This window comes from Panthera onca, chromosome B4 (genome assembly GCF_046562875.1).
Source record: "Panthera onca isolate mPanOnc1 chromosome B4, mPanOnc1 haplotype 2, whole genome shotgun sequence".
Lineage (NCBI taxonomy): Eukaryota > Metazoa > Chordata > Mammalia > Carnivora > Felidae > Panthera > Panthera onca.
Window position 1 is genome coordinate 113,830,922 of NC_138345.1, and position 121,896 is coordinate 113,952,817.

General features: G+C 42.1%; 1 protein-coding gene across 1 annotated transcript; it reads left to right on the top strand.

Annotated features, from left to right (window-relative positions):
* Positions 1 to 61,350: 61,350 nt before the first annotated feature.
* On the top strand, positions 61,351 to 121,156 carry PLEKHG7 (pleckstrin homology and RhoGEF domain containing G7). Its single transcript, XM_078450516.2, is given in 25 exon segments — positions 61,351 to 61,429; positions 61,715 to 61,812; positions 62,569 to 62,889; positions 62,892 to 63,265; positions 63,466 to 63,553; positions 64,450 to 64,611; positions 66,924 to 67,112; positions 76,807 to 76,872; positions 76,874 to 76,940; positions 80,273 to 80,319; positions 85,290 to 85,385; positions 87,550 to 87,682; positions 91,904 to 92,025; positions 92,356 to 92,456; positions 96,241 to 96,360; positions 99,942 to 100,073; positions 101,936 to 101,993; positions 101,996 to 102,089; positions 103,605 to 103,704; positions 104,067 to 104,164; positions 109,124 to 109,202; positions 116,500 to 116,654; positions 119,971 to 120,029; positions 120,032 to 120,070; positions 121,049 to 121,156. Coding segments are annotated over 25 exon segments (2,985 nt in total).
* Positions 121,157 to 121,896: the final 740 nt, after the last annotated feature.

A 121,896-nucleotide genomic window follows, 5' to 3' on the forward strand; every position in this document is an offset into this window, starting at 1 on the left:
CCCTCAAGATATAACCTGAGGCTGACTGACCCCTTCTAGACACCTCTGCCACAAGCACCTTCTTCAAGTCACCATAGCCTCTCCCCTGAAATATCCCAACAGCCACCTGTCTTTGAACTTCGCTCTTCGGTCTGTTCGCACACTGGCTAGCATATCCTTTTAAAAATCTATGACAGATCACATCAGCCCTCCGCCGACAGCACCGAAATGGCAAAAGCCCTTCTCTACCCAATCTCCTCCTCCTTTTCCCCCCTGCCCCGCACCCACCCCCTGCTGAAGCCCTGCTGGCCTCCGTGCTATTGCTCCACTGCCCAGGCATTGTCCCTACTCTGAGGTCCCTTCCACCAGGAACGCTCTTCCTTCTAGGAACCAAGGTGCTCACTCCCTCACCTCCTTCAAGACCCTGCTCACACATTACCTTCGCAGTGGCCAACCTACATTAGATTGTATTCCCACTCTCCTCACTCCCCTCCAGCTCTGTCCTTGCCTTTCTTTCCCCCACAGCACTTAACACTGTCCATATTCTTTTTTTTTTTTAATTTTTTTAACGCTTATTTATTTTTGAGACAGAGAGAGACAGAGCATGAATGGGGGAGGGTCAGAGAGAGAGGGAGACAGAATCTGAAACAGGCTCCAGGCTCTGAGCAGTCAGCACAGAGCCCGACGCGGGGCTCGAACTCACGGACCGCGAGATCTGACCTGAGCCGAAGTCGGACGCTTAACCGACTGAGCCACCCAGGCGCCCCAACACTGTCCATATTCTTTACAGACCCTCTATATATTATTTAGCTTTGTGCTGTCTGTCTCCTCCAACTAAAATGTAAATAGCACAAGGATAGATATTGGCATCTATTGTATTCATCAGATTCATGAATTCAAAAATTCATCAAATTTTTGCTGGATTCATGAATAAACAGTAGGTCCCTAATACATCACCTAGGAATGAATGGATAAATGAACAAACAAAATAACCCATAGAATTTAGTTTTCCAGAGACACCATGTGCCAATTTCTATCCTCCTAATTTATTTTACCATGTTGGATAGAAATCTTTCCACATTTCACATTAATCTGCCTCCTTAAATAGATGGTATAGACACCATTTAACTCTGTCTTTGTGACTCTGGGTCATTGACAGGAACCTATGTTGCTGTACGGAGATACCGTCAAAGGTTATCGAAACTTGTACAGTTGGCTTTGCCTCCAGTAAGTTCCGTGTCTGCTGTTATCGTTTCTCACCACCTTCCCACGGTGCTTTCTGCAAATCTATTTTGGTCAAGGCTTTCTCTAATTTGCATTTTCAAAGTCAGGCTTACTAAGCTAGTTAGAAATGTGTCTGTTGGCCCTGAGTGACAACTAAGGGCTTCTCCAAGGAGCCAAATTCTAATACTTCAGTCCTCATGTGGAACTGAACATCCCTTTTACTCCTCAGAAGTCAGTCTGCTTCTTTCCCAGTTTTACTAGCAATCGAAATGACAAGGGAAATGACTTCTGAACACTTGAGAAAATGAGCTACGAATGAAATGTTGGGTAATATTTATATGAATATACATTTCGTGGTATGTATATGTGCAAACATATGCATTGTGAGATATTTCACAAGTCTTCTTCAACACTAGCCTTCTTCAACACAAAAGGCAATGTGAAAAGCTGGATTATACTATTGCTAACTTACTTTTTTAAGGAAAATTATGTACTAAAAATTCTCCAAATTTGTTTCAGTTACATAACACATTCATGCTTATTATACTATTTGCCTTTTCTCAGGTTCGAATTTAACAAAAAAAATTGTGAATTATTTTCCAAAGGTTGGAATTATTTTAATTGCTGTTTAGAATATGATGATCCTAGTTCAGTCACGTAGTATTAGTTCCACCTCTCTGTGCAACCCATTTAATAGCCCTTTTCGCCTGTGGACGCAGGAGGTAGTTCAGAAGTATTGAAGATGTGTAACCAGAACCCCTTTAAGCCCAGGATGACCTGATTAGGTTAATAGAAGCTCCCTGAACAATTTAGCCATTCTGCTGGGAAGCATCCATTGTATGAGGACCCAAAGCAGTAATCTGTCCTGGTCTATTCTATAAACTTTGTCCTGGGGTCAGTTGCTTAAAGTCACAAGATTCTTTTTGTTTTGGTTAGTGTTTTGTTTTGTTTTGTTTTTACTCTGTCAACAATGGAAAAGCAAAACATTGCTTCAGAGAAAGACACTTTTAACTTCCCAAGGCTGATTTCTGTTTCCGGTGCTCTGAGCCACGCCTTCCCACACTGATCTCCCAATTAGGCGTGTCTTCTACGCTGTCTTCATTCTGCCTTACTTCCTCAACAGAAGTTCTTCCCTTCCCCCCACTACCCTCCAAAAATGAGTTGAAAGTCACTAACTTCGGTTTATGTCATAGTGTTGTGGGCTGAATTGTGTCCTCCCAAAATTCATATGGCATAGTCCTAACCCCCCAGCACCTCTGACTGTGACTGTAAGGTCATGTGGGCGGGCCCTAATCCAATATGACTGGCATCCCCCCAGGAAGGGGAGGGCTTGACACGGATGTGTGACCACATATGGAAGATGACAAGACGATCCGAGAAGAAGGTGGCATCTGTAAGCCAAAGAGAGAGAGGACTCAGAAAAAAACAACCTGCCAACATCTCAGCCGTGGACATTCAGCATCCACAACTCTGAGGGGGCAGAAAAAATCTGTTGTTTAGCCCACCCCGTCTGTGGTCTTTCATTATCGCTTACTTATTGTAGCGAGGACTCTTCCTAGTTTTCAGAGTTGTTTGAAGAAGTAAGCAAAACATATGATGTTCCTAATTTGATTATATATGACATTACAGAAAGTTTTCAGATTTGAAAAACTGAACAGCATTATTACATATCATATCATTGGGCCTCCGTGTTCAGTGTGCTATAAAAAATATAAAGTTCTTAATTACATCCCATTTGAAACATAATCTTTGACCATGGATTTGCACATGTCCTATAATTTTGTTCTGTCCTTTGACAATTGAACTACAGTTGACTGGCTTAAGACCAATAAATGTCTAATTAAGGATAAATTGTCTCAGTTTTTGGCATCCATATAATTTCCATCTTTTCCTAAATTGAATTAAGTTTATGAGATCAAATTGCTCATCATTAAAACCAGCACTCTCACACTTTCCTTTTTCCATTCCATGCATTTTTATAAAATATGTGCAAAAGTGCAATAAAATTCACATTACTGCATAAAGCACTGCTATAAAGAGTAAAATGGAAGATGCCCCCAGAACTGAACTATGAGCTGAGAGGCAGCTCTCCCAGGCTAAAATCATCAATTTGTCTTTCCACAGCCAAACGTCCAGATTTGGCCTGGAGAAAGCAATTAAAGGATCAAATGTACAACGCTCCAAATGTGGTTTATATGCAGGTAATCACTCTCTGCTGGCTGAGTGCCTTGTTCTCAATAAGCAATAGCTATTATTACTGTTGTTGTCATTTTGATTATAATTTTTGGTGTCATTGCATAAATATACTGTGTTTCGTGTTGCCTAGCAGGATTGCAAGGGCCCACAGTCTTCCAGCAAACATTTGTGGAGCCCTGACTGTGCCAGGGGTGGGACTGGGTAGTGTGGTGAGAAGGACTGTGCCCTTTGGTGGCTTCCACTCCAGCAACAAGTTATATAAATGAGCAGATCAGCCCCAGGGCAGCATGGCAAATGAAGCGCCCACGTGTGTGGGGGACGCTCAACTATCCCCCAGCTATCTGTCTCTTGCACAGAAGGGACACGAGAGAACAATCCGGGGAGGTCTGAGAAGGCTCTGAAAACCTGAACAGGGGAGCAGAAATTATTTAAAACTTCTCTTCGATCACAGTGTTGGCTGCATAATTTGTGTTTCAGTGTTTCTGTAACTATTTTTCAGGTTTGCTTTCTTCAGAGGCCTCTCTCCTTGGCTGACAGAGGACCAGCTTCTTGCTGTGACCTCCCATGGTCTTCCTCTGTATGCGCTCATACGTCTGTGTCACACTCTCCCCTTCTTCTAAGGACAACAGACATTGGATTAGGGCAGGCCTATGTAACTTATCTTACCTTACGACCTTTTTAAAGGCCCCATCTCTAAATACAATCCTACTTTTCTGAAGCACTAAGGGTTAGGACTTCACCAGGTGAATTTTGGGAAGACATGATTCAGCCCATAACACTGTGATGTGATCTAAAGTTAATGAGTCTTGGGGCGCCTGGGTGGCTCAGTCGGTTAAGTGGCCGACTTCGGCTCAGGTCACGATTTCACGGTCCGTGAGTTCGAGCCCCGCATCGGTCTCTGTGCTGACGGCTCAGAGCCTGGAGCCTGTTTCGGATTCTGTGTCTCCCTCTCTCTGACCTCCCCCGTTCATGCTCTGTCTCTCTCTGTCTCAAAAATAAATAAACGTTAAAAAAATAAATAAATAAAATAAAAATAAAAATAAAGTTAATGAGTCTAAATTCAATTTTTACTCTTCTTTTGGTCACTGCTTAGCAATATTCTTTCAATAATTCTACTAATCATCATGCCCTTGTATGTACAAAGGTTTCATATACACTTTTTTTTTTAGCTCCAAGACATTGAGTATGGAATAGACACTGTTATGTTTCAGGTGAGAAAACCAAAACCCAGAATTGCAACGTTGTCTGATAAAGCTTAAGTAGTTAGTAAGTGCTACAACAAGTTGTCTTGGTCAGTTCAGCTGCTGTAACAAAATACCATAAACTGGGTGGCTTATAGACAACAGAATTTTCTTTCTTACAGTTCTGGAGGCTGGGAAGTCCAAGATCAAAGTGACAGCAGGTTCAGCATCTGGTGAGAGACTGCTTCCTGGTTCATAGATGGTTGTCTTTTTACTGTAATTTCACATGGCCAAACAGAGGGAGCTCTCTGAAGCCTTTTCATAAGCGTACTAATTCCATTCACAAAGATTCCACCTTCATGACCTAATCGTCTTCCAAAGGCCCCGTCTCCTAATACCATCCCTTTGGGGGTTAGGTTTCAACATGTGACTTTTGGAGCACACCAACATTGAGTCTATAGCATAGGTGACTGCTTAGACCTTCTGACCTCCTTCCAGAAGACCATCAGATGTCGAGTCCAGGGTACTTTCTACTATACCATCATGCCCTGTGTTATTGGGAAGCAACTCTCTTTTATAAAATGTAGAGCTATGATGTGGAACGTAACAGCCGATGCTTTCCCCAATTATCCAGACTGTCCAAACAATTCACATTAATCACAGACTCATAAATAAGAAGATAAGGGGAATTCTAAAAACCAGCTAGTTCAACTCTCCACATTTCACTGATAAGGAAACCAAGGCCAAAGAATGAATAACACGTCCAAGGTCACATAAGAAATAAGCTGGAGACTAGGACTAGAAACCAGTCTTCATCCTTCTATCCTGCTGATAATTCAGTAACTTATTAACCAGACGTTCGTGAAGCAACACATGTAGCAATTTAGAGAAACAAATCCACAGCCAAAGTCTCCTGGACTGGAACATGTTTTCCATGATCTACACCAGCTGTCACTTAAACTCCTAGAACCTGTTTCTCTTCTGAAAAATAGGAATAATAATACCAAGTCAGAGTTAAATGAGATAATACAGGTAAAGGACCTTGAGTTGCAACAAATGTAGTAAGTACTCCATGAGGGCCATGTTCATCTTTATGACATGCTACATGGGTACTATGTAGCTACTGTAATAAATAACATGTTAGTTTCTCAGAGCTGGAAATGTTTTGCCAGTCCCAATGCAGGATTGTGGAATAGAGTTTCACAGACCACAAAGGACTGCCTTCAGTGGCTGCCTTTGGGGTTACTACTCCAAGTTTAGGAAATTTAAAGATAGAAAATTGCTGAACCCAGTGAAATGCCAGATGTTTCAAACAGAGGAGTAGGTCTCCCAGTCAAGCCAGTATCACATCTGGATACATACTGGTCATTAACATCTCTCTCAGTAATATCCATACAGTACTAAATCTAAATATTCTTTTTTAATTTTTTTTTTAACGTTTATTTATTTTTGAGACAGAGAGAGACAGAGCATGAACAGGGGAGGGGCAGAGAGAGAGGGAGACACAGAATCTGAAACAGGCTCCAGGCTCTAAGCCATCAGCACAGAGCCCGATGCGGGGCTGGAACTCACGGACCGTGAGATCATGACCTGAGCCGAAGTCAGACGCTCAACCAACTGAGCCACCCAGGCGCCCCTAAATCTAAATATTCTTAACAGAGAAGAATATCCTGGATTTCTGTGTATAACTTCGCTCAGCCTTTACCAATTATAATGCTCAATGCCACATACATTTTTGCTAGTGGGTTACAACCACACAATTAGCACCCTTTTTCTCCCCGTGAAAGAGTCTACATTTCTGACACTGCCAGAGGAAACAAAGCAATTTTATTTTTAAACTACCATTGTTTTTAGTTCCTTTGTCCACAAAACCATAATGAGACACACACAGGGTATCCAATTTTAGATTTGGTGTGCTACCAGGATATTTTCTTTCAGGAGAAAAAAATTAGAGGAAATTACTGTACAAATAATCATGTCCTTCTGGTGACTATGCTGGTAACCACTGGGCAAAATAGTTTGTCACTCCTGAGACTTTGTCATGGAAACCATCATATCTGAAGTGGCCCCTAAAGAAACTACACGTTCCTCATGACCTTCCCAAATGGAAAAAATCTGGTTTGAATAAGTTAGAAAGGCAAGAAGAATTTGCCCAGGAGTCATAGACTTTATAATCTAGGTTGAGTTATTACTTTTCTTAATGCAGAAATTTGGCAAAAAAAAAAAAAAAATCAAATAAACATTCTGAGAATTTTATAGAAAGAGAAATCTCTGGCAATGATTAAGTTCAGCTAAGCTGGAGCCCGATCTTTCAGCTAAAAGGCAGCAAAGGTGGGGAACCCCAATTCAAACTCAACTGTTAAGTCATCCCTGACACTTGACTGTGATACAGCTGGTCCCACAACTTCCTGTTTTGTTTTGACTTGCATATATCACTGAGTAATTTGCAGAAATAGGGATTTTTTAAAAAATTACATACACATATAAATTGCATTTGTATATAAATTACAGCAAGAAGATTAGAGGCTACAAGTCCATTTCTTGTTTTTTTTGCTTTGGGTAAAAAATAAATGAAAATATACAAAAAATATTCAGGGGAGGAGATCATTATGAAAGAGAAATACATGCAATTCTTTCCTCCCCTTCTGTTTATTAAGCTCTCCTCTCTGCTCTTTGGGCCTCTAGAATATACCCATGCTCACGCATATCAAGAATTGTATTTCCATTGGTCCTTATGCCAGTTCTGAGAGGGAGGAAGAAATGCATGAGAAACATGGGCTCTGCTGGGCACAGCTCCAGGCGTTCTGTCATTCATGGTACCAGCTGCCCTTCAAGGAGACTTCAGCAGCCCCAAGTAGACATAAAAAGTAAGCCTCGGGGAAATTAAGTGACTCCATCCAGGTGAGGGCAGAGTGAGAGGTGGGACAGCATCTGTCTGTCGGAGGGCTGTTACAGACATCACTCGATTAGGACCTGCCAGATATAGATACCCTCCCACCCCCCGGCCACCCCAGCTATGGGAAAGGCCATGCTTGATGTTTGTTTTTTAATTGCAACGAGATAGAAATTTCAGAAGAGAAAAGAGGGGAAATTGGGAGGGGAGGGAGGAGAAGAGGACATTGAGGAGAGGAGAATCTGGGAACAGCACCCTTGACCTTCTAATGCTGTGGGTTTAGAAGGCTAGGCTGCCAAGCTGCTCAAGGACCCGTGAAGAAAATAAGTTCTCTCCCTTCAAAGAAATGTCTTCAGGAAAAAAAAAGTGCCATGAACAGCTTTCTTTTCCCAGAAACTAGAGTGTTTTCCCCTTAGGTCAATGACCATTAGATAACTGACCCTATTTTCGTTTTTGTTTTGGCCCCAAAAACTTAGAATGACATTTACAGCTCAATTTTATTAACTCTGTAGTTAACTCTCTAGTCCATCTAAACATTTATTCCATCTCTCTACCTGGCCTTGTCTGTTTATAGTTATGTGTTCTCAGGTACCATTTTCAACTATTGTATGTTAGCTAGTAAATTATATATGCTTGTAGACAAACGCCATTCTTATGTGACCAATAAATAAGATAACGATTTCATGCATCTGATCAATTACCTGATATAGTTATTAGCACGTATTAATTTTCCTTGACTATTTAATACGCTTACTTTGCATTAGGGCTTCTACTGACTGTATTCAAGTTACTTTTCCCTTAGTTCAGTCAACAAATATTTATCAAGTGTTCACTGTATGCCAGACACTGAACTGTGTGCTGGGTTCCCAATGAAAGCAACACACACACAGCCTCTGTTTTCAGGAAGATGTTGCAATTGTCACATGAAAAGTACAAGGAAGAAGAAGTACGGGGTGGTAAGTGAAAAGTACAAGGAAGGGGGCGCCTGGGTGGCGCAGTCGGTCAAGCGTCCGACTTCAGCCAGGTCACGATCTCGCGGTCCGTGAGTTCGAGCCCCGCGTCGGGCTCTGGGCTGATGGCTCAGAGCCTGGAGCCTGTTTCCGATTCTGTGTCTCCCTCTCTCTCTGCCCCTCCCCGGTTCATGCTCTGTCTCTCTCTGTCCCCCCAAAAATAAAAAAAAAAAAAAAAAAAAAAAGTACAAGGAAGGAGAAGAAGGGGGTGGACTAGAACCACCCTCGGACCTAGAACAGGTGAACTTGAGCTAATCTCAGGGTTTCAGGACTGCCCCAGGAAGGTCACATTTGACTTGATATCTATAGGGCCTTAACGAAGATAAAAGGATGGTGGGGCAAGGGTGGAGTTGGGGAGCATTTCGAGCAGAGAAAACAACACGTACAAGGCTCTAGGGTACAAAGAGCTTTAACGGCAAGGGAAGGAGGTGATCTTGAGGTAGGAAGATTGTGTCAACATGTAGAGAGACACGTTAACCTAGAGAGAGAGTCATACTGAAGATTCTTTGTCCCAAAAATGTTGATGAGGCTATAAAATGACGTGCTCAAAGTCATCCAGCCAGTGAATAAGGATGTGTATAAGAAATATCAACATAGCAAAACTGAATCAGCTTGTAGCTAATAATACATGCTAAGGGGAAAACTGAAATGATCTTGAAAATTATTTCTTTAGTGCTTTCACATATAGGGCATTATCAAAATTGCTGTTAAATCAAAAAAATTCAACACAGATGTTGTTAAATAGTTATTATTAAATTTACTCTTACATACCCCAGTTTACATAGGACAAAACTGATGTTCAGAGGAGTTAAGTGCTTTGTTTGAGATTACTCCAAAACAGTAGCAAAACTGGGAGTAGGACTCAAAAAAAAAACAAAAACAAAAACAAAAACAAAAAAAAAACTGGGAGTAGGACTCAGGACTACTGAATCCACATCTTGTGTTCTGTCCATGAAGCATGTCCCACGTGGTGCTTCTCTGATTCTTTAAATTCATGTTCAAGACTGGGTCCCAGGGAACGAGCCAGAGGATGAAAACTTTTCTGTAAAACTGCCCTTGAGCTGTTATTGAGGCATATAAATGACAGCGAAGAAGAAGATGTGAGGTAGATTTTATAAATTATTCTAATAAATGGGAAGTCATTAGATTATTCATGCAAATGCATGATCAATCTTGAATTTTTACAAAGGAAAGAAAACAAAACATCTTTCACCACTGAAAGGTAATTTGAAATTTGTTACACTTAAGATGTTAAAAAATCGAGGCAAACCTTAGCTGTGCATGCTTTGATTTTAAAAAGCTTTCACTCTTGGGTGGGAAATTAAACGTTCTTATTCCTATCCCTCATGAGAGGAAAACAAAAACTTGAAGGAATATAGAGGAATTGTTTTCTTTTTTCACATAAACAATGTTCTACAAGAGTTGTTCTTGTAAAAAAAACAAGAGTTGTTCTTGTAAAAAAAAAAAAAGTAGCTTTAAGCAACGTCAAGAAATGCAAATGGGGTTTCATCAGAATGGTGCTCTTGACAATAAAGGAGAAGGAAATCTCACGAGAAAAAAGGAGCCATAGAAGAGAGACGAGAGTCCCCTCAAAGTCATTTGGCTCCAGAGGCTGAAGGATCACATCAGTTGTGCCACAGCAAGAGTTATTGGATGGTCTCAGCTCTGCTTCCATTAGCAGGCCCCACCTTCCCTCTCGAACGCAGTCTTCCTTCTCTACACAACCCACGGCGCCTGTTGAGACCTCCTGGGCCTCAGGGAATGCGGTTGTGACCCTGGACATGGTCTCTGCCTCCCTGGCCATTAGAGCTCATTGAAACTCCCTGCCCCATCATAATCACTATCAATTTTGTCCTCTGCTCCGCATCTTGTCCCTACCTTATACCTCTGCTTCCTCATACTTTTAGATGACCATTGCTTTGGTTTGTTTACAGCCCCACTGGACCTCTGTGGCCCTAAGGCCTCAGTCTACCTGAGTTCTGTCCATGGGAGTTTTTGGCGTCAGCCCCTGCCTTCTCTATTTCCATCCTATATTCCTCAATTCGCACCGTGAGCGAAAACCTGATTGGCCTGGTGAATGGCCCCATTCTGATTTTGACACAGCTGTATCTAACAGGTCCTGCCATTGACTGCTGTTGGGCTATGGATTCGCCACCCTTGGTTCAGGCAGTCACCACTCCCCCAGCAAGCTATAGTCACGGAGAGTAACATGGCATACGACACGAAGACAAGCTCTGATCTGAAGTCCATGTTAAAATGCCAGCTCTGTCAGCCATGGGACTTTGGGCAAATCCTTAAAGGCTTCTTCTATAAAAGGAGGGGGATTGTAACGTCTGTCTCACTGGGTTGTCGTGAGCACTAAATGAAGTAACGCATGGAAAACCTTACCACTGTGTTTAGTACCCAGTAAGGGCTCCATTGATGTCAGCTGCTATTACTGTGGGTGTCTAGTGACAGTCCTCAGCAAGTGGCCACGAGCAGGCCAACTGCCCTTGGCTGGGGACTGTGGATCCAGAGAAAGTCATCAAGGACCCTGCGCAATCACAAGCATACAATGTCTTCAACCTCGGCTCTACCTGTCGAAGCTCACTCACAGATCTTTTTAAGTGGGGAAGATGCTGAGAGGGCTTTGGATTTTTTTTTTCTACATGAACGCTTTTCACATGACCAATTTAATCCACAAAATCAATATACACAAATGTGGGTAACTGCAGGAATAGGCTGTCAAAAGTGCCCTTTTTCATTTGAGCCTTCTGTGACATACTCCTGGTTGTTTAGCCAGGTTTTTATGGTTGTTTAGGTATTTGTGTGTGTGTATGTACAGGTGTGTTTTAACAAGAACCCCCTCATTATTATGTGACCTGTTGAGATCTACAGGAATTATCTGGTAACCTGGGAAATTAGTTTATTTAAATCTGGTTCAATCAGGTCTGTTAAGTCACCTAAGTAGAACTAACTAAATATTTTCATTTGAATTAACAATTGTAACTGTTATATAACAATACAGAAATGGGTTTGGTCCAAGGCAGGGTGGTTAGTCTCTGACCCCATCTGAACTGGGTTAGAGATGAAATGGCCTGTGACACCAGCCAACTCTTGAGATGACATGAAATCACTGCATTCCATTGTCCGACTCCAAGGAAGCACCTTTCACACTATGTTCTAGTATATACCATGACAAAAAAACGCGACTTCTGAAGTCTAGACGATCCAGAAAAATCTCACTAGGGAAGGGAGGGGGGCAGGGCTCACAGACCAATGTTTGTCAGAGGTTGAAGTATAGCTCTCTGACACAAAAAACCTGAAAATTATAAATTGGGTTATGATAATTCCCATTTTCAATGCTTCCAATAGCATAGACATGAGTTCTTTACCGTGTGAGAGTGCTGCTGCCTCTCTTTCTCTAGCTCATGGTTCAATACACATAAGCTGCTCTGCTTCCAACCTGTGCCCAGCACATACCAAGGTCTTTCCCAGCTCAGGGGCCCAGTCCCCTGTGAGTCCTCTCCCTCACCACCCACCTGAGATTCCTCCCGCACAGCCAACTCATTATTTCCTATCTCAATATGCACCCTAATGTGTTTCTTACATAGCACCTGTCATGATTTATAATTATTTTATTTATAAGCTCACTTGAATTCTGAGATCTTTGTTCCTAGACTCAAGGCTTTCTGAAAGCAGAGACCATCTCTGTTTTGTTTACTGTTAGGCCCCCAACATTTCGCCCAATGCCTAGCCCACAGGAGGTACTCAATAAATATTTGTTGAATAAATTAAAGACAGGAGGGAAATCGAAGGGCAACTCACATACTATAGGGAAATAAATAGATGTCTTGTTCTTTAAATAGGTGAATTGTATGGTGTAAATTGTATGTTATGTGAACTATGTATCAAAAGAACTGTTCTCAGAAGAACAAAACTTACAAATGGAATCTATGCTCAGAACTTTGAGGCTCCTTATAGGATTGTGGCATGCAACTTCATTTCGTGCACAAGTAACGCTTTACAAACAGAGGAGAATCGTGTTAATAACCAAGAAACAGTGAACTGCTGCACCATTCGTTGGTTATTAAAGGGCACACCAGCCCTTAACAGAAACTAGAGACCAACAAACCACAATTAGAGGGTGGCTGATAATACATGTGCCTAGACAGGGAGTCCCGTGATGCCTACTCAGCCTTTGGAAGACCAGAGACTGGACGAGGTAAAGAGGAAAGTGAACTTTGTTTCTGCTGCAGTGGGATCCAAGAGGTTGGTTGGGAGTGGAGGGCAGGGGAGGATTAATATCTTCTCCCCATCAGCTGTGTTCACTACTTGATCTCCTAAAGCATTCAAATGTTAAAATCTGATTACAGAAAAGCTTTTATTTCATTTTTGCCATTTGTATATCTATACCACTTGAATATGGGCAAAGCAATCTGTAATTATTATTTTTTGCCTTTATTCAAAGTACTATTATGCTGAACAGGTAGGTTGATGTTTCAAACTCAGCTATATCTGGGCCCTTTGTATGATGAGAATAACAGAATGTCCCAATCAACTTAAAATAACTCACTTGGAGGCTATCTTCTTAGGAGATGCCTGTCCTATCTGTAGATAAAGCTACTTATGGGATTTTGTAAGCTCTTTTATGGACCCTTAGAGCTCTCTAAAATTTTTTCTGGATCAAGGTGAGCATTTACAAAATAAACCATCAGTAACCATTGGTATGATAAATAGGGTGTAAGTAGCTCCTTGTTCCATCCTATAATAGCAGAGAGTCCCTTGGCTTAAAGGAATCAGGTCTTTGGTGGAATGTCCTTGCCTCTTTCTTTACAGAAAATGGTAGAAAGTAAAATTCCCCTTACAGAATTAACCATCTCTTAAAGGTTAAGATACCGCTTGGATTCAACACCTCCACAGATCCTAGAAACTGACTAATAACAGGTGCTAAATTAAAACTAACTTGGGTCTGATCCTAACTCAATCACTCTGTGAGATTATATATGACATAGACAAGTTATGTAGCCTCTTTAAGACTATCTTCCCATCCGTATGATGGGAATAGGAATACTTACTACCTTCTCTCGGAATAGGAATACTACTACTTCACGGATGAAGTAAAACAGAACACAGCAATCACAGTGCCTGGCTCACAGAAGGCACCGCAACAGTAGGCCTTAGTTATTATTTTATCCCAAGAGAAAGTTCTGTCAAAATCATATGGTGTTTCCCCACACACCAAAATACCGTATGATGAAAGTGAAACCCCTCCAAACCTCAGTTTCCCCATTTTTAAATAAAAATAAAACAAATAGCAAAAGTAAGAATTAAAGAAGAAAATACATATGACAGCCATCTGTAAATTATACAGCTGCATTAGCCTTATTTAATATATTGGTTTTATCATTGGTGCTATCAGTACTATAATACTGGAAGCAATCATAACTCCTGTCATATACCACAAAAATCCACAACCAGTTCAGCCTCAGGATTAAAGATAATGAAGAGACATTATTTTGTTTCCTGAAGGGAGGAAAAAAAAAAAAAACACAAAAGAAGAGAATCATTATGGAATGCAACAGCACATATCAGTGTTAATTTTTTAAAAGGGCAAAATCTGTTAACGTTTTCAACCTTACGGTTTGCACCAATGAGGAGGGAAATAAGTTAAATATTTGTACGCACATGCAGGGAGAGTAAGACAGGATCTGGTCGTAAGAAGGATTCCAAATCCTGTTGGTTTCCCTGGGGCAAAATGCAGGGATAATATGACAAAATATAGATGGCCGTCAAAAACGATATCATGAATCTGATCTCAAAATTTGGTCCTCGGCAACAAGTGCAAAAGCATCTCCATGGCACAGAGGTGACCTATTTTTGAGGCTAGAGGAAGGAATTCTCAACTTTGAGCAAGCATCAGAATCATGCAGAAGGCTTGTTAAAACACAAATCGTGGGGCCCTACCATCTCATCTGAATGAGCAGGTTGTGGTGCAGGCCAAGAATTTGTGACAACGATACTGGTTTCTACTTTGAAGACACCGGATCGATATAATGTAGGTATTTCTGCAGTAATGCTCAACTCCATGAGGATGGTTGGAAGGAAAACATGATAGTGTTTTGTTTTGTTTTGTTTTTTAATTTTATTAAGGAATAATTAGCATAATTATTATATGCTATTATATACACAATAAATATAATTGTGTGTATTTAAGGTGTATGACATGATGATTTGACATACGTATATGTTGTGAGATTATTACCAAGATCAACATAATTAAATACATCCATCACCTAACATGCTTATGCTGTACTCCTTTTTTCATTGTGTGTGTGCGCGCGCGCGCGTGTGTGTGTGTGTGTGTGTGGTTAAGAATGCTTGTGATCTACTCTCAGCAACTTTCAAGTACATAATACCATATTATTGACTACAGTCAAGATGCTGTACTTTAGATCCTCAGAATCCGTTCTTCTTACAACTGAAAATGTGTACCCTTTGACCTGTATCACCCCATTCCCCTTCCCCCAGCTCCTGTCAACCACCACTCTGCTGCCTGTTTTTATGAATGCATCTTATTTTATATTCCACATATAAGTGATATCATACAGTATTTGAGTTTCTCTGTTTGGCTTATTTACTTAGCATAATGTCCTCTGGTTTCATCCATGTTATTGCAAATGGCAGGATTTCCTGCTTTTTTATGTCTGGATCCTATTCCGTTGTGTGTGTGTGTGTGTGTGTGTGTGTGTGTATGTGTGTGAGAATATGTGTATACCACATTTCCCTTATCCACTCATCCATCAAAGGACATTTCAGTTGTTTGCTATTGTGAGTAATGCTTCAGTGAAAGGGGAGTGCAGATATCTCTTCAAGATACCAATTTCAATTCCTTCATATATATATATATACCCAGGGATGGGATTGCTGAACCATATCGTAGTTCACTTTAAAATTTCTGAGGAACTACCATATTGTTTTCTATAATGACTGTACCAATTTACCTTTCCACCAACAATGTATAAGGGCTCCCTTTTCTCCACACCCTTGCTAACATTTATTATCTCTTGTCTTTTTGGTAAGAGCGATCCTAAGTGGTGAGAGATGATACCTCATTGTGGTTTTGATTTGCATTTCCTTGATTATCAGTGATATTAAGCACTTTTCATATACTTATCGGTATGCGATTTGTATGTCTTTGGAAGAATGTCTATTCAGGTCATTTGCCCATGTTTTATTGTATTATTTGCTTTTTTGCTATTGAGTTATATGAGGTGTTTTTTTTCTTTAAATATATTTTGGACATGGACCCCTTATCAGATATATGGCTTGCAAGCACTTTCTCCTCATCTATACCTTATATTTTCAATTTACTGATTGTTTTCTTTCCTATGCAGAAGCTCGTTAGTTTGATGTGGCCTCACTTGTTTATTTTCATTTTTGTTGCCTTTGCTTTTGGTGTCTAAGAATCATTGTGAAGGCCAGTGTCAAAGATCCTTTTACCTATGTTTTCTTGTAGGAGTTTTATGGTTTCACGTCATACATTTAAGTCTCTGATCTATTTGTGAGTCGTGTAAGACAGGGGTCCAGTTTCATGCTTTCACATGTAGATATCCAGGGGTGCCTGGGAGGTTCAGTCAGTAAAGCCTCTGACTTCGGCTCAGGTCGTGATCTCGAGGTTCTTGGGTTCGAGCCCACATCAGGCTCTGTGCTAACAGCTCAGAGCCAGAGCTTGTTTTGAGTTCTGTGTCTCCCTCTCTCTCTCTGCCCCTCTCCCGTTCTCAAAAATAAATAAACATTAAAAAAAGTTTTTAAGAAAAGATGACATGTAGATATCCAGTTTTCCCAGCAGCATTTATTGAAGAGACTACCCTTGCTATCCTTTCCACATTTTTCATTCTTGGAGCCATTGTCAAAAACTGGTTGACCCTATAAGTGTGAGTTTATGCATGGGCTCTCTATTCTGTTCCTCTTTTATACCCCTACCACACTGTTTTGATTACTATTGCTTTGTAATATAGCTTGAAATCAGGAAGTATGATGTTTTCAGCTTTGTTCTTCTTTGTCAGGATTGCTTTGGCTATTCAGAGTCCTTTGTGGTTCCATAAAAAATTTTAGGATAGTCTTTTCCTATTTCTGTGAAAAATGCCATTGATATTTTGATAAGGATTGCATTGAATCTATAGATCATTTGGGGCAGTATTGACATTTTCACAATATTAATACTTCCCATCCAAGAAAATGAGAGATCTTTCTATTTATTTGTCTTCTTCAATTTTTTCTTCAATGTCTTATAGTCTTCAGTGTACAGGTTTTTCACTTCCTTGGTTAAAATTATTCCAACGTATCTTATTGTTTTGATGTTATTGTAAATGAAATTGTTTTCTTAATTTCTCTGTCATATAGTATGCTTTTAATGTCTAGAAATGTAACTGATTTTTCTATGCTGATTTTGTATCCTATAACTGTAGTGAATTCATTTATTCTAATAGTTCTTTAGAATGTTCTATATATAAGATCATATCATCTGCAGAGATAATTTTATTTTTTCTTTTCTAATTTGGATGATTTTTAGTTCTTTTTCTTGCCTAATGGCTATGGCTAGGACTTCCAGTACTATGTTGAACAGAAATGGTGAGAGTAGGCATGCTCGTCTTTTTCCTAATCTTATTGGAAAGGTTTTTATCTTGTCACCATTATGATGTTAGCTGTGGGCCTGTCAAATATGGCCTTTATTATGTTGAGAAGCATTTCTTCTATACTTAATTTGTTAAAAGCTTTTATCATGAAAAGATGTTAAATTGTGTCAAGTCCTTTTTCTGCACTTCTTGAAATGATATGATATTTATCCTTCATTCTATTAATGTGGTATGTCAGATTCATTGATTTGCATATGTTGAATCACCCCTGTATCCAGCTTGAATCTCACTTGATTATGACAAACGACCCCTTTAATGTGCTCTTGAATTCAGTTTGCTAGTATTTTATCGAGAATTTTTGCATCTATGTTTATCAGGGATATTGGCCCATAATTTTCTTAGAGTGTCCTTGCCTTGATATCAGCGTAATACTGGCCTCATAAAATGAATTTGGAAGTGTTCCTTCATCTTCAATTTTTTTGAAAGAGTTTGAGAAGGATTGGAATTAATTCTTCTTAAGTGTTTGGTATAATTCACCCATGAAGCCATATGGTCGTGGGCTTTTATCTGTTAGGAAATTTTTCATTACAGAACATAAGGGTGTTTGATTTTAAATGGAAGTATCGCCATAAAAGATGGGGAATGGGAAGTAAAAAAATTGAAATTATGATCAAGATGCTGTTATTTGTGGAATATCTGTTCTGCGAATCAGTGGAAACCAGGGATTCCTCTGACCCTACTGGCTTGGTGAAATCTCAAAGTGTTGGCAGGCTCCCAAATGATCCCCCAAAATGCAACTTAAGTGCAAACGAGAGTCAGTTTGGCCTGATGAAGACACCACAATCCTGGGCACTGTTGAAAAGATGTGAAAGGATGGGAGAAAGTCATTCAGCAGAGACCTGAATGTTGTTCTGTCTCTTTATTATTCAAGTTGAGCAATTTCCTCTGGTATTACCAGATTCCCAGCTGTGACTGAATTCCAGGCCCACGAAAAGCACTTTTGCTATTGCAACTGGGCAAAATTAGGGATCATAATGGCCAGTACCTGTCTGGGGCTCACTATGCACTGGGCACTTTACATGCATTATCCTATATAATCCTTATATCAGTCTGTAAAGTAGGAACTACTATAATTCCGCACACCTCCCCCCCCCCCCCATTTTTTAAGGGAGAAAACCGAGTCTAAGCAAGTGGCTCTGAGTCACAAAGCCAGTAAATAACAGAGCTGTATTTGAAAACAGAGCTCACTCACTCCTGAGCCTGGTCTACATCCAGACAGAACTTGGCACACATGAAGGATGATCTGTGAGGTACGTATCAGGAAGATTTCACCGGCGCCTAAGAGCCTTTAGAAATCAAACACATTTCTCTAAGTGTATCTTCCCACTCCTCCTGAAACACATGATTATTTCTCGTTGCCATTATACAACAAACTACACAGAGAGAAACAAACAGAATTCCCTTTGTTCCATCAGCCTCATAAATATTTTTTATGCTATTACAACAGCAGGAATTCTCTTTGTCCATAGACTGTACATTGATTTCTACCGAGGCTGGGCTGTCCTCTTCCCTTCTTTTATAGGAATCTTGGTCTTTCTCTTAGTCGCCATATGTCCCTAAGCTAAGGAAACAAACATCTGAAGAAAGCACATGGTTTCCATAATTCAGCACCTAAAAATACTTCATGGGTTTGCTTTATTTAATATTCCCAACAATCTGCAAAGCAGACACTGTCCCCCTGTGTCATGCATGAAGAAATGAGTGCAGGAGTATTGGGTATCATGGTTAATATCATGGAGCCAGCTGAGATGCTCTCTGTGTCCAGGTCCTTTGACAATAAAGCCTACTCTTTTTCTTTCTGCCTATTCTCCTTGCTCTTTCCACTGCTTCTGCACTTTTCAAGCATCAGTTCCATAAAACCTACATAGGAAGGGGGAGTGCAACGTCAAGAGGAAAAAGAAATTTTGTAAATAAAAATAAAGTCCTGGTTTTTCAAGGTCTTGGTAGAGCACTTACCCCTGAAACCCCACAGCATTGGGACCACTATTGTCATTCACCCGAGGTCTCTGATGATTCTTTTCCCTTGGATTACCTAGAGAGGAATGAATTCCACGTGTTTGCTTGCATGACAGGATAAACTGCCAAGGCCAGTCTTACTATCAAGGGTTTCTCTGTCTGACATTTCAGCCTGACCTGGTGAAAGCAGTCGGGAAGGTACAGACCTTGTCCCCCATGTTTGAACTGTGTAATGTTATACTGCCACCTTGTGGTCCCTTCGTTGCGAGCTCAAAAACAAAGCCAGAGCTTGACAAAACCAGCAGTGGTGGAAACCAGTTTTGGAACTCGGGCTGAAGAAGTAGAAGTTTGGGAGAGAATATAGGAGAGACGTCCTAATTTGTCAGGAAAAACGTTAAGTCGTATATGTCATAAAATAATTTCCTGGTCAAGGGTACAGGACCTGGAGTCAGACGACCACAGTTTAAACTTACCGACTAAATAACTCCTTCTTTGGGCATTTTTCTTGTCTATATCATGGGAATAGTAATAATGTCTCAGGACTGCTATAAGAATTAAATGAGATCGTGCATGCAAAGCGTGTGGCCTTAAGGCTGGCACATAAGTTTCGCTGTTACTGTGGAGCCCAGACAAGAAAGCATGCTGTCCTCTCCAAAGCTCCAAAAGGTCCTCTCTTCCCTGTCACTTCCTGGGACCTAACCTTAACCCTCTCCCTTCCCACTCTGCTGTTCTTTGGTTTGAGGCTTAAACATTTCATCTTTCCCTACCCCTGAAGCGTGACTTTGGGGGAGTCAAGCAGAACACATTTCAAATCTCATCTTAATCCTCTAGCAGTTTTATGACTTTTGCCAAGTCATATAAACTTCCTGAGCCCAAATTTCCTCCTCTGTAAAATAGGGTGAATAATACCCATGTCTCCAGATTATAGAGAGAACTGGAAATAACATATACAAAGCATCTGGCTCAGTGTATTTCTCATAGTTGTGGATTTTTTGTTTGTTTTTTATTAGTTTTTTTAAGTTTTTTTTTGTTTGTTTGTTTGTTTGTTTTTTTTACTTATGTATTTTGAGGGAGAGAGAGTGAAGGAGGGACAGAGAAAGGGAGAGAGAGAGAATCCCAAGCAGGCTCCACACCATCAGCACAGAGCCCTATGCAAGGCCTGAACTCATGAACCATGAGATCATGACCTGAGCCAAAATCAAGAGTCAGATGCTCAACTTACAGAACCACCCAGGCGTACCATCACATAGTTGTTTTATTCTTCATGGTGATCATTATTATTGTCATTATTACCTGTATGTATCCTTCCCCAATCCTTCCCTTGTCCTTCAAGAAGCAATAAAACCTTTAAGCTCATCTTACCCATCAAAGGTCCACCAAGTAATTGGAAAAGAAAGAACCAGTCCTTCCGGTGTCTCATTATGCAGCTCCAATAAAACATTATTTTCCCATGATTTCATAACATATTTATTTTCTCAAGGCTAAAATTGTTCAAGGCAATTTGCTCACATTTTGATGTTTCTAATATGGAAGTATATTTTATAATCAATAGGTACTTCTATATTTGTTTCTTCTCTCCAACCCCTAACTCCCTCGGAAAAAAAAAAAAAAAAAGATATAAAGGTACTACTAAATCAAGGTTAATCTTATATTTAATGACAACTTAGGACTCAAGAATATAAGTGGATTCTGCTTTCATCCACCCTAACATCCCAAAGTCTGGATCTATGGTGACATCTTAAATGTTCTTAGCCATATGAATAGGAATTTCAAAGGTACAATGCTCCTGTATGTGAAGCAGTAATGCTAAGGAGACTGGGGTGAGGGGGTGGGGGGACCCAACAGCCCCACCCACTCAGCAATATGACGATCCCCTTCCCTTGCAGCACAGAATGAGATTGGAACTCTTGTTTTTCCCACTTCTCCATGTCCCAGAAACAAATGACAAGCCCTGAGCCCTCTAAACTCAGGTGGGAAAGATTTGCACTTTCTTCTGCATATGCAGACAGCTAATCACTCCCAGGACACCTGAGCTGGCAGGGCAGATGCCGAACACTGAAATTGCACGACCTTGAGCCAAGTAGGAACCTGTACATTCGGTCACTAAGGTACAGCCGGGATCGCTGCCTGGGTTTCTAATGAATGAGGACTTGTTGCCTAATTGAAAACAAGCCTAACATGCTTCATTCATTAGTGTCAGAAGAAAGAAAAAAAAAAGAGAGAGAGAGAGAACACATCCTGATGCCAACTTTTCAAAATTCCCTCTGGTCAGTTTTCCTGTATAAAAACCAGCCCATCATCCCCAGTCAGCCCGAGACTTGGCAGCAACTTTTTGGGTCCACCCCTTGGCACTGAAGATAAAATGACCTTTGTAGTTGCTTCTTTGGAAAGGTAACTTCAGTGCAGTGGAATAACTAATAGGGAAGAAGGAATAAGTAAACATTTCACTCTGGCCTCGACAGGCTGTTTCAGCCACAGAGTGCGGCTGGTAGGTCAGCCAACCAATACCTTTTGCTAATTCTTCCAAAGAAAAACAAAGTGAACTTGGACACCCCCGGGGCCCTAGAGAATGTGCTGGCAGCCAAGCTCAGCTACCGCCAGTAACTGCGATATCTTAAGCGCTAATGGCTTACTCTTTCTTTTCTCTTCTCCATGCACCTTTCCTGAGGTTCCTTCTCACTGTCAGTTGTCCAGGGCACCTGAGAGGGAGAGACACCCACTAAGACACAGGTGGAAGTCGTCAAACAGATTGCCTTTAGCTACCATCTTCACCTGAGCTAAGTGGACACTGTGACCCCAATGCACAGATTTTGTGCACAAGTTCCTTCTCAAGATAAGCCATTAAAGGCAATTAAAATGAGTGATCACAGCTGAGTTATTCTGTCAGGGTGGCGCCCCCGCTGCCGGGAGCAAAGCAAAAGCTAAAGAGGGCTTGGTTTCAACTGAATAAAGATTTTTCTGAGAGAAGTCACTGCTGGGTTGCCTTCAACCCAACTGTGGGTCTGTGGGAAGGCTCCAACTCCTGTGTCTCCATAGCCAAAGTCAATCTCCATAGAAATAAGGAAAGCTTATCAAAGAGCTGGTCTAGAAAATGGCCTGCATTCTGGGCTACTCAATGACAGAACGAGCAGAAAGATCTTAATCCCGAACAAGTGAAAACTCTCCAGCTGAGGAGTACCAGACGGGAAAAGGATAACAGGAGGATCATGGGAGGCTTGCAACGATAAAAATAGTAAATCATTTATCTTCAAGGAACTAAACCTCTCTTGCTGGAGAGAGACTCTTACAAGATGAATTAACCGCACTCCTCACATCTTTTAACTCCGTGTCACTTCCTAAAAGCATCAAGGAGTTAAGCCAACTTATGACACAGTTTATTTCATTTATTCCACAAAATTACTTGAGGTCCTACCACACGCCAAGCATTCTACAACGGCAAAGACGCTAAACCAATCTCAGTCTGCACAGAATATACAGTCCCTTGGAGCTGACTGCCCCTGCAGTGAGGTCATGCACTCTGGTCAGAGTCCAGGCAAGTGAGGTCAAGTTTAAGCTCTGCCATTGACCTTATGTATGACCATGAGCAAATCGTATAGGTCTCCCCAACCCTTAGTAAAATGAGGGCTATTTTTGAGCTGCCACATTGTTTAAGCTCAGGGCATCTTGAAGGCAAGATGAAACTTGTGGGAGCAGGCTGGCCACAGATCTTCTGCCCTCAACTTTGACCTCAGCTCTTCTGCCTGCTTCTGGTTTAATACATTGGAGGTCAGGGGCACCAGGGTGGCTCAGTCGGGTAAGCATCCTACTTTGGCTCAGGTCATGGTCTCACAGTTGTGAGTTCGAGCCCAGCATCGGGCTCTGTGCTGATGGCTCAGAGCCTGGAGCCTGCTTCACATTGTGTCTCCCTCCCTCTCTCTGCCCCTCCCTCATTCATGCTCTGTCTCTCTCTCTCTCTCTCTCTCTCAAAAACAAACATTAAAAAAAATAATACATTGGAGTTCATAGTATTGTTTTTAATATTTTTTAGGTTTGTTTATTCATTTTGAGAGCGAGAGGGAGCACAGGAGGGTCAGAGATAGAGGCAGAAAGAGAATCCCAGGCACTATCAGTGCAAAGCCCAGTGTGGGGCTTGAACTCACGAACTGCGAAATCATGACCTGAGTAGAAATCAAGAGTCAGATGCTTAACCAACTGAGCCACCCAGGCATCCCTTGGAGTTCAGAGTATTTGAAGGAAAAAAATTCAACAGCTAAAATGAATTTTGAAAACTATTGCTCTATGATTTTAATATATTTTTTAATGTCTATTTATTTATTTTGAGAGAGAGAGAGAGCAAGCAGGGGAGAGGCAGAGAGAGAGGGAGAGAGAGAATCCCAAGCAGGCTCCGTGGTGTCAACACAGAGCCCGATACAGGCCTCAGACTCACTAACTTCGAGATCATGACCTCAGCCAGAATAAAGAGTCGTATGCTTAACTGACTGAGTCACCCAGACACCCCTGCCTTAAATGATATTAAAGTCCATTCCCATTCTGTGGTTTCTTTTCCCAGATTTCATGGAGTTTTTCATTGCTGGTAGATAAATCACCCAGGGAAATCTCTCTGAAAATAGTTCCTCTCCTTGGAACACAGACTTCTCTCATGAATATTATCCTACCACAACCTTGCATGGCTTGTCCATCTCTCCTCTGAACCCAGATTTCCTCTTTTCCTCCGTCAAATATAAGTTCACCAATATATGGTCATCGCTGGTATGATCAGCTCATTTCCTCTCTAAATTACCATACTTGACATCTTTTTCCTAACATAAACCACGGTGTTTCCTATTTTCGCCAACATTATAGGCAGCTTGTCCTTCCTGGGGAAGATTTTGGGTTTTGTTGCTTCACTGTCTTATATTCCAACTTATTCTCAGAAAGGATCTGCAGGAATGCATAAAATACAAGTGCACGACATCTTTAATTGATATCAAAGTAATTTATATATACACATTTAAAAAAATAAATAGTCTGAAGAGAATTTTAAAAATAGTCCCACTTCCCAAAGCCAACTACTTTAAATCACGTAGCTGTTTTTTTACAAATCCTGGCCATTGCTTTCCTATCTCTTAATAATATGCCGATATTGCTATTTGTTGATTTTTACACTTTTTTTTTTTGCCAGATCCACTGATTTCTGCTATTATGAATGAGGAGTTAACACTCACCTTCCCCATTTTCCCTAGATAAGTGTGCCACTATTTTACGTAAATCGATATACATTTTTCTACTGTGATGATTATGTATATGTCGTTTCTGGAAAGGCCAAGCAGTTTGCTAAGCATGCAGCTTAAATGGGAATCTAAAAGTGGAGAAATAAAGGCGAGGAAATAAAAGAGAGCTGGCAATAATTTAAGATTTAAATGCATACTCGACAATATATGAGTATTTCTCTGCTTCCATGAATAAACCACCACTGAGATCAGTCTCGGACTTACAACGTGCATAAAAATCACATGGGATCTTGTTAAAATGCAGATTCTGATGCAGTAGGTCTGGGTGGGACTTGAGATTCTTGCATGTCTGACAAGCTCCCAGATGATGTCGATGCTGCCCGCCTAGGAACTACGTTTGCAGTAGCAAGATCGCCTCTGATGATTTCCAACTCTTCTCCACAGAGAGCCCTGGCTCTTCTCAATAATCTCAGTCTGTTCCGTTTTCTATTCCAGAGTGAGCGGCAACGTGGCATTCACCATAAGTACTTGCACGTGGAGAGGAACAGGTGTCCCATCTCTGTCTTGCAGATGGGAAACACTTTGGCAGGTAAGGGACTCATGCGGAGCTAAATAACAAAATTCTCTAATATAGAAAGAGTGCTTCAATTTCCACCTTCCTTGCTAACAGTCTCAGATGATGTTTAAACACTTGGAAACAAGCTACAGAGCATATCTACCTTGCATCTGATGGAGGTGCAAGTCCCTAGGGTAAGCAGAGGACCAGCCATACTTCCTGTTTCTTTTTAATTATCTCCGTTTCTTTGCATTTCTCCAGGGTGCCCTCTCTTTGCTCATAGCCACCTGGGCTGCCAGCAATCTAGAGACACAGGTTGATGGAAAAGATACCAAAGGAAGCCCTGCTCTCCTCTATTATGGCTGTCCTCCATCACGAAAGAAACTTCCTCCGAATAGTCTTAGAAAGTGGTACCTGTCATTTGTTACAGATATAAAGGCCAGTGGGTGCTATAAATGTTTAACCACTGACTGGCAAAAAAATGAGGCCCTGATTTGTAGTATTGCCAAACGCCATTGTGTAAATATTCCCACTCTGGCCAATTTCAAGCAACCAATGTGACTTTTCTGAACACGGAATTAGAAGGGGACGAGTACAGTCGGCTCTCACGAGCTGGTCCAAGCTGGCTCCAGAACATTGCAAGAAAAGCCTATCAGTTTAAAGCCAGACAATTAAAGCTGTATATTCAGTAAAGATTTACAGCTGTTTTATCAACCTTTTCATCACCTCCCTTTACTACCAGATGAAGCTGACCTGGCAAGGTCTTTAACAGTTGATAATTTTTCTTTATTACAAAGTATTTGGCAGAAATGTTCCCACCACATAAATTAGGCCCTTGGTCTGTAGATAAATAGCTTTCTTTGTCTCCTATTGAATATTGCTTTGGACCAGAGAAATAGAATTCCCTTCCTGATGGTTCCCATGCATTTGGTACCCTCTGGAAAGAGGAGGGGAAAAAAAAGTTGCTACTCATATGCTAAAATTAAAATTAAAAACATTCTATTATGTGCTTGTTGTATATCTCAAGGAGTTTATTTCTGATATTATAGAGGCGTGTTTTAAATAAACACATTCATGGGGTGCTTGGGTGGCTCAGTCGGTTGAGCATCCAACTCTCAATTTTGGCACGGGTCAAGATCTCGCGGTTCATGTGTTCGAGCCCCACATCAGGCTCTGCGCTGACAGTGTGTAGCCTGCTTGGGATTCTCTCTCTCCCCTTTCTCTCTGCCCCTCCCCCACTCAGGCACTTGCATGTTCTTGCTCTCTCTCTCTTAAAATAAATAAATGAACTTTTAAAAAACACATTCATAAACTGAATTTGCTATCTGAAGGAAACTTGAGAAAAAATTTGTATACAGAAACAGAAAGATCTTACGCCTTTTGATCCACTGGATCTTAAAACTTTATAAGTGATCAATCTCTAGTAGTTTAAGAATTGGTAGTTTAAGCTGAAAATAGAAACGTTAGGAAATATATATACTTTGACAGCTAGTCGGGGTTACGGAAGTTCAAACATATTTGCCTGAGAATAAATGGAAGGTGAAGCTAAGTGGATTGCTAAACTACCACAAATTATTTCCCTCCTTGTATAGCCGCGTCCTTTGCTATATGACTTCGCAACTCCTCCCATTAATAGGTGAGGTTTACTTCTAGCTCTTGAATGTGAGCTGGCCTTGTGACTTCTTTGGCCAATTAGAACATGACAAAGGGTACGTGTGATGCACGACTAGGCTTCAGGAGGACTTGCAGGAGTTCCCACTTGCTCCTTTGGGGAACCTGGCATCATGGGAACCAACCCTCCCGGGAGACAAGAGACTTCTGACCCAGCACCTAATCACACCGCACCCAGCCCTACTTGCAAAGCTATGGAATCTTATGCTAAATGAAAGAGTGTTTAAGTGTTTATGTACTTAGTTTTATAGGGATTGTACAGCAAAAACTGCTACAATCACTTCTAGATTAGAGAAATCTCAAAAGGCACACACCACAAAATGTGATATGTGGATCTTTTATTTTCTGGACACTGACTGAAATCAACTGTAAAAGAACATTACTAAGATAAATGGGAGAAATTAAAATGAAATGAGTATTGAGGAATTATTGTCAATGTTGTGAGATGTAATAATGGCACTGTGCTTAGGTTCATAAAAAGTCCTGGTCTCTTAGGGATATATATATATATTATATTAATTATTATTTATTAAATTGTATAAATATATATAATTATAATTATAATTATATATTATATTAATTAATATATTCATATATTATTAATAATAACTAATATAAATTAATTTATATATAATAAATATAAATATATATATATTAAACATGTACCTACACACACACATATACACATACATACACATAGAAGTATTTAAGAGCCGGAGCACCTGGATGGCTCAATCAGTTGCGCATCTGACTTTGGCTCAGGTCATGATCTCCAGGTTCGGTTTGTGAGGGAACCCACATCGGGTTCCCTGCTGTCAGCGCAGAGCCTGCTTCAGATCCTCTGTTCCTCTCTCTTCTGCCCCTCCCCCGCTTGCACTCTCTCAAAAATAAATTTAAAAAACATTAAAAAAAAAAAAAGAAAAGAAATATGTAGGGGTAAAACAGCATTATGCTTGGAATTTGCTTTAACATTCTCCAGTAAAGCAAAGAAGGGGGGTGGGCAATGAATAAAAGAGACAAAACAGGCAAATGTTACAGTGATAATGTTTGGTGGTTGATAATGGCCACGTGGCAGTTTGTTATACTATTCTCTCTTTTGCATATGTTTGAAAACTTCCAAAATAGTTTCTGAAAATATTTCACCTGGGAAGAGGTTCTTAAGGTTATTTCTGGGATTTTTCCAAGTACCTGGAAAGAAAGCAATCACTGAATAGAAAGTCCATGTAATACAATCACTGGCCTGATTGTCTGCTCAAATAAATAGCAATAAATTTCACAATGCCACTGTGGAAGCAGAAGAAATCAAGTAATGGAGGTGGCAATTAGATTAGCTGGAAAGCCATGGTAAAAGTCAAACCCCAGAAAGTAAATCAGTTTACAACTGTAAACCCAGCATGCACTGAATGGAAATTACAAAGTGGATAGGGCAAGGACAGGGAACGTGGCTATTCTGATTTTAAGGCCAGTATTTTTCCACTGCAACATGGCCGCGGCTTCACTTCATGACATGGAGCGGCCAAGAGTTGCAAGCAGGGCTCTTGTGGTGGTGAGTGAAAAATGCAACCTAAGTTAGCCTAAGCGGTGAAAGGTTAACTACTAGATTTGTTAGTTAAGGTGTTCATCACTAGCTGCTTAAAAAGTTAAATCCCCGGATGTCAGTGTCTTCACCCAATGAACGTTTATTTTATGCTGACGCAACTGTTCAAGGGCGGTATCCTAGACAGATGGCTGCAGGAGCCGCCCTTCCCCAGATCCCTGGCCTCTCACCCAACGGATAGAGACATGAAATGAAAGATCCCTCATGGGATGTGTCTGCGGGCTAAGCCTGGAAAGAGGCTATATGTGCTTTGGCCACATTTGGTGAAAACTCCAGGCCGTATCCAACTGCAAAGAGGGCTGGGAACTGTAGGCTAGCTGTGTGAACTAGAGGAAGAAGTGGGTTTTGGTGAATATATTGCGCTTTCTGCACAACTGGACTTCACTCCTGGCAAGACAGAAGTGATACATTCCGCACAACTGGGTCCAGGCTCCCACCGTGATGAGAGGTCTCTCTCATACTCTCTTTTCCTACCTTGTTTCTATCATGTTCCATCTCGCCTCTGCCTTATTCTGTCTGCTGTTTTTTCGTTGCTTGATTTGTCATCTGCAGGATGCTCAGGCATCATATTGCTTATAAATGTAGCCAGCAGGCAGGACGTAGACACTGACTTTCCTTCTACATCACAAAATTCAGTTTCAGCCATTCATCGAAACATCCTTGTTTCCAGTGGAGTCCCATCTAACAGAAATCGCAAAGGTGGTATGCTAAGCGTGAACATTTAGCAAAAGCTGAAATAACATGATCCCTCCCTCTTCATGTTTTGCGGGCAGGAGGACATACAAGTAACAGAGAAGACAGACAAGATGGTGTGTGTTATGCAAGAATTATAAACAAAGTGCTCTAAGAATCCAGAGAAGAGTGCACGCATGGCCCAGAGTTGGAAGAACTTCCCAGAAGGGTATGTTCACATTCCTCTACAGAAGGAGGGCCATTCAGAAAGAGGAATCAGTGTCCAGAAAAGTATAGAACTGAGACCATACGTGCATTTGAAGGAGAAAATTAATGCATTTGGACCACAAAGGCCAAAGGGTAAGTAAACAACAACAAAGATATAAAGAAGTCTAAATACACAAGGTCTTTTCTACCAAGCTCAAGAGTTTGATTTTGTTTTCACTTAGACTCTCTCCTTGACCAGACTCTAGCCAGGCTCCACTGAGGACTCTTCTGAGCTAGGCCTCGATGTGGCCGAGGAAAATCTGAACAAATACTAACATGATCTCTAACAGCTCAAGCCTGTGCCCCTAGGATGACCCTCGTCCCTCCTAAGGTGCCTGCCCAAGGAAATTCAAGGCTGCCAAGTGAATTTATTATTTGTTCCAGCCAACACCTGAAGGTAGAGCCACTTCCTGTCCCCTCACCTCCAGGGACGCGGAGGAGCCTAACTTGAATAAGTGCCAACTAGCAAAACCAGATGGGTTTCACACAGACCCAACCCCCTTTCCACTTTTATAATTTGTCACTGCCCTGACCCTAGTGAGCCCACCAATCCTTCCCTGTTCCTCATTCTCCCCTTAAAACACCCAGTCACCCTGTACAAACCAAAATTGTGTTCAGTTCACGCTGGACTCTTTTCCCCAGGGTGGCAACATATTAGTGACTAGAATCTGCTCTCACCACTTCCCCTAGTATCCAGCTTCGTTTATCTTCCATCGTTACCATATATATAGGTAATGGAGGCTTTTGATTCAGAAAATAACCCAATGTGGGGCTCATGTGGGGCTCTTTGTTTCAGTTTTGTTGCTGTTCTTCTTGTTGTTTTATGTCTAAGAAGATGTAATCTGATGGAGCGTAGCAGGTGAATTGGAGCAAGATGCACCAGACACCTGAGGTCCAGAGAGGAAGATGAGAGAAATAATGCAGGCAAAGGAAGGTGAAGCCTGAGCTAAGTCTCTGTCAGAAAAAGAAAAGAGAGAGCGAGCAATTTCTCAATTAGAATTTGCAAGATTTGGCTACTGAGTGGATGAGGTCAATGAGACACAGAGGAGCTGGAAAAGTACCTGGAGTTTCCAGATGGAGACACGGATGGAGGACCCCATTGAGTCGTTGTTTCAAAAAGACACATAATTCATGTGAGCCATATTTGCACATGTTTAAGCTGTAAGAAGAACGTCACCAAAGAAAATTCACTGCGAAGAGATTTGTGTATCAGAGGCTTCCAAAGCGATTATAGAGCACAAGACAAATTAAAATAGCAGGGATTACATCATGCGAAGTTTGATTGCTAAATAGTACGTATGGTGTTTCCAAATGAAAACCAAGGTCAGAAATCGAAGTCCACAACTCTTATCTCACTAAATATTCTAAGTTTGAAGAGCTGAACCCACACACATGTACACACACACACACACACACACACACACACACAGAATGTTATACTTTAAAAAAAAATTCATTCCTTTTTTGCATGAAATCCAGATTAAAAATTAAGGGAATCCAGAAATTTATGCTGGCTGCTACCTGCAGTAATTTTAGTTTAGAAATGTTTAACGGGAAACAAATCACACGACTAAACATTTCAGTGGAGAATTTCTACATGGCATTACCTGGAATACTGCACAAGAATGGACTAGTGATGTTTTATAAGAAACTCACAGCAAAGGTTTTAGAAAAATAAGAGCCATATTTTTTTTTAATATTTACCACAAATATTGGAAACTAAAATTGAGAAAAGTGTCTAAAGGACTTTAATCCTTAAAGTTCTTTTGAAAAAGGATATAAAATGCCTCATGTTTCCCCTGAGCCAACTAAATGTGGCAGAATTGAGCCCAGGGAAGAGACTTGGAAACCAGAATACTTCTTTAAGATTATTCAGAAAAAGTAATTATGCCCTCATTTGTTCTAAAAACATTTTATATAGTTTTAATAAAAACAAGATACTTGCACCATTCATTGATTTTGCCTAATTATCTATTGCAAATGTTGGAAATGTAACAAAATCCCCACCGTGGGGAGCTCCCCATTCCCACAGTGCCTCCTTTGCAGAAGATGAAGGGAAAAAGCAAACACTCTTCCTCCTGGCTTTGAAAAAGCATCCTACACCATAGGCAAAGCCCAAGCACAGTTGCTCTGGGGAGCTGCAGAGCAGTGGTGGAAGGCAGGGAGGCCCCAAGAAAGCACTGAATCTGCCCTCCCAAGACACGAGTGGACAGTCTTGCCTCTATACCAACTATCCATGGGACTCGGAGCAAGTCACTAAAACCCTCTGTAGCCCTAAATGGTGAACGATTAAAGCTTATCTTCATTAGATCTTTGCTTCTGAGTGCATGTGTGAGGACAAAGTCAGATAATTCATGCTAGTTTGGGCCATCATGTCAGTTTCCTCTTCAAATGTGGTAGATTCATAATGGTTTTCTTGTCGTGTTGACCAATGTGTATCTTTTGTATACAGTTTAAATATATGACACAAGAGAATGGAGTGAGAATAAGCAAAATATCGCTCAGGAAGCCCTAAAAAATAGCACACTGGATAAGTCTTAATCATCCAGCTCTGTTAAGAGGGAAAAATCAACAAAAGAACCTGCACAACTTTCTTGAGAATGATCTAGGAGATCAATAGATTTGATGACTCCCAAAACATAAGTAATCACTATCATTTTATTAATAGGAGTGTAGTATCTATGAAGTGTAACATTCAATTCCCTCCCCTTCCATCTAAATTTGCATTCGTTATATCCCCACATAAATTAAGGGATTTTAATAATTTTCTAACAGTTATCACCTTTATAGTTGCAAAAAACAAATGCTTGTTCATTTGCTGTTCATTAACGAACATGAAACGGGCATATGGGAAATGGAGTCAACATCGATCTGTTACACCAAACAATACGCTTTGTCTCAGTTTCAGCTAGGAGACATCATTGTTGGGACAATATAGGCCTTTGCAAAACCTCCTTCGTGTCTATGGAGTCAGGCACTTGCAAACGTGCTCACAGACCGCAGCAAGTAGAGGCAGAGCAACTAGATTTGTGGGTCTTGAATAATGCTGTTTACTTGGGATTTCAGTGCTCAAACATGTGATTCTGAAGACTTTTATTGCTCTTTAACAACCCATCAAATATGGCCAAAATAACAACCAAGGGATAATAATAATTTTAGAAACATGATTTTCCTTCGCACCTTGCCTATGAGCCTCTCAGATCACTGCCTCCCCCTCTCCTCCTGTCCAGTTCCCCCTCACAGAGGACGACTTCATGTGCATGCCCAGGCTCTTTTTTTTTCTATTAAAGCTGTATCTTCAATCCTCTACCCCCTCCCCCAACTTCCATCCCTAGTTCTCTATCTTCTCTCCCCACACACACACACACACACAAAAATGTCAACCATGAAACCATCTGCTTGCCAGAACCCCCCAGCCTGGTCAATTTTGCTATCTGTGGTTACGCATCATTTTGTGTCATGGCCCTCCTAGTTGGGTGAGGATCACTGTCTTTTCATGGCCATCCATTGCCAAGCTGACCCTCTGTTTACATGTGACCCAGAGGCAGGGATGTGACTGTGGTGACAAGACTGGAAGGAAGGGTTGCTGTAGAGCAAAAGATTGCTCAATTTGATCACTTTCTCCAAACTGATGCCTTTTCAAAAATTTTAAGCCAGTATGTTGACATAATGATTAAGATGTACTAAACATCATCACAAAAAGGAATGTAAGGTGAGAGTTGTAGTTAGATGGTAGTTAACCTTCCTTCCAAAAGGGGACCCCTTTCAGTGCTTGCTTTTCTGTCAATCAATGGCCATAGACACTGGCCCCTCCCACTCTCCCATCCTCCCCCTCCTAGGCCCACCCTCAAGGCTGAGAGACCTGTGTTATCTGTGCACTTCCTCCCCTGCTATGAGAACAAGGTTCTGCTGGTATTTGATATTGGAATGAACTTTTAAATTTTAAAAAATTTGTCAAGGTAAGACAAGAAAGGACAACAATAATCCAATGTGTTTATATGTGGTTTGTTAATACTTGCCAAATTCCTTTTTATCCTTTAATATCTTGTGTAGTGGGTATATGTCTCCTTATATTGAAGAGGAAACTGAGGTTAATGGTAGTGAAATCAGTGACCTAAAATCACACCATCATTAGGATCCAATCCCTGGACTTCAACTCCACGTCACTGGCAAATATAATAAGTTGGTTCCCAACCTATGTTGGGATTAACACAAGTTAATAGATCTTAAATTATGAAAGATATTAAAAGAGTCTAAAAGAAACCAGACTAAAGGCAAGTGAATATTTTAGTACTTTTCTATTATTATTTTCATTATTATTAATGACCCCCTGGTGGGATATTTTAGGATATTGATGAGCCTTGACCTTGGATGCCACACCATCATGCAATTATTAAGTGTCAGAAGAATTGATAGCTTTTAGAAAGTAACAGCAAGGCTGAAATTAACTCCCAGCCAGTATGCAGTTGACAGCCGCTGATGGATGAGGGTGAGTTCAAGAAAGATGTGGTTGCAAAGGAAATCACATGTTCCTGCCCCCTGAATCAACCAAATCAACTCAACTTGGATCAGATTAGCATCTGTGTTTTCCCCACTCTCACTTGAACTCTGGTAATGGAAGGAAGTGAAGGCCTTCCCTGTTTCTTCCATTGACCACTGAGCTGAAGGACATTCATCTGTGGGTTCCCTTGTTCAATGTAAAGAACTGTTGACCATGGAAGAGATTTTACAGCCAGTTGGAGCTCAGAAGGCTCTGTTGTCTTCTGGTTTTGTCAACATGATCTGAATGTAAGTTAGAAACAAGCAGTCCAAATAAAAACTTGGAAAGGGAAAATAGAGGTCAGGAAAAAGATGCCCTTTAACACATAGGGACTTTTTTTTTTTTTTTTTTTTAACTCCAGAAGACAAACAATTCCTGGAAGAGTGGGGTTTTTTATATCAAAGTTAGCTTTGACCTTTGGCTTGACTGGCATATTCCTTCTGATGGCTCTTAAATAGAACCTCTCCCACTGTGGGGTGATTCTGAGCCCCATTCCTTGGATAAAAATCAGAGACTCTAGTCTCCAGCTCTTGGTGTTTGGGCTGGCGCTCCATTCCCACCCCTCTTGCCAGTTCTCTGCCGGATCTAACCTCTTTTGCAAAAGAGGAGGAAAAAACCCCAGGGAGACTTTGGGAAAGCTTGCAACATCAGTCTTGCAAAGGGCACCATGACACTGTAAGCACTGGCCAGGACACAAGCGGAACCTGAAGACATATAGCCAGAAAACCTCAACCACATAATCACGAAGATGATTATGACCTTCTCAGAAGGCCACACTTTTCTTCTTCTTTGGGCAGATGCTGGAAAACCGTGGAGGAGAAGTGTACAGATACGTGAGGTCTAACTCAGGACTGTGAGGAGGGAGGGAGAGACTGGGAGAGGAAGAGCAGGACCAGTCTGCATACTGGCGACTCTGTAAGAAAACCATCTTGCTGTTCGGTGATGTGGCTTCTTGCTGAAGTATTGGATGTGACTGCCAGTCCTTAAAGGAGAAAGCCGTGCCCCGAGCAAGACACAAAATAAGAAACCAAAGATTGAAAACAATGCCCTTCCAGTGCTGCGGCTCCAAGCGCATGGACCCCTGTTTCCCCGGGGATATGCCGCCCCAACTCTCAATGTCTCCTCTTGGTGACTGCCATCTGAATCATGGAGCAAGATGAGCCTCGGAGTCCTAAGTAGGAAAGTGGGCTTCTGGCAAGTGAGCGTTCCGGAGCCAGGGTTGGGGGACTGTGACAGAGAAACCGGGAGCAGTTCCAAAGCTAGGGAGAAAAACTGATCGTGAGAGGGGTGGTAACAGGAACTTTCGAACTTCCTCCACCCTCCACCCCTCACGGGTCCCGGCTTGAAGAGCTTCCCCACATCCTATTCTCAGCTGTCTTGCTTTCTACCACACTTTCAGCAACCTCAGAAGACCCTCTTCTTCCCCCTCCCGTTTCTTACTCATCTCTTCTCTCCCATTTGAGTGGTTGGGGGGTTGCCGCTCATTGTTTTAAGCCACCCCAAGCCCACTTTTCTAAGTAGTAGGAGTAAATAACTAAACACTCACATGAGTAAGTAAACAAGGTCAGCCTTAATCTCAACCCGCCTCCAGGCTTTAACTCTCCCCGTGAACAGGACCCCCGAACCTGAGTGTTCAGGCCCAAAGCTTTGTCCCACAGCCAGGTCTGCTGGCTCGGCTCTCTGGTCAACATCTCTACCCGGTGCCCGATGAGCAAATGGCACGCAGAGCCCAGAGCCCCAGAGAGCCCTCCTCCCCACATCCATCCCAAACTTGCACTGTCCCAGCACTCCTGACTTAGAGCATGATGATCACTGTCCACCCTTCAGCCACACCAACACTCCAAGCCACCTGTGATTCCTCTCAAATGGGACATCTCAATGGACTAATGACTAATCAGCCCATGATCACACGTGGGCTAAATATCTGCGTAGTTGTGAAATACCCTCATCCTTGAATCCACCTCATCTCCCCTCTCTCTCTCTCTCTCTCTCTCTCTCTCTCTCTCTGCAAGCCCTTTCACAGTCCCAGAACTCTGTACCCTTCCCTAGGGTATTGCAACAACTTCTTTCCCAGCCTGCCTCTTTCCTACCACTGACCCTGCCTGTGTAGGGTGCACATTCAGTTCATCATCCAAACCAGGACACTTCTGAGTGGAAGGGGCACTATACATGATCACCCCGGGACAACAGGCATAACCCAGGTCTATTCTGGATGTACGGGTACATTGATCCTATAGCCTTCTGGGCAGCCTGATCTTCCTAAGGCTGAACTCTGATCTTGCACAGCCTGAATGAAAACCTGCGCTGATTCATTGGCACACATCAAATAGCTGTCTTAACACAGCGTTCAAGAACATAGCATTTAAAGCTCTGCCCCAGCCCTCCATCCCATGGTTTCTCGCTAGCTTTCTTCCTTCCCTGCCACTTCCACCAAGCTCAGGAGTCTATGCCCTCCTATCCCCAGTGTTTGACATTTGCCTTTATCTTTAATATCCTCCCCTCCCCCAACCACCACCCATCTCCCAATATCCAAATCTCATCTAGTTTCCAAGGTCCATGGTAAAGGCCACCTCCTCCAGGAAGCCATGCCTATGGTCAACATGGCAGACTCTGGAATCAAGCTCAAGCTGCCTCAGTTAAGACGACGGCCCATCCATTTACAAGTAGGCCATTTGACAGCTTACTTCTGTGTTGTTCTCCTCCTCTGTGAAAGCTCACAGAGATGCTCTGGGGATTAACTAAGTATAGACTGAAAGGTGTTTAGAGCAGTGTCTGACCCACAGAGAGTACCTGACAAACGTGGGCTATCATGATTACCTCCAGATGTATCTTTCCTACATATGTGCAGAGCCCTGCTTTCTATATAGCTCCCATAGGACCCTCACCACATTCTACTCTGTACTTCAGTGTTTCCCAAGATGAAATATTAAGACTCTTAATCACAGTAAACAACACAAAAACAACAGACACGCTACTTCATGGGTCCACCCCACCTGATATATGCAGACCCTCCAGGTAGCCCGTATTATTCCCAAAGGTAGTCAGAATTTTGGAGGAAGGGCTCCCTCATGGATCTTATGGTATTGGGGGATGGGGCCACATGCAAATAACCCATCAGTGAACACAGCCACCATAAGTGCTGTGCAGGACCAGCACTGTGGCGACTGGGAGCCTGAGAAAGTGACAACAGAGCAGAAGGAAGGTGAAGAGGGGTAACAGGCGAATATGGGAGGGGACGAAGGAATTCTCCACAGGGAGGGAAGCCTGTCTAAAGGTCCTGTGGCAGGAAGGACCACATCACGTTCAGGTCGCCAGGGAGTGACAGCACAGAGAGCAAAGGACAGTGAAGTGAGGCGGCAGCCAGAACAACCCACGGGCTGTGTTGAAGAGATTTCACCTCATCCTGAGAGCAATGGGGAGTCACTGAAGGGCGCTGAGTCGAGACCGGGCGGGTTATTTGTCTTTTGAAGCAGTCCCTCTAGTGTGGAGAATGCAGGGTCTACGCTAATCCAGAAAGCAAAGGGAAGTTGAGCAAAGGGAATCCACCTTCCTTTCTTATGAGACTTCTCCAAGTCTGTAAGATCGAACATGCACGGGGATCTCTAGGGAGATGGGGCAGTTAAGATGCAGATTTTCACACATTTGACCATGGAACTCTAATTGTTTTTCTTCAAGCCATCTATGATCATCTCTTAAAACATTGTTCCTTGGAACACCAGTTTGGGAAACACTGGCTAGGCTTAAACTAGAGTCCAGGCTACTCAGGTGTTTATGTGTGTGAACCACACATAAAGTCTCCAGGGCAGACCTATTCACTGAATTTTCCCACAGTTCCTAGCAGGCAGCTTTCCTTGCAATGTGTGTAAATGATGGTCCTATTGACAGTATTATTATTGCCATTATTGCTATTATGACCATTAGTTACTATTTATTGAGAACTTGCTCTATAGGTGGTTGACACTAAGTGCTTCACGTATCTTATCTCATTTTTTCCTCATAAAGTCCCTCTTAACGTAGTGGATCGTTAGCAGACGAAAATAAATTTCCATGCGGTTTTAGCAAAGACATCATGAAGCCATCCAACGATAATCTCAAATTCTTAGCAATTAATTTCACTGATTTTATTTTCCTTTCCTGTTTTACTTTTTTTTTCTTTTCGAAGAGGGGAGGGGTGGTGGCATTTTAAAGCCATCAGCGAAAGCTCTCTGTAGCATTCTCTGCCCCTGTCAGGTGTGGCTTTTTGGTAATACTGCAATTATAATTATGACAAACTTGAACAGCTAATTTTAGAAAATGTTTTTCCACAAAGCAGGAGTGAAATGACAGCTTGCTCGCAGATGAGGAGATGATTCAATATGCAAAGGACTTTTATTTGAGAACCGGGAGCTAGAAGATTTAATGATCAGGTACTAAAATCCTTCTTGGCCACCCGCCCAGCAGTCTCCTCCCCGGAGCTCAGCTCAGCCGCAATCAGGCAGCCACCCTCCCGCACTGGCTGCTCTCCCTCTGGCCTGGGAGGAGGGGAGCGCTGCGTGGGAAGTCCCCCAGTCCCCAGGGCTTGCAGTAACACCATCAGCCTTCAGGAGTCACACCAGCTCTATACACTCGAAAGCGAACCGGAGAAAAGCACCACGGATCATTTAATCCGCAAATGCGGCCTGAATCGCCCCCACAAAGGTGCAAGATGTCTCCTGAGAAACAAAAGGTTGAGTTGGTTCCAGAGAAATGCATGTTTTCGTGTTCGTTTTGACCTTCACAAATACCTGGGCCAGTTTGTGCGCGCTGACTGACCAATAACAACGATGATGGTGGGGGGTGGTGAGGAGAGCGCAGAAGGGACGCTTTTTCTTTCTGTGCGGAATTATTCGGAACGTGCAGATAGCTAAAGATCAGAGTAGCAGTTTTATTACTGACAGCTGGACGGGAGAATGTGACATTAGGGCTTCCTGAGAATCCCCCTCTCTGAAGAATTTACCCCCCCCCCCCCAAACAGTAAGGATCCCCATTGACAGGACAGAATGTACCTAGATAAACTTTCAGTACAGTAAGGAGAAAGTGAAAAAGTGCTCCCAATGCACAGGGAGCTGAACAGTCTCGGTTTTTCTCGCAATCTCTAGCCAGAGAAGCCATTCCTCCGCTGGTAGGAAGGAGGGAGAAGAGGCACAGAGAGGAGATGGAGGTCTTCTTCCTGATCTTTTTCAATTCTGGGGATTGGGGTAAAAATCCCAGTCCTTCTACTAAACCAAGAGGTACAGAACTTTCCCACAGACGTAATCAGCATTGGAACCACAGCAATACAGGCTAACCTCTACCTATCACCAAGGACGCCAGAGCTCACATCAACCCCAGGAGGGCAGTGCTAATTCCAGTCCCCATTTTACAGGTGAGAAAAGCCGGACTTTGTGAGGTTAATTGACTTATTATCTACAGAGTTAGTAGGTCAGCACTCACATTCAACTCTGACCCTGAAGACCATTTTCAACCACTTTTCTTTGCCGCCTTAAAATGGTGCCACTAAGTAAACCCAAAGGTCTGATCTCCATAAGAATTAGTGCTAAAAGAAAGACTTGGGGTCTGTGATTATAAACTAGAAGATAAAGTTATCTACAAGTTAGTGCTTCTGACTCCCAGGGGCCAAGAAAGTCTTTCAGTGGCTTTGGCCTATGTGAGGAGACTTTTCAAAGCTGTGTGGCTGGTTCCCAGCTGCTACCAGTGACAGTGCAAGGCACCAGCGCCTGACAACCTGCTGTGCCCGCTGCCCCCAACCACCAAGGGCGTGGCCTTCAGAGCTGGACGAAGAGCCAAGGGCTGGAGACGTTACTCGCAGTAGCTGGATCTAAATCCCATGTTTGCTTCATGTGGAATGTCTCAGAGGCCAATATAAGGAGGAGCCCACAAAGCAGGAGCTCATCTGGACTCTGTTCCCTCGAGCTCCCCTGAGATGTGATTTGGGGGGAACAGATTGCCCACTTCATAAGCAAGCGGTCCATCCCTAGGTGTAAGGAAGCAGCCTCTGAGATGGCCCTGATGTGGGAAACAAAGGCAGAAGGAAATGGCAGATAAAATTAAATTTCCTTATGACCTGAAGCCCTTTGACAAATACTTGAAGCAGGCAAACTGAAAGTTTCTCTAGGCACTCCCTACTGTCTTAAGGCTGATGCTTTGCTAGAGGGAAAAAGCTTAGCTTGACAATTGCTAGGCTTCAGTATCCTGTGAGTCTTCTATAGCATATGAAAATCTCATTGGAAACTTCCCCTGGACTTTACCTCCCTCAACCCCATAGTATATAACCAGTCTCTCCATCCATCCCGGACAGCTCTTTCTGCCCACAGGTCCTGTCCCCATGCTTTAATAAAATGACCTTTTGGCAACAAAGATGTCTTCAAAAATTCCCTCTTGGTCGTCGGCTCTGGACCACCCCACCATCTCCCCAAATACCTCATCAGCCCCCAGTGAACCTAACCTCCTAGCACTCGTCTTCAGTGTGTGTGGCCTGGACCTGCAACTCACTTCTTGCCACCTCCAAGATTAGGTTACAAAAAGACCATGACCTCTGTCTTGAACACTCACCCCGTCCTGGGACACCCGCTCTGAGGGAAGCCAGCTGCTATGTTGTGAGCCGCCCTAGGGAGAGGCCCACTTAGCAAGAAGTGATGTCTGTAGCCAACAGTCAGGAAGGAGTTGAGACTGCCAAGTGACCCTCTTCCACTGGAGCCTCAAGGTGATCACAGCCCTGGCCAACCCTTTGCTTGCAGCCTCTTGAGAGGCCTGAGTCAGAGGCTCCCCGCTAGGCTGCCCCTGTGGGGTTTTGACACACAGAAACTGTGAGATAGTAAACATTTCTTGGTTTGTTTTTGTTTTTTTTTTAATTTTTTAATGTTTATTTTTGAGAGAGACAGAGACAGAATGCAAGTGGGTTAGGGGCAGAGAGAGAGGGGGAGACACAGAAGCAGAAGCAGGCTCCAGGCTCTGAGCTGTCAGCACAGAGCCTGACGCAAGGCTCGAACTCACGAGCCGTGAGATCATGATCTGAGCCGAAGTCGGATGCTCAACCGACTGAGCCACCCAGGCGCCCCAACATTTCTTGTTTCAAAGTCACTAAGTTGTGGGATAATTTGATCTATAATGAGGAGACAGATCCATGGTTGAACGCGAAATGGTGACCCCTAATGCTTCTAACAGATTCACCTGTTAATACTCTTATCCCTATAATTATCTGTGGGGGAGAAGAATTTCTTTGGGTCCCTGACATGGTAGCAAATAGGGCTTGGTGAGTTTGCACTTGAAATTTCAAATATAAAAAGCTCTGCTTTCCTGTCCTTATCTGCCCCTGTCTAGCCCAGCACCTGCCTCTTCTAGAAGAGCAAATCATGTCTGTGTCATCAGCTTCCTTTCTGAGGACCTCTCCTAAATTATTTAGTGTCTTTTTTTGTATGTTTCTGTTCTTCTTTAAGTCTCTCTATACATAAGCATGTATATGACATATTTTCCTTTTATATTGATACAAACTGTCAGCTCAATTATATGAATGAATGAATAGGATTGTATTAAATGTGCTGTACATTTAATAAAGATGTGCCTTTATCCACAGGGAAACTGCAGAGTCATTGTGCTAACTGGTAAGTGCTGTAGCAAGAAAGGAATGGAAACTGCCCTTGCTTTACTAAGGAGCAATGGAGCAGATTTGCACCACATAGAACAATTTACCTCCTAACCGAATATGAAAACAGAAATCGTTAAGTGTCATTTCATCACCAAATAGTTCATCAGTAAGAGTTCTTTTTCAGCATCTCTCACTTTCCCATTATAACTGCCTCTCCATGAGTTTTATTTTCCTCATATAAAGAAATAATTTTTGCAGACACACACTCTCTCCCATTTGTTCAAACTCAACTCTCAAACTCTGAAAAGCTCATGACCCCATTTGGCTCTGGAAAAGAGAGAATGAGGATCCTCTACAAATGAACCCTACTATAGAAAGACAATTAATTGGTCTTCCGTGGTGGGTCAGAAGGATGAACACCACTGTGAATACAGAATAAGATATCCTTGCTCTTGTGAGCCATATGCACACACTCTCAATCTCTTCCCCCAAAGTAGCTATACTTTTCCCAATTAAAATCTGAACAGTGATAAGGATTTAAACCTCAGTGCGTAATTGGTTACTATGTGATGCTTAAGATCTCCCGAAATACAAGAGAGTTTCCAAAGCGGGATAGGCTCTGTAACGCCACACATTAACTTTCCCAGAGGAGAAAGCAGGTAAAATATCCTGCCTCATAAGCAAACGAGGCACTGACTTTCATGCTTTAGGGATCACATTTGCACATTCTGGAAGCAAACATTGTGTACAAAACTGTCACCAGGTTGACCCTTTCCTCACAATGCTTCCGCCTGATGCAATTTCCGTCTCATTAGAGCCATCTATGCAAATAAGATGGAAAAACAGGCAGCCAGGTTACCATTAACAATGAGGCGATGCAGTGTGGATGTGTGTTGTGCTTGCACGCACACACAGCTGTTAAAGGTGGGGCTGGGACCAGGCGATGTAAGGTTTTGTCAGCCCGGCAATTCTCTGCACGTAGAAGGCACTCAGTAAATACTCGCTGAGCGAACCACTAAATTTGATTCTCACAACAAGTTATGAATTAGAGCTGGTGTTCTTCCATTTTACAGATGGGAAATCAGAGATTCACAGGAAAAAATGTCTAAACTTACATAACAAGGAATTAGAAAATCTGGAAATCAAATCTGATCTTTTCACTTTTGAGTTCGTGCCTCTCTCTATCATTAAGTAAAAGCACTCAGTAGACGGAATCTACTGTATTTACAAAGTGTCTATAACGGTGCAATGCTATGATTGTTTTCATTACTTTGTTATTATTGCTAATATTGCATCTTAAGATCTTTTAGATGAACAAAATGTACATGAGCTTTGCCTTGCAGGAGTATATCATTTAGGAAATAGAATAAGACAAGTACATAAATAAGTATTTGTGGGGCAGGCACCTGGGTGGCTCAGTCGGTTAAGCCTCCGACTTTGGTTGAGGTCATGATCTCACAGTTCATGGGTTCAAGCCCCGCATTGAGCTCACTGCTGTCAGCCCGTTTGAGATCCTCTGTTCCCCTCTCTCTCTGCCCCTTCCTTGCTCTCTAAATAAATAAATAAATAAATAAATAAATAAATAAATAAATATTTGCTGCAACCTGGACAAGCTTGGCTTGAACCACTTTCCAAGATTCAACAGGGGCCCCAAGCTTTCCACCGGGTCCAGTGGGAGTGGGCACATCCAAGCTCTTGCTTTGCTGCCTGTGCTGGCTCACTTTGGGACCACGCTGCAACAGACAGACATGTGCACACAGCCACACACCGAAAAGATTTCCGGTTATGGTAGAATTTACTGAAGGTTTACAATAGCAAGGTTAACATCTAGTGGTGCATTCCACTTCAAATTCAACCGCTGGTTCAGGTTAGACAGTAGGTCTCTCCGTTCTTAAGATGCCTTTTAGCCAACCAAGCATCCAGGAAGTTTGGCCACTTCACCCCTGTGGAAACCCAGCCACAGTGCTTGTCTGGATGTCTTCTTACTACCTGCACACACACACACCCCTCTTGCTCCGCTGTCCTTCATCTCCTTCCATTTATCTTTCCTAAAGCACAAGACCTTCATCTGATTGTCCCCTTTATAGGAGTATAACCATCACCTTTGTTCTCTTGGCTCCTGCTGAACGCCAGCACCATCTTGGCCTGCAAGAACCTTATCAGCGTATCAGTGTTTTTTCCTCTTGAAGAGTTAGTCCAGTGCCAGCTGTTAAAATAATCCACTAAATACCTTGTTACAACTGTATTATTCCAAGGTTGATTGAGAAGCTTAAGAAGATAAAACAAAATTTGTAGATAGAAAGAAAAGGAAGACTTCCAGTTATAGATATTGAAATCTGAAGTGAGGAGGTTAGAAGGCAGAAGGGAATCCCAGGCAACGGGGACCCCATAAGCAGAAAAGGGGCACAGTTCTACCCGGGAAAGATGTTTGTTCCAGGACCCAGGATTACAAAGATAGAAATGGGGGAAAGGATGGGGAAAGCACTCTGAAGTCAGAGTGTGGAGGGGTTTGAAGAGAACTTCATTTCAGTCTATAGGAAGTGGGAAGCTATTTTTGAGCAGGAAATTATTTTACAGTCTCAGGGTAGGGATGAGAAATAGAGAAGATCATTTATCAGCACAGAAATAACTTTCCACAATAACAAAGAAATGTGCACGAAGGATGAAGGAAGACCAGAGTTCAGGTTCAAGAGTTCTCCAGACCATTTCCTTGGCTCCTTAGGAAGCTCCTTAACTGTGCTGACCACAAGGTAAGCAATCGCTCATGTCTGCCACTGTTGTCCGTCAACAGTTGTGATCATCCTCTGATTACGATTTTACCGCTGGTAGTTTTCCTCCAACTTGGAATAGAACAAGGATCTCACCCTGCCTGTGATACTCCTCCTAACTATGAATAGACTTTGGCCAGGAGGTGCCAGTTGTGAAGGTGTCTGAAGGTGTAATACATAGGAGAGGGTGTAATCTGACTATTGATACACAAACAATTTGTACATAGACTTTAGAGTGGGATGGATTTGATATTAAACCTAGTTCTGTATTTACCAGCCATGTGACCACAAGCAGGTCAATTAACTTCTTTGTGAGGACCAGATACAATTGTAGCCTAGATTACATGAGTGAACCTCTGTCAAACAGATTCAAAGAGGCAACGTATGCAAATATGAAATGCTCACTAAATAAAAGCTATCATCATCATTATCGTCACCTTACTCTTCCTACACCAAGATGCTAGGGAATTGAGCAGAAATGCCATGTGTAGGTCTCTCCTACTGTACTTTCCTGGGCATCAGGATCCCTACATAAATCACGTTAGGGTGCTGCCTCATCCTGGCAGCACCCCAGGATAAAAGATGGCTGATAAAAGATGGCTGACCCCAGGTCTGTTCAACTTTCCTGTCAGCACACCCTTCTGCCCTGTCACCACCTCGTGCACACCTCCTTTCCCAGCACATCCTGTTCATACTCAACTCCAGGTTTTATTGGAAAGCCCTTCTACTTCTCTGTGCTTAGCCAAATCCCAATGCTACTGCAACAGGAACTGGGCCAGGCGCTGGGAGAAACACCAAGATAAACGAGGCCTAGCCATGCCCTCAAGGAGCGTGCAAATCAGCAGCAACTGTGTCTTATTCATCATTCTGCCTCTGAATCTTGGCACAAAGAACTCTACGTTGCTGTTGCCACTATTGTTGTTATTGCTTTTGTTAATATTTAAGTGCTTGCTATCCTGAAGTAGTAAATTAGTCTTTAGTTCCGATGTGGAACTCTTTTCTTGCACTGGAACTCTGGAGAATAATGAAAAGGGTAAGGCAGATAGGCAAAGAATAAACTAAGCACGCTTTTAAATAGGCTTTTACTGGTGTATATTTGATTAGGAAGTACCGTGGCTAATGAACCAAATGTTAGAATCAGAACAATCTATAGTAAGCTTCTTGGAGCCAACTCTCAGAGATAATGACAGAAGCAGGGGAGCAAGAAAGGATCAGAGAAATCTATAAAATAAATAATAAATACTACTGATAAAAATCTAATACCTAGGGGCACCTGGGTGGCTCAGTCAGTTAAGCGGCCGACTTCAGCTCGGGTCATGATCTCGCGGTCCGTTGAGTTCAAGCCCCGCGTCGGGCACTGTGCTGACAGCTCAGAGCCTGGAGCCTGTTTCAGATTCTGTGTCTCCCTCTCTCTCTGCCCCTCCCCCGTTCATGCTCTGTCTCTCTCTGTCTCAAAAATAAATAAACGTTAAGAAAAAAAATTTTTAAATAAAAAAAAAAAATCTAATACCTAGATCCATAAAACAGAGATACTCTATGACCACATAGTCATTTTGCTTCTCCCAAATCAAAAGCCACTGTTTCTCACTATTTCTTTGGCGCAACAGGTGCTGTGAACTCACACAAGACTACGCCCTGAGATGGTTCTTCAGTTCTGATAAGAACGACCCCTCCTTTGTTGCTGAGACCTCCACAGGATAGAAAATTCTTAAAACATGGCCAAAGACAAAGCTGCCAGAATAAGTGTTGCCGTTAAGTTCTTTGGTGTCACAGATAGTGGTTATAAGGCCTGTGGATGTCTTGGCTTACCTGAAAAAGGTAAAAATGAGGATTCCTGAGATGCTAATTGATGAAGGAAAAGTCATAAAATATACATGGTGGTATCATCGTCCTCAACATTTACTATGAGTGGCTTTATAACAAAGGCTTGGCCAGTGATGGGCTTTGGAGAGAGCACTGAACACGGAACCAGAAGTCAGGATTCCCAGGTTTCGATGCCAGCAGCACACTGGAAGCTGAGTCATCTTAGGAAAATCATTTAATATCACTGGGCTTTCTTTCCATGATTGAAAAATGAAGGTGTTTCGACTGGTGACTCTGTACCTTCCTCCGAGGAAGTTCTCTTGAGAAGGCTGTGCCAGGAGGAGAAGCCATTGTCACCATCCATATTTTCTGTGACTTTCTTTTTGTTTTCAGCCAAATGGAAATTTTTGAGACTGATTTTGCTGCCGGCAGAAACCACGGGAAAGGAAGGAAGCACGTAGGAGTTTTGACCAAAGGTATCTAGAAGCTAAGAAATAAAAACATGAGAAAAAAATAGATATAATGAGCCAGGATAACTCAGTCATGGACCTTCTAATGAGACAACTGTGTCTGCAAAACAGTGAAGTAAAACCACATTCAGAACCAAGGAAAACATGTTGGAACAATGAGTGAAGGATGCTTCCATTTCCCTAATCTCTGGACAATGCTAATATCAGGAGAGAATAATTAGAGCCAAAACTTAGCAAAGTTAGCATTAGTTTATGGATCCACTGAATTAGAATTGCTTAAACAGGGGTACCTGGGTGGCTCAGTCGGTTAAACGTCCGACTTGTCATGATCTCACGGTTTGTGGGTTAGAGCCCCACATCAGGCTCTGTGCTGACAGCTTGCTCAGAGTCTGGAGCCTGCTCCAGATTCTGTCTCCCTTTCTCTCTGCCCCTCCCCCCACTCACGCTCTGTCTCTGTCTCTCTCAAAAATAAAGAAACATTTAAAAAAATTAGAATTGCTTGTATATCCTTCAACAACAACAACAAAAAAAACCAGGGTTCTGCTACAGGGTTCTGCTGATGAGAAAATGTCACCAACATCAAAGTGGTGCTTAAGTATGGGGCCTTAAACATTTTGAAATCCAGTCATTTGGGAGTAGAACAAGAATTCACTTGAAATAATCCCAGAAATAAATATGAAGGATCTGTCCTGATAAATGTCAAGACTCTATTCCTGTGGTCTTCCCAGGACAGTTTTAAGTGAGAAATATATATGGCAGTGAACGGCCATTGGAGTACATCTGCTTCATAGTGTGAATAGGTTCATTCCGTATGACAAAGGTGCCATTATTATGCCTTGTGACTTATAACTTCCAACGTCCTTCTCCTGACAAATGTTACTAGTCCAACGACTGAGTGAAGCAGAAGTCAGATAGACCTGGTTTGAGTTACAGCTCTGCCGTTCATTAGCTGAGAGCTGAGTGACAATTTGGACAATGTACTTTACTTCTCGGAACTTCAACTTCTACATCTATAAAACAAGGATATGATAATGCCTTCCTCCTGGGGATTTTGAGAATGGGTTTAGAAAACTACCTAAAATATAATACAGGGACAATAAATTGCTTTTATCTTGTTCTTGTTGTTGTTGTTGTTGTTGTTGTTATAACCTGCAAGGGCATGGTCCTGGAAGACTTCTTTTTTTAAATACCAAAAAGCTATGTGTATATCCATTTGTTTGTGAATTCCCAGTGACTTAGAAGGGTTGAAATATATGGGCCTTATATGAATTCAGGGTGGAGGTGGTTGGGGGAAGCTGCTATGAATTACTGGGTCCAAGATATTTCTTTCATCTAGTAGTGGTAGTAGCAGCAGAAGTAGCTAATAGAACTAGTAACGAGGCATCATTTCAGCTGCAATACTAGAAAAAACGAAAAGACCTTTCTATGTAAACTGAGACTGTTAGCTATGTTCCTCCCTGGAGACATACGCTAAATCTTGCATGAGTTGAAGACTGGCTTGACAGAGGCAGAGGGACACAGCTAGAAGCTGAGAAAAAAAACAACCCAGTTTTTGATAGTTACATGAGCTGGCATTACAGATGAAATCCAGAAAGCCCTAAATGCATGGCCATTTTTCCCTAAGGCATTTATGAAGTTTCCCACAGTCTTGCGATGCTTAGGCAATGAAATTTCACAGAAAGGAGTACTCTGTGACAAGCATGCCATAGACCTCATCCTTGAGACATCTAACAGAGGTGGACCAAAATTAACTAAATTCAGTGTTTACGTATGTGATACCGAGTCAAAAAACTACAAGACATGTCAACAGTCATGAAAAACAGGCTAGTAATCAAGAGCAAGAAAAAAGCAATACAATTAGGTTCACATATGACCCATACATTGGAGTCAGCAGACAAAAACTTTAAAATAGCTATAATAAATGTGCCCCCCGAAAGCTGAGAAAAATAAAAAGGAAGGTAACACAGAATCGTATCTATTAAAATAAGAATGGAAGTTCTAGAACTGAATGAATAAAATATCTGAAATTAAGAATTCATGGGTGGGTTTGACAGTAGACTAAAAGTGGAAGACAGAATTAGTAAAATCAAAAATAGGTCAATAAAAAATTTGCAGACTGAAGCCCTGAAGTTTAAAAAAAGGGGGGGTGGGGAGAGAATGTTAAAACAATGTTCCAATGTTAAAACAATTTTGTATTCTTAGAATAAGAATATTCTTTGAATATCCTTTGAAGTCTTAGAATAAGCCACCCCCACTGCAGTCGAGCAGCGCCTCTCCAACTTATGTCAGTCCAGCTCTTTCCCCTCTTAGAAGGTCAAAACACTACAGCTGACATCCCTTGGCTTGCCCCAAGCTAGAGCCTGAGCTTCCCTCATCCTATTATCACCACCCTTAAAGACCTGAGGACCAGGAGCTGGGCCACAGCCACAGGTATCCTTGGTTAGCATAGAAGTTTCTTGCCACCATATTACTGCTCCAGGATATAGCCTTCTGAACACTGACAGAGCAGATCTTCATTCTGACACAGCCCTAAGTGTTACAAGTGTTTATTTATTTAGAGCCAAAATCTGCCTCTCTCTAAATTACAACCTAATTCTGGTGTGAAGCTATCCAGAATAAGACTATTACCACACAAAAGTTGTTTAAATGCAGGAGGGTCTCATATACTCCCAGCTGTCTCATATAAGCTAAACATCTCCATTTCTGTTGACTAAACCTTACCTCTCTGTTAAGTGCGACTCTTTTAGATATCTGTGATAGAAACCTAGCCAACCTCGGCTTTAAAAGGGAGAATTTATGTCACAGCTGGGAAATGTAAGGGATTAGAACTGGCTTCATGCATCCATATGCTTTATTTTCCTTGAGTTGACTTCACTTTGGAGAAGGTGTTTCCAAATGGTAGCAGGTATGGCCATGAGCAAAGCCCAGTTGACGCCATCTTCACAGCATGTGATTGAAGATCAAGCAGTACCTGCTTCTTGGAACCCTAGCAAAAGTCTTGATTGAGCTGGATGGTAATTCTTGTCAACTACCAACCAATCACATTGGTGATAAACTGTTCTGACTGACCAGCCCTGGTTCTGTGTTGAGTGGAAGAGGGAAGGAAAATCAGCCCCATTCCAACCAAAAGAAAAAGGATACAATTACCAGAAGGGGCTGAAGAAAACCACTCTCATCTAGCAATGTCCTGCTACAGATTACGGTGATATCAACAGTCTTGATTACATTTTTTAAAGTCTGCACAATGGTGTTGGAACTTGTGAAATAATAAGAAATATATATTTTGGTTTCTGCCCCTGGGTCCTGACACAGAGCTCCTAAAACCCTTGTCATCCCCGAAGCAGTAGGGGTTCTTAGAGCATCTTTTGTTCCAACATTTGGTCTTTGACCTGAGTTCCTGACACAAAACTCCTAAATCCCTTGGAATTTCCTGGGTGATAGCAATGTCTTTTGTTCTAATGAGATGACTGGGTGGGCTCCAGAATAGCTCTCAGATGGGGCTGGTTATCAGAAAGATGGGTCATAATCAGCAGCATGGAATGTTCAACCCTGTCCTCTATCCTCTGAGGAGGGGAGAAAGACCAGATATTGAGTAATAATCTAGGCAGTAGTAATGAAGCTTCAATAAAAATCTCTAAAGTAGAAATTTGGAGAGCTCCCAGGTTGGTGAATACATGTATGTGGCAGGAAAGTGGCATACCCCAAATCCATGGGGACAGAGCCACTCTTGTATTCCTTATCATAGCCTTTATTACATAATAAACCAGTACATGTAAGTATCTCCTTGGGTTCTGTGAGCTGTTCTAGCAAATTATTGAACCCAAGGAGAGGGTTGTGCGACCTCAATTTACAGCCAATTGATCAGCAACACAGGGTACAACCTAGGATTTCTAATTGGCGTCTGAAGTGGGCACAGTTTTGTGGGCTGAGCCCCTGACTCGTGGAATCTGCCGAATTCCAGGTGGATCGTGTCAGACCTGCACTGAGTTGTAGGACACCAACTTGGTGTCAGAGAATTGGTCAGCATGTAAAAAACCCACATATCTGGGTACAGAGTGTTGGTGTGAGTAGGACTAGTGGAAGCAGAGGGAGAAAACAGTACCAGTCCCATCCATAAGGGTCATGACCTAATCGCTTCCCTGAGTCCTCACCTAATACCATCATATTTGAGGGTTAGGTTCCAACATATGGATTTGGGGAGGACATGTGCAGACTATAACGGGACCTAACTTTACCTATATATTTTTCACAGAGCAATGTGGGGAATAAGTTTAGGAGTTCCCTGAGCTTGCACCAATGGGTTAACAAGGCTTCAGACGAAAGCGTATAGAACGGGCAAACAGGTAAACAGGGTGATAGACCACCACAGCAGCGTGAAATTGCCTGGAGATAATTAACAAAAGAAAGGTACCTTGTTGAGCCTGAGGTAGCATGCGCTGTCCATCTTATCCCCTAGAAAAGTTAAGATCAACAGACATGCCACCCGGTGCCTGCCATAAACAGCCATCTGCTCGGCACCAGGATTTTGTTTTGTATTGACCCAAACCCCTAACACCACATATCTTCAAACCCTCCTTTCTCTCATACACATGAGTTAATAATCACTGTTTCTCTGTCTCTTTCTGCATGTCCATCACGTTTGTAAGCCTTCTGATCCTAATACATATGGAGCAAGGACCCTTGCTCGGGGTGGGGGGGTGGGGGGTCTTGTCTCCTCCTAGACATTAGCCTCTCTCGTATTCAATTCTGCATCTGCTGTCTGGCTGACAAGAGAGAACTCCAGACTCAAAGTCTGCCACAGGGCAACACGTTTTTGTATTGCTTATATCCATCCACAATATATAAATATAAATACATGTATGAGCATGTACACACACATACACGCTCATATTCTTTTTAAAATTCTATAAAGCATGCTGAAATGCTACAGTTAGGAAGTGAGTACATACGAAACTTATTTCCTTTTTTGTATGATTTAAAAAAAAATTTTTTAAATATTTATCTTGAAGGAGAGAGAGAGCATGAGCAGGGGAGGGGCAGAGAGAGAGGGAGACGGAGACAGAGAACCTGAAGCAGGCTCCAGGCTCTGAGCTGTCAGCATAGAGCCTGACGCGGGGCTCAAACTCATGAGCGGTGAGATCATGACTGAGCTGAAGTTGGATGCTCAGCCGACTGAGCCATCCAGGCGCCCCTGTATGATTTTTAAACACTTCTTTAAAAGCTTATTTTTGAGAGAGAGAGGGCAAGGGAGGGGCAAGAAAGAGGGGAACAGAGGATCTGAAATGGGCTCTGTGCTGTCAGCAATCAGCCTGATGCAGGGCTCAAACCCATGAACTGTGAGATCATGACCTGAGCTGAAGTCAGACCTTTAACTCACTGAGCCACCCAGGCACCCCAATTTTGATACATTTTTAATATCTAAAAATAAAATGTAATAAAGAAAAATTTTAATCTCTTTCATTGTGTATCCTAGTCATACACCATTTTCTTGGATTTCTGTCCTACTTCAATCAGTGAGGGGGGTTGTCTTGTGTAATTTTGATCATCTGTCCATTTCATCAGCCACACCATCTATCAGGGGCATCCACAAATCTGATAAGCAGGACTTCTAATCCATCATACAAACATTTATAAAAATGTTGATTGACACAGAAACTTGTGACCCCTCTGTATAGCCTGCTGTCCAACTTACCTTCATGAGTTTTTTCAGGGTACAATTGATCCCCATTATCCTACCTGAACTCCAATTTAGCCCACATTTGCCCTGAAAGATAGCTGGAAAATCTTTGTTAATTTCCACGTTAAAATTAAAGTATACCTCATACACATACAAAATTCTCCTTATATATGAAAAGCAGAAAATAAAAATATAAAGCATTGGTTTTTCATACAGTGACATATAGATCCCTGGAATCTTTCCTGAGTTGATTGACCCTGTGAGCTGAGTTTCTAACCATGTACAAAGAGCACTCCTAGGCTAAAACAAATTGGATAGCCACCAAATACAGCTATCTCTGTCTGCTAAAAGAAACAAGAAATGAAACTAAGTAATTCCAAGTGATTATTTAACTTTCTAATGTATTATCAGCCTTGTACACTGATAATTCCCCAACAAATGCACTTGCCATGCTAATCAGTTTCTGATTATAATAATCTCCGGAACAACAACCTGAGAAATATTCCTGCATGCAAAGAAATAAAAAATATTATCAGGTAAGGTGCTTTTAGTCATAAAAGTTTAAAGATGACTTTATTTTTATATAATAACTGTAGGTTGTACAACAAATAGTATATACCTATTACATTTTGAAAAATATTTCCATCTATATACAACAAGACAGAAATATGACCTATCTCACAAAGTCCCTTTGCTTGAGAAGGACTCATAATTGTCATTTGAGAAAATGGATCCACCTTCTTTCCATTTAGAAATGATTCTAGTTTGGGACACCTGAGTGGCTCAGTCATTAAGCATCTGGCTTCAGCTCAGGTCATGATCTCACCATTCGTGAGTTTGGGTCCCACTTTGGGTGAGCTAGAGCCCCACTTTAGTAAAACACAAGCCCTTCATGAGCCCCACTTCTCTCTCTCTCTCTCTCTCTCTCTCTCTCTCTCTCTCTCTGCCCCTCGCTCACTTGCACTCTCTCTGTCAAAACAAACAAACAAACAAACAAAAGAAATGATTCTAGTTTATGTAACAAACCATGTTTTCTCTCTCCACCCCCCACTTCCTTTGCTGTCCTCAGGAACATTTTCAGAAGAGCAGAAGGTTTATGCCTCTCCGTTTCTAGAGCTCCTGCTGCTTCTGCTTATTCACCTCCTGAAGTCTTAATTCTCTGTTTATAACACCACAGTTGGCTACTGTGGAGATAATTTTGACATAATCACACTAGAATTATGACTTGGGGACAGAGAACATAGTGAGGTGGGGGAAGTCTTACAATGGTTCCTAAACCACAATGAAAAACCAAAACCAGGATAATTTTCAGCCAAATTATCTGTTCTAGCTTTACTACATTTACAAATAAAATTCACAGACTCATTTTCCCCCCTATTGGGCTTTTAAGACTCATTTCTAGGGTTATTATTGCAGTCATTAACTTCTTCACAGCCAGAATTCTGACAAGGGAGGCAAACTCAGTCACTTTTAAAATGTCATTACGAAAAATTGGTTGAGTCAAGCTGGATGAAAGGTGCTGGGTAAGCCAGCAGCAGCTCAGGACTTCAGCACCAGTCAGAAATGAATTTCACACGTAAATCTCATCTCCACTCTTTCCAAAGTAGGCAATTTGCTGCTGGTTTAAGCAACATCAGTAGAAATTCATTCACGGAAGTCTAAGTGTTACTGTAAGCCCCTGTTGAACGTCAAAGCAAAATTCAAAGCAGCCCACACTACAATTAAACGAAAGAAATAGACCCCACGGTGCCTCCGTTGGGTGTAGGCAAACACAGATGGGCTGGTACAGAGCCAGGGCCAGCCTAAGGAATTGTGAAATCGTAGCTGTGCCTACTTCGTGGGTTTCTGTGATGTGTGGTTGCTTGGTTTATTTCTACTTCTCCAACTGGCTTCTATCCCTCAGAAACACTAAAATCATACTTCAGGCCAATCTGATGTCAAAGAGTAAAAGAAAGATATGGCTCAAGAGGTTGGGGATGTCTCTGGTATAGCTACATACCAATTCAAAAACATTTTTTAAAATACTTTAAAATTTAAATTTTAAATTTTAAAATAATTTTCAAAAGTTAAATTACTATCGAAAAGACTGTAGTTGGCACCGCCTATTGGGCCCCCCTCCCCAAGTCACACTCTTGAGTAATCCCTTCCCTAAGAAAGTGGGTAGGACCTATGATTTGCTTCTAATCTATAGAATATGACAAAGGTGATGGAATGTCACCCCTGTGCTTATGTTACAGTAAATCTACAAGACTCTATCTTACCAGACTGGAGGGAAAAACTGCCCCCTGGCCTTGAAGAAGCAGGCTATAGTATGATCTGCCTATGGAGAGGAGAGTATGGCAGGGAATTATGGGTGGCTTCTAGGACTGGAGATCCTCAGATCTACCATTGCAAGGAACTGAATTCTTCTGACAACCACATGAGAATTCCATATCCAGGATTCCTAGATGATGGCAAAATAAAGACAATTTCAGATATGAAACCATTTGGAATATGTACTGCCTAGAAACCTTTTTTTTTTTTTTTAATGTGTTTTATTTATTTTTTGAGAGAGAGAGAGAGAAAGAGTGCTAGCAGGGGAGGGGCAGAGAGAAAGAGGGACAGAGGATCTGAAGCAGGCTTTGTGCTGACAGCAGAGAGCCCAACATGGGGCTCAAACTCATGAACCATGAGATCATGACCTGAGCCAAAGTCAGATGCTTAAACAACTGAGCCACCCAGGTGCCCCAGCCTAGAAAACTTTCTTAAATAAGTACCTCAAAGAGGTTGAGATATATTTAGAGGCATGGAGACTAATAATTTTAAACATGGTTTCATTGAGTTGTATGACCCTAAGACCTACAAGAAAACTCAAATAAAAATCCTACCTCTTTCAAACACTAGGGAAAATTTTTTTTTTTTAGAAATTGGCCAATTCAAAGATATGTATTAGCCAGCAAGTCATATAAACAAGTAAGCAAACCAGGATATAATCTGTCAGCCCAGACGTACTTTTTTAAGGACACTGTTTACTCAAGCAGAGCATACATAAACAAAAAAGTGCTCCTAGCATGAGCATACCAGAGAATGAATTTCCACAAAGACAATACACCCAGGTACCAGCACACAGATCAGAAAATTGAACATATAAGCATCCCAGAAGCCACGCTCCTGCCTCCCCCCAAAGATAAAAACCATCATCCTAACTTGTAAGACTATTGATGAACTCTGCCCATTCTTGTTCATGTGAATGGAATCACAGAGTCTGGCTTCTTTCATTGAACATCATGTTCAAGGCTAGAGCAATTGTTCCTTTATCTTCATAGGTTAGTATATCAGTGTATCTGTCATTTGGCGATGGACATGATACTGAAATTAGCACTGGGGTTTTTCCAGTTTGGGGCTATTATTTGTAGTGTTGTCAGAAGAAATAAGACCACATACACAATGACAAATAGGACGCAACACTAGCCTCAGGAATATTGTAGGAACTGGCAGAGAACGTGGTGAAATGGATGCTGTTTGTCCCATCTGAAACATAAAGCCTGTCCTCAGGTCTACTCCTTTTATATAGATACGGAAGTATTGGAATATGGACATCGCGTTGTCAGATTAGTTAATAAAATTAGCATTTTCTTTTTTTAATTAATTAATTTTTAAATTTACATCCAAGTTAGCATATAATGCAAAAATGATTTCAGGAGTAGATTCCTTAATGCCCCTTACCCATTTAGCCCATCCCCCCTCCCACAACCCCTCCAGAAACCCTCTCTTTGTTCTCTATATTTGAGTCTCTTACGTTTTGTCCCCCGCCCTGTTTTTATATTATTTTTGTTTCCCTTCCCTTATGTTCATCTGTTTTGTCTCTTAAAGTCCTCATATGAGTGAAGTCATAGGATTTTTGTCTTTCTCTGACTAATTTCACTTAGCATAATACCCTCCAGTTCTATCCACGTAGTTGCAAATGGCAAGACTGCATTCTTTTTGATTGTCAAGTAGTACTCCATTGTATATGTATACCACATCGTCTTTATCCATTCATCCATCGATGGACATTTGGGCTCTTTCTATACTTTGGCTATTATTGATAGTGCTACTATAAACATGGGGGTGCATGTACCCCTTCAAAACAGCACACCTGTATTCCTTGGATAAATACCTAGTAGTGCAGTTGCTGGGTCATAGTGTAGTTCTATTTTTAATTTTTCGAGGAAGCTCTGTACTGTTTTCCAGAGTGGCTGTACCAGTTTGCATCCCCACCAGCAGTGCAAAAGAGATCCTCTTTCTCCACATCCTCACCAACATCTGTTGTTGCCTGAGTGATTATTTTAGTCATTCTGACAGGTGTGAGGTATCTCGTTGTGGTTTTGATTTGTATTTCCCTGATGATGAGTGATGTTGAGCATTTTTTCATGTGTCGTTTGGCCATCTGGATGTCTTCTTTGGAGAGGTGTCTATTCATGTCTTTTGCCCATTTCTTCACTGGATTATTTGTTTGTTGGGGTGTTGAGTTGGATAAGTTCTTTATAGATTTTGGGTACTAACCCTTTATCTGATACGTCACTTGCAAATATCTTCTCCCATTCTGTCAGTTGCCTTTTAGTTTTGCTGACTGTTTCCTTCACTGTGTGGAAGCTTTTTATTTTGATGAGCTCCCAACAGTTCATTTTTGCTTTTGTTTCCCTTGCCTCTGGAGACGTGTTGAGTAAGAAGTTGCTGTGGCCAAGGTCAAAGAGGTTTTTGCATGCTTTCTCCTCAAGGATTTTGATGACTTCCTGTCTTACGTTTAGGTTTCTCATCCATTTTGAGTTTATTTTTGTGTATGGTGTAAGAAAGTGGTCCAGGTTCATTTTTCTGCAGGTCGCTGTCCAGTTCTCCCAGCACCATTTGCTAAAGAGACTGTCTTTATTCCACTGGATATTCTTTCCTGCTTTGTCAAAGATTAGTTGGCCATACATTTGTATGTCCATTTCTGGGTTCGTTCTCTATTCTGTTCCATTGATCTAAGTGTCTGTTTTTGTGCCAGTACCATACTGTCTTGATGATTACAGCTTTGTAATACAGCTTGAAGTCCAGGATTGTGATGCCTCCTGCTTTGGTTTTCTTTTTCAAGATTGCTTTGGCGATTTGGGGTCTTTTCTGGTTCCATACAAGTTTTAGGATTGTTTGTTCTAGCTCTGTGAAGAATGCTGGTGCTATTTTGAAAAGGAATGCAAAAATAAACATTTTCTTTAAAAAGCTTGCAATCCAAATTTTTCTGTAAAATCTCTTAATTTTTAACGTTGGGTTAATTTTTTTTAAGCTAAAGGTCCAATCAGAACTCCAGAGCTTTCTGTCTCAGATGCAGATATTGATGAAAGAAAAATAGCTTGTGGACTTTAGACTGCACGGGACACATCCCAGGTGGCTTTCTCCACAACCAAGATTTATCCTGATCCAATAACCTAGACCAGAGACAAAAGCATGCAGAGAGCTCCCCCTCTACAGTATAGGAGAGAATCTTCACGTGTCACACTGAGACCTAAAGGGCCACCTTCACTTTCAAGGCAGTTGCCCCAGGGTCTTGAAGGAAAAGCTGACCTAGGGATTGCCTGGTCAGCCAGGGCTCCCCTCCCCATCCAAAATTCCTCCCAACTGTCCTTCTCCTTAGAAGTTGCGCTATTTTCTTTCTTGGTAATAACTTTGTGACCTTTCTGTAGACTCTTAATTTTCCTATTTAAGTTACAACCAGAGGTTGGAAGTTTCTGGATGGGGATCAAATATTCCATTATCATGTCTCCCGGGAGAGACAGTTTTATAATCATGCATGCGTGAGGAGACTAGGAGATAAAGGACGACCTTCCTTCTACAAACCAAAAGCTGAAACATTCTATTCATTTTTCTTTCTTCCTAAAGTGAAACAATTCATTTCTAGCCTTGGCAGGAACTCAGACTCTTTTTTGTACTGGCTTCATGCTGGTAAAATAGAGAAATGCCCTTGATGCCTCATTTTTGGTATGGTGGCGGGGATAGTGGTAATGGTTGAAAAGGGAGGAGTTCAAGTCATTTTCCACAGTTCTAAGTGAGTGATGTTCTAATAAGGCCAAAAGGGGAACATTAAAGACTAATGCAAAGTTTATCGCAAAGCCAAGATGGATAAAATTAGACCCGGTTTTCCCTATGGCAACAGTTCTCAAATTTCTAACAAATGTGAAAATCCCCCCAGGAGGACTTGTTAAAACACAGACAGGCAGCCCCACCCCAGCATTTCCAGTGCAGGAGGTGGGGGAAGGTGAAAGTTTGCCTTCCAAAGGAGTTACCAAGAGATGCTCATGCTGCTGATCCAGGCACCCCACTCTGAGAACCACTGACAGCAGAAACCTTCACAAGAAGTACATGTAACGATTCTAAGCAATGAACACATCAGTAAATTAGGCTTAATTCAAGTTTGTTTGAATTTGTTTTTATAAAGATTCTGCAGATATTCTGTAGCATTGCATACATTCTTGGGTCCTGCTTAAATGGGAATGCTGTACCTGCACATATTTTTCCATTCCCGTTTTAATTATTTGAAGATTAACACTCACGGATTTGTTCCCAAGTACGATGATCATTTCCTCTATTATTCGGTGCTTATCAAAACAGCCCACGAATTAAATAGAGCCACACAAAATGTTTTCAGATGCAAGCAAAGTCAAGTTGAAAGGAATGATTCTCACAACTTTAGAGAAAATAAAGAGAAGAGAACCACCTCGCAGAACAATCAGTGACTATTACTGAACACCTGGAGGTAAGGAAAAAGCCACATTTGCATCATTTCTGAATAGGATCATCCATTGTTCAACAAAAACAAATCACCAGACTTTGTCTTAGCCGGTCTTAGTCTTAGATTCTGAACTTTCTTTCCTTTGGGCTTTTTCATAAACAAATAACTAGAAAAGTCTCTAAGGAGGAGAAAGGCCAGTTCCTCATTCAAATTCGCCTCAAGTTCACCTGCACTCGGCCTGGAGAGTCCATAGTTACAGGTGTGGAACCTGTTCTTCCGAGCCTTCGCCTGGCCATTCACTCTGGATCTGCTAACTCCCTTGTCGGGCCACACTGGGACAACGTCACCTTCGGAGGTAGACCATCCCACTGGTGGTAAAGCCAACATTCTGGGGCTGTTTCCCTCTCAGACTTTCCATTTGTTTAGATCCTGTTGCTACCAGTTTCTCTTGGTTCTGGCTGGCTGGTCTCTTCAGGTCTGAGTAGAATGGGTGAATCATTAATCTGTGTGGTTTAAATTTGAGGACACAGAGATTCCTTCCCCGACTGTGTGGGTGGTGTTTCCTAGGTTCTTACAAGGCTTGGGAGGTCAAAGCCTGGTAAATCTTTTTAATGATCATGTGTTGTGTTTGTCTTTCAGAGAATATAAAGGAGAAGAGTTAGCCTTACTTTTCTGTTACCTTTTGACTCCTTACCAGATCCATGGGGGTAATCATTTAGGGAGGGCCTCCCAGGAGCCCATGCATTATATCCACTAATCCCTGCAGCCACCCAGGGAGGGAGGTACTCTGACGCCCTTTCATAAATGTGGCCTGGAGGCTGACAGAGGGGGTCACAGGCTAGCTGGCAGTGAGGTGGGGATAGCCAGCAGGTGGTAGACTCCAGAGACTGGGCTCTCTGCTCTCTGCAAACTGCCATCCAGAGACCTGCTGTATTTAAAGTTTCTCCGGTTCTGAGGTGAATCATGTCAGCCATCACTGCTGCTTTAGTTCCAATATTTCAGACACCGACCAATAAATAGTATTTAATGACTCTTACGTTATATGGGACATAATGACTTCCTACTGGCCACAACAACTGGAAACAAAATCCAAAGCAGGGTCCTAAACCCTCAGAGGAGGAGAAAGAAGTCACAAAGACCAAGGGGAAACCCAAGGACTAAGAATTCTGATAAAGCTCTTCTTCAAGTGCCTATGGAAATGTACTGAATCCTTTAGTGGTGTTGCTGCCTAGAACTTGGACGTGGCTATAAAGGAGAAAATAATACAATTTCCTGGGTGTGTATGTATGTGAAAGTACCTGTACCTCAACCTGGCCATTTGTTCCTTGAGAGAATGAGGAACAGGCCGCTCCAACTCAGGAGCTGAAAAGAAACCTAGTATCATCAATGGTGACAACAGGCCTCTCATTCTTCTCCATCAAAGCGGGTAGCAGCCTTTCAAGCAGCAGCAGAAATTATTAATCTTAGAACAAAATCAGTTCAACCTCATTGTAGCTAAAATGTAAGTTTCTTCGCTGGTATCACCCTCTTCCATCGTCCCCAAAATAAGGTACATCGCAAGGTACGTCACACATTTTTGTCCTACATGTGAAGTTTTGTAACTCCGCTCAAAATATTAAAGCAAATATTTTTTTAAATGTTTATTTATTTTTGAGAGAGAGAGAGAAAGTGAAAGAGAGAGAGAGAGAGAGAGCGCGCAAGTGGAGAAGGGGCAGAGAGAGAGAGGAAGACACAGAATCTGAAACAGGCTCCAGGCTCTGAGCTGTCAGCACAGAGCCCGAGGCAGGGCTCAAACCCACGAACTGTGAGATCATGACCTGAGCCGAAGTCGGATGCTGAATCAACTGAGCTACCCAGGCGCCCCTCAGCAACTCAGTATTAATAATTGCAGATTTCTTTTGTAGGTAAGAGTCGAATTGACTTTAATTTGTATCTAAGAAGTTCCTTGAACAACTCTCCAGTCTAAAATCTAGTATTTTAGTTTCATTTGGCCTTAAACCAGATGAGAACCAGACAGTAAACATAAAAGAACATGGAGTCCCCCAAATCAATGTCACAGTATTGTCATGACAACATCATAACATTGGACTCCTATTCTTTATTGATGTGAGAACCTATGAATCCTCTCTACATAGGGTCATTGGACCTCTATGCCTGAAACAGACTGGAAGAAACAAAGGGGAGAGAGGCTGCTTTAGGCAAGTACCTCAACTGTAATGAGAAATAATGAATATGAACTTGAGAATATATCGGTGTGAAGCCATTTAGTCATATGCTATAAAAATCTGTAACAATTATTGTATTCTTCATAAAGCTATGGTAAACATAGTAACAACCATTGCATGTCAACTAGTACTATGAGTGATAATCAACATAAAGAGACTAGGTCATCAAGAAAAGATATACAGCTGTTCAGTGTTCTCTATTATCAAGTTGAGGAGGTAAATAATACACTGTAGAAAAAGATCTACTAAAAAGTGTTGTCAGTGCAATTAAAATCATGGAGTACTAAAGAAAATTATTAGTTATCCTTAAAATTTGGCTATTCAAATGTGTTCATTCCCAATGCATTCCAGATGGCTGAGTTTTGCTTTAGAATTACAGACTTGCTAAAATTGTTACTGGAGATCTCATAATATGTGATCAATTACTGATACGTCATCTACAAACAAGCCATGCACAGTCTGAAACCACTTCCCACGTTGTCCATGGCAAACGAAGATAGTATCTTATCCACAGCCCCACACCAGGCCTGTAAGTAATTGAGAGGTGACTCTTACACAATCTTTAGCAGGATGAGTAAGGATCAATGCTTTCCCACACAAAGCTACTTTCTTCATATGGTAAACTACAAAATAACAGAGCTGTAGTAAGTCGTTTCCATGTTGCCATGGATCAAGTTGTCAAATGGTAGAATCAGTTTACCTTGAGCATGAGAAAAGTATAATCGAGAGATCATTCTGCATTAGTGAATCCTAGAAAGCACCTCTAATCACAAGAAGTGGGGCATTTGGGTGACATATGGGTTTTTCTTTTCAGATTTGCAAGTTATTTTTCCAAAATACAAGGATAGACAAAAACCTAGAACGCCTTCTGCAAAATTCTTTACAGCGATGACTGAAACCATGCTTCATCCTGTAATTTAAATCTTGAGAGAAAGGGTTTTGTTGTCGTTGTTGTTTTTTTCTTAATACATATATATTTTTAAACTTTTATTTATTTATTTTTAAAAGAGAGAGACAGAGAGCATGAGCCGGGGAGGGGCAGAGAGAGAGGGGGAATAGAAGATCCAAAGATGGCTCTCCATGGACAGCAGAGAGCCCGATGCAGGGTTCGAACTCAAGAACTGCGAGATCATGACCTGAGCCAAAAGCAGACGCTTAACCAACTGAGCCACCCAGGCTCCCTGTTCTCCTTGTTCTTATAGCCTTATATCCCTGAAATACACCAAAGCATAAGATAGATAGATGATAGATTAGATTAGATAGATAGATAGAGAATGTAAGAAATGTTAATGTATATTTAATTGTCTTAAAATGGAATAATCAAAAGGTGTTGAGCTTTGTGGCTTCAGAAAATCTCGTAGGTCACTAAGGTTTTTAAAACATTTTTTGTTTCAACCTGGAAGGCATAAGTAAACAGTATACAAATTTCAACATACAAAGTATTCAGATGGGAAGGTTGGAATCGTTTATGTAATTTATCCTCAAAACTTAAAGGATGCTAATAACTGGTCTCTACCGATGTCCCGTGACAAATTAGAGGTTTTCACCTGAAATTTCAGATACCTTTTTTTTCTCACGTTGCTCTCCCTCATTTGCAAAAGACTGCACACTCTGCTCTTCCACACTAAAAATGCAACAACCTGCATGTAAATTTTTCCTCTGGAAAAGGGCAAAGACATACCAGAGGAAGACTGGCACTTGGATTCAGAAACTGAACAACCCCAGTGTGGTCCCAGGAACAGCAAGTCCAACAACGTCCCCTGGAAGCTTCTGGCAATAGGGGCTCTTAGCTGCATAGGAAAGATGGAGCCACCCTGCCCAGAGGTACAGATAAGAGGCTGTGGGGCATCTCCTCGGTTCTCCGTGAGGAGTCTGTCAAAGAAGCACTGTGAGAACCAGGAGAATCTTCTCCACTTTGACCAGCAAGCCCTAGACCGCATCTCTACGTCTCCCACTTACAGGAGATTAAGGGGCAATGTCTGTGGAGCGTCGTCACACTGCTGCCTGAGCAAGAGACCTAGGAAGTGCTCACCTGGAAGGAGCCTGGAAGCCAGCAGGAGCCTGCAGGCTCTCCATGTTACCTCTCCAAAAGTCCGCCTGGAAGCCCAAAGAATTCTTCACATTCTCTATCACCCTTGAGACTCCAACCAAGATTCCCTCCAGATCCCCAAAGGTCCTCAACACAACTGGCTCATTTGAACCCCTTCTCCTATCTACGGCCATACCACCCTGAACACATCCAATCTTATCTGAACCCCTTCCCCTGCTTCAGCCCATCAGTGGGGGATCTTTTTCCCAGGCCTCTCTTCCAGAGAGAGGAAGCCACTCACCACCCAGCCCTGCCACAAGGCCTCCTGGTTCTCGGGTAATACGGTGTCGGACCTCCCATGCTCGATCAGAGCACTACAAGGCAAGATGGATCTCTGGGTTGCCATATTACCCCAAATGCCATGAGTTCCTATGATGGGAGACAGCACAGGAAGTCACACACTTTTCAGGACATGTTGGCTCCAAGTAGTTTGGAGAAGAAGGAGAACAGAGGTCTAGTTCACTTTCTTCTTCTAGAGTAGAAGGTCAGGTTAGCGATGGTCTGTCGGCCATTGGATATAGTAGAGGCAGCCCTCTTGCGATCCAGGCCATTGAAGACAGCCTGGTAGGGCTAGTTTAAAAGCAGAGGAAGAACGAATTGTTCAAATATCTAATCTTCTCCCCCTCCTCACCAAAAAGAAAATATCCAGAACATTTTAGCTAGCAAAGTTCATTGCCTCTCTTTTCCAGATGTCTGCTTTGGAATTTGGGGTGGATTTAAGCAAAACTGAAACGTACATGTGAAAAACTTATTTCAGAGAGAATTGCACCCAGCCAGCTGTGCACGTCTTTATTTTCTCTAATGCTGTGAAAACTGTCCACTGCTGACTTTTCCCTCTCTGTGGCTGTTCTGACATAGCAAACCTGATGGCACATTAATCAGGGCACTTTGCTTTACAGCCCCTGAGTCGCTTAACATTTATGGGTGACAGAGTCTTAATTTCAAGAGTCTCCTTGAAAGGCAGAGCATTTTGCTGTGGCTTTTTGGGGCAAGGTATGACGGCCACATGCGGTCATGGTTTTCATTTTGAATTGCCAATGACTGGGCCCTGTGGCTTAATTAACATCCACTTAGTAATTGGTTTTGTCAGGCTGAGAAAATATAAAGGCCAGAAACATTCAACAGCTCTTCAAAGAGAAACTCGGAGGACAAGGATAAAAACAGCAAGATGCGCTGTTTGAAGCTAGGACGACCTTTCAAAGGTCTCTTCTGACAGATCGTGTCTGTCTTTGAGAAGCAGGTAGACTGTGTCAGAAACCAGCCCTGGATTTTCAGCATGGTCCTCAGGGATGCGCCGGTGGGCTTGCCATTCTTCCCGGGGATGAAGAGCCTCTGTGACAGCAAGGGCAAGATCCATGCTCAGTTTCACCCACCCCGTTGGCAAGCTGGGCAGGAAAGCCCTTATTTCATTTGGAAAGTCACGGAGAAATTGTCAGGAAGTGGTCATTGTTTTATTACAGGACCTCAATCCTCAAGCAAAATACTGCTGTTTTCAGTCGGAGGAATGCGATCCGTGTATGCCATCTTTGTTGATTTTAGCCCTCTTAACCCCAGTTGACCTAAACATATCGACTAAGGCTGAGGACATTTACAAAGCCACACGGGAAAATGCAGATTATTGCGTTAGTGTTTCCATTAGCTATTCCTATATGACCAACCACCCCAAACCTCAGGGGCTTAAAACAACAACCAGCTATTTTTTCTTATGTATCTGTGCATCTATCAGGTGTGAGTTGAAGTAGGCTGGTCTCAGCTGGGTAGTTCCACTCTGCATGTTCCTCATCCTTTTCACGGAACCAAAGGGTATATTCTTCTTATGGTGGAAGGAGAGGTTCGGGAAGACACTTGCAGCATGGGCTCGGTGTCTGTCCTAATTCTACTGGCCAAAGCAAGTCACGTGACTGAACTCAGTGGGGGTGGGGTAGGAAATTATGTGTCACCTACATGGGAGAGCACGGAAGTGTTACTTGGTAAAGGGTGTGGATACAAAAGTTGGTAAAGAATGGAATTATTGATACAAATCTTCTACAGACACAAATGAGAATAAAGCTCTAAAATAATACCTGATTCAGGTGTGTCAGAGGAAGGGAAAGAGAGAGCAGTCTCAGAGAAAGATGATGATGTTAGAGTCGATCGTGCAGAGTCTAATAGGGTGTTTGGGATTTTGTTCCTTACCCTAAGAGCAGTCTGAAACCACTGACAGGACGGACACGGCCAGATGGATAAAGGGTGGACATGACATTTAGGTGAGAGAGGACTCCAGCAGAACAATTAGAATGTTCAGATACGAGAAGTTAGTAGGCTAGGCTCTGATGAACGCACCGGAGTTAAAAAGAAGTATTTCAGTTGAGGAGGTATTAGGAGGTAGAATCATCTAGACTTTGTGAATAGTAGACCATCAGGGTGAGAGGAAGGAAGTTGTCAAGAATGACCTCCAAGCTTCTGGCTTGCATCTCTGGGTGGCAGATAGTTCCATTCACCAATCTAGGTAACCATGTGCGGACAGGTGAGGGAGGAGAAGAATGGGGGAGGGCGGGTTATAGGTCTTGATGTCAAGTTTGGGCATCTGACCTCGGCTCAGGTCATGATGCGGTTCACGAGTTTGAGCCCTATGTTGGGTTCTGTGCTGACAGCTCAGAGCCTGGAGCCTACTTCGGGTTTTGTCTCCCTCTCTCTCTGCCCCTCCCCCTCTCGTTCTCTCCCTCTCTCTCTCTCTCTCTCCTCTTTCTCAAAAATAAAACATTAAAATAAATTAAAATTTAAAAAAAGAATGCTTCTTAGAGCAGGTAAAATCTGTGTGCAGCTCTGATTATAAGATGGAGTTAGCAGACATATAGTTTAAGTGATAGGACACAACCAGCCATTTGCAAAAGATAGCACGCAGGTAATTTTTACTGACATGCAGAATCTTTGTAAGATAACAGAACTAGTTTTGGTAAATTCAAAGGAACAACTTGGCAGGGAACGTGGGTGACTTAGTCAGTTACGTGTCTGATTCTTGATTTTGGCTCAAGTCATGATCTCACGGTGGTGACATTGAGCCCCGCGTCAGGCTCCACACTGAGCATGAGCCTACTTAAAGTTCTCTTTCCCTCTGCCCTGCTCTGTTTTTTTCTCTCTCAAAAAAGTGTTTTTAATAAAATAAATGAATGAATGAATGAATGAATGAATGAATGAATAATATGTGTATTAAATGATATAAACCATGAGCTAGCAAACTACGGCCTCTGGGCCAAATTCAGTCCTCCATCTGTTTTCATAAATAATTTCGCTGGAACACAGCCACACCCTCTGATTTGAAAACTGGTCTTGGCCCTCTTACAAGCCAATGGCAGAGTTGCACTACAGTCACTACAAAGACCATAGTGCCCATCGAAGCCTAAAATGTTAACAACCTGGCAGTTTATTAAAAAAATTTGCTGACCCCTAGGATATTCAATGAAGAAGTGCTTGCCTATATGTGTATCAGTCAGTCACAACATTTTTTGCCTTATAGAATAGACATGAACCCTTTTGTAAAAATACTGATTCTTCTTTTATTATGGGGTTTTAACATGTGGCCTGACAATTGAGCAGGCTCATATAAGTGAGGGTCCAATCTACTCTCAGTTCTGAAATCAGCTCAGGGTTATGACCTTGATTCCAGGTTTTCGTGAACTTTTTTTTTCTTGCTGCGATTCCCTCTCTCCCTCTGTACTATTCCTTTGAACTCACACTCACTCCAAACCTTCTCCTATCACCAAAATACACCTTCTGGAAAAAAAAAGTCTTTATAGTTCATTCTTACTAAAGTGTGAAGGACTTTAGGCTTAAGGGATATCTGTGCTCATCTTTCCAAGTAGAGCAGTGTATCCTTTCCTTTTGGGGGAGGAATTCCTCCCTAAACCTATGTCTAAGACACTGCTGCATTTCTTTTCCATTTGTCTGCTTCCAGAGTCAAGACCTTCCTGAGGGCAGAGACCTCTTATTTACCTTTAATCTTTGTAAGACGATGCCTCGGTCACTTAGTCGGTTGGCAGGCAGACTGGCAGGTGGCTTGACTTACAGTGTCACTTATCAATCCCTGATTTATTTGCGTTTTGACAGAGGACATGACTTGAGGCCAAGCGATGAAGGTGCATTGGTGGGATTTTAAACATCAGGAAGCAAACAGGGAGATTTTATGGGCAGGGAGATCTTTCTAGCCCCCTTAAAATTTATAACAGAAAGCCATCTGCCTCACTTAATTTTTCAGTCTTCCCTGAAGCTGAAAACGGAAATGGACAAGCCACCTCTAGGAACCATGCTGGGCGTGTCTGACCACAGCAAACCCCTCAGGCATAGGCTCCTCTTAAGAATGTAACAGACCCCACCTACTCCCTCTCAGGTTTCCCTTAGGAATTTGACAAAAGACCTAAGTATGGCCCCAGACCACCCCTCATACAATGGAAATGAGCCAATCAGGAATGGACAACCCAGCACCTAGAGCTCTCGGGGTAGAACCTGAGAAGGAACAAGGGGGAAGGGAGGGGGTGGTGACCAGAACCTTATAAACAAGGACCCTCCCCTATACTCCTGGGGCATCACTTTGGAATGTCCCCTCTCTGTAAAAAGAGCTTTCCTACTATTCTTCTTTTCTAATCTTATATTCTAATAAATTTTTGCCTGCTGCTCATTTCGTGTCCACCTCTTCATTCTTTGAAGCGGCGACACAATGAATCCTGAGTATTGTGGGTAAAAAGCCCTACAACAGTAACATCGGCACAAAACCCAAATAGCAAGGTATTCGAAAATCTCTCGAGGAAGAAACCAGACAAAAACATTGAATGCCAGTAAGACATCCCCCACCCCCACCCCCTCAAGTCAGATCTGAAGTAGCACAACATAGTGTTAGGGAGCTTTTAGAATCAAACTCCCTGAGTTTGAACCCTGTTTCTCTCTGGCAGTGTGGTCTCAGGCATGGTTCTTAACTCAAAACCTCAAAATCTTCATCTGTGAAATGGGGATGCAAATAGTACTCATCTAATAGGCTTTGGATGTGGTAAATAGAGCAACACAAATATTAGTGTTTTGGTTTTTTTTAAACCATGTACTCATTCATTCATTAAGCACTTCCTGTATGCAAGTTACGGACCTATTCTTTCTAAGATATTCTGATCTCAGAGTAAAATGGTCTATCGCCCGAAGTTCATCTGAGGTGTCTGAACATTAAATTCAATACAATGTTATATCCTCCACAGACTTTTATTTCAAACCTGACATACACGTAGCACTGTCTCTAAAGCTTGGGTGGCACCAGAGAGGGAGAACACCCTGTCTTGGCTCTTGCAGAGCCTACAAGCTTGTTAGAAATGTATTAACTAGAGACTAATAGATTGTATATTGATTGTTGGGTTGTTTGGGTTTTTTTTTTTTTTTTTTTTTTAGCTTTTTTGAAAGATTTCACACTCCACAGCATCATATTTTACTGGATTGCACTTTCTTTTTTTCTCTCAATGTTATTGAGATATAATTGACATACAACATCGTATAAGTTTAAGGTGTATATTACAACGATTTGATATATGTATATATTGCAAAATGATCACCACCATAAGTTTAGTTAACATCCATCACCTCATATAGTTGCAACTTTTTTGCCCTTTGTGGTAAGATAGACAGCATGTTGTTAATTAGTCAGAAGAGGAGACTGGGGTCTCAGGGAGACTGAGCTGGGCATGGCTGGAGGGCAAGGCTGCCGGCCAGCTTCCTTTCACAGCAGGAACCGTGTGTTATTCTTCCACTGGCATCGGCTCCTCTAGAACGGACGATCCATGTACGCAGGGATCATGTCTGTTTTGTTCATTCCTATATCCTTAGTGCCTAGAACACAGCCTGGCGCATAGTGCATGTTTATTTAAGAAAAAAGGAAGTTAGTCGGTGAGTTAGTTAAGTTAGGAGAAGGCTGGTAGGGGAAATTGTATGATCCCTTTTGTGTTTTGTATATTTTCTCCTCCAGATACTTTTCTCCCTCCAGCATCTTGTAACCTTCCCCATCTTCCCAGCCTGAATTGTGTTTCTCTCTTAAGTGTACCTGGAGTTGCTGGGCATTTGCACAAGTATTGCCTCTTCCCCCTGGGCTGTATTGCGACTTCCATTCCGCAAGGACAGTAGCCTGAAAAGCTGGTGAGAGCGGGCAGCTACCAGTACCAGCAGCTGCCCTGGGGGTGGCCCACACGTGTGTTTGGTAACTACTGCGGGGTGAGCCCTGGAGGTCACAGCTTTGGGAGTTCTCCACACTGATGAGACTCCACAGGCTGGCTCTGTTCTGTGTTGAAACTGGCTTGTCAGGGATGAGTCTTCTGTATGTTCACTCCACATTCATGAAGGGGCCACTATGTAGCAGGCCCTGGACAAGAGCCACAGGCTCCCTGTCCTTTCTGAAGTCTCAGTTGGATTCTAGAAAATGGAATCTTTTGGTAGAAAGTTGAGCTGGAAATTATAGTCAAACAGGAAAAGGAACGTTCCCAATTATCTTCTGAGACTCGTAATGGAAAAATGTATCCCAGATTTCACCGACTGGCAATCTATTTGTCATTTCTCTGTTGATTATTTTAAGAGGGGATATTTGGGGCACCTGGGTGGCTCAGTCAGTTGAGAGTCCAACTCTTGGTTTTGTCTCAAGTCATGATCCCAGGGTCGTGGGATCAAGCCCATGTGAGGCTCCGTGCTGAGTGTGGCACTTAAGATTCTCTCTCTCCCTCTGCCCCTCTCCACAGCTCATGTGCTCGCTCTCTCTCTCTCTCCCTTTGGCCCTCTCTCCCCTGCCTATTCTCTCTCTTTAAAAATAAAATTAGGGGCACCTGGGTGGCTCAGTCCATTAAGTCCATTAATCCACGGCTTGTGGATTCAAGCCCCGCATCAGGCTTTGTGTTGACAGCTCAGAGCTTGGAGCCTGCTTCGGATTCTGTGTCTCTCTTTCACTCTGCCCCTCCCCCGCCCATCTCTCTCTCTCTCTCTCTCTCTCTCTCTCTCTCTCTCTCTCTCTCAAGAATAAACTTTAAAAATAATAATAAAAAAATTAAAATTAAATTAAAATTAAAAATAAGAAAAAATAAAAGGAGATAGATATTTTTTAAGATTGTTTCTGATTCTTTTTTTTTAACTTTTTTTTTTTTTTTTTTTTTGAGACAGAGAGAGACAGAGCATGAATGGGGGAGGGGCAGAGAGAGAGGGAGACACAGAATCGGAAGCAGGCTCCAGGCTCCAAGCCATCAGCCCAGAGCCTGACGCGGGGCTCGAACTCACAGACTGTGAGATCGTGACCTGAGCTGAAGTCGGACGCTCAACCGACTGAGCCACCCAGGAGCCCCAAGATTGTTTCTGATTCTTAATTTGCTCCTCTTGTATAATCAACCCATAGTTCTAAGCAAGCATTCCAAATTGCACTGTCTCTCTTGCATAGAGTAAAACACCATGGTTCTTAAAATAGAATACCTACCTTGTCTAGTCACACAATTACTGGAAAACCACCTGCTGGAAAAGGTATATTTACCATGAATTTTACTATCAGGCAAGGATATCACATCCAAGGAATGCAGCCTGATGAGCTTGCCTGGTAAGAAAGAAACCACTGGGCAACATTCATAGCAGGAGGAAGAGTCAGATTATGCCTTATCCAAAATATAGTACCTTCAATAAGATTTTTACGCCATTAAGACACACATATCACCATAGGGCAGCAGCTAACCCCCATAATCTCTAGTACTTTTCATTATTTTCCTTTAAAATTTGCACCCAGGAATTAGAAGCCAACAGTTCTTGGTTTAAGCCCATTGCAAAAAAATGCAAATGATGCACTAGTCATATTTCTAAAGGAGGAGCTTTCATTATTCATCTTCAAATATTTCTGCCAAGATAAAGGTCACCGTATAATTACTGCTCCCACCCACTGGCCACTGGCATGGAAACTGAGAGCAGTGATCCTAAATCCTTGGTTCACCAGAGACAGAAAGGGTCTCACTACAGGTGTTTTCCACATAACCAAACTGAGGCCCAGGAAGACCCCATGCCAAGGTCAAACGTAATGAAGGTCAGAGTTGGGAATCAAGTTGGCCAGTGCCCTTGCCACTCACTTGCACTACCCCCTTTATTAGTCTTCTGTGGCCTCTATAATAAATTACCACTAACCAGGAGACTTAAACAAAGAGAAATTTACGCTTTCACAGTTCTGGAAGCCAGAAATCCAAAATCAAGGAACTGGCAGAGCTGGGCTCCTTCCGAAGGTTCTAGGGAAGGACCTTTCCTTGCTTCTTCATCCGGGTGTTCCTTGACTGGGGCTGCAACCACTTTAATCTCTGCCTCTATCTTCAGATAACCTTCCTTCCTCTCTATGTCTATTCTCACCCTGTCTCTTATTAGTACACGGTGTAGATGGATTTAAGGCCCACCCAGATAATCCAGAACAATCTCATCTCGAGTTCTTTCATTTAACTACACCTGCAAAGACTTTAGCCAAATAAGATCCCAGGTACGTGTTCCAGAGTTTAAGACAGGGACCTATCTTTCCAGGAGCTTCCATTCAACCCACTCCGTTTCTTCTTCTACCCGATGTAACCATCATTATATCAATTAAAAAATAAATAAATAAATGTAGTGCTCTAACGTGGTTTGTAGTATCTTTCTCTTCCCCCTATTTACAAGTCCAACTTGCATATTTAAACTTTGAATTCTGGCTCTGTGTTCACTAGCAAGGCAACCTTAAGTAAGTTGTTTATCTTTCCCTATAAGCTTCAGCTTTCTTGGCTCTAGAATGAGAACAGTAAATTCTACTTTGCAGGGTGCTTGGGAAAATCTACATGATAATGATGTTAAAATACTTAAGTGGCCAATAAGTGCCAGCTGATTTTAAATTAGAATAAAATATTTACCAAGACCAATCTGTTCTTTACCATGTGTATGCATTCAAGGTCCACGGTATGGGGGTTGGGGACACATCTCCACCAGCCAGAAACTCTTCTGGCACTAATGTGTAAGAGTAGGCTCATTGTTGACTGTTGATGCATGGGTGTGTGGCCTGCTCAGCAGTGGGAGGAGAATTCTCTGGATTCTCTAAATTGTTGCTCTCCCAGCCCACACCACGGACCTTTGAATCTTCAGTGGAAGATAGAATAAGGAGCCGTTCTGGTACCAGAAAGGAGACAAGATTATTCCAGCAACTATGGGACTAGTCTCTTGGGATATGACTCCCCTGGGGCAACACAACTCAGGATTAGAGTGGTTGTGTTTGGGTTTCTGGATGCTGTGTGGGGTGGAGAGGGAGGGGAGGGGGGATAGGCTGACCAGCCCAAGAGGGCTGCAAAGTCTGGGTCAGGTACCTGGTTACACAACCTCCTGGGTCCAGAATTTCATCCTGAAGCAAATAACCAGAATAGCCAAGCATCGAACGAGCAAACAAAAAAGAAAAATGCGTTTCTCAAGGATGTTTGTTTAGTTGTACGCTTCCAAACAAATAAAGGCAGGATAAGTTATACTGTATTTACACAGAGACAGCAAACTGCCAGCCCCACCCCAAACCCCAAACATGTTTGTATTTATTGTTAGTCCATCTCCTAGTCTGACCTCTCTGTGAGGAAATTAGGTTTCAAAACCTTCCTTCCACCCCCTTCCACACAGTATGCCACTACCCTATGCACACACCATTTTGTTTGGGGGAGGGAAATAAAAAATTCTGAATTTGTTCCAGTAATTGTTTCTAGTGAATAATCAGTCCAGAACTAGACACAAGGATCCTGCACGCATGCCATTTTTCCATAGAAAGCAATTCTATTTGTAAGAACAAAACGAAGATAACCAGTTTGGAATCACCAACACCCCTCTTACCATGAGACCTAAATTCAAAGTCATTCTGAATTCTCTGCAACCATTTGCATTAACGTCATTAATCCAATGATCCTAACAGGCCTGGCTGCCACAGACATGGGGTTCTTGAGAGAGTACCCAGAAATCTAATCCACTGCCAGGCATGGGTGATGCAGGGGCAGGTTTTCTATACCAATTCATGTCTCTTCATGTTACTATATGCAGATGTTCTTTCTTATTGTTTTCCTAGGTCTTCATATAATTACCCTGTGGTTCTTGATATTTTTATCAACCCATGGGTGCTTCTTATGAACATAAAAGGGCCATGTCCACACAGATTCTGTTTTCCCCTTCCAGGGCATGCCCACCTTTCCAGAATGAGCATCATTGGGTTTTGAACACCAAGGCAACAAAGCCGAGGTCAGGGCTCAAGGGCTGTGCCAGCCAGTTGTCTTCCCTCTGCTCCATATGTGCAAACTGAACTCCCAAACCTGGCCTGTGTGCTCCCAAATGGATGCTTTATGTCAGAAGGTATCCTGGATAAGGTAGAAATGGACAGAGTAATTTAACTACCTCTAATGAGAGCGGGGGAGGGGGGAGGAGGATTCATACTGAACTTTGCTGTTGTGAATGCATATGATTACTTATTTATGACTTAGAATGGAAAAGCACATTCATTAGAGGACTGTCTGTGTATCTTTCTATAGATCAACGTGTCTATTCCTTTAAGAAGCTTATTTGAATACCTGCTCTATGTCAAGTGCTATGTGAGGTACTTAGGTTCTGTAATATATAAGACACAGCATGAGCCTTCAATGAAATCATTATAGAGTAAAAAGACAAGGTGAGGGTAGAAGAGGGAAGGAGAGAGAGGGATGGCTCTTCCTGAGAGGATCAGAACAGACTTTTGGAGGAAGAGAGTCAAAGCTGGAATTTAGACATGTATGTGGGTTTGTTTACCAGGCAAAATGGAGATCAGAAGGCAGATGGGAGCTACCTGAGCCAAGGTGTGGAGACGTGAAGGGCAGGGTACATTTAAAGAACAGCGAGCAGCTTGCTATCACTGGATTACACATTCTGCAAGAGTTCATATCAGGAGACGACAAATGACGATTCTGGGCGTGTGAGAACCCTCACATGAAATGTTTACGTTTCATTTATTCAAGAAATGTTTGTTGAGCTCATACTAAACAGAAGGATTTAGAACAGGAGCTAGGAGCTTAGGGTAAGGGAGGAGATAAGACATAAATCTGCAAACCACCTTATAAAGTAAGACACTTTCCACGAGGGAGGCAACATCAGAGAGGTATTTCATTCGTGTGCCTCAATAACGATGGATTGAATACTAAATGAATACTCACTACATTAAGAAGTAAGACATGTTTGACAAGGAGCTGGCAATCTAGTAGAATAAATAGAACATCATATCACAGTTTATTCAATAAGCAATGCAATAGCATTTATTGACAGCTTACTAAGTAAGTTCCAGACACCGATCTAAGTGCTTTATGTTGATTAACTTCAATCGTCCTCACCCAATAGGTAAATATCATTATTGTCTACATTTCACAAATGGCAACATCAGGCCCAGAGAGGTTATTAACTCCCTCAATCACAGCTAAGATTAAAATCCAGACAATTTGTCTCTACATTCTTAACCATCACTCCAGAGAACTATGGAAGCAGGGGAGAGAAACACAAGCCAGCCTAGACATGGCTGGGGAAGACTTGTCCTTTTATTCCACGAGTAGTTATAGGATTATAGTTATAGCTTATAGAATCTTAGGAAACTACCAAACTTCTGATACTCACCAGATTATGAAACATCTAGAGTTCAAGTTCAAGGGTAAACCTTTTCCCCAAAATCCAACTAGGTTACATTTCTCACTCACATGATTAAAATTTTTCCATGCCCCATCCAATCCAGGTTCATCTATCCCCTCACACACCAACTCTAATCATATGCTTCTAGGATCTTTATCAAGAGAAGTATAAATTTAATGGGGAAACTGCTAATATTTCTTTTCAGGGATCCCCTTACAGGCTCCCAGCATTTTATGTTATCTAATGGCTTTGGAATGGCACTGTGAAAATTCCTGGCTGGATGTGCAAACTGTTCATTTATTATGTATCTGTCTAATTATCTTACATCCAATGAAATTAGAATGTATTTCTCATTCAAATCACTGTAACTTTTCCATCTCCTAATTCAGCCCCCTCTATCCTCATAACCACTATAGGCATTGGGTTGGCAAATAGCAAGAAGGGGAGAATTGTAAGAAGTTAATGATTTTCTAATCATCTCTAATGATCTTATTATGAAACCTCATCATATATAGACGGTAAAAGAGTCACAAGAGGTCCAAATGCCAAAAGATGACCTTGTTCTTAGAGAAAGAAGTCCAGGATGGAGAGATCTGTGTAAGTTAGGATAGCATTTGCCTCCAGGTAACAGAATCCAACTAGAATGACCTAGACAAATAAAGAGTGTTTCTCCTGTAATATGACCAGAGCCCAGGCCAGGTGTCAGCAACCTGCCAGGCTCCTTCTGTTTTTCTGTTCTGCTGTTATCTTTGCAAGACCACTGGTATGCTTTCAGATATCAAGCCATATTCCAGACCACAAGAAGAGCAAAGATCAGGGATGCCTGGGTGGCTTCGTTGGTTGCGCGTCTGACTTTGACTTGGGTCATGATCTCACAGTTCATGAGTTCGAGCCTCACCTCAAGCCCCATGTCAGGCTCTGTGCTGATAGCTCAGATTCTGTGTCTCCCTCTCTCTGTACCTCCCCTGTTTGCTCTCTGATTCTCTCTTTCAAAAATAAATAAACATACCATATATATATATATATATATATATATATATATATATATATATATATATATATATAAGACAGAAGCTATCAACTCTGTCCCCTTTGAGAAAGTTTTTCCAGAAGCCACATCCTGCAACTCCTGCTTAAACCTCATTGCCATATTTGAGTCACATGGCCTCAGAGCAAGTCAGCATGTTAATTCTGCACCTGCCGCCAAGCAAAGCAGGGTTTTGGTAGCAAGAAAAATGGAGAGCACACACATTGGGTTAGCGCCTAGCAGTACCTGCACCATTATCTTAAAATTTTCCAATGAAGATAATAGAGAGGGAGAAGACCAGAGAAAGATCAAGTCAAAACAGATTTTAAAACTCAACGGCACACAGCTAATTAAACACCAGCCTAATGTGAAGTATTTTCCCTTTTAAGTTACTTAACAGATAATCCCTGGCCCTAAATCTCACAAGATGACTAGGAGTCGGGCTTGGGGAGGGCAGGAAGAGGGCAAACACCGCCAGTGTGGGCCGCTCTGTGTGGAAATTACAATCCATTCCCTGTTTCCAGAAAACAAATTGCAGAGTAAGGAATATCAAGAAGGTAAATGGGCCAGGTCATGAGAGGCTCATGTGTGTGCTTAAAAACATGACTTTCTGGTACAAGACAAAGAGCCGCTGAAGTGTCTGAAGCCAAGAAGGACTCGGTCACGCATACATTTTAGATAACTTGGATTCCAAGGGGGTGCTGGTGGCCACATCCATGGATCCTACTCACCTGGGAGGCAGTGTGCATCTTTTGCACATGATTTACACTTCTGCCTTTGAGGGCTTTCTCCTGGTATCCTTCTGAGTCAGAACATTTCAGTCAGGTATGTTTGCATTGACATTTCCAGGTGAGCTCTCCCGTTTGCGGGTCAATCAAAATCGTGAATGGTCAATAAGCCTCCCAAAGGTGTTGAGTACATGCGAGTGAGTGAGTGAGTGAGTGAGTGAGTGTGTGTGTGAGAGAGAGAGAGAGAGAGAGAGAGAGATCACAGCCCTCCTGTGCTTGGAACGTGCAGTGGCCTCCAAGTCCTTCCAAGAAAGCGGCCATTAACCTGGCAGCTAGCAGTCACTTCCAGATGCCCAAAGGAGGCCCAAGGGAGGACCCTCTCTGTGTGCCAGCTCTAAACTCTCCTTTCATCTCTCAAGCACAGGTTCTATGAGCCTAAGCAGAGTTTTGCGGTGCTCAACTTCCCTGGACTTGATGTGTTCCCATGGGAACATTCTGGTGTCAGATGTAGCTGCAGATTACCTGTTCCATCCCCTTCTGCTACCGAACTCAGGTCCCATTTGCTCCTTCTCCTTTCACTGCAGACATGTCATGGGGACAGCTATTGTGACGAGTAGGAAAGGGGGTCTTCAAAATATTTCATAACTAATAGAACGTGTGCAGTAACCAGTCAGAATGCATGTGTCACCAATCAGGACAGGTATCGGCCATGAATTACTGGAACCAGCTGAATACCAGTCTTGGTATTAGGCGTTAACTTACAGAGATGTATAAGGTATGGGTCTTCTCGCAAAATCTCCTCTTGTCAAATAATTTACCCCAGGTCTAGGACCTAGAATAGGTTCACCAGTGACAGTCACCATCGGGGAGCAGAATGCTCTCTCTGTGCTGGGGGGCACCTTCCCATCATTGTTGTATTGGTGACCCCACCTCCCTCCTGGCCTTCAGACTGGCACTGATTTTCCATCCAGGGTGGTGGCATGTGGAGGCAGAGGTCTTGGTGACAACAGATTACTGTTAGAGCAGATTAGAGAGGGGCAGGTTTAGGGCTAAATTGTCTGCATCTTCAACTTGGTTGTGAAAGAAAAGAACAATCGTGCTGTTCTGGGGACATCCTCCATGAGTCTGAAGGTGAACTTTGAAAGCTAAAGGTTATCCTCCCTGGTAGTCTTTAAACGGGTTTTGTTTTTAGTGGTGCCCTCTTTACAAAAGCATTCTTATTTGGAAATCCAATCCAGGTGGAATTGCAATGCTGAAAGCTGGGGAAAGTCCCACAGGCTCACCTTCAAGGCATCCCCAGAAGCCCTGGACCCCTGACAACATCAGGCTCATTCCTCATTCACAAAAGGGGGAAAGCGAGACTCGGAAGTGATCTAGGCCTGGTGTCAGACGGCTTGAGTCAGACAAATGGCACCTAGGCTTTTAACTGCTAACCATACCCTTCCTCCCCCTCCGTCCCCTTTCCCCTCTTCCCCCTCCAGCCAGCTTGCTTCAGCCACTCAGCATGGGCAGCGGCAGGTTCTGTGTATGGAACCAGGAAGCCACTAGTGAATAAATCATAGCTAACATTTCTTTGCTCCTCACTCTTTAGGGACCCCTTTCACCTCTTCTGTCTTATATGACACAACAATCTGAAGGGGCGGACCTATGCCGGCCAACCATGCCTCTTCCCCTTGAGTAACCTCCCACTCACCCGTTCAAACTTCCCAATCAAAACACGCCTGGCGACCTGCATAACAGGACTCCAACCCTTCCCCAGCCAATTGGCTGAGCCCACAGCCATTACCTCACCAACTGCCCCTAGACCCCAATAAAACCTTTGTGCTTTTGAAACTCACTCTCTCTCCCCGGTATCTCACCGCTGCGTCGGTGCAGGTAGGGGATTGAGCTCGAGCTAGCTCGAATAAAGGCTCTTTTGCTTTTGCATCGGACTCGGCTCCCTGGTGGTCTTTGGGGATCACGAATTCTGGGCATAACAAATCCACATGAACATGTACTGTCTCGTAGGACATAATAACCCAAATGAAACAATCAAGTGGGGTTAAGCAATCTACTCAAGGACAGATCCCTAGAAATTAGAACTCGTTCTAAACACAGCAGACACTTAGCACAAGTTAGTACACTTTGAGAGCAAATGATCTGCATGGATTAACACCTAGAACGGTGTTTCCCAAAGGCTGGTGGCCCCAGAGCAGAGCTTCCATATTAACCTGAGAAACTGTCAGAAATGCAGATTCCAGAGCCCATGCCAGACCTTTTAAATCAGAAACTTCAGGGTAGAGCCCCAAACACAGCAACCTATTTTTTTTAACAAGACCTCCAGTTGATTCTGATGCCAGCTAAAAAGTTTGGGAACCTCCACACTAAGGAACACAGTCATATTTCGATCTCCCACGCAGCCCTTACTGGGGGGCCCTCTGAAGAGCAAGTGGGAGATGTCCCTTCCCCTGGGACCTCAGACCTCAGCGGTAACTGGCCCTGCCTGCATTTATGTCAGGACGGAGCCCAGGAAAGTGCACCGCTCATGGTGCTTCTAAATCATACTAATTGTTCTCTCTTGTGTGCCTACCATCACGGGAAATACCACATAGTATAAGATATGCAACATCTTCCACGGTACCCCACCGCATCTCCTTTTCAAGGAGTTTCGAACAGAGTCTCCAAGTCCCAAAATCATGGTACATGCACTGCTTCTCAAGCTTTGATGTGCAAATGTGTCATTTAAAGATATTGTTGAAATAGAGATTCTGTTTCAGCAAAACTTAGTATTTGATACAGATAATAAGATTGTGGATTCAATAAAGACTTTCAAGCTTCTCCTGAACACTTGTGTCTCTTCCCCAAGGCCCTAAAATTATCCCCGAAGTTAGAAAAGCAGACAGAAATTTGCTAAGACCAGAGACCCCAATTATTGCCGTTCAAATTGGACATAATAATTTACCACTGGGCATTTGAGGGCTAAGAGTTACGAAGCTGATTCGTCCCTACCAAGATTCCACCATCTCCCCTTTAAAAAGATCAATAAGGTGGTCAGAATGAGCGAGATAATCAGCTAGACAGTTGCCTTTCAGGGTTCCAGTAGGAAAAGTCCCTCAAGCGCATCCTTTGTAGTAAATGCTGCTTGGGTAATTGCTTCTATTTGATTGAAGTATTCTGCAGAGTCTCCTGATGAATTTAATAGAAAGGAGACAGACCCACAAGACATTCATTTTGTAGACTGAGTCATCAGAGCATTTCGTCTAAACCTAAGAGACAGTTCCCGGCTTTTTCTGAGTAGCATTGCAAGTTGATGCAAATGACATAAAAATCGAGAGGCCAGAATCTAATCCCCACTTCCTGATAATCCCCAAAATGACTTTTTTCTCAATTAAAAGAAACTCCCAAGGATTATTTGGATGGTGGTCAAGGACAATAGGGCTCCTATTTCAGGAGTCCTCCTAACCATACATGGGGATTATCAGGTCCATGCAATCTCCATGTATCAAGTCTGGCCAGGCTACTGAAGTTGCAGGTGCTGGCCTGGTGTATGGTAGAACGGTATAAACAGGACTTTCTGACTTCAAGAAATTACTGGACATCCTTAACGCAGTTCATAAGTTTCTCCTCAAGTGATGGGGGAAGAAAGCTAAACAATACTACAAGAGTAAAGAAGCAGGGCAATGTCACCTTAAGGTAGCCAGAGGACACCGACCTTTAAGTTGTGACATTGCTTTATTTGCTCATCTGCATAAATATAAATATTCATTCTGTGATTCTCAAGAGGAGAATCAAAGCAGGATAAATTCTGTTGAGCTCATTTGAAAGGGCAGGTTTAGTAAACCGCTGTACTGATCTGTCACCAGTTATTTGAATTACTAATATATGTTCTTTAATTTCACCCGGCAGAATCCAAAAAGCCAAGATGGTGTTTCTCCCAGAGAGGCACGGAGAGTGTTGCACATAGTCATTTTTGTTTCCATTAAGCCTCTGGTAGCTAAGAAAGTAAGAGATGGCCAAAGAGCCCCCTCATCCCACTTTATCTTTGCGTGATAGCAGATGGCACGTGGAGTTTAACTGATATCATCGCATCCGTGACAGTGGCCGCCGAAGGTGCCAAATGATGTCATTTTGTGCAGCGAAACATGCTAATTGCCAGTGGCTAATGAGCTCTGCAAAAACAAACAAACAAACAAGGAATCCTAATATTGTGATGCTTTACAACCCCAGATTTACAACTTGATACAGCTTAGGAAACAGCCCACTCGTTGAAGTAAACTTGCACAAGCGTATGCCCCAGCTTGCAATCAGCGCCATGCACATTGGGAACGCTGAAAAATTAATGAGCTATTACAGAAACACATTCCACACGTACACATCTACTTCTGGGAAAGCCAGCTGGATTAATCCTAATAGGTTTTTAAAATTCATTCTTGATTCCATCAATTATTGAAGAGTTATAAGTCGAGATCAATGATCCCTGGTTCTTTACTACCTCAGACAAGGACTGGCCATAATCCAGCCTTTCCTTCAGGCCTGCTTCATTGACATATCGACACGCCTACAGCCAGCAGAGCGGTAGGCCTTATGGGTAGTGGCTGTGCCTCGTTCTAATAAAAAATCTACCCACGTGGCCTCCAATCAGTTTGTCATCCGTGGACACACACACACACACACACACACACACTGATATTTTTTTTATAAGTCCTATAGCGAAATCAAAAGCCCTCTGAGGTTCCAATCTATGCTGTTCTGACTACTGCTCTGTGACCTTGGCCAAATGAATTACCCTTTCTCAGCTTCACGTCTTTCCCTGTAAGGAAGGGATGGTAATAGTGCCTGTCTCATAAGGTGGTCATGATGAGTAAATCAGATAATGTTTGTAGGAGCTTACCACAGAGCTGGGCGTGCGGTAGACGTCAGTCAGTACTGGCCACATTATTGGCAGTATTATTTTAATTGGAATTTGTGAAACTACTTGTTCTCCTAACTGAATATATGAATGACTTTCACATAATTTTTTCAAGCATAAGAAATCTGTATGAGTGTCTTCGTCAGCTTGGACTGCTATAACAAAATAGCACAGACTGGCTGGCCTAAACAGCAAACACTTATTTCTCACATTCTGAAGGCTAGGAAGTCCAAGATCAAGGTGCCAGCATGGTTGGGTTATGGTGAGGGCTCTCTTCCTGGCTTGTAGGTGGCCACCTTCTCCCTGCAGCCTCACATGGCTGAGAGAGAGCACACTGGTATCTCTTCCTCTTTTTATAATTGCCCAGGTCCCATCACAGGGGCCCCAACCTCATGACCTCATCTAAACCTAATTACCTCCCAAAGGCCCCGTTCTCCAAATGTACCAATGCATTTGGCAGTTAGGGCTTTGACATACAAGTTTGGGAAAGACACATTCAGTTTGTAGGGACACAGTCTAAACATCACAAGCTTCAAATCATAAACTACTGGTTCAATTCTGACACTGTTTGCACCAGGGCTGTGGCTCATCGTTCATTCTCATTTAACCCTTCTTTAGGGACATGATTGGGCTGTTTTCCTGGCAGATCTGAGACTGCCTGCAGTGCAGCCTTTCCTGGGCTCCTTCATCATAAAAATGGAGGCAGGGCCCATTACTAGTCGGGTGTGAGGTGCCAGGAGAAGGGGAATCTCCCACCAGCTCTCCTCCAGAGCAAGGAAGTTCTAAGACCTGCCAGGGAGATAGAACGTGCTATCAGATGAGAGAGACTTACCTATGGAAGGGATGCTCCTACAAGTCTACTCCTAGAAGATGTCCAATCTATTTTTAAATCTCACAGGTCTAGTTTTTCCCCCTAAAGGAGCAACATGTTCCACATGTGCTGGGTGACTGTATGTGCCAAGCACTGGGCTAGATATCTAAGACACCAAGATGCCCTCTCCTAACTCACAATTGAGAAGGTTGGACTGACATGAAAATGAGAAAAAAAAGAACGTGCTAAATGGCTTGCACAATGTTGGAGGTGAGTAGGCAGTGATGGAGATCCACAAAGAGAATAATTAGGGGAATGACAAAACGTTCAGCAAATGTTCTCAGTAGTGAAGGGAAATTCATTTCTTGAAGCCTCATTTTCAAAAGGATACAATATTTTCTCCTCTTCAAATTGACTTGTCTACTCGCTCCTTCATCTTTGGAGCCTTATTTATCAAGTAATTCATATCTCCATAAATGATAATCCACAAGAATATAACAAACGCACTGCTATGTTATAACGGATTCCCCCAATCTATTACAGATTTTTCCTTTCTTGCCATCCTTCCTTCTCTCCTTCATTTCTTCCCAACGATCAACAGCAATATTAGTGGGGTGCTTGGGTGGCTCAGTCGGTTAAGCATCTGACTCTTGGTTTCAGCTCAAGTCATGATCTCATAGTTTGTGAGACCCAGCCCCTCATTGGGCTCCACAGTGACGGCAAAGAGCCTTCTTGGGATTCTTTCTCTGCCCCTTCTCTCTCCCTCTCTCTCTCTCTCTCTGTCTCTCTCTCTCTCAAAAATAAATATATAAACTTCAAAAAAACAATATTAGCAATAAAAGCAAACACATATATGTTTCCAGCTACCAGGCACTGATTCTGTTATACGTGTTCCTGTCTATGTATGTCACAGTTTACACATGTTGATTCATTAATTCTCACAACAATCCAACAAGGTAGGTCACATGACTATCCCCTTTTGCAAATGGGTAAGTCAAGGTTTGGAGAGGCTGAATAACTTGCTTGAGGTCACACCGCTCTTAAATGGTAGGGTGGGATCTTGCCCCCTCCCCAGCAGTCCCAGACAATCTGGCTCTGAGTCTGTTTTGGTCCTGACATTGCCCTGCTTCTCCAAACGTGGGGCTTCACGACCAGACCTGAACAGTCTTCATTCGTTTCTCTTATCAGAGCTCTCAAAAATCTTGCCTGTTCCTACCGATTCAATGTCATTTTTGTCAACCACTCCAAAATGTATATATCCACATATGTCCATTTTACTCTAGCTCCAAGATACCAGTGGCTACTGCAAACTTCCATTCCATCCACCTTTTAATTATTAAGTTTGAGACCCCAAAATTAACCTTGGCTTATTCCTTCTCTTTGCTCTCTATATCCTTTCAAATATGCTTCAAATGCTTCTCATTGCCTCTCCTAGCCAATACCACCAAAGCAGAAGCACCAAGGTTTCCAACAAGGGGTCTGTTACCCTAAAGAGCTAATATGACCTCTCAAATGACTGTCCCCTCCCTCCTCACTGGTATGTCCACCAAGCATTTTGGTCAAGAGGTTGGTCAGACCCATGGAAAGTAACAGTGAGTGCCCCTGAAGATAGAGGGCTGGTGCCCACTTTCCCACAGCTCCAACACTGCTTCCATTGTCTCAGTTTCTTTATTTTCCCACTGCCTGCTGATTTTTTAATTTCCACAACATGCAGTCACTATGGTTTCAGACAGCAACAAAAGGCATATGTCCTAAATCCTGTAGGAGGTCTCCAGCTGGCTGCAAGATTCCTTTGCTACTGTGGAAGCTAATGAGCCTCTAATAGATTTCTTTCTCCGGTGCCATAACCCTACCAGAAAAACCAGCCACAACCCATGAGCACATTCTAGAACTATTACAGTTCTCCTTTCACATATATACAGGGAGCCGTCTGCCCACAACAGCAGATAACTCATGCCTTCTCTCGCTCCTTAAAGTAAAGTTGAGTAACTTCACCAAACTGCTTAGATCCACCATTATGCACCATACATCATGCACCCTGAGGCAACAGAACAAGTTAAAAAATTATCTGTGATAAACATTCATTTGAAATGCAGCCAAGTAGACTTCAGAAAGCCCTCCACATTGTTATGAGCGTTTCTTCCCGGTTTCGTTGGTAAAATGAACTCTTTAAGTGGATAATTCATGATGTTGCAACAGACTACTGAATGAGTCAAATAAAAATATAAAAAGATCGCAACATATTAAGTTTAAAAACCAAGTTGCAAAAGGATGGGTAAATATGACACCATTAAATATGAATCATAAATACCATCAGAAAAAGGTTTTCAGGAGTTATCTAGACATAAGGATTATGGGTTATTTTGATTTTGTGGGTCTCTCAAATTTTCTGTCATAACCATGATTATCTTTGTAATCAGATTTTTTAAACTAATATTATTTTTAAAAAATTGTAACAATAGCAACAATGACAACAACAAATGTGGGTGGTTCCATTCTAAGGAAACTAGAGTTTCTAGAATATTCTGATATTCTTTAGCACAGAATTATCATGTTGGACAGTCCTTTAACATTGGGCTTTATTTAGTCATCTGCTAAATGATGAGTTGAAATAAGACATCAGAGGCACCTTCTGTTAAAGTTCTATGATCCAGTATTTGGAGAAGTTAGGATTGAGAAGGACATTCTATCTCCCACAAGGCAAGTGATAAACTAAAGTTTATCTGTCTGCTGAGACTGCTATATATGATTGTCCTGAGTCTTGGATTTTTTTCCTTTTTATAAGTAAAACAAGATATTTAGACTAGACATCCTCAGCGGCCAATGTCCTCTGGATCTAAAATTCTGTGGTTCTATGGGTCAGACTATGACTCAGAAATGGCTTTTTTTTTTTTATATTTATTTATTTTTTTTGAGAGAGAGAGAGAGAGAGAGAGAGAGAGAGAGAGGCAGAGAGAGAGGGAAAGAGAAATCCCAAGAAGGCTCCATGCTGTCAGCACAGAGCCCGATGCAGGGCTCAAACTCACTAACTGTGAGATCATGACCTGAGCCCCAGAAATGGCTTTTCAAGTGTTAGTGGCTTACAGACAAAATGTGCAATCTTTTCTCATGCATATTAGAGAATGGAAGATGCTGTGGCTACTAAAGTTGTGTCCTTAAAGAATTCGTGTTTGAAAATCCTACTTCTAATGTTCTTTAAGCAGGGCAAAGACAAACACAGGCACATACCTGACCTGGAGAACTGCCTGTCCTCAGTGAAAATTACAGACTTCAGGGACTGTGAGTTCCACTGCCATAAAGTAACTCAACTTGTTTGCTGCAAGGCTGGGTTTTTTTTTTTTCTTGTGGTCATTATTTTAAGTTGTCAGATTATTCCCTTGTTCATAATACCAGCAGAGAGCAGGAGACAAACCCGAGGCAGAGCAGAACATGGTCTGCTCTCTCTAATGCACACTGAAATCTGGGAGAAGCTATTTTATCTTAACAAAGGTAATGGCTATAACCGCACTTTGTAGACCAGAAAGCCCTGTACAAATGTGGAAAGTTGTTATTATTATTCACATCTCTGGGCCTTTTTAAAAAATGTGTATTTATTTTTTGACACAGAGAGAGAGAGAGAGAGAGAGACAGAGCATGAGTGGGGGAGGGGCAGAGAGAGAGGGAGACACAGAATCTGAAACAGGCTCCAGGCTCTGACTGTCAGCACAGAGCCCAACACGGGGCTTGAACTCACGGACAGCAAGATCATGACCTGAGCCGAAGTCGGACGCTCAACTGACTGAGCCACCCAGGAGCCCCTCTAAGCCTTTTTTGATAAGATAACTTTTTTCTTAAACTCAAGTTGGCTAACATACAATGTAGTCTTGGCTTCAGGAGTAGAATCCAGTGACTCCCCTCTTATGTATGACACGCAGTGCTTATTCTGGAAAGTACCTTCCTTAATGACAGTCACCCATTTAGCTCATTCCCAACCATCCCCCTCCAGCAACCCTGTTTGTTCTCTGTATTTAAGAGTGTTTTATGGTTTGCCTTCTTCTCTGTTTTTACCTTAGTTTTCCTTCCCTTCCCCTAGTTCATCTGTTGAGTTTCTCAAATTCCACATATGAGTGAAATCATATGATATCTTTCTGTCTCTGACTGACTTATTTCATTTACCATAATACCCTCTAGTTTCATCCATGTTGTTGTAAATGGAAAGATTTCCATTTACATATAAATGGAAATAGAAATTTTACATAAATATAAAATATTCCATTTTATGTATCTCTTTATCCATTCATCAGTCAATGGACATTTGGGCTCTTTCCACCTTTTGGCTATTGTCGATAGCATTGCTGTAAACATTGGGGTGCATGTGCCCCTTCAAATCAGCATTTTTGTCTCCTTTGGATAAATACCTAGTAGTACAATTGCTGGGTCATGGGGTAGTTCATTTTTAGTTTTTTGAGGAACCTCCATACTGTTTTCCAGAGAGGCTGCACCAGTTTACATTCCCACCAACGGTGTAAGAGGGTTCCCCTTCCTCCGCATCCTTTCCAACATCTGTTGCTTCCTGAGTTGTTAATGTTAGCCATTCTGACAGGTTTAAGGTGGTGTCTCATTGTGGGTTTGATTTGTATTTCCCTGATGATGGGTGATGTTGAATGTCTTTTCATGTGTCTGTTGGCCATCTGAATGTCTTCTTTGAAGAAGTGTCTAAGGGATGCCTGGGTGGCTCAGTTGGTTGAGCGTCTGACTTCGGCTCAGGTCATGATCTCACTGTCCATGAGTTCAAGCCCTGCGTCAGGCTCTATGCAGACAGCTTGGAGACTGGAACCTGCTTTGGATTCTGTGTCTCCCTCTCTCTCTGTCCCTCCCCTGCTCATGCTCTGTCTCTCTCACTCTCAAAAATGAATAAATGTTAAACAAAAATTTTTTTTAATTAAAAAAAAAAGAAAAGAAAAAGTGTCTATTCATGCCTTTAGCCCATTTCTTCACTGGACTGCTTGTTTTTTCGGTGTTGATAAGACAACTTCTCAAGGTCTCTTTAAACGTTAAAACTCTTATTTCATGATGCTTCAGTAGTTAATTTCAACAAGCATTGCCAGTGGAACCTGGATCAGACTTCCCAGTTCTGAGGTTGGGGTTCTTTGAGGGTTTGGGGCAATAAACTGGAGAGGGCTCATTAAATTCTGAAGCATAATTCAAAACAACATCAATTTAGATTTCTTCTCATTATGGATACTATGCTTCCATGCTTTGCATCAGGAGGAATTGGCACCCCAAAGTCCCTCAGAGAGAGGAAACTTCGTTCTTACTGATATGTAAGTTCTACAGTCTGAGTAGTTTGCAGAACCACTAGCAAGAGGGATGCCCGGGGCCTGCAGTGGGAAACATGGTTTTGGAAATCACCTGTTCCTGCTGCTTTGCAAGTCAACTCACCGAGGTGGAAATGTTTTGTTCTCTCTTTTCTCCCATGTCCAGGATAAAACCTGGAATGAAATCATGGAAACATATCAAAAACTTCCTACCAATTAATTAGACTTGAGAAAGCAGCAAGTGGCCAAGTTGGAAGTCTTCACAGGTGAATGCATTGATTTATCGGACCATTTTATCAGTTCCTAAGATGGTAATGTGGCTTTCAGTTTCATAGTAGATGGAAAATATTAATTTGATTCTATGGGGACTCATTTCTCCCTGCCATGCTAAAAAAAGGAAGTTGAGGAGAAGGTCCCTTCTTTCAGGGAATCTGAAGAAAATTGCATTTATGGTGTATTTTTGTTTATCTGCTGCTTGGTGTCTCTTTGTTCTCTTTTTTAAACATGGCCTGTTTGGTTTGTGTGAGATCTTCTGAGTAAACTAGTCCAGCTCCCCATCTGATGTCTGAATCTCTTCTGCCTTCTCACCCCATGTTCATACACTTCTAGAGTGAGGGAGCTCACTGCCATCCTCAAAGTACCTGTCCCACCTTCGGTCAGCTCCCTCTTTTGGAGCTCTTGTTCCCTCTGAACAATGCCAAGCAAATCTTCTTATCAGCCATAGGTCACAGATTTCTGGGGCAACCATTCACATGTGATGCAGTGGGGTCAGATTCCACAGTATATTCGTGGTATCTGTGGGAGAAATGGTGCCCCCGACGTTGTGTGCTGCTGCAGCCGTGATCGAGTGCAGTTATGAGCAGAGAATTCCTTGGCAAAGGATTCCTTTCCAGGGCAAATGATGGGCAGGGAGCAGCTGCCTTCCAAGATGACAGGGGAGGAAGAGCCACATTGCTGCCAAGGTTGCCTCTGCCCATAAGGCTTTGGCACTCAGGCTACTCTCTTACACAGGAAAAAATGCTGTGCTTGGAGACTTGGGTTCAAGTTCTGGATCTGCCTCTGGCTTTGACCTTAAGAAAGTCTAGTCCACCATTTCCTAAATCAGGGGTTGGCAACATTTTCATAAAGGTCCAGACAGTAAATATGTTAGGCTTTGCAGGTCATGTGGTCTTTATTGCAATTACTCAACTTTTTTGTTGCAGTGCCAAAGAAGCTATAGATAATTTGTAGGAAAGAAAGAAAGAAAGAAAGAAAGAAAGAGACTGAGGGAGGAAGGAAGGAAGGAAGGAAGAAAAAAGAAAAATAATGTGCATAGCTGTATTACAATAAAACATTATTTGAGTAGCAGGCCTGGTTGATCCCACAGGCTGTCATTTACCAATCCCTGCCCTAAGATATAAAAGAGGGATGACGATACCATCTCTGGCTATCTCATAACATCTAATCATTGCCATGATCAGATTAGTTTTCTTTGACATCTATCAGGTGCTATACAAATGTCAGTTAAAATGTAAATAATATTGATTGGGTAGGTCACAATGTTATGTACTTTACCGGCAAAATTTAAACCACAAAGACACTCAGAAAATTAAGACTTAGAGATGATATCTGTTAGGGTACAGAAAACTAGCTTAAGTAATATAGGATTTTATTGGCCCATGTAGCTGTAAATGTCACAGGTGGGAGAGAGTTCAAGTTTGGTTTGATCAAGGAATTCAAAACCAAGGAAAAATTTCTTTCCATCTCTTATCCCTGCTTTCCATAGCATCAGTCTCATCTTATGACAGGCTTCTGTTATAGTCACAGATTGGCTGCTGTCCTTGAGGCCATAGAGAGAGAGAGAGGGACAGAGGAGATCTCTTCTCAGCATTCATAGCCAAAGTCTTCATTTTCATTCTGATTGGACTGGCTTAAGTCACATGCCCTCTCCTGAACCAACCCCTCTGATGAGGAAGGAAAGTGCTAATTGGCTTAAAACAATGAAGGCCCATCTCTAAGAGTAAGGTCATTGTGATACATGGCACAGCCGAGGCATAGGGACGAGTAGATCCTGAGGTGAAAACCAGAAGATGTTAGGGAAGGGGAGTTTTGGGTGGTAACCAATAGATGTTCACTATGAAGCCCTAACCCCCTGAGCTATGCTACCGCCCTTGCCCTAATAAATAGCGTAAGAATTATTTAATCCCACTGTAAGCTACACAAGCTTTTCAAACTAGCATTTTCTGGGTTTTTTTTAAAGGTCAATTTGAGTTTATTTATTTTCAAATGTTCCAGTGTATTTAGAGGATACATATCTTCCTTTACACAATCAATACAAGTTTCCCAAAGTTATTTGTTGTAAGTCAAGTGGTAAAATAAATCTACCAGAGGACTCACTATTTTTTTAAGTGGCAAAATTTTGTATAAGGTTAAGAATCTTATAGCAGAAATACTATTTCTTCTAAATTTTCTCAAAGATTCTGTAGCAATGACTTCTGTCTCTTACAATTATGGTTTTTAAATACTTGGATGTTTCCAAATTTCCAGACAACAATACTCAAGGCATACCTCAGAGATATTGTGGGTTTGGTTCCTGCCCACCATGATAAAGTGAATATGGCAATAAAGCAAGTCAAAGGAATCTTTGGGTTTCCCAGTGCATACGAAAGTTATATTTACATTATATTGTAGTCTATCAAGTATGCAATAGCAGTATGTCTAAAAAACAGTGGTTTACCTTAATTTAAAAATACTTTATTGCTAAAAAATGCTAACCACCGTCTGTCTGAGCTTTCAGCATGTCATAACCCTCGTGCTGGTAGAGGGTGTCGCTTCAGTGTTGATGGCTGCCGACTGCCTAGGGTGGTGGTTGCTGATGGCTGAGGAGGCTGTGACAATTTCTCAAAGCAACAATGAAGTTTGTCACATCAATTGACTCTTCCTTTCACTTGAACACTTAGAGACCACTGTAAGACTATTAATTGCCTACTTTCAATATTGTTGTGTCTCAAGGAATAGGGAGGCCAGAGGAGAGGGAGAGAGATGGGGGAATGACTGATTGGGGCAACAGTCAGAACACACACAACATTGATTGATTTTAACTTCACCCTTTTATATGGACATAGTTCGTGGCACCCTAAAACAATCACAATAGTAACATCAAAGATCATGGATCACAGATCACCATACAAAATATAATAATAATGAAAAAGTTTGAAACATGAGATTTATGAAAATGTGACACAGAGATAGAAAGTGAGTAAATGCTATTGGAAAATGGCACCAATAGACTTGATCAACACAGGATTGCCACAGACCATCAATTTGTAAAGAATGATATATCTGTGAAGTGCAAGAAAATGAGGTTTGCCTGTACATGAACTTTGGGAAGCTCTAAGTCAGTGGTTCTCATAGTGGGGGTCCCTACACTGGCAACATCAGAATCACTTGGGAACTTACTAGAAATATATATTCTCAGACCCCATCAGCGACCTACCGAATCAGATACTTGGGGGGTTGACACTAATGTCTGATTTAACAAGGCCTCTAGGTGATTCTGATGCAAGTTCTAGAACCATTCACTGCATTAATTAATTTTTTTTAACGTTTATTTATTTTTGAGACAGAGAGAGACAAAGCATGAATGGGGGAGGGTCAGAGAGAGAGGGAGACACAGAATCCGAAACAGGCTCCAGGCTCTGAGATGTCAGTACAGAGCCCAACGCGGGGCTCAAACTCACGGACCGCGGGATCAAGACCTGAGCCGAAGCCGGACGCTCCACCGGCTGAGCCACCCAGGCGCCTCCACTGCATTAATTAATATGAAAATGGAAACTGGAGAAGACTGGTGGTCTAAAGTCCAGTTTTTTCACACCTAAGCTCTTTGAAATAATTGGCCCCTTTGAATGTTTCATCATATTTTTACAAAGTAGTCCTGTTTCAATAAATTGGTCTCTAGTGTATAGAATGAGGGCAAGTTATCTGGAGAACTATAGTTCCTCCTTGATTTGCTGTTGTTTTCCTATTGTATGAAAGCATCTGATCAAGTAATAATAACATAAAGACTCCCTTAATGTCTCATTAATATTTATGCCTTTCTCCAAATCTAAACATCTTCCCTGTTATCAGATATTAACTCATTAATTGTTTATTTTTAATTTCCTGAATGTACAGGATATTTGGGTCTTTTGCAGAGGAAGGAATAAATGAAAATTTAGTATGAATGTTGTTTTGGTCTCAAGTTAGTGCCATGGCAGGAAGAGAACCTTTGAGAATTTTCTGGCCCCCAGAAGCAGAGAAGGCCCATTTGAACAGATTATGTTCAGCGGGACTGTTGAGGGGGCTCATGCAAGCAACAGCGACTTCGTACAGAACAGCACCTTTCCCATATGTGTTCTATGGAGCTTAAATGTCATCATTTGTATTTAGTAAAATTCTTAAACCTTGAAAATACTGGTTGCTACCTTGTTTTGTAAAGTTATACTCAGGTTTATGTTCAATGTTCTCCCAAAGGGCAAGTTTCAAAATTGAAAAATATAAAGTAATGTGCATTGGATTTTCTAAAAAGATCTTCATGAATACATTAAAATATCTACAAACTCATGAATATCTTCTGGATGTAGATTTATGGAGACTTTTTGCAAACCTAGAAGAGTTAAGTCAGGTGAGTCAAAGCAGGAAGGTTCCAGTAGCCATGTTTTAAAATTAACCAGAAGGGGGCATCTGGGTGGCTCAGTCAGTTAAGCTTCTGACTTCAGCTCAGGTCATGATCTCGAGGTTCATGAGTTTGAACCCCATGTCGGGCTGTGTGCTGACAGCTCAGAGCCTGGAGCCTGCTTCAGACTCTGTATCTCCCTATCTCTCTCTTCCTCCCCTGCTCATGCTCTGTCTCTGTCTCTCAAAAATAAATAAATGTTAAAAAATTAAAAAAAAATTGTTTATGCCTTACCCTTGGAAGTATCTATACTCTTGTCTTCTTTCTCTCTGACCCTAGACAAGCTTCGATTTTGTAAACAGTGTTTTTGGCATCATCAAGGACTATGCTGAGCCTTCTGAGACCTCACTACTGATGGATTTCATCTCCATGCTCACAAAGGCAAAATCCTTCTGGGACATCCCAGTTTCATGCAGTAAATTCACCCACCTCCCAGGATAGCTGTTTACATCCCCTTGATGTGTGCATGTGTGTTATTGTGCTTGAGAAATTTCCATCAGCACCCTCCCACAAAGGAACCATCATCTGATGCTCTGTCAGTTGACATTTTCAAAAATAACTGGCAGATTTCTGTTTGCCATTGTCACCTCTCCTGTGTGGGTTTTATTAACAGAAAATTCTGCATTCATGGAAAAACCATTTCCAAGTCTGTTTTTTTAAATTGCTTCAACTTACAGCAATATTCATGGTGATAGTTAGTGTAGGCTAATTACATGGTTCAGTTCTTCTTCTAACGAGGTTCCTGGCTCTCAGAAAGGAACAAAATAAACCTTCACATTTATCAACACCCTTAATAAGACTTCTGTATGGAAGGAGAAGAAAAGAGGAAAGTCTGTACCTTTGGTATGATAAATGCTATTTACTTCCTGAGTAGATATTTGGACCTTCTCCCCCACTTTTCCACTTTGACCTTTTTAATCCATATCCTCATTTAGCAAAATTTAAATTTTTACAATCCATTTAAAAACAATGTAGGAAAAAATTTAAAAATAAAGTAAAATAAACACAGATTGAGATTTATTGAGCACTCACTAAGTGCTTAGGTGTGGAGCTGAGACCCTATACATGGTAATGTGCAAAATTAGATACACTCCCTGGTCCCGGGGAGTTTTCAGTCTAGTGGGGGAGAAATTAATCCAATAATGATGCTAAAGATACAACCAAATTGAGATAAATGCTGGGGGGCAGGAAAGGAACATAAATATTGTGAAAGAAAGCTTCTAGGTTGGGGCAGATGGTGAAGTAGTTACAGATAGGAGATTCTTTGGAAGGCAGTGATGCTTGAGGTGAGATATGGAGGGAGTACTTACTAAGGTGAAACAAGCATGAAATTAGGTGATAGTAAGGAGATCTTTAGTAAATTCTGAAAACAGATTTGAATAAGAAATGCTGTGAAAAACAAGAGGAAGAATGTAGCATCAGGAATTAGATAAAATCTCAATCCTTCAGAGTCGGAACGTATTTACATGCAGTTTTTAGTAAATAGTCTGGAGAAATAGCAACTTCTCGTCAAAACACATAAGTTGTATTCATCTGCTCCAGCTGCTATAACAAAATATCACAAGAGTGGGCAGCTTTGAAACAAAAGAAATTTACTTCTCATAGTTCCGGAAGGTGGAAGACTGAGACGAGGGTGCCAGCATGGTCAGGTGAGGGTCCCTTCTGGTCCCATTGTATCCTCACAGGGCAGAAGGAGGTAGAGATCTCTCTGGAGCATCTTTTAGAAAGGCACTAATCCCATTCACAAGGCGTCTACCCTCATGACCTGTTCTCCTAAGGGCCCACTTGCTAATACTGTCACATTAGGGGTTAGTATTTAACATATGAATTTGAGGGGACACCAATATTCAGACCACAGCATGAGAGCACTTTACAGACTACTAAAGCATGGTGCATCAATAGACTGTTTGCCAAAGTCTATAACGTAACCCACACGTGAATGCTTCACATAATGTTACAAGTGTGCAAAGGTGGATTATAAAAGCTTTTCCTAAATTTAAAAAGTCCTCTATCGGTCAGGTTAAATTCATTTTTGTACCACAATAACAGTCCCCAGATCTCAGTGGCGTGGCTCATATCTCACTTATGCTCTGTTTCCATTTTTTTGTCACTGTCCTCGCTCTGGGACCCATGCTGAGGGAGCAGCCACCACCTGGAATGTTACCAGTCTTCATGGCAAAGACATAAGAGATTAGGGCAAAGCACTCACGGACTCTTCAAGTTTCTGCCTGAAGCAACGCACGGCATGTCTGTTGATACTTCAAAGGTCAAAGACAGGCACGTGGCCAAGCTCACCCTCAGTGGAGTGGGTACGTGCAATCCTCCCCAGGAAGGGGAAGCAGAGGAAGGGTAATACCACAGTGCCTCACAAGCAGCTCACCAGGGCAAGACTGGGACATTTGCTATTCACACGGGAGCCATTTATTACGTCACCATGAAGGAAAATGAGGGTTGCAGAGGTTAGATAATTTGGCCAAGGTCACAGAGCTAATAGGTTGTGGACCTGGATTTCTAAGCCTGAGTCTGCGTGGTCTTAATGATAGCCTCTGGGCAATGGCAGTTCCCAAGCATCTCAGTGCCTCCTGAGAAGACCTGCTCTCTATTTCCTGCCCAGGCATCAAAGCCCCCTACTCAAAAATAAACTCACATCATTGTCTTTCAAATTACTTCTCGTTGAAGCCAAACTGTGACCTTTCTCCCCATAGCATTTTGTCTGCTGAGGTCCTGTAACAAAAATATTTTCTGGGTTTTTGTTATCTCTGTCTTTACTGCTGTCGCTTCCCTTAGTGGCTTTTTACACTGGGTCCGCTTTCTCTACTCCCTAGAGTGGTAACATTATCAGAAGCACATCTGTCTTCCTTCTCTCGCTCCATCACATTGTCACACTGTTGGAAAACTCTTAATGGGACACATTACTCATTATTTTAATAAATAGGTCTATCAAGGAGCACGTGGTTTAGCAACATGGTAGGCACTATGGAATCCTGAAGAAGAGTGTCTGAAGCATTGGCAACAAGAAAAGAGTGACTGTCATCCCAAAGACACACTTTGCTAGGCTGGTGGCACTTTGATGTGTTCTGTTTGACCCTTAGATATATGAACATATACATATGAATTGGCCATCTGCCTTATACTAAAATAAATTTGAGATGGCTTACAAATGTGAAGTCTTTTTTTTTAATGTTTATTTTTGAGAGAGAGCACAAGCAGGGGAGGGGCAGAGAGATACGGGGACAGGGGGTCTGAGGCAAGCTCTGTGCGGAGAGCAGAGAGCCTAATGCAGGGCTCGAACTAACGGACCGTGAGATCACGACCTGAGTCTGACGCTTAGCCAACAGAGCCACCCAGACACCCCCAAATGTGAAGTCTTTAGAGCAGGTTTCAGACGTTAAACAAGAACAATGAAGACAAGGGAAGAGAAGTGCTAAGCCCAGTACATTTAATAGATGCCCCCCCCCCCAAATTTAATGCTATATTTTTAGAAGCCAGCAGGAAAATTAAATTTATGGATATTTCTGAGGACTATTGGATGACGTGTAAAATGTTGCTACTTTAATCACTTACTACTAACACCAGCTTAACTAATCAACCAACATGAGCACTGAAATCAAAGGTGATATTTGTATCAGAAACCATGCGGGATATGTAGGCCTCAACAAAGGCAACCAGAGGTAAAGGGTGAATTAAATTAAGATATCCAAAGGAGGGGTACCTTGGTGGCTTAGTCGGTTAAGCTTCTGACTTCAGTTCAGGTCATGATCTCATGGCTCATTAGTTCAAGCCCCACCTCAGGCTCACTGCTGTCAGCACAGAGCCCACTTCAGATCTTCTGTCCCTTCTCTCTCTGCTCCTCCCCTACTCATTCTCTCTCTCTCTCTCAAAAATAAACATTAAAAAAAAAAAAGATGTCTTAAGTAGAATTTTCTTTAAGCATGTGGGAGATGGGGGGAGTTGGTTTATTGAGGAGTGAACTGTTTATTATGGGAATACCATTTCAGTTTTAAAAATGTTTATAATAAAGACGACCTGTTTCTACCCACGCAGTCACAGCTCCTGCTTGATAACGGTGACTTTCCAGTTTTCCCTGTTGTGATTAACGGTACAGGTGAAGAGAAAGTCCATGCTTTCCTTGACTGTGAGTCTCCTTCTGCTTCTCTTCCTGCGGTATTTCTGAGGCAGCCTCTGTCAGAGCCACCAGACCTACTGCCTGAATGACTTAGTCACTGTCTTTTATCTTGAGAGCCTGAGGCAAAGAGATGACCGTGGAATTTATTTAAAAGGAAAGTACCATTTTCTTTTATATTTTTCCTAAGACTCTTTGGGCATAACAGGTACTGGGAATTATTACACCCCAATTAAATGGGAAAGAAGATGAATGCTCAACAATACATTTTAACTACAAATCTGCTTTCCCCATAAATACATGGTCCACTGCACACTTTGGAATTTTAAATGGTGCACATCTGGAAACATTATATCATCTTTCTTTCCTGAAATTTGGGTAGGGCTTAAAAATGTTTTCTTTGTTCATTGGTTTGTTTGTGGAAGAAATTGGTACAGTGTAAGGAGAAAATAGAACAAAAAACGAGGCTTTGTTTGTGACCAGAAGTTTGGCTTTTGTGCGATTTGGTTACAGGAAAATCCTAGTGCACAAAAGCCTGAAGGACCCTTTACGTTGTAGTCTATGTGAATGGCGGCCCCTTGGACTCCTCATGGAGCACAACAGAAATGTTTGCCCTGACCCTGTACAACATGGCAGCAGTGGCTTCCAAAGTGCCAGAACAAGGAATTTCTGCTGGGGAACTTAAGCATTTGTTAATAAGCAAATCTTGAAGGAATTTTCCTTGACTTCTCTAGCTCCTTTGATCAACCCCCTTCCCTTTGATATTTCTTTAGTCTGACCTGTACCTTTTCAGTATCATGCCAGAGCCCTTCTGTGTGATCCAGAGAAAATGGTCCAAGCTTTTCCAGAAAACCAGCTCTTCCCTGCAGCTGCAAGTAGCCCCGCCAGAGCATCAGCTCAGAGGCAAGGCAAAGGAGGAAAGGCTGCCATTTTCCCCAAAGACTTCGCTGTGGATCAGTGCACCTTTGCCACGGCCCAGATGTGCCAGAAAGCCTGGATGTGGAATGACCCAAGAAAAGAAAAATGATCTTTGGGAAGAGACTTGGCTCCATTTTTGTAGCTTCAGCCTTTCAGTATTTAATTTGCTACTCAAACTGAAGCTCATTAGATTTCCAAATATATGAATAACCCTACTGCAAAAGTTTTCCCTGGAAGCTGATGGATTAGACTCTTAGCCAGGGACCCAAACTGGGAAGAATCCAGGTCCATTTCTCTCCCTTCCAAGCTAGGACAGAGATGAATTTAACAAAGCTCAGCCACTGCTTCCAAACAACTGTGGAAAAATCTCATATCAACTCGTTTACATTTACATGTGAAATATATATAGCAGCCAGAGATAGTTAGGGAAAAGAAATAGGGGGTGAAATGTTGTAATGGTAACATACAATACCCTTACAATGCATAATACTTTACCAGGCACTTTGTCAAACATTTCTTTTAATCCTTAGCACAAAACTATGAAGTTGATTACATGTTCCCCATATGTCCCTGAGGCTAAGAAAGATTATGTGACTTTATAAGGTCACGTGGCCAGTAGGTGGCAAAAAAGAACCTGGATAAGAGTCTTCAGGCAAAAAAAAAAAAAAAAAAAAATCCAATGGTCTTTCCACCAGAACTATTTCCAACTTCTCAGGTAAATTTCCCATTGCTGGGGAGCTGTCAGCCTCATGAAACAAAACTGAGGAGTCAGGTAGAGGCTCTGGAAGAATGGAAGGTGCATCTGCCTTCCTCAGCCCCATGGTACGAAGCAAAAGCATCACCACAGGTAGTTAATCATAATATGACAATACATATAAGATATACAATACATATAAGAATACATATAAGAATTATAATGCTTATAACATGTAATAATTATAATAATAATAATAATAATAATAATAATAATAATAATGTAATAGTAAGTAAAAATAATAAAGGTGACTCATTCTTGAGCCCTTGTTATGGCCAGGCACTGTGCTGCGTACTAAACATCTATGATCTCTTTGTCTATACAGTGCCCCTGTGAGATCTGATATTATCCTCATTTTTCAGGAGCTTAGATAAATTAGGCAACTTGCTGGAAGATACAGTCGTTCAAGGAAGACGCCGGCAGGATTCCAGTTCAGTCCTGTCTGAAGCTGACATTCGTTCTCCTACTATGCTCTGATGTAAGCGTGGTTGGGGCACCTGGGTGGCTCATCAGTTAAGGGCCTGACTTCAGTTCAGGTCATGATCTGAATCATGGGTTGTGAGCTCGAGCCCCACATCAGGTAAGGCCAAGCCCCACTTCAGGTAAAACACGAGCCCTGCTTCTCTCTCTCTCTCTCTCTCTCTCTTTTTCTCTGCCCCTCACTCACTTGCACCCTCTCTCTCAAACAAACAAACAACAAACAGCGTGGTTGCAGAACTGAAATCTGTGTCATGCTATGGGCTGCCTGGAATTGGGCTCTGAATGCACTGGGATGAATTTACCCCCGTACCACATTGGCCTGGGCTCTATGAGTGTCTGTACGTTGTGTTGGCAAACACTGATGGGAGTAGAATGCTCCCTGCTCTTTCCTAAACAGTCAGGACGAGACAGAGAAAGAGACAAAACTTTATACTAGGTCTCTTCGTGCGGCTCGACTAAACAATGGCTAAGACCTCTCTCTACCTACCATAGACCGAGTGTTTGAGAAATACCAGACACTGTTCTGGGCACTTTGCGTAGATTATCTCATCAAAACCCCTCACCAACCTGATGAAATCATCATTCTCATTATCCATTTCACAGATGAGGTTTAGGGAGCTTAAGCATATTTCCCAAGATCCCACAAACGCTGGCTGCCCAGCACCATGCTGTGTCCCACCAAGACAGATTTATGAGAAGAATGTTTGATTTGGGGCCCTGAATTCCTTTCACTGATCCCCTAAACACATTGGATACTTAGTATAAAACAAAAGCAGATCCTATTGATCTAGACCTATCCATTGAAAGGCCTTTTATGTCTACTCTTTCTTGATAGAGATGTTCTTTTCTTCCCTAATGCACCTGAAAAATAAAGTCAAAAGGGGAGATAAAAGAAAAACTCATAGCTATTTTTAGAATCATCAAATAGCTTTATTCTCTCTTCTGAGGACTTTCAAAACTCTAAAAGCTTCCAATTACCTGCCTGGATCTTTGTCTAAATTATTTACCACTGATACTTCTTGCCTGATATTGTTATGTGGGGGAGATTGCGTGTTGCTACGTTTACCTGCACTAAAAGTGGGTGCTGGCCACCAGAGCTGTCCCCTGAGGCGTGGAAATATGGGGCAATGGCCTGGGCCTGTGTGTTTTGAGGAAACCCATTACTGGAGCTCCCAGTCACCCTGGCTGGAATGCAGCTGCCAGTGAGTCAGCATGGAAATCAGCCACTAAGCCTACAGACGAAGGCCCTCTTCCCCCACTCCTCTTCTCACAGTTTCCACCCCCAGCCTCTCCACACCTGCAGTTCCAGCGTCCTTCCTCATCCTTCCCAACCTGTGATGAGAATCACAGCCATTTTGACCAGATGAGAACTTGGAGGTGGTCTAGAGACTTCTGCAATTTTCCAAAACAGGAATCTGGGGTGCAGAGAAGGGAAGGGGATCCTCAGAAGACCTTGAAGCCTTGCTCCTAGAGTTCCATTCATCATGCACCCAAGTACTCACTTTCATGACCTGCCATTGGTATATGGGGAAGTGGAAAAGACTGTGTCTGGCAGAATTCCTGTGAGGAATGAGCCCTAAATGTTTTCAGAAGAAATACTTTGGTAAAGCTGCTAACGTGGCCAGATGAGAAGCCTGTCCGTGGTGGACGAGGTCAAACTGTGAAAGACAAGCATAAATTGCTAAGCAAGAGGCTGAGAGAGAAAGGGGGCAAAGTTCAGGGGTAAGGGAGACAAAGAGCTCTCTTTTCAGAGAAGAGAATAGCACCAGAAAAATGGCGGAGGGCTGTGGGCTGTGTATTTGACCCCGCCCCACAACCCAAAATCTTCAGTAAAATAAATATGTAATTCATAAAGTGTTTGGCAGGAGGGGGTTAACAGTGGAAACCAACATAGGAAACCAACCAATGGACCTGGCTTGGCATTTGTCCCATGTTGTTCAAAAAAGAAGTATGCGTGCAAACAGGAGTCCAGGGGCCAGAGAAAGCCATTGGAATCTCCGTGTCTCTCAGTGAGTTTCTAAATATCTACATAAGGGCTTTGGACTTCCCTGGGCCATTGAGTCAGCTGTACCCAGATCTCCAAAATGCAAGGGCTGACATTTGGGCATAAAGATGGATGCGGCTGTCTTTGGGGAAGCAAAGAGAATCTCTATAGTGTGCCTTAGCCCACTTGAGACTGGTCCTGGAGTGCCTTGGTCACAAGACAAAGGATTTAACCTGGGCCTGGACTGAGCATAAAAGTGGAAAAGGGGCAATAGCCTGCAGCACAAAAAAATGTTTTAAAAAATTTTTAATGTTTATTTATTTATTTGGGAAGAGAGAGCACAAGCATGGGGGGCTAAGAGAGAGAAAAAAATATCAAGAATCCCAAGCAGGTTCTGCGCCGTCAGCTCAGAGCCTGATGTGGGACTTGATCTCATGAACCATAAGATCATGACCTGAGCTGAAATCGAGTCAGATGCTCAACTGTATGAGCCACCCACGTGCCCCAAGAAAAACATTTAGTTAAGGGTAGGACCCTTTTACAGCTCAACTCAGGTGGGAGAAGAGAAGAGGGAGAGAACACACTAACAGTACTAACAGTACTTTTTGATGCACCTGTGTGCATAGCAGCCAAACACTGGGTTCCATTCGTCATGTGTCATCAAAAGCCAGGGCCCCTCCGTTCAAGACCATGTCGCATTCCAAAAAACAGTCCAGCAGATGAAAGAAATGGAAGAGCCGTTCGCACCTTTACTTGTGTCTCTCAAATGCCTTTGATGGAAATTCAGTGTATAACCCATAGCAGTACTTACTAAAATCTTCCCGGTGCTTGCACACCTTGCAACTGCCTTTTGGCCCAACCTCTCCCTATTGAAAATTGTCTGTCTTTATCCCTCCTCGTTCCTGTCTCTGCTCTATATCATGTAGATCAACTTAGCCTCTTGAGTTCTGTTTTCACTTTCTCTTCATTGCCCTGAATCTCAGCAACAAAGGAGACTTGAAGAACTGCCCCATGAACAAAATTCCTTCCTTTCCCTTTTACCCCCATGTGCATCCTCAGTTCTCCTAACTGTGCATCACAGTGAGGACGGGAGCAGAGCTGGTGAAACCAGAAATCTCCACCAAGGGCCAGGGAGAAGGGAGAAACCAATGGGTGAAACTAAACTCTTAAGTGAGAAGGGAAGACAAAGCTGGAACATGTATATTAATATATCTTATCACTGCCATGGGTAGACCACGCATTCTCTGGGAGATTTAACAAATTTCACACTTTTCCAGCACATCAAAATCATGATGAATTTCCAAACTATTTAGGAGGATTGGGTGATGTCACATGGAGGGCTGAGGACGGCTGCCTTCATCACCATTACTGGGGAGACAAGACATCTGAACAAGGAGTCTTTCGTTTCTTTAACTGGAAAGTAACAAGTCAGTAATATTCAATAATACTTCTTTTTTTAATTTTGTTAATGTTTATTTATGAGAGAGAGAGAGAGAGAGAGAGAGAGAGAGAGAGCAGGGAAGGGGCAGAGAGAGGGAGACAGAGAATCAGAATCAAGCTCCAGGCTCCAAGCTGTCAGCACAGAGCCCGACTAGGACAGCACAGAGCTCCACCTGCCTGAGCTGCTGGTGGCCCCACTGGACAGGTGGGGTGACTCGGCACCTTGTTGCTGAAGAATATCTGGAAATGGAGTAGAGACTCTATGGAGAAAATCATGATCTACAGCATCAAGGAAAAGATGGAAAGGTCAATCAGTAAGCCCCTGAGATAGGTGACCCAGAGCTCCAGTCTAAGTTTACTCAAAGCGATGGAGGGCCCCGTGGCTGCTGGGAACCATTTGGACTTCCACACTAGAAGGCAATTCCATTGACTTGAGGTCATGGCTCTCGGAAACATGGATTCGAGTGGGAGTGCATTGTAAATCAAACACGCAAAACAATGGACTCCAGTCACATCCTGGCAGACCCGATGAGAACTCCCACGCCAAGTTTGTGCAGGACGTGGCTCTGTCTCCAAGGCGTTCAGAAGTGAGTTCAGGCAGGAAAGACCTACTTCCCAGATGATTGAAAGCACTTTGTGTTTCACATCCATGCTGAACCCACACACAAAGCAAATGGGGGTAAACACCATGGGGAGCCTTTCCGGAGGCTAAATTACCATTCATCTTTTTTTTTTTTTTAGGTCACTGAAATCCAGAGCTCATCTAAAATTATGCCAGCTGCAATCTCGAGAACTGAAATTTGGGAATAGGAACTAAGCAAGTCCTCTGATGCCTTAAGTTTATTTGTGGAGCTTTCTATAACTAAATTCAAATAAAGAAATCTTTGATATATACCCATAAACCAAGATTTCCTGGGAAGCATCCAAAGGGAGCAACTCAAATTGACGATTATCAGCTGTACAGAAATAATACTTTTTTGCAAGTTTCAAAGTAAAATGGTCATTCAGTTGGGAGTTTCTTCCCTCTTTCTAAATTTTTTGTTCAAATTCTAAAATGACCCTAGGAACTTGAATTGAGCTTATTAAGTGAACAAGACAAAAACTCAAAGCAAGACTTTTTAAAACTTTGCAGATTATTACTCATTTTGATAGGTTTGTGAGATGGGGAACAGCATCTCTTCTGGAGATTTCTCAATAAAAAAAATAGATCCTTATCATTGAGGGAAGAGACTCCTGTGGCTTCCTATAAGTCTATGAGATGAAAGATGAATTCTCAGGAATCCCACCCACCATGTGATTCTGTGGGTCTATGACTTGCCCTCCATATTTCCAAAAATTATTTCAAAAGCTCATTAGTAATATGTTATTTTAATGTGGGAAAATTAATATAAGCCTTCAGAAGAGAAAATGAGTTCTTGTCAAAAAGCAATAATCATCCTTATGAAGTTAATGTAGGTTTTACGATTAGTACAAAAGATACGTTTGTCCTTGTTTGTCTGATTTTCCCCCCTCTAATTAAAGACTATATGGTGTAGGGACGAAGAGAAACCTACAAAGGCTTTATTAATATTATTGAAATAAAAATGCACAATACATTTCCAACTTGCTGAATTAAATTAATTAAGCTTCATTTTTCTCTTCAAGAGGCTGATTTCAAATTAGTGCATTTTTCTAAGACATTTAAACAACAAGCAATATGTTAAATGAACCTAAGATACGGTCTGGCTCCAGGGACAGTCAGTGTTTCTAAATGATTTCTGTGGATCTTGGTTAACTTTTATGCTGCAATGTCACATGCATTTAAAAACATATTGTGTCTCGTTTTTCAGGGATCCTTGAAGGAAAAGTGAAGTGGCTTGACAATTGCCAAAAATGTAGACATCTACGGAAGATTACTGTGTGGCCTCCACTATGGGATAGAAACAAAAAGCTTCATTCCAGAGGTACAAAAATGTTCAATTAGGACTTACGTCCCTCCCCAGAAGTTTGGTACGTAGATGGAAATTGTTAAGCTAGTCTTACAAAGTCCCCAGCTGTCCACTTGAATAATAAATCTAATTTTATGAACCAGAAGTAAAGCCTTCATCCACATGGCATTGTATGTGGGAGGCTGACATCATCAGACATTCTTGGGGTGGCCCTTCTGAGCAGTTTTCCATTCTTTCCCATTCTCAGGTCCACCTTCCAGCATTTCCTAATGTTGCAAACCTTCTAGGTAAAATGTGCTGCCCCGGTTCCTGGAATGTGTTCTCTTTTAATCACTAACAATATCTCTGTGATTTTCTCTCCTTGTTTTTCCTGAAACATATTTTTAAAGAACACATGGCAGAAAACATCTTGTCACCAACCACCAGACAACTTTTCTATGAAGGAAAATTAACTCTTGCAGGCAAATAGCTGCTTCCTTTAAAAATTCAACATCTTTGGGGTCACCTGGGTGGCTCAGTCAGTTAAGCATTCAACTTGGGTCATGATCTCACGGTTTGTGGGTTGGAGCCCCATGTCAGGCTCTGTGCTGACAGCTTGGAGCCTGGAGACTGCTTCAGATTCTGTATCTCTTTCTCTCTCTGCCCCTCTCCCACTTGTGCTCTGTCTCTCTCTCTCAAAAATAAATAAACATTCAAACAAATTTTTTTTTGATTCAACATCTATGCTATCTTGTAACTTGTCCAATCATTACTAATTGAAGTGTGGGAGGAATCGCATTTGCTCTGTATGGCCAAAGGCAATGGAAAATGTGGATCAGAGCATCCTAGGGACTCATGCAGACTCTGGCTTGATCAAAGACTTCACAGCATAACTAGCTCCAGGCCCTCCATTTTCTCCCTATGAAATGCGATGACCATAAGGCTGTTGTTAAAATGAAGTAATATACATGAAGAGCTTCGCTCATGGTCTGAAATACAGTAAACACTCGACATCACCTGTTATCATCACCATTTTACTCCCCCAGTGACTGGGGCGGCCACCCTGTCAATTGGGACCCTATTATGTAATACACGCTGTGCTAGGTAGATACCATTGGAGAATATGAAGTAATTGTTCTGTATAATCTTTTCCCTCTGGCTGAGAAGCTCTGCCATAATGAGCAGACCTGCAGCGTAAGTTCAGAAAAGCTAAGAGTCTGTGAAGCTGGCGTCCTGGGGTGGTCCATAGGGCTGGAGGTGGGTTTGGGGGTATAGAAAAGATAGAGGTCCCTGGAAGGACAGGAGGGATTACATCCCAGATGAGAAGCATAGCAGGAAGAAAGTCTTGGAGGCAGAAGCCACCTGGCAGGTGGAGACTCTAGCAACATGGTTTGAGGTCCAGAGGGCGAGCTCCGAGGCTGACTGCCAGGCTCACTTCCTGGCTCAGCCTGTTGTGCCTGTGTGACCTCGGGCCCCTACAGCAATCCTGCCACACTTCAGTTTCCTCTCTTTGTTGTGAGGATTCAATGAGCTGATGGATAGGCACTCGAAAGAATGGCTGGCGCCCAGCCTGTGCTCAGTAAATACTATCATGATCAGAAAGGGCTGCCAGACTGAAATAAGATTTGCATTCACTCATTTATTCATGTCTGCATAGACTCTTGATTAGTCACCTGCTGTGTGTGAAGCCCTGCCGGAAGTGGGGTTGCCTATTTATGGTCATGTGATCCAGGGGGCGGAGCTGGGCGCTAATTCCTTATTGAATACACCTCGTTGAGAATAATTTAGGGAGAGCGCTAGATGGCAGTTCAGGACACAATGCCCACCTGGCAACTGCGGTTTAGGAAAGATAGACATGCCCAGCAATTGACCTCAAGGGGCTGTTTCATGCATTTTCTCCTTCCAGTGAGTTATGCAGAGAAGTTACACTTAATCCCATGTTATAGGTAAGGAATCTGAGGCTTAGGGAGGTTCTAGAATCGTCCTCAAGGCCACCTGGCTGATTAAATGGCAGAGATCAGACCTGCACCAGGCCACCTCAGCATAGCAGGCTTCCAGAATCACAGCAACTACCTTGGAAACCAAGCAGAGGGACCCAGCCAGAAAACTGCTGGCAACAAGAAGTCATTGAGCTCTTGGACAGGAGCATGATAGGTTTAAAGGGCTGTTGAAGAAAGAGTTACCAGAAGCAAAGCACAAAACGGCACGGAGCTACAGAAGGGTACCAGAGCACAGAGACCCGCTGCAAATTCCTCAGTGAAGCAGGGTGGGGTGAAAAGAGCCGGGCCTGGGCTTCTCAACTGTTCTTGACCTGCAGGCCACGCCCCTCCCACATCCTTTCGAAAAGATGACAATTTTCATTTTCTTTGATGTTATCACCACTTTAAAAATAATTTTGCATTGTGACAAAACCAAATCAAAGTAATGAAGCAAAACACAGCCCTGTGCTCAAACATGACTCTCCCTCCAAAATCCGCCTCCACCTGAAATTATCAGAGATTTTTATGGACCCCTGCCCTCTATCTACCAAATTCCCAACACTGTAAGGGGCACTGACCTATCCTAAAATGTTAGAAAGGGACACAAATAGAAAAAGATAAATGGGAGAGATGTTTCAAAGGCAAAAGCAGGAGGACCTTTTGATGGACAAAGTGGGTGAAGAGGGAACGAGTCGAAGCCGTCCCCGGGTGTCCTAACCTATGTGCTGAAAGGCTGGTTGAGCAACACTGAGACTGGCGGAGAGAGTGGGTCAGAGAGTCAGTTTTGAGGCTCGGGTTTGGGCATCATGAGAAGTCAGGTGGAACCTGGAGGACATGCCCATGACCATCTCTCGGTGAAGAGCCACGTGAAGATGTGCATTCACATGTCATGCGTGAGCGAGGTGTTTGTCGTGGAAACCTGGATGGGATGCTGGCTCTGCCATCCCTGGGAAATCGCTTTTTCTGTGTGGTCCAAGACGAGTCACCGGCATGTCTCCATTCTAGCCGGGGGGAAGTGGAAAGGGGGACAGGAGATCAGAGCCTTGCTGTTTAAGGACATGGCCCAGAAGCTGCACACTTTTGTTCATATTCATTGGTCAGATTTAGTCGCTTGGTCATATTTAACCACAGGGGAGCTTGGAGATGTAGTATTTATTGGAAATGGACATGTACCCACTAAAACTCAGAAATGCTGCTACTACAAAGGAGGGGTGAAAAGTTTTTAAGGGACAATCAGCAAGCAGTCTTTGCCACAACCTGATTTGCAAAAAGTAAGTTTCGTAGCGATGAAATATAATTTGTAAAAAATATTCAAGGACAGGGGTGCCTGGGTGGCTCAGTTTGTTAAGCGTGCAACTTCAGCTTGGGTCATGATCTCATGGTTCATGGGTTCGGGCCCCACAGCTGGCTCTGTGCTGACAGCTCGAGGCCTAGAGCCTGCTTCAGATTCCATATCACCCTCTCTCTCTGCCCTTCCCCCATTCATGCTCCCTGTCTCCCAAAAATGAATAAATGTTAAAAAAATTTTTTTTAATTTCTTTTTAATGTTTATTTATTTTTGAGAGAGAGACAGAGCATGACGGGAGAGCGGCAGAGAGAGAGGGAGACACAGAATCTGAAGCAGGCTCTGAGCTGTCAGCACAGAGCCCAATGCAGGGCTTGAACCCGCAAACTGCGAGATCGTGACCTGAGCCGAAGTCAAATGCTTAACCAACTGAGCCACCCAGGTGCCCCAAATTTTTTTTAAAAAAATTCAAGGATGGGGCACCTGCATGGCTCAGTTGGTTAAGCATCTGACTCTTGATTTCAGCTTAGGTCATGATCTCATCATTAGTGAGATTGAGCCCCACGTTGGGCTCTGTGCTGAGTGGGGAGCCTGCTTGGGATTCTCTCTCTCCCTCTCTCTCTCTCTGCACTGCCCTCACTCATGCTCTCTGTCTCAAAATAAATAAACATTTAAAAAATATATTCAAGGACAATTCCAGATTGAATAAAATATCTGATATGCAAATATAGAATCTTTCCTCTAAACTTAAAAGAGAGGAGAAAATAGAATTGAATTCTAAATATTTTATCTACCAACTTAACCTTAAGCCACATAGTTTCCTGGGCTTACAGCACCTGAGAAAGAACTCCTAGACTAATATTAATTAGCTTTTTAATTAATTTACTTATTTTTCTTATATTTATTTTAAACATGTTACATCTGCCTCTGAATGGACTGCTTTTTCCTCTGAAATCATTTATATTTAACCATTTATTTTTCTAATTTCTAAGGGATAGAGTAGAATAGGGAGGCGCAATTCCTCATTTTATTTTTTTTTTTAAGTTTATTTGTTTAGTTTGAGAGAGACAGAGTGGGGGTGGGGCAGAGGGAGAGAGACAGAATCTCAAGCAGACTGCAAGCTGTCAGCGCAGGGCCCAACGCGAGGCTCAAACTCATGAACCGTGAGATCATGACCTGAGCGGAAACCAAGAGTCAGACGCTTAACCGACTGAGCTACCCAGGTGCCCCTCCCCAGTCTATTTGATTTCTCTTCTACTACTATCCCTTTCTTAGGGAAAAATATAAAAGGCATTTGCTTTAAGTAACTATGAAAAGTGATACCAGAAAAGTTTGTAAATATAAAGCTACATGACGAACGTTTAAACATGGATGGACACACTGGAAAACTCAAGAGGCAAATCGTTTTACTGACTGTCTTAATCAGCTAGCGCTGTCATAACAAAATACCACAGACGGGGCCACTGTAAGGACAGCAATTTATTTCTCCCAGTTCTGGAGGCTGGGAGTGCTTGATCAAGTTCCCAGCCAATTCAGTGACTGATGAGGGCTCTCTTCTCAGCTTGCAGATGGCCTCACTCTCAGTGCCCACACGTGGCAGAGAGAATCGGCTGGCTTGTACATCCTCTTGTGATGGCACTAATCCTAATGGACCAGGGCTCCACCCTTACGCCCTCACTTCATCTTACTTACTCCTCGTAAATCCACATTGGAGGTTAGGGCTACAACATATGAGTTGGGGGAATGGGCGGGGGACACAATTCAGCTCACAGCAATAATAAAATGCCTTTTTTTCTGGTCAAGTATACCTTGGCCAATGACCACCCAGATGGGTCGAGAGGCGAAAATATTGCAAATTCCATTAGTGGATAGATGTGTCCTAGGCTTAGCTGAATCCATTGCAAATACCAACTAAGTTACCTTGGATCCACATGAAATACATCACAAATACAATGTCTTTAAAGGCGGAAGCATGGGCTTACATCAAGTCTCTGCTTTAGGGGGAAATCGGTTTAACAGTAATGCAATTTTCTGATCAACATGATCGGAGTTTCCCAAGCTGCGAGCCTCCTGTGCCCTGACACTGCCCTGTCTTGCTTTCTAAGGGATTCTTTGATTCAAAAAACACCACCTTCTGCTTACTATCTCCAGCCCCAATTACACCTTTTTCTCCTCAGAAAGCACAAGATTCCTAGGTATTTATATGTTTCTCTTTGATGATTTCCTCTTAGTTGTGAAAACTAATTGCAACAAAAAGGTAAAATGCTGCTATTTCTAAATAAGTCTGCTAAATAAGCTTAGAAATATTTCTAAATCAGTTGTGTTAAAAAATATAGAAGATTGTTATACATAAGATTGGATTTCATCCTCTAAAAAATGGAGGCATGATGAAATGGGGGCATCCTCTAAAAAATGGAGGCTTTTTTTAGTCTTACAGGTCTGAACTGAAAAACAATACCAAAAGCAAATTACATTTCTTAAAGACGTCAAAGAATGCACACATTTTTAGAATGACTTTGTCTGTGTACTAGTGAGGTAAGTCCCAGAAGCCTGGACTTTTGGCCTCACCTGCCTAAGCAAATGAAACAAACGAAAACAAACCACTTTCATCCATGGTGGCCTTTGTCCACCACGGTGGCATTGCCGGGATAGCAGTGCGCATCAGTGCCTCCCCAGGTTGTCCGCCACAGCAAAAGCAGCTGCTGTCCTGTGCTGAGGTGATCTCCATCCCTCATTCTGATTTGAAAGCTCACGGGGGGTTCTGAGAAATGACGATTTGGGAGCCAGGGGTGGGAGAGAGTCCCGAGCTCTCAGTGCCTACTTGTATATAAGAGCTGCAGAAGCCAATTCATGGGCAGCTGGCGTCACAGACAAAAATGTGTGTGTGGGGGCGCCTGGGTGGCTCAGTCGGTTAAGCGGCCGACTTCGGCTCAGGTCATGATCTCGCGGTCCGTGAGTTCGAGCCCCGCGTCGGGCTCTGTGCTCACAGCTCAGAGCCTGGAGCCTGTTTCGGATTCTGTGTGTCTCTCTCTCTGACCCTCCCCCGTTCATGCTCTGTCTCTCTCTGTCTCAAAAATAAATAAACGTTAAAAAAAAAAAAAAAAATGTGTGTGTGGCTAATGCCACAAAATCTCTTCTGAGAACAGGGATTTTTCCCATCACTTAAGTGTTGATGGTTACCACGATGGTTGTTGTTACCGCAGGTTAAGCCACGGCCTCGGGGTCTGCTAAAGGCTTTCTGATCTCCCCCTTCCCAGCGTGCTCCAAGTGGTAGTGGGAGGGGGGCCTCCTCAAAGGCTCTCAGACACCTGCCCTTAGAGTGGGGAGGAGGAGCTACGGTCTGTCTTAGGTCCTCGGAGACGTCCACTGTTGTTTCATTCTGCCTCTTTACCAAATGACTAGCTTTGCACAGATATAAGATCGCAAACTAGATAGTTCACATCTTTTAATAACCTAAGCTTCTAGGCAGCATGGTGGTAAGCTGCGCTAAATAATTTAAGGCTCTTTAAGCAATAAAATAGATACCCATTAATCAATCTATGAATAGCTGATCGGTGTTTGGGAAGGGAACGGTGCCACCAAATATGAAGAGTCACAGTTTGGAAGGTCGGATGGCCTCCTATTTTAAGCTACCCTGACCATCCTATCTGAATAAGTCAAGCCCTAAAAAATCTCTATCCCCTTCACAAACCTTGACGCGAACACAGCTTGCTTTCACTTCAAATAGTGGCAGAAATGAGAGCAAGTGAACGAATGGCAGCCCGTATTAACCACAAGCTAATATGCTGGTTTCATGCTTCACAACCGGATTCCAAAACAAAGAATGGCATGTTTTAAATTCCTCTATTTTTTCCTCTTTGCTATTTGATGCACAATATATGTCGTGCAAATCACAATCTTTGACATTCTTTTTAAAAAACTCAGCATCTTATATTCAGCATCTTAAATAATTCAATTATTTACAAATAATAGGCATGGAATCTATTTATCAGTGTTAGATTCCACAGATGGATGGAGTTGGCCAAAATGGGGCTCCCCTTTCTGATTCATCTAACATAGCACTAGAGAGACTGGAACTGAAAATCTTCCCACTCATGTGATGGAAATTTAAATGTTTCCCAGTCATGGACCTCACCCATTATTTATACAGACAATTAAACTTGGGGACCTGGAACACTATGTACTTTACGGCTTTAAATCACTGTGTATTGATGGAAGGCTTTTGTGTGTCTCACGTCCATGAAATACAGCCAGACCAACACTAAACCATCCTACACACCTAGAAAATTGATTGGAGGATTAACACAACAATCCGTACAACCTGAACCACAGAATTCAGCAGGTATGCGGCGCGGAGAAGTGAACTTGGGGAGTGAGAAGGTGCAGGAAGGGAGGTACTTTTGCGAGTGGAGAGAGGACGGAAACTGGGTGGGGCGGGGGAGGAGGGGTGGAAAATACGGGAAAAGCACCCCTCCCCAAAAGCAGCTGGAGAGAAAGTAGAAAATTGGAAACAGCCGCAGGGACTAAACTAAAAAGGGAGAAAGGAGGAAGGAGAGGGTTTAAATTCCATTAAGACTGTAAACAAGGGGAGCGCAAAGGCTGCAACTCCACAGCTCCATACCTGGAGGCGCTCTGGTGGGAAGGGCAAATCCCCAGGAACAGAGTGGGGTCCGGGAGGTTCTCGGGCCACACAGGGAAAAGCAGTTCCACTGCTGGAAGGACATTTGGTAGAGACTGTTGAAGCCACCTGGTCCCAGCAGACCCCAGAAAACGGCCACATTGGCTGGTGCTGGAACAAGGTCCTTAAGGGTGAAGCCTGGTGCCCGATGTGTGTTGTGATTTTCTATAATCCCTGACGCGCTGCTGCAACACTATCTCGCGAACTTTTTCTGAGGCGGGCTGGCACCTGGCCATAGTCCTGGGGCACTGGCAGCAGCAGGGTCCAGCAAGCGTTCCTGGGTGCAGCCGACATTCAGCCATTGCTCATTCGGCCATTGCTCAGTGAGACCCTCCTGCAGAGGGGTGGAACGGGTCAAAGCCGCAGTCCTTCAGAAGTAAGGGGCCGGGGAAAACAGCCGCATCTGAGACAAAATTCAGGAGAGAGGTACTGCCTGGGGCCTGGTCACAGAGAGTGAAAAAGCAGGGAGTGGATGAAAGCTGAAGACAGAGGACGGGTCTGCGATTGCTGATCCTGAAGAACAGACTGGGTAACTGGCGCCATTTTTCACCGCCCCCGCGCAAGCGCATACGCACCTATGAGCGCCGCAACAATCCACCCCAGTAGGCTAGCAGCGCCATCTAGTGGAAAGCGGCGCCGTTACACTGAGCCCCACCCAACCGGGCCAACTTCGATCTTCAAGGACACAAGTCTCACTGCCGGCTTAGTTTATCAACTATAAAGCACGGACTTTAAACTATAAAACACTGACTATGAAACACTGACTTCTAGGGGAAAACGAAGTAATTTCAGTCCTACTTCAGTTTGTTAATAGGTCCATCTATTCAATTTTCTTTTTTCTTCTCTTAAACTTATTTTTCTTGAATACAGAAAGAGAAAAAATTCATTTTTATTTTCAATTTTTACTAAAAATACTTTTCTTTAATTTTTATTACTATATTTTTTACTTTTGTGTAAATTTTTTCAAATTCTATTTTACTTCCATTATTTTATTTTAGTCTACTTCAGTGTATTCACCTTTTCAAATTTTCAAACGATCTCCTTTTTTTTACTTTTCTTGTTTCTTTTTCTTTTTTCTTTTTCTCATTTTTTTTCTTGAATGCAGAAAGAGAAAAACTTCATTTTTACCTTCAATTTCTATTAAAAATATTTTTCTTTACTTTTTTTACTATATTTTTTGCTTTTATGTAAATTCTTTCAAATTCTATTTTACTTCCATCATTTTATTTTAGTCTACTACAGTGTATTCACTTTTTCAAATTTTCAAACGATTTGCTTTTTCCTTTTTTTCTTTTTTCTCTTTCTCATTTCTTTTCTTTTTCTTGAATATAGAAAAAGAAAAAATTCATTTTTATTTTTAATTTTTAATAAAAATATTTTTCTTTAATTTTTTTCTACTACATTCTTTACTTCTGTGTATATTTTTTCAAATTCTATTTTACCTCCATCATCTCATTTTAGTCTACTTCAGTGTGTTCATTTTTTTCAAATTCTCAAATGATTTCTTTTTTTTCTCCCCCCCCCCCAATTTTTTTTCTCTAATCTGTCAAAGCACTTTCAACACCCAGACCAAAACACACCTAGGATCTAGCATCATTTATTCGATTTGTGTGTGTGTGTGTGTGTGTGTGTGTTTAATTTTTTTATTTTAATTTTTCTACCTCATTCATTCCTTTACTCCCTTCAAAATGACAAAACGAAGGAATTCACCCCAAAAGAAAGAGCATGAAGAAATGGCAGCCAGGGATTTAACAAACACAGATACAAACAAGATGTCTGAACCAGAATTTAGAATCACAATAATAAGAATACTAGCTGGAGTCGAAAATAGACTAGAATCCCTTTCTGCAGAGATAAAAGAGTAAAAAATAGCCATAATGAAATTAAAAATGCTATAACTGAGCTGCAATCATGGATGGATGCAGCGGTGGCAAGGATGGATGAGGCAGAACAGAGAATCAGCGATATAGAGGACAAGTTTATAGAGAACAGTGAAGCAGAAAAAAAGAGGGAGATTAAGGCAAAAGAGAATGATTTAAGAATTAGAGAAATCAGTGACTCATTAAAAAGGAATAACATCAGAATCCTAGGGGTCCCAGAAGAGGAAGAGGAAAACTTCCAAACTCTTTCTATGAAGCCAGCATTACCTTGATTCCAAAACCAGACAGAGACCCCACTAAAAAGGAGAACTATAGACCAATTTCCCTGACGAACATGGATGCAAAAATGCTCAACAAGATATTAGCCAACTGGATCCAACAATACATTAAAAAAATTATTCACCATGACCAAGTGGGATTTATACCTGGGATGCAGGGCGGGTTCAATATCCACAAAACAATTAATGTGATTCATCACATCAGTGAAAGAAAAGACAAGAACCATATGATCCTCTCAATAGATGCAGAGAAAGCATTTGACAAAATACAGTATCTTTTCTTGATAAAAACCCCCAAGAAAGTAGGGAGAGAAGGAGCATACTTCGAGATCATAAAAGCCATATATGAACGACCCAATGCTAATATCATTTAATGGGGAAAAACTGAGAGCTTTCCCCCTAAGGTCAGGAACAAGACAGAGATGTCCACTCTTGCCACTACTATTCAACATAGTGTTGGAAGTCTTAGCCTCTGCAATCAGATAACACAAAGAAATAAAAGGCATCCAAATCGGCCAGGAGGAGGTCATACTTTCTTCTGCGCAGATGGCATGATACTTTATATGGAAAACCCAAAAGATTCCACCAAAAAACTGCTAGAATTGGTTCATGAATTCAGCAAAGTTGCAGGATATAAAATCGATGCACAGAAATCGGTTGCATTCCTGTACACCAACAATGAAGCAACGGAAAGAGAAATCAAGGAATCGATCCCATTTACAGTTGCACCAAAAACCATAAAATACCTAGGAATAAGTCTAACCAAAGAGGTGAAAACTCTATACACTGAAAACTATAGAAAACTTATGAAAGAAATTGAAGAAGACACACACAAAAAATGGAAAAAAGATTCCATGCTCCTGGATAGGAAGAACAAATATTGTTACAATATTGATACTACCCAAAGCAATCTGCATATTGAATGCAATCCCTATCAAAATAACACCAGCATTCTTCAGAGAGCTAGCACAAATAATCCTAAAATTTTTATGGAACCGGAAAATACCCCGAATAGCCAAAGCAATCTCGAAAAAGAAAACCAAAGCAGGAGGCATCACAATCCCAGACTTCAAGCTATACTACAAAGCTGTAATCATCAAGACAGTATGGTACTGGCACAAGAACAGACACTCAGATCAATGGAACAGAACAGAGAACCCAGAAACAGACCCACAAACGTATGGCCAACTAATCTTTGACAAAGCAGGAAAGAATATCCAATGGAATAAAGACAGTCTCTTCGGCAAGTAGTGCTGGGAAAACCGGACAGTGACATGCAGAAGAATGAACCTGGACCACTTTCTTACACCATACACAAAAAAAACCCTCAAAATGGATGAAAGACCTCAATGTAAGACAGGAAGCCATCAAAATCCTCGAGGAGAAAGCAGGCAAAAACCTCTTTGATCTTGGCCACAGCAACTTCTTACTCAACACGTCTCCAGAGGCAAGGGAAACAAAAACAAAAATGAACTGCTGGGACCTCATCAAGATAAAAATCTTCTGCACAATGAAGGAAACAATCAGCAAAACTAAAAGGCAACCAACAGAATGGGAGAAGATATTTGCAAATGACATATCGGATAAAGGGTTAGTATCCAAAATCTATAAAGAACTTATCCAACTCAACACCCAACAAACAAATAATCCAGTGAAGAAATGGGCAAAAGACATGAATAGACATTTCTCTAAAGAAGACATCCAGATGGCCAACCGACACATGAAAAAATGCTCAACATCACTCATCATCAGGGAAATACAAATCAAAACCACAAGGAGATACCACCTTACACCTGTCAGAATGGCTAACATTAACAACTCGGGAAACAACACATGTTGGTGAGGATGCGGAGAAAGAGGATCTCTTTTGCGTTGTTGGTGGGAATGCAAGCTGGTGCAGCCACTCTGGAAAACAGTATGGAGGTTCCTCAAAAAACTAAAAATAGAACTACCCTACAACCCAGCAATTGCACTACTAGGCATTTATCCACGGGATACAGGTGTGCTGTTTTGAAGGGACACATGCACCCCCATGATAGCAGCACTATCAACAATAGCCAAAGTATGGAAAGAGCCCAAATGTCCATCGATGGATGAGTGGATAAAGAAGATGTGGTATATATATACAATGGAGTATTACTTGGCAATCAAAAAGAATGAAATCTTGCCATTTGCAACTACATGGATGGAACTGGAGGGTATTATGCTAAGTGAAATTAGTCAGAGAAAGACAAAAATCCTATGACTTCACTCATATGAGGACTTTAAGGGACAAAACAGATGAACATAAGGGAAGGGAAACAAAAATAATATAAAAACAGGGAGGGGACAAAACATAAGAGACTCTTAAATATGGAGGACAAAGGGCTACTGGAGGGGTTGTGGGAAGGGGGATGGGCTAAATGGGTAAGGGGCGCTAAGGAATCTACTCCTGAAATCATTGTTGCACTATATGCTAAGTAATTTGGATGTAAATTTTAAAAAATAAAATAAAATTTTTAAAAAATACGTGGTATGAAATAAATACATAAATAAATAAATAAATAAATAAATAAATAAAAACGCTATGTATTGGAGGGAAGTGCTTTTCAAGATCCAGAAAAAATCGTTAGCTGGAGTTTAAGCAATTGTTTCTAAAAATTGATTTGGTTAAGGACGCACCTTAGGTATGTGCATCAGTGTCGATTTCCTATTTATTGCATTATTTTCTTCTTTGGGAAACTTGAAGGTTCAGGCACTGGTTTAATGTGTCCTTCGCTTACTGCTGAGCCGTGAACAGTAATAAAAGAGGGTGGTTCGTGTATGGTACTTGATCAGCCCATTCCACTAGACCGATTGGTGGTCAAAAGTATCGATCCACTCCACATGTCTGGCATGTGTCTATTTTCATCAGTCAGCTTAGCTGTTTGCCATCATGGAGTTTTATATTGGCCTTGTTTTGGTGATAAGACATGAATCCAATTTAAATCTTCGTAAGATACAACGCCTGGTTCCTATGTGACTAGCACTCACTCTACGAATTAATTCTGAAAAAACTGTTGGACTTGGTTTCCAGTGCTTGGATAACTCAACTCTACCACTCACTAACTGTGGCTTTTTCTTTTTTTAATGTTTATTATTTTTGAGAGAGAGAGAGAGAGATGCGCATGTGCACGTAAAAATGTAGGTGTATATGTCAAAAATACATATCATCTTATTCATTTGCTCAAGCATTCCCTGAGTGTCTCCTGAGAACCAGGCACTCTGTGGGCAGCCTGGAGTTAGAAAGACAAATAAGAAACAGCCCTTGTTTTGGGGGGAGTCCTCAGAATAATCAAAGATCCATAGTAAACCCTGATGTGGAAGCCCTGGGACTCAGTTTCCTCAGTGCTGGGGGAATGGCCTGTGTTCAGAAGGAAGCAGAAGGGGATTCTGCCACATGTACAGGCTCCTAGGAGACCTGCTGAAGCCAGGCTGGCGGGGGTGAAGGGATCACCTTTCAGTCCTAAGGGAGGAGCAGGAAAAAACAGGAGCACTACCCATGGTTCTCAACTCCCAAACCAGCAGCCAAGCCCAGAGCTTTACTGACAAGCATAGGGTGACCTTAAACACGGCGGAGAAACACTACACAGTGAATGAATGAAAACACACCTGAATAATAATAATGGCAAACATTGACATCGTTGTGTTATGTAACTAAGTTCTGTATGTCAATGATTCGCATGTTAACTCATGAGTGGAAGCAAACTTTCCCCAAGAGCAGATGGGCTCCACGAAGAGGCAACATCTAGAACCCGAGCCTTCTGCCCTCGTCTGTTCTTTCCACTTCTGCTGGGATTTGCTGAAACGTGACCTGCGCAGGCTGAAAGGCCTCGTATTTGAATCGACTGTGACCCCTTGGGGTCTGTGTAAGCTGAAGTCTGCCTAAGGCCAGAAGACATTTCTAGAGGAAATGTCCCCTAAAAAGGGGAGCAAAGCCTTTGTCCGTGAGTGTGCTCCCCAGCCCCATCCCTGCCACTGCCCCCGGGGAGCCCCCCTCCCTGGTCAGCAACGGCAGAGGGGTGTTGATAGGCACTCAGCACGGGGGCCTAGAAGTACTTTTGTCTGCTTGCTTAGTTTACTTTTTCATGGGGAAAAATGCCATTACCAGAGGCCATCCTAGGGCAGGAAATTTTTGTCACTCCAGCGGCCACAGTCAGAAGGTGGTAAACCGACTTGAGGGCAGGAGGCTGTCAGAACCCCAGGGCAGGAGTGGAAGCGGCTTACTGAGGCTGGGGGCTCAGGTTAGTGTCGGCCCTGCCGGCTTTAGGAACTCGACTTTCTGGGAAATCTCACATCCCTGGATTACCTTGGGAGATGCAGGTTTTTTCTTCTCTATTCCTTTTTTTTTTTTTTTTTAAATAAAAACTATCTTTTTTTAAAGCTGTGTTTCCACCATTTTTTTGTTATTTTCTAATTTGTTACTACTATCTCGTCTTCTATACATTCATGTATTTTTTTCCTCATTCCTCTCATCTATTATTTTGACTGTCCAGATAGTACATGAACCAAAATAGCTGTAGGATGGGAGAGAATAAAGGGCTAAAAAAGAAGAGATGGGGCTTTGGAGTGATTGACAACCTAGTTTCAAATCCCGGCTGTATCATTTGCAAGCTGTGTGACCTGGGGGAAATGAAATCTGCTTCCTTATTCGTAAGTAGGAACTAGATGACTTACTCAGTTGCTGTGTGGTTTAAATGATACAAAAAGGAGGGGAAAAAATATACAGTGCCCAGGAATAAGGATTTAATAAATGGTGTCAGTTATTGTATTAATTATTGTTAATTGCTATATTAGAATGTCAGGCAAGAAAAAGGGCGATTCTTGACCACATATTTTCTCTCCTCGTTTTATTTTACAAGCCTCGCTGGACCAGTTCCCCTGCTTATAATGTTCCCTGTACCCATGTTACAAATCAAGCAGATGACGGATACCTTGAATAATTGAGAACTACAGTTACAATTTTTGAGGATAACGGATTCCAAAATCCAGCCAAGAACAACCACCTCATCTGAAAAGCCTCACTCCCTACAGAATATTTATAAGGAGAAAAATCAAGGGGTAAAACAAATTCACTCAGATCTTTTTTCCCCAGAAAGTCATTTTAATAGTCCTCCCATCTCAGAGAAGCTGACAGAATGTCATGCCCTTAACAGACTTTGTTGTGGTAGAATTTAGGAATTAGGAAGTTTAGACTGCTATGAGTATTACCTGTGATACTAGAATAATTCTTGCAGTTAAGAAAATGAAAGTCTTGGGGCACCTGGGTGGCTCAGTCAGTTGAGCGTCTGACTTTGGCTCAAGTCATGATCTCGCCATTCACGAGTTCGAGCCCCACGCCAGGCTCTGCGCTGACAGAGCCTGGAGCCTGTTTCAGATTCTGTGTCTCCCTCTCTCTGACCCTCCCCCATTCATGCTCTGTTTCTCTGTCTCAAAAATAAACAAACGTTAAAAAAATAAAAAAAAAAATAAAAGCACCTGCCACATTAAAAAAAAAAACAACAATAAAACAAAATAAAAACACGAGAATTACTCTCTCAGTATCTCCTGTCATTTCTCTAAGAGACCAGCTAGGTAATGACAGAACAGACTTTCTTTTACAAGCACAGAAACCACACCAACACTTATTTTTGTTTGTTTCACATTTCACATAATTTGTAGATGCTGAATTTTGAGTCAATTTTTTGGCCTGTTAATGAAGCACTCAGGAGACTTGGTATTTTTGGTACATCTTACTTTGTCTATAACCCTTGCTTCCATGTGATTTCACTTTAAATACAACAGTAACATTTTAAACAGGAGTGGTGGATGAAAGAGACAACAGTTACCTTGTTTTCCATCTTTTTATTATCTGTATTTTACATACACACTATCCACCTAGCATGCTAAATTTCTTCTAGAAGGTGCCCATTTTCCATCACATAAGCCATAATTGCATTTCATCAAGCTGCAGAAGTTGTTAGCTAAGGAAGAAAGGGTTCTCATATTTAAGTGGGCTCTCTTTGGGCATGGTAGTGAAGTCTTGCTCTCGGAATCAATTCCCTTTTTTTGTTTGTTATCTACATAAACTTTCCATATTCATTGAGAATATTCAAAAACTCTAGGTTCTTGTCCTGAAAAACTGGATTTAATATTAAACGATTTCTTTTGCCTGTGTAACCTTTTTCTAGCGTTTGGGCTGAGAAATGCTTTCCTTGTACAACATGAAAACAGATTTCGACGGTGTGTACAGCAATGTTCTTATTCCAAACCCAAAGGGAAAATATCAAAGTATGTATCTCAGTTGTGCAGGTTTTGATTCTTCAGACCTGACATAAGGAAGAATCTCCCCCCAAGCCTCTTAAGTAATGGGAAGTGGGAAAGTTTGTGTATTTCCTTCGCCGGCTTTGGGAAGGGCAGAGGTTAAGACGGGGAAGGATGTGGACATCTAGTCCCTATCATGCTCAGAAATCTCAAGAACTGACCACCTCTTCACACTCACAGAGCCAACACAGCTCCTTCATTTTCGCCTGGAGCAGAACCTCAAGCAGCCTTGGAGTTGCACAGCTTACGTGAAACAACGGGAAAGAACTGCTTTGGATTGCATGATTGACTCTTAAGGTGTTCCGACTGTGAACGTCCTGGTATGCAAATTATGTGACGTCAGCTCAAATGAGGGGCCACCGCAATAACGAACCGCCTTTGAAGATACGCCAGTGTTCAGAAAAGAGGCCACTGTTGACTCAGCTATGGCACTGAGAAGCAGCCGCGTGACTGGTTTCTCCATCTTAGAAGTTTTCTTTCCCCAGGAAGGTTTTCATCACGGCAACAACGTAGCCAATTAACGCAGTGTTGCTTTAGCCCTAATAACTCAATTTCCAGGGTCACCTCCCTCAGTCTGCTTTGCAAATTATGCCACTTGTTAAGAACCATTTCCATACAAAATGGAAATTCAAGGAATTCAATTTTCAAACTGTTTATATTCTCAGTGCTCGTTTTTCTAGTCATCACGGACTATTATGATTCCTCGGTTATTCGTAACTCTTTTCCCAACTTCCATACCATACTCATTTAATCCACTTCCATTTTCATAGATGATTAGAGGTATTTGTGACATATTAAAGAAAACGGGAAACATGCAAGTGTTTCATTACTCTTAAAGAGCAAGTCAATAAATACAAAGGAAAATATTAGTCCAAATATGGGAATAATTGTCAACATTCTCTATATATTATATATATAGTATATATTATATATTATTTTTAACAGAAAACATGGATGACACAAATAACAGCAGCAATATCTTGCTTCACCAAGAACCAGGAAACCAAGAAGATAACTTTATGTCCGTCGCCTGCAGAATCCTTTGAAATGTAGGAACCTAAAACAAGTGGTGCATTTTTTAGACATTAGGATTAAGGTATTCTTTCATTCAAACTTTCTGACACTTATTTAGTGATGAGCTAGAAAGAAATGTGCATTTTAAAGGAGTTCCAGAATTTGAGAATTTGAGCTAGGAAAATCCTCATTATAGAGGAATAATGACCGCAACAAATTTGAACTCTGAGGAATTTTTTGGCGGGTATATACTGATACCTTATCATGTTTCAGCAGGGCTCGCAAGAGGTTGGAGTGAAGTATGGTGCTATTAGAATTTGTAAAGGGTGAAAGATCAGATGAATGGAGGGTCAGAAGGAAAGCAATGTCCACAGCTTGTGCTCAGTATGAATTCTAGCATCTCACTTTGTGTATGTCAATAATGAAACCATATTTCCTACATGGCTCATAAACCAGTCTTAACTGCTTTACAGCCCTACCTCACATGCAGTGATAATTCTTTTTTTTAACTTTTTAAAATGTTTATTTTTGAGACACAGAGAGAGAGAGAAATGAGCAGGGGAGGGGCAGAGAGGGAGACACAGAATCTGAAGCAGGCTCCAGGCTCCGAGCTGTCAGCACACAGCCCAACGCAGGGCTTGAACTTCCGAACCGTGAGATCATGACCTGAGCTAAAGTTGGATGCTCAACCCACTGAGACATCCAGGCACCCCTAAAGCGCATTGATAATTCTGATACAACTTTGGTTGCTTTTTTAACAGATTAAGCAATCAATAAGG